The sequence below is a fragment of the Vanellus vanellus genome (assembly GCF_965231255.1).
Source record: "Vanellus vanellus genome assembly, chromosome: 6".
In the NCBI taxonomy this organism is placed as follows: Eukaryota; Metazoa; Chordata; class Aves; order Charadriiformes; family Charadriidae; genus Vanellus; species Vanellus vanellus.
In genome coordinates this window covers 66,048,705-66,170,162 of record NC_138911.1, presented here as the reverse complement: position 1 = coordinate 66,170,162, position 121,458 = coordinate 66,048,705, and the positions used below count along the sequence as shown (strand labels likewise).

Below are 121,458 nucleotides of genomic sequence, written 5' to 3'. Positions count from 1 at the left end.
CAAGTGCTCTGCTTATAGAGGAACCACACTGATGGCAGTGTTGAATATTTTATCACTCTTTTCAACGAACATGAACAATGTGGCAGAGAAAGAAGAGGAAATGGTTGTATGTTGTATCACTTGTGATGATGCACACTAAAAGCCAGAGTATCTGCATATTGAAGAAGAGAATTACATGCAGAAATTCATACTTGAAAAATATGTTTTACCATTAATGAGGAATGCTGTATACATAAGTATAAACTAACATTTGTGGTATATTACACCACAAGAGAAACTCTGCATTGGCCCTGTAAGCCCATTGTGTAAATTCAGATGAAACTAAGCAAATAAATATAACTGGGTGCTCAGTAATTATCAGTTATTGTTATCAGCTGAGAGTAGTGTCTGAACATAGCTCAGACTTTCTGACAACAAAACTCACCCTGATTATGATTTGATTTGGTTGGTGGGGGGAAGAAGCTTATTTTGTCCATCAAGAAGCTGGTATATTCTTCTCTGTTTTTTATTTATTCCCAGAAGCTTAATGAAGATGAGTGTCTGACACTGAGCAGTGCAGATAAGAAACACCTAGACAAAAGCAAGTCTGCCGAGAGAATATTGTCCTTGATTTGATTGCATGCAAGTTTTGAAGTATGATATACTTCTTTTTAACCCCCAGTAGAAGCCAAGTTTTGCTATCCTTTCTACCAGCATAAATTGGGTATAAGGAATTACTCTGGATGTAATTGACAGCAAGATCTGGCCCAGAGTATTAAAAATAATGGGTAACATTCCACATTGTAGCAGTCACATGATTGCAAATCGCTGAGACAGCGTATTTTGAATCGCTACTAAACTTTAAAAATATTTTAAGGCTGTATGTGAATGATCACATAAAGTTTCTAAAGAAGCAGAGTTAACTTTATATATAGATTTTTTTAATTTTTTAATGTTTATAAACCAAAACAAATCTATCAACTAACAGTTGATGCATTTTTAAATATATTACTATTTTGCACTTAAGACTATATATTAAAAAATCCCATTATTGCGTCAATGAGAACATGCTATAAAACCTCAGCAAATAAGCACTAAATCAAAAAGTTCCTTATTTTGACATATATGACAAGTAATTCTCTTTAGCCAGCTCACATGCAGAATACTGTTTACACTAGGCAATGTGTTTACAGTTCGGGCTATTTTAAAAATTATTTTGGTACAAATTAAGGAGTGTGTTCTGCTGTTTAATGTTTTTTAGCAATTGGATGCTTTCAGTGTAACCCTAAGGAGAAAAGAGCAACATCTTTGTTATTTGCTTTACACTTTGTTACACATGTCAGTATTGGTATCCATTTAGGGTTTTTCACTTCAATTAAGTTGTCAGGTAGTTAAACTAGCCAGTCCTAAAGATGGCAGCAAATACGGCATTATTAGAATGCTGTATTGGATAGGCAAGCATGACGGTAAACACATTTGTTCTCAACTATGCCAGTGACCCCATTTCCAGGCATTCAAGACATTTTTGCTGCAGTATAAAGCTGAGGAGATGGAATTCATGTTCATCTTGATGAGTCTTCTGTTGCAGAAAGGCTATGAAGATGCAGCATACTGCTGCGCCACCGTAGGAGCATCCCTCTCTAGTCTTACTCTCTTCCCTGCTGTCTTTCAGGAGGACAGTTTGCTGCTGAAAACTGTGGGATGGCTTAGATAGGAGGCTGAAAGGAGCAAAGAGAGAGGCCAAGTAAATGTTTTTTTTCCTTTGTTCTGCTGTTGGGTGGGCTTGGAGAACTCGCTGTCTCCAAGCAAACATTTGCTCTTCTGTGCACAGTTCAGGCAGCTGAGATGTCTTTGCACTACGGAAGAGTAGTTCCAAAATCTAGTTCGGAATGCCTAGTGATCAGCTGAGTTGACAGTGATGAGGGCATCAACGTTTACAGTGCCAGACCTAGCAAATTGTACTGTACCTTCCTATTTCTGAGCCAGGCAACTTTAGAAGACTAGGGGCACCAATTTGTTCTGAAGCAAATATGTCCAAATATGCATGAAATTGTGTTTGTTGACACCACGAATCCTCCAGGCATCATTTAGAATTATTCTACCTAAGTTGAATATGACCTGCTCCAGAAAACCAGTGTTCTGTTGTAGCAAGAGGCGGTCTCAGAAGGTAATACTGACCTTAAATCACATGGCTGGTCCTGTCATCTATAGCCCTCCCTTAAGTATAGACCCACTTCAAGACAATTTATATTGAATTCTAATGCAACACTTTATGGGGTGATCTCATATGCGTCTTCTGCTATGAGACAGGTATCATGCCATGCTTATCATTATAAATAACATCAGTAGGATTCTGGTCTGACACCACCACATGGCCAGAGATGTATTGTTTGCCAAAGAATTATTAGATGCTGTATCAGGGCTTTGATGACACATGATCATATGAAGTGGTTTAAAGAGTCCCTATGTTGTCGTTATCCATATGCTAAAATAAATAAAGATGGCAGTTATAGACCAAGCCGTGCAGGTAAACTGAATGGCCCGAGAAAGATCTGATTGACAAAATGTTGTGTGTCAGATAAACCCACAACAGAATGTATCAGTAATTCAGGAGGCTATTGCTCAGTAATAGCAGAATAGTGCCTTTCGCGTGTATAAAAAAACCAATAATAATTTGCTCATGTGGTCAGGAGACCACTACAAATTTTGTCATTTTCCAATCAAAAAAAGGAGTGGTTTGTGCTTGGCTCTCTGCAAGTAGCACAGTTCTGTATTGCAGCTGTTCAGATTGTGTCTGTAAAGTGTTGTAGCCATTTTATTGTATTGACCATTGCAAAAGGTAGCTGGCTGAGTTTGGAATGTATGTCACAATGTTGTGTAAATTAATGTGAAAAGAAAGGTGGTGGATGTGAGAGGGAAAACCGTTACTGTGATGTAAAAATTGCCAGCATACTAACGCTGAAAAGTAATACAACTCAGAAGAAGATATCCCATATCCAGCAAAGCTTAACTTCAGTAGGATTGATTCCATGCTTAAAGCTAAGCACATATCCAAGTGCCTTGCTGGATTGTGCCCTAAGATGACAGCGGAGCGTGGTTTCTGGGTTTTCTGTCATATTCAGATTTTTTCCTGTTTTATTGGGTTTGTAGTCTAAAGATTTTATTTCTTTCTCAAATTCAAAGGTTTGGCCAGAATCTGTGGACTTCTGCTCTGCTGATACCACTTTGGACTTGCACTCTTGTAAATAAGAGAACTGGTTCCTTGTCTCAGACTTCAAAACTGTGCATCTGCCCTGGTGTACGAACAGGATCAAACCTGAATTACAGCTGGCCAAGGAGAGCTTTTAGCAGCTTTTTTCCGCTGCACTTCCACTGGAGTAGCACAGTCCCACGTAGACCCACAGGGTACAATCCTGTCTGTAGTGAGCAAGTGGGAGTGTTTCCATTGAATTCAGCAGTGTTTGATTCCATATATTTACCATAGAATTGTACTGCATTATAAAGTATTGCCTGAGTAAAAATTTCAGGCTCAGAATCTGCAGGTCTAAATCTAAAAAGTTACAGTTATGGTTGTCCTAATGACTATTTGATGATCGAAGGGCTGCTCTCTGGGCTGAAGTCTAGCCTGGAAGAACACCTTAAGTCTTCCCAACAGATACAGCGTAGTCAACCATCTTTCTCCTGGCTCAGTCATTGGCGTGCCAATTTTATTTTATTTTTATATGCTTGCCGCAGGTGTAACAAACATAGAATTAGTTTCTGTCAACATGTAAACAAACGGAAAAGGTCTTTACTAGTCTAATACTTAGCAATTATTGAGAAGATTCTATTCCGTCTTCGATTCCCTTTGTGACTGTGCTTTAATTACACACACTTGTTTCTGTTATGTGTTTGGTCTAGTTGCCCAAATCACTCATGAATTTTGTCATCTTCCTTTCTTGGATTTCTTGCAATTGTAATGCCATTTATTTGTGTCCTACAGTTAGATGTTTTTGGTAGAGTGCTTTAAGATGTATAAATACTGCCTGATTATTCATGCCAAGGAAAGATCAGACCTAACGTAATATGAAACAGATACTAAAATAACACTGATAGCCAGGTGAAACCAAAGAATCTTCCTAATTGAAATGCATCGCCTTCGAGCGTAATGTTCTGTCATTGCAAACCTCAGATCTCGCGCTTATTTGTGTTTAAGCACTTGGAAGAAAATCTCTGCAGCTCATGCATTTACTACACAATTTCCTTTCTGTATCTTTGAGTCTGAACTCCAGATTTTTCATTTTGCTGGGTGGTGAGATTTATATGATGGTTACACAGGTAAATGACAGCATTTAGTTCCACCAATTCTGTACCAAACCCTTTATTATTCCCTTGAACTATTTTGAAAACTCTGCAAGTGATCAATGTTCTGCTGAAAAGAAGAATGTCGTTCAACTGACATGTGCGTTCCATTTTCTGACCTACTGTGTACATGTTCAGAACCCTCCTTTTGAATAACTTGAGTGTACACTTTTCTCATATTTCTCCCGTGTGATGTCCTGCTATTTTGTCCCCAGCAAAAGCTGTGAAATCCTAGACATCCCTGTCCTGAAATGTGAGATACGTATCTCCGCAGGCTGGGATGGGTAGTGATTCTGGCAATTTGTACATCACGTTGTTCTGCTTGCTACCATACTTTTGACATACAGTGCACTGTCCCAAAGAAATGTATGATTATGGGAAACTAATGCCATTTGGATATTTTCTTACAAGAATAACCAGTTGTAATTTAACGCCATTTATTTTTCCTTTGTACTTGCACAAAGAATGTAAGCGGTCATTGCCATCTTATCGCTGAGATGATCTTGGTAAACTTGAAAGACAAATGTAAAGGTTGATTTATAGTAATAGGGAATTGTGACAAAATCTAAAGGTATCAGAATATATCAAAACCAGACAGGAGTAATCTCTAGAAAGAATACTGAGATGCTTTCTTTCAGAGGGTTTTTACAGGAAGATTATGGCCTTCAGTCATACACCAGTTGTGTTTTCAAAGAGCACACTTGTCAATCTGCTTCCCCAGCGGCATCTATGTTTTAAACGGCTGAAACTGCAGCAAAGTTGTGACCAAATTCTTGCCTTCGTGTTCTTGGGAGCGGTGCCAGTGCTCATTAATGTCCTGGTAGTTGGCACAAATTTATATCAGTGGATCAGAGTAGAATTTGGTTCCCACTATCTCCTCCGTTGCAAGAAAGTATTTGAAATTGTTTATGATCACTGAAATAACTTCTGAACCTTTTAAAATTCCCTGTGTTTCGTACTTGCAGGCATTTGAAGTGCACCCTTAGGAGGTGCAATACCTCTTTAAATATAATTAAAACTTTCTAGAACTGCTTACTTTGAAAACAGAAAGGGATGGGTTTGTAAACTGTAAATAACAGAAATCTATTTATCTTGTTATTTATTTTTTCAATGACTGTGACCTTATGCACTGTGAATGCTCTGTGATATGGGGTCCTTTGTACAGATAAATATGTCATGAAATCCAAATGGATTTAATGTGATAATTTGTTACAAAATGTTGGCATGATATTTGATTATTTTTGTTGTGAAAATTTTAAAAAATAGTTAATTCAGCATTTATAAAAGATTATAGCAGTCAGTATTGTAATGCACTATATAAAAATATGTACACTATCAATAAATTATATAAACAACTAGAGTGTTTGCTGTTTTTTTTCTCAGATGTTGAGAACATGTGAAACATTCTCATATTTATTGTTGAAAATCTAAAATTCCAGAACTCGGCTAGGATATATGCCTGCACTTTCTTGCTGAAATTTGGACCGTGCTGAGTGACAGAAGGACCACACTTTCATCTCTTCCAGGGAGTATCACCTGGATCAAGCCATTATTTGGGGTGAGTTAAGTGTATCAGTTTGATTCACAGCAATTCTGAAACACGCGGTTTGCTCTTTTGGGACTAGGAATGCGTGGGTTGCTGAGAACACAGTTTGCTGGACTGAGACCCCGATTCAGAAGCAATTATGGCAGTCTCAGAAACACCCTGATCAACAGAACTTTGGCTGCTTCGTCCCATGGTGTAGTGGTATCCAGCGCGTTCACACCGAGTACTGGATGCTGACCAGAGGGCATGGAAGCAAGGTCCAAAAGCCGCACAGAACTATCCTTTCCCAGTTACCTAGGCTCTGGAGATACTGTGGAGAGAAGGAATAATCCCTTTTAATCTTGATTGCCCATTTCCAGCATCCCTGTAGTCCACCTCAGGGTCTACGATGACTTCTGGTATATGTACATAGTCTCTGGTACAGTCTGTTCTGGGCTGATAAAAAGCTTTTAAGTGCAGTTCTTGAAAAAAGAGAAGCTAAGAGTTAACTTCGTCTCTTGTACTGGTGAATTAACAATTTCGTTAGACAAGAGTCTTCTCATGAATACTTCTAGCCAGTTTACTAACAGGAGATGCAAGTGAAAACAAAGCTTGACCTTGTTTTTCTCAACCACAATGCATGTTTTTGGAATCCCTGTTGCTGTATAAACCCGTCATTACCTACTGTGGGTTTTGTGCATCTACAAATGAGTCCTAGTGAAGTGGAGAAAAGGTATATCCTGCATTCTTTGACTTTTGCGTAAGGGTTCATTCAGTGGTGCACGCCAGGCTAACTTCTTCTAAGGTGGGGAAAGGAAAATGTTCCTTCTTGCACGCAGAATTAACTTTTAAAAATCAAAATCTGACTGTGGAAAGTACCTCTTCTTTTAATCCCCCACAGGTTTGACATGATGACCCATCATGATCTCTTATGTAATAGGCTCTATAAAAGGCACATAATCTGTGGATTAGTGACACAATAGGCATGACAATTCCTTATCATATGCCATATTATTGATGCGGCCGTTTCCTACTGTATGGAAAGCAGAACTGTCGTATAATCTGTGCATATGCTGAAAGCACTTTATTATAGCCAAAGTGCTCATTGTACTTAAGGGCTTCCTCCGTAAGCCATTTTTAAACCTTTCCAACTCAGCTGCATAAAAATACAAAAAAGGGCTGCAACGTGGTGTGGCTTAAGATGCAAAGGGTGAATCAGTCCTAGAAAAGACAAGAATTCCCCCATTCGGCTTGGATCTATCACAGAGAAGCAGCATTTTGCAGTAACTGAATATTATTTTGTCATTTAGCTTTTCTATAATTGTTTACTTCCAAATCCTGATAAATAGAGCACAGTGTCACTTTCCAAATCTGTCAAATCTCTGGCTTAAAAAAGCACCCAGTAAAGCTCGGAGAAAATTTCTCATGTTAAAATTTGTCTTCGTTTTCATATTTTAAATATTTTGCAGAAATACTTAACTATGTTGCAGAAATATTTTGCAGAAGAATATGAGTTTTTTCATAAAGTTTGGTCAATACCTTTAACAAAACTAATTTCAAAACTTCAAATTTCTGAAACGCTACATTCTTTAGATTGCAAGTAGTGTGAATGATTTCCCCCCCCCCAAAAAAAAAACAAACAAAAACGAGCTTCTCTCAAATCATGTGAAACTGAAATAGCACTACAATACTGGAGTTTTCTATTCTGTATTTTTACCATTTTTGTCCTGGCTCTTTTTAGTAGTTCTAGTCCTTTTGTTTATTCTTCCCTATCAAATGTCTTTCGAAAAGCCTCACAGTCTCTGAAAACTGATGCTCTGCCTTTGCCAACCCTTAGGTCTTTGCCCAGGATCGGCACATGTTTGTGTGAGCACAGATTTCCCCCATCCGGGCAGGTCCATGCAGAGCAGCACACCTTTATAGTTTTTTCAGTTTCAGCGAACTTATTTTCCAGCACAGCAAAGGGTGGACTCTGAGTGGGCCTGGTCCTCGGTGAACTGCATTGGAGGGAAAGGAAAACCTGAGGTAGAGTTGAATTTGTGTGATACGTCCAGCAGATTGTTCTTACGTCAATGCCCAAGGTGCGTTTTGAAGGTGCCCAGCTGGTGTACAAATCTACAGCGTGTTTTTTTCTTGGACCTCTGTACCTGGAACCAATAGAAGGATTCAGAGCTGAGATCTGACAAGCCTGCAGTGAGGGATGAGTGAATCTCAGGCAATGAGTTGGTCTAAGAGGACCAAATTCTTCATTGAGTGAGTTCACCATTGTCTGAAAAGTACTACATGAGTTGGAGCAAATAGCTCCTTAATTTAGTAGGAATTATGAGATACAGTACCTGAAAAATTAAAACTAGACAAGTTTTTTTGAGAGGCTGAGAGAGTTGGGGCTGTTCAGCCTGGAGAACATAAGGCTCCAGAGAGATCTTATTGCGGCCTTCCAGTACCTAAAGGGGGCCTACAGGAGAGCTGGGGAAGGACTTTTTACTCGGGCATGTAGCGATAGGACGAGGGGGAATGGCTTCAAACTGGAAGAGGGGAGATTTAGATTAGATATTGGGAAGAAATTTTTCACTTTGAGGATGGTGAGGCACTGGCACAGGTTGCCCAGAGAAGTTTTGAAACCTCCATCCCTGGAGGTGTTCAATGCCAGGCTGGATGGGGCTTTGAGCAACCTGGTCTGGTGGGAGGTGTCCCTGCCCATGGCAGGGGGGTTGGAACTACGTGACCTTCAAGGTCCCTTCCAACCTAAACCATTCTATGATTCTATGATTCTAAAACCATTCTATGATTCTAAATCAAAGCAAAAAAATCGGGTGTGAATTTAAATAATATCAACAATTAAGCACCAAGACACCTTACATAGAAGGCTGGTGAATTTTCCATCAAACAGCCTTTTGGTCAGACTTTTTTGACTTTGTAAGAGAAATCCTTCTAAAAGCAAGAAATTAACAGAATTTACAGAATTTACAGGCTTGATAAAAAACAAAACAAAACAAAACAAAACACAACCAAAAAACAAACAGGAAAAGTTTCTCTTGTGTTACACAGAAGGCGTGACTTGACGGTCCTAAAGGTCCCTCTGACGCTCCCTAGCTTAGTGCCAGCAGAATTGGCTCCTACGCTGAGGTCCAGTTTCCCTTGTGCCGATACACTGGCGGCTGCGTGGCGTTTCCATTTCTGCTGTGGGCTGTATGGCACAGTCTACTTACTCTTAGAAAGATGGGAATTTCCTTCTAAAGAGAAAAGGGGCAAAAATTTACCTTTGTCTCCCTCTCCGTTCCATGCAATTGCTTTTCTCTGCCTCTGCTTCGTATTTCTGCCTTACTTTTTCCATTATGCATTCTCTTAACATCAAATATTTCCGGAAGGATAGGGCTGCCAAATAGGGCTGCCACCAGCCCTGTCTGACAGCACATCTGTCAGTCCCCAGCCTCCACAGCTGGGCTGTATTCAGTCGGGTTTCCAGTACGGCAAACGCTACTCGACCACTTAAGTAACTCTAAGTCAAACGTGCTCTGGGACTGACTGGAGCTTCACAGCGCGAATAGCTGTCCCCTTACCAGCAGTCTTACAACCTTATCCTTAGCTTTTGCTTTAACTAGGATTTTTTTTTTTTTTTTGCAAAGCTGTCCTCTGCCAGTGTTAGACATTTCATTTTCGCAGGTCCTGTGTAAATATAAAGGTTTCCAAGCTCCATCTGGTTCCAGTTACTCATGCCATAGAAATACACATGCTTCAGGAATTTGCAGTCGGAGACTTACTGCCTTGCTGCCTTATAAAATCCTTTACAAAGTTCACCGTGCTCTGTTGCCTCCTGATATACCTGTACCCTGTAAACAATTTCCCCCGACACTTACTGAAGTTAGAGAAACAAATAATCTGACAGTCTAAGGCCCTTCTTTCTCAGAAGGTTAACCTGCCTTCGCTACTAAATATGGCTTTATAACACACATACATACGCGCGCGCGCACAACCCCCCCCATCCTTGACCACCAAAGACTGCCTCTTCCTGAAATCCCCCGTTCGTATAAATACAGGAAGTAGAAATAAGAGAGCCTAAATCAGACTTCTTGGTAGTTTGCTTTCATTTCAGTGCTTGTTTAGTCCTCTGCCCTTCGATACTACTGAGCCCAAAGCTGGTTTTAAACATCCTCCCCCTGCCGCCCCTTGAAATACCATCTTTGGTGCAAAACCTCAGGATGTGGAGGTTCTGCTCAGCCATGGAAAGGAATTGCTTTCTTCACCCAGGAACTCTAAAGCCACTGTGAAACAGAAAGTATCCTGAAGTTTGCTGTAATGATGAAAACATCGGCCGGAGACGAGGGAGCCGGGGATGACTCGGGGTAAGTCCTGAATCTTTGGTGACTGCTCATTTTTAATAACTGTCGCTTTCCTTTCCCTACTTAACAAAGAGCTCTCAGCTGCGATTGCGAGCTGGCTGCCGAGTTATCAGCGACACGATCGCAGTGGTGTGGCATGATCGTACCGTAATTTACAGTATTTCCTTGAGCTAACACGTTCCAGCTGAAAACAAACAGCAATACCTTTCTGTAGCACGAATCTTAGCTGTTCAGGGAAGGAGGAGGATGAATTCCAAGCTGCAGTTTAGGGCAAAGGACAGGCTAAGGGAGTTCTGTGTTTTTGGAAACGTGACAAATCTTTCCTGGGAGGCTTGCTTTTGTTTCTTCTGAAATGCTGAGAAGTGGATAAGGGCTCGTCCCTACGAGCTGATGGTCTCTCCAGCTCACTAAGGTGCACACAAACTGGCCACAGACCCCAGGAGACTTCAGCTGTGCTTTCTGCTAGGAGAAGGCTCCAGGCTTCCCTTGCTCCCCACCGACAGACGCGGCACCTTGCAGAATCGAGCTCCAAGAAAACACAGTGGGAGAGAAAATGGGTTTTGATTGGGAGGGCAATCAGCTGCTGTGGGATTCCAGGATTGGGCTGGAATGCGCCCAAGGCTCGGCTGGATCATAAAGCCCATGCTGAAGCGGAGCGTTTCTGCTTCCTGTTGAAAACAATCGGGGGAAAAATGACATAGCTACCGAAACCTTCGGTCACCCCCCTTGGAAAAACATGTAATGCCAGATTATTAAGAGCGTTTCTTATCTGTCAAACGCACTTAGCCGGTTTCCCATGAATAAAAGCTCCCAGAGGTGTCTGTGATGGGTGCAGTAGAAGCAGCTGTATAGGTGGGTAGATGGGGGATATTTGCATTGGTCAGTCACTGAGTGGGCTGTAAGTCAGTCCCCTTTGACTTGGAGCACACTCAGTCAAAAAGGGGGTAAAATTGCTGCTGACAGGTGCGATAGCTGCAGTTTCACCAGAGCACTGTTCCCAAATTCGTGCATGGAGTGCAGGAGGTGGAGGGAGAACCCTGCACTACAGCTGTCACTGCTTTTCCCTTGTTCGGTTGTTTACCTTCAGTGGAAAAATGACACTCCTGTTCCAAGGTACAATTCCTCGGTTCCACTTCATGTTAAGCACTGAGGGACAGAGATCACACAGCCGTAAGGAAAAAAGGAAAGGATCCAATCCCTGTAGAGCAGCAAGAGGAACTTAGTAGATGGTAATCCAAAGAGCTTGCACTTTGCAGATAGTCCCTGCGTTTGGGATAGTTAAGGTGCCAGGTACTGAGAAACTGAAAAATTTGTACTGTTTATCTCTTTCTCAGCTTGTCTGAAAGGAGCCACACGCTTGCAAAGGTTTGCTTTCAGTTTAGAGTTGCGGCAGAAAGTAAACAAGCCATAGACCCTAGATTTGGACTGTATATCAAGTGGTGGCAGGAATATTGAAGCATGAATGGGCATGATATGTGCGTTATTCATAACTTTATAAGCGTCTGAACAATTTAGTAGAATGACCTTTTATTTCATCAACTGATTGTCTTTATTCAATCTCTCACTCATAAAAAAGAACTTGGGTGTTTAAAAAAACCTGCTTTAACTGTCTATGTTTACATGCCACAATATCACTGAAGATCCTCAGAATTACACTTAAGCATGCGTATCTTGTGGGCCCCAACACATTACACAATTAGAAATGTGTCTCGGTGATGTTTAGCTAATTTTCTGTTACGGTCACATTGAATCAGGCGGCAATTTCACAAAGTAGGTCTAGGTGAAATAGGTAGCTTTCGAAAGAGATGGAAACATAAGGCAAAGCTGCCGATGGGGAATTTGGACCTGGCTTTAAAATTCTCTGCACAAAAGATGCATAAGCAGTTGCTGAGATTGTACCCTCATTCACCATAGGTTATTAATTAAATGGGAAAGCTTAATCACATACACAGAAACTCTGACAATGCAAATCGTCGCAGAAGTACCCTAGCAACTTGGAAAGTATCCAGGTGTCCATTCCCCGTACTGACTGAAGGGTCTATTCTGCATGTAGCAAATCAATAAGGAGGTTTTGCTGACTTACACCTCTGAAACGGCAGAAAGACACTGGGGAGAAATCTGCCTCCAGAATTAGAAGCTCCTCAGAGAGGAATGTGGGGAGAAGTGTAGCTAAGGGCTGGATAGAAACCAACCTGATCAAATTCTTCCAAAATGGGTAAGGAGAGAATCAAGGAAATTTAACCAGTAACTCTGACCTAGAGTCAGGCTAACTCCTAGGAACATTAATAAGTGGTGAGATCACAAAACATCTGGAGAAATGTGAGCTGGTTGAGCCTGGTGACCACGGTTTCATGAAAAGGTATATATATGCCTTCATTCCAACATCTGGTAAGTATATGGAGGGGTTGATGAGGACAGCAGACAGGAGCTAAGACAGAGACATAATGTGCAAATATGAAATAGTCCTTTGGGATAATGGCTGGTTCAGGTAGCTGGGATGGGTTACAGTGGTTATCGTTCCTGGGGCACCAGGCTGCCTAACGAAGTAATGATTGTGGGTCTTTTCAGTGACATGGCCTCTTGGCTCAAACGCCACCATCCCAGTTGACAGATTTCATGTGATGAATGTAGATGTAAAGACATCAAGAACTGAAGGAATCTGGAAACTGAATAACTCTCATAGATTCACAGATTTTAGCTTCAAACGGGACTGTTTTGATTGTCTAATCTTATCTCCTGTGTAGAGCAGACCAGAGAACTGCTTTGGTAAGCACCATATCGAACCCATGACTTCTGCTGGAATGGGAGCTTGTAGATGGCTTTTTTTGGCCACAAAAGCTTTCTTATCAAATGACTCCTCTGTCCAGGCTGCGTATCTGTCTCTGCAGCGGGGTAAATAAATTTAATACCAACACTTATAGCTTTGAACTGAGAAAACAATTTTTAAAAACAGCTTTACAAAAAAGGCCTTAATCTAAGCTTATTTGAATCAGCGGAACAAGTCCTGTTGGCCTCAGGAGGTCGTGGACCCAATGCAAAGTACTGCTCAAAAAAAATCTCAACCTAGAACATGTGAGATGTGGTCTTTAAGTGGGGAAGGGACAGTTTAGGCAACTAGAAACAGATCAGTGTTGTCAAATCTCTCTTCTGTCTGTCAAGCTCTGATATGGGGTACACTTTCCAGTCCTGGGGGATGGTGCTTCTCAGGAGGGAAATGTCTGTGCTCAAGATGCATTGCACCAAGATTGGGATATTACCGTAAAGATTCAAAGAAGGAGGTGCTCTCCAAAGATACGTGAATTTGCTTCATCCGGAGAGGAGATACGGAATCTCCTGAAATTCATTAAACAGAAAAGCACGTTTGCAACCACACTGACTTGTCATGCGATCTTCTCAGTGAGTGAGTGCTCGCCAAACTTCGTGGATGCTTTGAGCGCATTGCGCAGCGATACTGGTGGTCGCGCACCAGGCAGCTGTCCCTTTGTTTGCTAGAGGGTAGACCACACTGGGAATATTGCTTTGAGTAGAGAACTCCTCATTGCACACAGTCTCATACCAGCGTTCACAGGAATGGGGCCACGAACGTGAGCAATATTCTGCTCCTCTCCTTTCTACTACAGTTTCAGCTAAATATAGTTTTTCATTTCCTGCCCTAAATGGCTACGTGCTGGTTTGTAGTGTTGGCTTCCCAACCCAGAGGCAGCACAGGCTGAAAAATGTCCACACACGTGTGCATGCATCTCTCTTGCTCTGTGTGTACAGGTATACATGTAAAACACTGTGTCCTGGAGAGGAGCTATGAGGGTTGCTTGGCGCAAATTTGGGCTGGCTCCATCCCTCATCAAACCATGCGTACGTAGTCCAGATATCTCAGAGATTATCTGTCTTATAGCATTTTTCCAAATGATAGTAGGACTGTATTCTAACATCCATCAGTAAATATAGGTGGCTTCTCTGAGATCAGCAATGTAGGCTTGTGAGACTAAGGATCTCTAAAACGACCTGAGAAATAGACAGGTATTTGGCTTTTAGCCAATACCTAAACCCAATCTATTAGAAAAAGAAGCTGCAGCACGATTCACTTCCCAGAGTTTTAAATGCTCGCCTGCTAAAGAGCACAGAAACCATAGTGTCTTAGTGAAATTGGGACAAAATATTGCAGACCATTATAATTTTGGAAGGGAAGAAGGGGTTTGCATTTGGGAATAGAAAGGAATAGTTCTTTGGAAGGATAATGAGAAAGAAAAGGCAGCTGTTTGGAATGACTGACCAAATTCTAGCGCAGATGGCTCTGTGAGTAGAGGGTGGTGCGGTCATCAAAAGCCCTGTGATGTGCTGGAGGACTATCACACTTTCCCAACTGTGTCACAGAGGTATTCCCCCTGTGTAGGGAAGGGTGGGTGTATGTTTGTGATTGTTTATGTTGCCCTTTGTGAGGGATAACAAAAGAATGACAATGAATGTAGATATTTAAGAAGTCATTATGAGATTTAGATTTAGAACCAGGGGAAAGCACGTTTAGCACACGTTCTCTAAAAGACCAAGGAGAGGTTACAATCCCTCTTGCTGTATTATCATCAGTGCAGAGCGGTCCTACAGTCAAAGGAGGTGGGATGTGCTGGGATGGACCTGGTCTTGGCAGCCCTGGTGTTCAGAGCAGCAGCTAGATCGTAGATCACTGTGCTGATCTGGGGCCTTACATGGAAGGGACTTCTGAGAAATTAAAGGAGGAATAGATACAGACCTGAGATGTTTGGTCATTAAAAAACCCCCACAAAACATAATATTCTGTAGGTTTGAAGTATTCGTACTGCCAAAGAAGAGTTCAGATTTATCTTTCTGAATAGCTATGGATTAAAACTGAGAAAACAAGAATGGAAGAAGACTATGTTTCACTGGAGAAGAGTAGCTTTCAGAAGGCCTTCAAGAACCAGTGGAAGCAGTTAAGGCAAGGTCATGCTAAAAAGGCGATTAAGTAGCAATTCTTGAATCTCAGAGAAGGTACTGGTGTAAGCAGTGGTCTGCAACTCAGCCTGTGTCCTAGATTACTTCCTAATCCTAATTTTGAGATTTTTTTCTGTGGTGTTCACCTGTGGTGCAGGTATTTCACCATAGGTAACTAAAGTGGAACCTCCAGAGTAAATCCTCATATAAAGCCCGGTGGGAGCTAGACTAAATCACTCAGTTGTCTTTAATTCAGCTTCTGTCCACACACACGCATGCACCCTCCAAGGAGCTCCTGTGACCTCTCACAGCTGGCTCCGGTCCCTACAGAGTCACTCTTTTGGTAACCAGCTACAAAATCCACCAGTCTCCTCCTCCAATTTCTTCATCCATGGGGTTCTGACTGGCTGGCAGTTCACACCAGAGCTGGCCCCCAAGGCTGTGGGATTGTGGACGAACTTCTCCTCGAGGATGCTGCAGCCACATCCATTTGCCACAGCTGCACACTGGATTGCTGAACCAGTTTGAGGTAATGGCCCCCTCCAGCAATGAACATCCCCTTATCCTTAGGGAGGATTGAGGATGCTCTTGTGATACAGATAAGTAAGCAAGTAGACCCCGAAGTAAATGGTGCTTATTACCCTCCCCATACAGCAGTTGTCACAGATAGGAATAATAACTGAGTAGCAGTACTACCGTCACCAGCGCAACGTAAGAATTGATTAACTAAAATTTGTTAAGAGTTTTTAAGGTGGCAAAGGCACGATCATACTGATGTTTAGAGGAGAAGGGCTTGAAAACCACCGTTCTGTTCAGAGGAGGTCCTTATATCAGTTTCTCAGGGTTGCAAGATCTATAGCAGAAATTCTGCTAGTCAGTTTAAGTACATCTATTTTAAGAGAAATAATTTGTTCCTATGGGAGGTTTAATTTGAGGATGGTGAGATCAAAATTCTGCCAATCTTTTGTATCCCCAGTTACATTTCTGCAAACATTGGGGGGGGGGGGGGGAGGGGTTGCATGTGGACAGGTAAGTGGGTTTTTTGCCACTGTGAATATTTGTTGACCATTATGCCCCAGCTGGAGGGGTCTGGAGTGCTTGTTAGGTATTTTATAATGCTAAAGACCTTCAAACATTAATCTTCAAATACCATTCCAGCCTACCTGCCTGTATGAGAAAACATCTTTCATAGAATTTGGGCACAAGCGGTACATAAGAGATTTAATGAAGGTGCTTTCTTCTCCAGAATTTGCTGAATGAGTTGAGGCAGTGCCCTTACACCCCTGGTGGCCGTGGGGTGGGCTACTATGTTATCAGAGCTGTAGGACTTGTGCAAAACTAGGTCAGCTTACTAGAATTACTAGCTGTGGGCCACAGGGGACGTGGCATGACACTCGTGGGGTGACATCAATAGGGGCTTTTGAAGAGCAAAGTACTTGAGGAGATATATATGACTTAAGTCCTGTCCTGCATGCACACCACTTGAATGAGGGTACGCAGCTCTCCTAGGAGAGCCGGCCAGCAGCGGAGTACTCTGAAATTCATGGTTACAGGGGCAGGACACATCTATACTGCACAGCGGGAGCTGTACGGGTGCTGGGCACCCCCAGGCTCTGGCATTGATCTAGCGGCAGTGAGAAAAAGCAGTGAGAAGACAGGTGAGCAGGCAGGCAGGCATCCATAGGAACTACCCGCCAGAAGGAGGGCACAGCATCTGCAGGGGTTAAAATCTGACTGTCAAACCATTTCCATACCTCCCTGCCAGAGGGGGCTGCCTGCGGTACGCAGGGTAGAGAAGCGTCGTCCCTGTGCGATGGGTGCACCCCGTCTGCTGTGGAGGACCGTGGGGTTGCGCGAGTGCTGTATTTTCTGCAAAGACCCTCCACCCCCCACTCTTCCTTCACCACTGTTCGGCATCCACGATCTGCTCTTACAACATAGGAGCACGTGTGCCAACCCCATCCTCCCCCCTGACAGAGAAAACCCCTAAAACTCAAATATGCACATGGCTGAGTTGGAGCCATGTGTTGGTGTCAGTCCAGAGTAACTCTCCGGAGCTGGAGAAGAGCTGAGCTGAGAATCCATCCCGGCTTGTCAGGCGCTTGCTTCCCGGAGAGGCAAGGTGAGCTTTCAGCTGGTGGTTTTTTTAACTGTGAAGTTTGGGGTGTGTGTACATACGTGAAAGTACATGACAAAACAGCAGCTGTGGTCAAGCAAGCAGCGCTATTTAAGCTGTGCTAAAGCTAGAAGCATCACCCAATATGGTAACTGTTGTAGCCGCAAGCCTTTCCTCTGTCCGTTTGGTACCTCTCTGAGCCATCTAAAGTAATTCTACCCACCTCCAGAAATGAGATCCCTGCGTCAATATGCCCTGCTGCAGTGGGGACATTAAAGCAGTGCTTCCCTCAGGATTTCAGCTGCAAGAGGTTTGGAGCACTTCGCTCCCCTTCGCCTGCACCCAAAATAGTATAAATCTTTTTGCAAGTGAAGATGATTACTTGAGCAGCAAAGGATTAGCAGATGTGAGCATTGCATAGCTGGTTATGCTAGTCATATTTTCCTAAATAGATATTCTATTAGATGCACGCGAGCCAGGGAGCGCTTGGGAATGCAGCTCTTTTCAAATAGATGAATATATACACGCATATCTCTCTGCCTTTCCCAGACTTCCCATCACCTTTCTGCCAAACAGGGGATTGATTTATGTCTGAGTAAAGGATTTTCTGCTTTCTGCATTACTGATAGTTTTAAAAGGGACAAGGTGTTTTCACTAGTTGTAACGACCTTGCGTGATTAATATAAAGCCCTGCTGTGTATGAGAGGACCTCTGGGTGTTTCATGAATATTAAGCCTCCCAATAACCAGCTGAAGGCAGGGATCTACTACTGCCGCTGTAGGAAGGGAAACTGAGGCGCGAGCTTGTGGAGCTGATTTGATTATAGTCACTTACTTTGCAGCCCAGTCCCCTGGATCCCTAAACCCTGGCCTTGCCCCAGGGCATCCTTTACATTTGGGGTGATTCCAGGAACAGAATCCAGTTCTCAGAAAGGCTTTTCCTTTTTGGTGGGTGAGTTCCCTGCTGGATCACGGAGCTGAACCAGCTTCCTCAGTGTTTACACAGCCTCTGCAACCGAAGCGAGAGAAGCAGAAAGTGAAGCGTTGGGATTGTGTGCAGGTGGGGTCAGGGGACGGCCCGTTCAGCAGGATCCTGCCATTGCCCCGGATTAGGAGGAGCACGAAACCACAGCCTGAGAGCTGTTCTCTGAGGCGGGACTGCAATTCTGGCTCAGATCTGGTCCCACAAGAACTGGGGCTGCTGGTATTTGCTCTAGGGGACTAGTTGGGGTCTGTGCATCAAGACTGTTCCTGGTAGGGCTGAAAGACCTGTCTTACTGCTTGAAATTATCATGTTAATTAGTACTTTCTATTTGCTTTTGCAAGGCTAATGGATTGTTGGGGAATTTCAAGTGCTTTGTTGAAACCAACTGAATGTATACAACCTTTTGGATGCTGGGAAAACCTTGCCAAATATAGGGAATCCAGGTAGCTCAGGTACACCCCTCCTGGGGCCCTCTGAAGAAAGCCAGTCTTTGGATGCCTCTGTCTTGTAAAAGCAGCTGTTGGGCAGACCTGGAAGCAGCTGCAGCCGCTTATGAACTGGATTAAATTTTGTGCTGCTTGGGAAAATTCACCGAGGAAACAGACCAAAAAATAGTAGAATCTGGAGACTGACATCTCTGCTGGCTACCTGCAACACTGTTCTGCAAATTGCTAGCAGACTTTTAGGCAAGAGAAGGTTGTCCCACATATTGGCTAAATGACAGCCTGGGACCTGACCCAACCTTTCATCTTGCCTGCCAAGAATTTTTCTCTCTCTTCTCTCTCTTTCCACCCTCCCCCCTCATCTTGAGTTCTCTCCAAGGAATTTGTCACTCCTGATACCCCCCACAAAAACAGAAACCAGGCAAAGCTCAGAGCTTCAGCTCCCGCTGAATCAGCAGACAGGAGAGAGCTTGGCTTTGGACAGCTTTCCTTTCTGTCCACAGGACAAACATGTAACATAGGACTTTTTGGTGTAACTCCGTACTGAACTCCCATTCCAATCCTTTCTAAGGATTAGAAGCTAGTTATAGACCGGATCTCATTGCTAACCTTTCCAGCCCAAAGGGAAAGTGACCGTGTTACCCTGCCAGCAGGGACGGGCCCCCCGGGCTGGGACACCGCGGCAGAGATTGCCTGAGGGGCACTGTGAAGAGCAGCCCATGGTAGGGATGGATGGTAGGAACTAGTCCCTTGGCCTGGTGTTCTGATATCTCCCTTTGCTATTAGACCTAGCTATCTAGGTCTAGCCTGCATTCACCCTGCCTAACTTCAGGGCTTAATTGTTGTGTGCCATTTAGGAACCTGTGCACCCATGAGGATCTCTGGAGAAGAAGCAGTTCCAGGGAGTAATTCAGGGTGACTGGTGCCAGTAGGCTGAATCCGCGTCAAATATTTGTTCATGCCTCACCAAGCTGAGCAGGGAGCCAGGCCAGAGAGCTACGTCCAGCACAAACCTTCTTCCACCCTCCCACCCCCTGAGTCAGATTGCCCCAGGGTCAGACAGGCAACGGCAGCCTGGAGGTAGGGGTGGGTGCAGCGTGATGTTTTGGGGAAGATACGACCAAGGCAGCCGTGTTATGGATTGTCTTAAACTGCTGTGAACCCAAAAACTTTGTCTCATGATTTATTTACATCGCAGTCTTGGTGATCAAGTGACTATAAGCGCTGTTAAATGAACAGGTTTGAGGTCCCAGCAATGGTTTAGCTGGGCCTGCGGGAGCTGACAGACCTGCCTTGCTGCTTGACAGGTTTTGTAGTCACGTGCTGAGCTCCCAGCCACCGCAGGGACATTGCAGCAGTTTCTGACACTGCTCTGCTAAGCAGGGCTTTGGCCCAAGGCTGTCCCACCAGCACAGGATGATGAGGACCACGCACGCCCACAGGGCAGGTCACTTAGCTCAGCCCGGCAAACTAGAACACCTCTCTCATCCCTGTGGTGGGGGACCATTCCCTGTCACCACCTTTTCATATCCCTGAAATACCCCAACAAGCCTTTTCCTTCTTCCTTTCTCTAACCGTGCCTCAGTGTGAACGCGGGCAGGGATCCGGTCAGATCATAAAGTGAGAAATAAACACATTTCTCCAATGCCTGATCAAAACTAAATATAAGGAGTATGAAATTGCGGGAGTAAGAATTAAGGATGACAGACAAAGAGGAGGTTCACAGATTTAGATATCTATTTTTTTCCACTAACAGCACCATGTATTGAAATGCATTCACACTGACACTGGAAGGAAATCTTACCCAAAATGTGAATATTTGTGTGTAGTCTGCAGATCAATGGCTGAATGACTGATTTGAAGACCCTTTGAGTGGTGCCTTAACGAGAGGAGGGACTTCTGCTCCTCGAGATACCACAGGTTATGTCTATGCTTGTATTTCCCTTGGCCAAATGGCCATTTCTAAATCATGACCGAGAAAAGTGTTTGCAGGTATTTCTTAGAAGAGGGGAAGACTGCTCAACTTTATGCAAGTCTGTGCGGTTAGCACCTTGTACCATCTCATGTGTCTCATATGTCTACGCTAAATTCACTCATGGGGTGAGGAAAGCCATTGCTTTTTATGACTGGCCTGATGTTTCTCCTAATATTTTCCCAGGGTTTTAGCTCTGACACGTCATGCAGCTTCAAATAATTTTTAATATATAGAGTTTGAAACAGAATGGCTTTATTTAAGCAAAACTGCAGTATAGTCTCAATGAAGTTTGAATTCGGGGATTTCTCCCTCCCCTTTATTTTCCATTTCCCTTTCCCCTCTTTGTTAAGTGAGTACAATATAGAAGAAAAGCATTCCCCGGGTTTTCATTCCTGTCTTCCTTCCTGGCCGGATGAGCTGGGAAAGGGCAAAACCTCTGTCAATAGCCCCGGCCCTGCCGTCAAAACAGGGGTGCTCTGGGCTTCTGACACCTCAGGTGTTTTTCAGAGGCACAGAACAAACCCAGACACCTTCTGTCCAGCTGGTGGCTCTGCTGGGCCCTTCTAGCACCCTGACACCAGAGGCTGAGGAAGGTCTGTGACTTCCTCACGTCCTTAACAGCTTAGGAAATTGTTTCTCTTCTTCCAAACATTTGCTTCTGGTTCCCGCACCTCGCAAGCCTTTCCAGAGAAGTCTAAGCAGAATCATCCAGCAAAACACTTGCGCAGCTTTTTGTTAAGGAAAATGTGCTTTCTTTGGCTCCTCTGCCCTTGCCAGAAATGGCTCCTGGCTAGGCCTGTCTTCTGGAAGCTCTCTTCTTTGCAGTGACAGGGCCTTGTAGAAGTGTAAATTATCCTTCGTTGCCTGCGCACAAAGAAAAATCTTTAGTTTTGCTGATAGGCTGAAATTCCTGAGGGAATAATTTGGGTTTGAAATAGGCAAGGGACAAATGACCTGAAAAGCTCTGATTATGAATACGGGGGGAAAGGGCTTATCTTTAACACAGCAACTGTCTGGTGTTAGGAAGGGAGTAGGCTAATAAAACTTGCAAAGGGGTTTTGACTTGCAAAAGTGTGTTTTGACTGAGTATAAAGGGAAAGACAGTTGATAAGATATTTTGAGACAAATCGTTGAATGCAAAATATATATGTGCAAGGTTACATAAAGATAGTGGTATAATCTGTGGGGTGAACACCAGCCAAGTCATGTTACACTGATAGGATACAGTACCCCCAGCCCACTGTGGGGCCACGGGCAGCATATACCATCTGCATTAAATTCTGCATTAATGAATGCAGGAAACAGCTAGACTGAAGGAAAAAAAAAAAAAAGGGCTTTGAAAGAAGGCCTCTTCCTTCAGGGAATTGTTGATGTTTGGTTTTTATCTTGTTTCTGCCCGTGACATGGCTGTGAGTGTGAGCAGCCCCGTTTGCTGGTAGAGCCGACCTGGGTACTAACAGTAATGCCAATTAGCTTGTATTTTGTTTGGAGTTTTTATGTGTATGCAATTCTTTGTAAGATATATACCTTTATAATATACATACCTTTGTGTATGTAAATGGAGGGATGGACCTAATGAACCTAGGAAACGCAGTGAAGCTAGGGACTTATAGCAGTCTTTCAGCACCTAAAGGGGCCTACGGGAAAGGTGGAGAGGGGCTCTTTATCAGGGAGTGTAGCGATAGGACAAGGGGAAACGGTTTTAAGCTGAAAGAGGGGAGATTTAGATTAGATATTAGATAGTAAGAAGTTCTTTACTATCAGGGTGGTGAGACACTGGCACAGGTTGCCCAGAGAAGCCGTGGAGGCCCCATCCCTGGAGGTGTCCAAGGCCAGGTTGGATGGGGCTTTGAGCAACCTCGTCTAGAGGATGGCGTCCCTGCCCATGGCAGGGGGCTTGGAAATAGATGATCTTCAAGGTCCCTTCCAACCTAGACCATTCTATGATTCAGTTGCACCTCCCTGCTCCTTGAGAGCACTCTTGCACTGAAAGATTGTTTACAGGGTCAAACAAGAGGCTTTGACAGGGGTATTGCCACTGTTTCACTGTAGGCACTTACAATTAAGTTTGACTGATTTAGGAGGAAGAGCAGCTCTTCTAGTGGAGTTGACCCTAACACCTGAGATGGGCACCCTAGCAACGGGACCTCTCTGAGCGGCTAGAGCAGAAACGCAAGCAGGTAATGCAGCTGCTGCGGTTGGGTGGTTTACGGGAAGCACTGCAACACCCCCTCCTTCTCCACTCCTGAGCGACTTGGCCCTGCTGCTCATGCCATTAGAGAATCATCATTAGTTGTAATCATTGGGTTTGTGCTCTGATGAGTGACCTTCGAACGGGGGCAAGATTCTGCTCAGTTCAAAATCCAGATAGGCTGGGGTCATGTCCTTTGACTGCATCATGGCAGTAATGAGGAAACACACAGTTGTTAGCTTTACACCTGGTGATGGCAGCAGCCAGGGCACCAGAGCTTAACACAAGCTGAGTTATTCTGCCCATGAGCTCCATGGTTTTGCGTAGAGCCTACTGCTGTGGCTCAGCTAACATCCTCAAAGCTAGCTCAGCTATCCTCACTCTGCTCTGCAGGCAGCAGTAGAAGTCCACAGTTACTTTGGTGTGATGCTGGTCTGTCAGACCTTCAAACTGAGCCCTGTACTGTGTAAGACAGCAATCTGGTGTCATATGTGAGCAGAAAACTGTCTGTGGCTGCTTATTACTTAACAGATCGATACATGAATCCATGTTCTTCCACCTGCACAAGTGGCCATTACAGTCTTTCCCCCAAGTATAATAGCACTTGCTTATTTTTATGATTTCCTCTGTTAGTTTCTGTGACCAGGGAGGCGAGGGCTTGGTGAGTTGGTGAGTGATTCAAGGGCAGATGAGCTGCCCCACACCTGATCCCTCTGTGCCCATTAGTGGAGCTCCCAGGCTGGGTGGTGACTTGCTCCACTTGGGCAAACACGTGTGAAGACGTGCAGGCAGGGTCCAGCTGGGGAGAGGTGGGTGCCTGCAATCCATGTGTGCAAATCCCTGGTGGCCGTCACACAGGTGGGCAGTTTGGAAATCCCTGGCAGGGCCAGAAAAGCTCAGGGAAGTGAGCCTTCAGTTGTAGGGTGCAAAACGTCACTGCTGAAACTGAGGGTACCTGTAACAGAAAGTGGAGCAGGAGGGGAACAGAGAGGTTTGCTGAGCTATGAGGTGTCGGGGTATTTAGGACACCCTGAGTTTGCCTTATGTTTTGGCAGCTGGAACAGCTGCTTCCTTGGCTATGGTGATTTCCAGGCTGAGCAGAAAGGTCTGGACATGGAAGAGCACCAACTGTATCAAAGACCAAACAGACGAAGGGTGGACATAAAAGCTAGAGTGGAAACAAGGAGAGCAGTGAGCAAGAGGAAGTGCTCTGCCAACCACAGGTTGTCCGCAGACCACAGTTTGAGAAGCACAACTTCCTGAGCTACGCGTTTGTCACCAAGGTGGACCAGTAACGCACGCGTTCTGCAAGGTAGGAAGGACTACTGAACAGGGAAGCCTGCCTCATGGGATGCACCGAGCCTATCTTGTCACTTCCATTAAACAATTTTTCTGTACATCTGAGAACTTTACAATGCAGGAAGCTCCCATGGCTTGCTTAACGACCTACACCTTTTCCCTTTTTGCATATCAGACAACAAGAAACTTGGGTTTTATTTTTACCTAAAGGATGCCAATCAGCTGGGTGTGATCTCTGAAGACCTCAAGAACTTTCTTCTCTTTCTGCTTTTTGTGGTTTTTTCCTGTTTGTTGGTTTGATTTTTGTCAAATCTCTTGGCTCTATTATAGAAAAGCATTTATTAAAGCCTGAATTTTCTGTGAGGCACTGTTAATGCTTGGTGTACAAAGTTAGCTGTTGAGCTATGGGTTTTTCCATGTGTCACTTTGCTGCCTTTCCATTTTCCTAATACTCTGTTTTATGATTGAAGAAGTTTACAGAGCTCTCCCTGAATCTAGATTGGGTGCAGTGCCTCAGTTCCACCAGCTATTGGAATAAAGAAATGAGAATCCAGCAAGGTGACCCAAGCCAGGTCCAGATAGTAAATGAATCCTTCTCCTCCATTTTGGACTAGTTTGATCTGAACTGGTCAAGTGAGAAAAGATGGGCTGGATTATGAGAATAACGAGAAGGCATTGAGAAGTGACCACATCTCAGATGGAAGCAAAATGAAGCTTGACGTCCTCCAGCTGGGGCACTGCATAACTTCCCTCCCAGTGAACTGAAAATAACAGCATATGAATTTCACACGTGTCTGAACAAAGATTTTTAATTAGTCTACCTAATCATAAGTGGTGTCAAACCAATGCAAGCATAGGTAGCTACGTATATATCAAGAGTCTAACTGATGAAGCCTTGTTGCGCTTGTTTTGCTGCTACTCATGTAGCACTGATTATTCCTTCTCCAGTGTCCTGGGTTCAGAACTTCATGCTCTTTTCAGCGCAAAGGTGGTTGTGAAAAAAAGGGGTACAGAGATCTGCCTCTATCCCCAGTGGCACAGAGCTCTGCAACCACATCCAACTGGGTTGGTTGTGACACGGAATGTAAAACAGGGATGAGAGTTTTCTGTCAGTCTTTTAATGTCAGCATCATCATCTGACTCATCTCCACGAAGCTCCATGCTCCCAACTCTGCCTTTTAACCACAGGAATTACCAGCATTGTCTATCTGCTTCCATTGGCACTGGTGTGTCGGGTTCAGGAGCTTCTATCTTTTCCTCCTGCTTCCTGTGCTCCTTCTAAACTGTTGCTGTGCTTGAAGGGTTTCCACACGTGAGCTTCAGACACAAGCTGGCTTGTTCTGAATGGTATCCCTTCAGGTACAAGGTGCCTTTAGTACAAAAAGTTGCTCTTCACCTGGCGTATGGAGTTTATGGCCACTGGTCCATCTTTCTCCCCCAGTAACAAGCCAGCTGGCACGCGTTACAAGACCTACGGTGCCTGCTCTGCTATAAATACAAATATACCGGAGTATTTCTTTGCTTGAGGACAACGCACCAAACCCTTGCTCTTGCTCTCTTTTGATGTCTTCTAATATTCAAGGGGAGAAATACAAGTAATATAGTGATAAAAGACTAGCTTCTAATTCTTACACCTGGTCTGTTTAAACATTAGGGCCCTCAGTTTTTTACTTATCGCTGTCTGCAGACCATTTGGTTTCTGATTTAAGATTCAGATTTATTAACACCTGATGCATCTTCTCAGACGTGCTCTGGTGAGAGGCAGAAGCTGTAAACGCGTGGGAGTGACGAGGAAGATGGGGCCTGACACGGTTGGAAACCGTCCTAGCTCATCTGACAGTCGCTGCTGTGGCCCACAGCTTCTGTGGCTCAGCTGCCTCGGGGAAGTTGGGAGTGACCGGGGCTACACAACACAGCCAGGAAAGCCCTTAGTGTCACCAGGTTTGTGGCACTATTCCTGAAGTCTCTCGCAAAGGTATGCCCAGGCCTGCACCTGCGTGAAATTCAGTGGATTACATCCCCTTGCAGTTCTGATGATTTCTGGGAATATTCAGCTGGCAAGCATGGCTCTTCGTTTCTAAAGCAATGAGTCGTGGTGGTGTCGTTAATTCAGTGTACAGTCACTGTGCAATAATTCAAATCACCATTGTCATCGTTATTACTTCTGACCGAGCAGCCTGGTATTTTCTGCCAAACTGGGGCAGGTGTGTGAATGTAATCACTGTGCAATTAATTAATCTGTGTTGCCAATCAGTATGCAACACACAGCTCCCCGCATCGCAACTGAGTTCAATTTAGCAGAGCGGCAGCAGGATTTAAAAGTAAGGGCTCAGTAAACAAAAAAAATAAGAGAAACAGGCAGCTTTAGGGCCAGATTTTTGGCTTTGCATCGCACCTAACAAAAAAGAGCACCTGCCTGCATCAGCCAAAGGGTTTTGCAGGACTGTGGGAGAAGGGGGGGAGAGTTAGCCGAACAGCACGTTATTTCTGAAAACTCTTGCTCTTAGAAATCGCCTGATGCATGAGTTCTGAGCGAGGGAAATAACGAAGGCCGGCCGCTCACCATGGCGGCCCCGCAAATCCCTTCAGTTGGCAGCACAGCAGGAACCTGGGAGCTGCCTGGGCTCCCTCCTCTCTCTGCAGCTACAGAGCCACCGCCGAGCCCGATTAAATTGCCGGATTAAGCAGTTCTGCAGCCTGGTGTCTGGATCTTTGTGACAGCTGCGCCCGGGAAAGAAGTCAAACATCAGTGCCGTAACTGCGTCAACTGGTGTGCCGTGGGTCACAGCATTACAGCTGGAAAAGGTCTGTCAGGTCATTCACTCCCATTTCTTAGCCAGCACAGGATTTGACTCAATAAAGTGTTTGCTACTGCTCTAAACATGGTATTTTAAGAGATTTGGGCAATACAATCCTCTTCCCCTTCTCTTGGGAACTTATCCAGCATCTGCTAGAACTCCCTGTCAGGAAGCGTCTAGCTTACCCGTTCCCTTGTTTTAATATGATCCCATTAATGAGACCTTGACTTTCCTTTTTATCAAAGCCTCCGCTTTGGCTGAGGTGTCCTTTCCTCCCTCCCCAGGTAGAAGATCTTCCTTAGTTCCTTCTGGGCTGGGCTGGCTTTTAAAGGGAGGATACCCCACAGCAGAGTTCTCATCCCTGAGGGCCCCAAACTGCTGGGTTCCTGTTCTGCCGAAAAGCCTCATCCGCTGCCCTTTATTATCTGCACTGAAATACCCTCACCAGGTCCACGCTGCTTTGTATTACCTCCTTACCTTTGCTGATATCCCTCATTTCCCTTCAGGCAATGGGATTCTTGAGCATCAATGCTTTGCTGGCCCTTTTCATTTCACCTTACGTAATTAATGGGTAACGAAGTTCAGCATCACTGGGAGCTATCGCAATGCATGTCACCTTCTGGTGCCGCAGCAAGACATTATCAGCGTTGACCTGCATTTGGCCTAGGTTTCACATATCTTTGGCATATCAGATTCATGCTTGTGTGACTAATTTGGGGAGCAGCTTTTGCTAACAGTGGTATGGAATATTTCATTATAAGTCACCGTTTTTTTCCTTCAGCTCATTACTTCTTTCCCATTACCGAGTATGAATGTTGCCATCCAACACACACTTTCCTTTCACACGGTTACTAGGCAGTTCTTCTGGTTTCTACTGTAAAGAAAGAAACCGAGAGATGCATTGGGTTAACTTCCAAAAGCTGTCCTCCGCTGTTTTACTCTATATGTTCAAATGATACTGATTAAAATCACATGCTATTGCATCTGAAAGAAATTTCCTCACCTGTGTGACAAGCTGGGCTTTTATCACAAGTGAAGAAAAATGTGTTTCACTTATTTCTATTTGCTTTTTTAAGCATAGTTCTCATTCTTACTGTCTTGGCTATGATCTTGAAAATGGATTGATTAAAATTAAGATTCTGTGGACTAATATCCTGAATCAGCAACTGGGATTGCAGAGGAACATGCATTTTCTAAGGAAGCTGTCCCTATAGCATTGAAAAAGAAAAAGCTACTAAAAATAAAACCTCACTGTTGGTTTGGGGATTTGAAAGGCTATTTTTTCTAAAACCTAAATTTTGGGATAAGCATGCTGTGTTAGGTTAGGCCTTTGAAGGGAATCTCTTTTAGTAGTTTAAGTCTGACCGTATTTGAAATGTACCACTTTAAGATCTGTATCATTAAAAATAAAAGGAAAAAGACTTGAAATAATGCCAAACCAAAAGTGAGAGTCCTGCTCTTTTCGGCTCTGACATCTAAGCAGCAAAACTGCTACAGAAAAGCACAATATTTTGTGTATGTTCTCCTACATTTCCTTTACTTTTAAAATCAATTGATCAAATGAATGGCAAGCCCCTATCCATGAGTCTGTAGCCTTATCCAGTAGAGCTCTTAAGACCAGACCTTTCAGTACAAATATTTCCACTGACTGCAGTGCTGAGCTTATGTATAAATACTTTGTTGAATCAGCGCCATAGCTAGAAACCAGCATTTAATACCAGTCTGCCATTAGACTGCAGGGACTAAAAATAGAGCTAGTTCTTTGTGTCTCTGATCGGAACAGGAATCTAAAAGAGAACGTGCCCCAGATCTTTAATATTCTCAACAGCATAATTTCAGTATTCTTAAATATTGTACAGCTGAGAATAAGCTCTGAGACATAAGGTGTGACCGTGCATTGCTAACACATGGTGCCACAGGATGGCCCTTCTCTTGTCGCTCAGCATCTCCCATGCATCTTTTTGGAGCTTCTTCAGAACTGGCCAAAATGACAAATGTGGCAGGAAAAAAAGAGGGAAACCAAGTCTGCATTTCATCCCTCCTGAAGGTCCCTCTGGTTTTTCTCCACGTTTCCTGCACTCCCTACCCTTCCCCTCTCTCGGCACAGGGAAAAGGTTCACTCTGTCTGTGTCCTTTGAGGCTCATCCTGCAGGACTTGCTGGGTCGTGCTGAGCATCCTCGGGCTGTTTGCAGGGCCGCACCCTGAATTATTCTGCTGCTGCAGATCAGCCTTTGGCAACCAGCAGAGATACTGCTTCTGTAGTGGATAACTTGCTGCTGAATGCATCCTAATGCATCCTCCTCCTCCTCCTCCTGTACTCTGTGAGTGACAACGGAGGTGGAGGGCTTCCCTCTCCCCATGAGCAGCTGTCGGTGGCTCCCTGGGTGCAGGAGTGGAGGACTGTCCACCTCTGTTACCACCAGCGCCGGTGCAAACTCATCAGTGGAGATGAGGAGCACTCGGTGTTATTTTTTAAAGAGTGAGATGTCTTAGTCTGCCTTTTTGCAAACTACCTAAGCTGGGCACAGAGTGTGCCTGCCAAAATGCGAGAGCAGCTGACGGTGCCTCTGTCCACTGCTGGCAGGCTTCCTCCGAGAGGCTCTGATCGCGGGGCGAGATCACAAAATCACAGAATCACAGAACGGTAGGGGTTGAAAAGGACGTTTGGAGGTCATCTAGTCCAACCCCCCACCCTGCTAAAGCAGCTTCACCCAGAGCACGTTGGACAGGAATGCATCCGGGCGGGTTTTGAGCATCTCCAGAGAAGGAGACTCCACAACCTCTCCGGGCAGTCTGTTCCAGCGCTCTCTCACCCTCAAAGTAAAGATGTCTTTCCTCATGTTCAGACAGAATTTCCTGCGTTCCAGTTTGTGCCCATTGCCCCTTGTCCTGTTGCTGGGCACCACTGAAAAGAGTCTGGCCCCATCCTCTTGACAGCCGCCCTGGAGATATTGATAAGTGTTGACGAGGTCCCCCCTTGGTCTTCTCCAGGCTGAACAGCCCCAGGTCTCTCAGACTTTCCTCATCAGAGAGATGCTCCAGTCCCTTGATCACCTTCGTAGCCCCCGCTGGACTCTCTCCAGTAGTTCCTTGTCTTTCTTGAACTGGGGAGTCCAGAACTGGACACAGTACTGCAGATGTGGCCTCACCAGGGCACAGTAGAGGGGGAGAATGACCTCCCTCGACACCCTGGCCACACTCTTTATAATGCACCCCAGGGAGGCCATTGGCCTTCTTGGCCACAAGGGCACATTGTCAGCTCATGATCAACTTGTCCACCAGAACTCCCAGGTCCCTCTCTGCAGAGCTGCTCTCCAGCAGGTCAGCCCCTAACCTGTACCAATGCATGGGGTTATTCCTCCCGAGGTGCAGGACTCTACGCTTGCCACATCGGTGCCCATCACAGCTCCTGCGCGATCAGAGAAGTGCTGATAGTGGCATGACTACAACAGGGTGAGCTGCTGGAGAGGTCTGGCGCCCCTTTTCTCTGCTGCAATGCTCCCTTTGAAGCCACGAAACATGGCTCTGACCCTTCAGCTGGAGGACAAGGGCCCAGGGGACAGGCATGCTCCACCCCCTGCAGTGTTGGGTGCCTCTGTGCATCCCATGCCTCTGTCCCTGGCTACCTGTGCTTAGGCAATGTAGATAGATGAGCTGAAACCAACAGACCTCTGCACAGAGCACCCTGTGAGCCTGTGGTCTGAAACCCTGGTGTGCATCGTTAGCGTGAGCCCATAGTCCTTAGGACGGGGCATACCTGTCTGTCGAGATCTGTATGCCCAGTTCGCATCTATCACAGCAAGGCGCCCGGTCCACTGCCCCTCAAGGAGCTCTCCTGGTGTATCCATGCCTCTGCGTGTGCTTCTGTGTTTGCATTGACAGTCCTTGCTCCCCCCAAATTTTCCATATGCAGTTCCGCTTACAAGGGGCTCCCTTGCTGTGTTTCAGCCCGATCAGAGACACCGGCGAAGAAGGAAAAGAGACACATCTCTGTCAGGCCACTGCCCTACGAAACTGCCTCCCGCTTCCAGGGATCAGCATCCTTGATAAACTCATCAAGACCTGTCCTGTCTGGCTTCAGCTGAACATGAACAAGGAAAGGGCTGGGGCGATACTTGGAAAAGAAACAGCAGGGGTAAGTCCAAAGCGGTTTCGGTTCAGACAACCACATTTCCTGACCTTGGTGGAGCTGGTAAGGAGAGCAGCGCTGTTTTTCATGTGGAAGGAAAAAATATTTAGCAGACTGTGCTCTGTTTCCATTAGCTTTTGATGCTTTAGACACTCGCAGTGGCACAATATAGATATATTTGCTTTGGGGAAGCAAGAAATTTGTCTCTGGTTTTATTTACTTAGTGTGTAGATTCATGGAGATGCCTTCCCATTCACCACCATACCCACAGGTATGTTGACTATCCTAATTCGGAGCAATAAAAAAAAATCCCTGAAGAAAAGGCCCTTAAATTCTGGGAGCTGCTGTAAGTAGTTTTTTTTATTGCAATAATTGGTATCTGAATATTAGAGAATAGCAGACTCCTGCAAAGCTCGGTGTGTTTAAGGAAAGCAGCTCCGTAGGAAAGGGAGGTGCCCATTCCTGGGTCTCGGAGGTGAGGCACGGCAGGGAGTAGATGTCCTGGCCAGCTCTGGGGAGGGCAGGTGCAAATGATGCCAGAGCACAAGGACAATTCACTCACTCCTGCTCTGTGGAGGTCTGGACCTGTCCCTTGGCCGATTCCGTCTACCCTAAGCTAAAAGCTGGCACAGCCAAGTGACAACCTCCAGTGGGACTCACCTGACCAACCTGGGCTGTGCCTCACCCTGAACCAGACATTGGGCAAATTATTCTCTTTGTTTTTCTGCACTGACTGTAAAGGGAAACCTGAGTGACCATCTCTGATGTAGCCATGTATGGCCCCAAGCCCCCTCGGTCATTTGCCAGTCCCTGCAGGCAGGACCGTTCCCCACCTCCGAGCGGCTTTGGGGGCAAATTGTGCCTCTGTTCCTCCTGCTCACGCTGTCCTCGGGCATGGTCTTCAGCTGCGGCTCAATGCAGGCAGGAGAAGATCTGACACATCAGAGGTGTCCCACAGCAAGGGCAGGCTCTCCTGCCCACTCTGAGCCCACCAGAAGTCGAACCAGCACTGCACCTTTCCCACCACCAGTGAAAATGGAAGAGACTGGTTTGCATACCAGTCCTGACCCAGGCAGTAGGGTTAGGTGTGGCTCAGAAAACCCACCTCACTCTCGTCTGAACAGCTATGGTCCAATTTTAACCTTTGGAGCCATGGCAACCAGTTGTGCAGATCAGGAAAACAGAAGCAATTCCTTTCCAGGTTTCACTTCTCTCATTGCTTAAATTTAATTTCAGATTAAGCACTTGACCAATGCAATGTGAGACAGTGTCGTCTGAGACCCAAGGTCGCAGTAGTCTCTCAAGGTGTGTTAGAGGGACCATGCTGTCACGTGAGTGGTAGGACCTGAGGAAGGGAGAGCCTCTATGGCTTCTCCCTACCTGCAGGCACTTTCTGCATTAGACATAGGCCTGTTTCAGGCATGCACCTGTTTGCCATGCGTTTATTTGGATTTTCTTTGTGCTGCTGGTGGGCCTGAGCCCACGGGGCTCAATTTCTTATGAATGGCAGAGGTCAAGATGATGGCACTGTGTGAGGTTGCAAAGCCACTCCAGAGCTGCGTATTTAGCACTGGTGCTTCAAAGCAATGGGAGATGCCCTTATGGTGGGGACTCATGCAGAGAAAGGTCCTGGCTTCTAGGCAAGCTTTTAATTCTTCTGTCCAAGAAATTAGTGTTTTCTTGATAGATTTCTACTGCATTATAGTTGATTAATAATTTTATCAACGCACACTTCTTCTTTCTAATATTAATATCCAGACTTCAGAATTAGCCCAATTTTTTAATTCAGTTTTTGTAAAAATACCTTGACTTTCTCCTGCCAAAACCTGCTATCAAAGAACAATTAAAGGTGAAGATTACTTTGTCTTTTTAACTGCAGCTTCAAGGTACAAGCTAAAAATATCCTTGACAATGAGCTTTAATTAGAAACACAATTAGGAGGTCATATAATACAAAGAATGAGAGATTGTTATTTTTTCCTTTTTTTATTTTATCTTTTTCTTTTGTATTCTGTCTTGTTTCTTTGTTTCTTTTTTCTTTCTATTTTCTTTTTCCTTTCCTCTTTCTTCTTTTCCCTTTCCTTGTTCTTTTTTTTTTTCCACTGGTCCTATTGTTGGGAACCAATGGCTACCGTGGTTCCACTGGTTCCAGTTAAAGACTCAGGGGCCTCTTATCAGTGTGTATTGATATCTGATGGGAGGGAGTACAGAATCATAGAACCACAGAATCATAAAATCATAGAATTGTCTAGCTTGGCAGGGACCTTTAAGATCATCGAGTCCAACCATCAACCTAACACTGCCAAAAACACCACTAAACCATGCCCCTAAGATCGACCCAGACTATTCTTAGTGATATCCAGTGAAAAGACGAGGTGCAGTGGGCATAAATTGAAACACAGGAAATTCTGTTTAAACATTAAGAAAAGTTTTTTCACTGTCAGGATGATTGAACATTAGAACAAGTTGCCCAAGAGGCTGTAGAGCCTCCATCCTTGGAGGTAATAAAAACTGGACAAGACACAATCCTGAGTGACTTGCTGTAGTCAATCTGTCTTTGAGCATGGGGGTTGGACTAGATGATCTTCAGAGTTCCTTCCAACCACATCTACTCTGTAATTTCAGGACCAGTCAATACACTTGAAGTCAGTGCTGCCATCCAGAGGGATCTTAAACAAGCTGGGAGGACAGAGCTGGCAGGAACCTTCCAAAATTCAACAAGGACAAGTGCAAAGTGCTGCCCCTGGGAAAGCAGAGCCCCCAGCAGGGATCTGGGCTGGCACTGCCTGGCTGGGCAGCTCTGCGGGAAAGGCCCTGCGGGGCTGGTGGGCAGCCAGCTGGGCACAGACCTACTGAGGAGAGGCTGTAGGACCAGGTTTTGTTCAACCGTGAGGAGAGACAACTTTGAGGGGACTGCACAGCAGCCCCCTGGTACCTACAAAGAGGTCATGGAGAAGACAGAGCCGGGCTCTACTCAGCACTGCATGGAGGGAGGACAAGAAGCAACAGGCCTACATCGACACCGGAGGGGTTCAGACTGGGTACAGGGAAACAGTTTCTCCCTGTGAGGACAGTAAGCGGTGGGACAGGTTGCCTGGAGAGGCTGTGCAGCCTCCATCCTTGGAGGTTCTCCAGACCCATCTGGAGAAAACCGTGAGCAACTTGTTCTGGCCTCATGGTTTCATCCAGGGGGTTGGACAAGAGCCCTTCTGGGGTCCCTGCCAGCCTGAATCTTCTTCTGGTCCCATGAAAATACTCTGCCATGAGACACTGTGGCCACCAGAGCCTTTGGCCTTATGTTCCACTCATGGACACTTGAATCCTTTCCCTCTCAATGTACAAATGACTCCCTTGCTTTAGACCTGGACTGGGACATGCTATGGTGAACTGTCTGTAATTTAGGGCACTTATGTGAGGAGCATCACTTTACAAATTGTGAGTGCAGCTTTGTACTCTTCAGTTAGTGAAAAAGTTTGCCTTTTAGGCTTAAGTGGGACATCAGTGATGGATAGAAATTTTGCTGGTTCCTTCACAGGTCTGAATTTCAGCCAGATGAAATGTCCCTTTATTCATTATTTTTGTAGTGTAAAGTTCAACCAAGTGGAACGAAGCTAAAATAAGAACATTTAAAGGTAGATTGTACTGATAAAAAAACTTCATCGCCAATGACCTAAAATAAGATTCAGAAGCTCATATAACATAGCTAAGCTCTTGATTCCTTTTTCAGATATTCTTGGTTAGGAGAGAGGGTAACGTGAACAACATGGTCCTTGCAGTCCGCCTGCCAGTGCAGAATGAGGCTCCCGGTGTGCTGGAGTACAACATTAAAGAAGAAAAATCAAGTAAGTTCTTTACATTTTTTAGCCTTGCTCTGTACTGAATCCTCTTGCGATCACCAGTATTTATGTAATTCACTTGCAATGAGCGTGTTCCTCTTGTGACCGGCAACAGATCTTGTTTTTACGGTGTAGTTCGGTTAATATTTCCTGCAGCTGCTTTACCTCAGCTCCCCTGTGGTACTGCACCTTGTGTTATCATTTACAGACTTGCAACGGGAAAATAAAGCACCTCCAGATGAGCAGGCCACCGCTTAGATCAAACAAGAGGAGCAGCCTTTCACCGGGTGGAAGTTCTGAGCAAAGCCCAAGGCACTGACAGACTAAGCCTTGTTAGCTCACTGATTCCGTCTCTATTTCTGCCACTGAATTTGGGGCCTGCCAGGCATCGGCCATCTGCTACATTCCCTTTTCATGCATCTCATACAGTCATACTGAACAACTGGTTACTCCAAAGCTGACCGTTTTCAGCGCCTCACTGTTTGTGGGACGCAGCTGAGTCGTGGGGCTGGTGGTATCGGTGCTGTGGCTGACGGGACAGCCAGCTCTGCCGTGAGCAAGCGAAAATGAATCCACTTCGCAGTCAGCCACGCCTGATGCAGCCCCTGGTATAAATGGACGTGTAATGCATACGATTTCCACTTTCCAAGAAATGTTTGTAAAATCAGGAATTTTAGGATAGCCACAGAAAGATGCACTTGAAAGAGTTCATCCAAACAACTTCACACTATTTATTTATATGAACACATCCAAATCCTCTGTCCCTGAGCTCTTCCCCAAAGCCAGCTCCCCAGGGTAGATGTTTCACCCTGTGTTAAAACACTTCTGTTTCCGCTGATCGATGTTGTGGCTTTATTTCTTCCCCCTTGACAGTTGCTCAAATGATTTTTTTCCTTCTCATATGTTTCTTTGCGTACCTCTGCATCGTAAACAGACTTCTTAATGTGCTCTAATCTCAAGCACAGCCCCCGGGCTGTCACAGATGCCAGCCTGGTGGCCGCGTTGTCCCCAGGAAAGCTTTCTCTCGCCTGTGTGCACCTCAGAGCACACAATTGCGGAGATGCCGCCCATCTTCAGTGCTTCTGCATGACAGCAGGAATAGCAAACCTTTTGCCACAACTTCAGGTGTCCAGACTAAGAAGACAAGGGCAAGGGTTAGCCGCAGGGTGGGGAAACTTTTTTCTTTATTTAGTTATTTGAAGTTGACCTGGGGCTTAGGTTTTGCTTGGTGGGGAATTGGGTTTTGATGATTCAAGTTTTCCTTTGGTTAAAAGTTAAAAAACGGAATCCTGCCATCCTAAAAATATCATTTATAGAAATGTTACTTCTTCACTTGTGTCCTTTGCCATAAAACCTGATTTCTTTGAGGACAGGCAAAGTAAAATGTAGTACAAAAATTTCAGTGTGAGCTAGCCTAGCTAGAAAGACTTTTGTGCCACGTTTTTCGAACTTACTTCCTTGCTGTGTCTAATTTATCACTAACTTAATGCAAAGGATGTGTTCAGCTTTCTGGTAGGAACAATAATTAAATCAGTTTCCACCACTTTCATACAAGCTGCAAAATAAGTGGAAGATGGTAATTAAAAACTAGCTCTCATTTAAAAAGCAGGAGAACTGCCATCAGATGTGCAGCGACGCCAGCAGCCATGAGGCTGGTGCATTCCTATGGTGGATATTCACGTTATTTTTGCTTGAGTTCTGTCAGTGTTGAGCTGTAGAAAGCCCCTCAGTTCTCCATCCCACCCTGTTTTGACAGGGGCACACTGGGCACGGCAAGAGTCATGCTTTTGCTTCCTTTCTCACTTAGGGTAAGTAGCCAGGCCTTTGAGTTTAGAAGAAATTGAATGAATTCCTGTTAGTAAAGCCGAACGACTGTATCTGGAACAAGGGAAGATGGTAAACCTTCTGTGCCTTGAAGTAACATAATACATTAGCTTTGAGTTATGGTCTCTGCGTTACTCCAACCGCTTTCTAAATGTTTATAGGAAATAAAATTATATGTTGTTCAAATCATTTAAAAGAATTAAAAGTAGAATCTGAGCTTTCTTGCTAAGTACCCTGGTACGTCTGGATTGCCTTAGCTTAATGAGGTGCCCTTCAGTCTTCCCTGGTATTCTGTAAGTGTCAGGGTGGGAGACCTCGAGCGCCCATGGTGAGTAAATGCAGACCAGAGACATTGTCTGCCAAAAGTTCAGTGTTGTACGCCCTGAGAGTGCGTACAGCATGCCAGCGGCATGGCCTGAGGACCACTGTAGACTGGCAGGATTTTTCCAGGCATCTATTCTTTAACTTCAGAAAGCGTCTCTAGTTCTTCTGTGCTTGCTGAAAGGACGTTTCAGCTCCCCACGGAACATCACAAGCAGGGAGGTGAATCCTCCTGACAGCTTCCAGCTCTTTGAGTCTGCACGAAGCAGAGCAGAGCTGGTGCCCTTCCAGTGCCCTTCAAAAGCAGCAGCTGTAATTCCCCTGCCATTCGAGAATCCCCCTTCCCAGCTCTACTGGGGACAAGCAGCTTTGGTTTTGCTGGACTGCTCCTAATATTTCTTTTCTGAGTTGACACGTAAGCAATGATCTGTGTAATCTGCCCCACAGAGAGCTGTTTGTCCCTTTCTGAGAGCTGACTCCTCCTAAAGGGTTTGAAGAAGTGGGAACAAGTTCTTCTCCCTGTTACTTTGGTTCAGCTCGTTAGACTCCACAGTGAGATGTAAACTGAAAGCCGAATTTGCCTTGACGTATATAGTTCAGATTTTACAGGGATCCTACCTTCCAGTTAAAATTCCAGTTGCAACCCATCCCAGCTTACTATTTTGGAGCACCTTGCCAGCTGCTTCTTCTCCTTCTCATGAGGACTCAGTGCAATCTCAGCTCCACAAGTGACACGAAGAAGAATGTGCTGTCCTTAGAGGTGATATGGTGGCTCTGTGCCATCTCAAAAGTGATGTCCATCTTTTTCTTTTACCATATGCATCTTTTAAACAGCAAGTTTTACTGCTCAGCTTTGTAAAAAGCTGTTCTCATCCCGTCCTACTTTTCAGACAGTATCTGAAGAGGTTTTCCCCAGTATTGTAATGATGGTACAGAGGTTGCTGCCCAGCCCCTGAGATCCATATATAGCTGGCCATTCAATGAAGTACAAAAAACTGGAAGCTTCCAGGCATTGCACTGCCCAATAGTGAGGGATCTTCTTTTTTTCTCTTTCTTTTCCCCGTACCAGATCTGCTGTGTTGACGTTTGATGAAATATTTAGGGAAGTGTAGTTTTCTGAGGGGAAGGCCAGATTTAATTGCGATTTCTTTTTAAATGGAAAACCCCAAAGAACCCACTAGGTAAGAGCATCAAGAAATGAAACCTCTTCCCATTTTTTTTGTGGGGAATTTTCACCTGTTCTATGAAGTAGCCCTTAGAATCATAAATCAGGAGAATGAAGAGACTGGATTTAAAAAAAATTCTTCTGGTTCTTCATCTTTGGTTGTAATTCCTCCAGAGACAAGAAGGCTAAAGCCTGGTCGCAGCAGCAGGTATGGTAGAGACCCAACAACAGACACCACATGGTTCATCAGAAAGTTGAGAAAGCCAGCAACTTTCAAAGCCTTGGATCTCTGCGGTGTTGAGAGATACCTCTCAAGCTCTGCTGAAATCTCAACTACTTTGTGTGCTTTCAGTTCTGAGAGTTGTCCCTTACTTGTGCTTCATCCCAAAATGGAGCCCTAGCCTCACATACCTCAAGAACTGAGCAGCATTTCCTCAGCTGACTCCTATCCTTGGCTCTTCTCAGCAAACCGGTTGTAGCCTCAGGTCCCAATTCTCCTTCCCCTTTATGAGTATGCAGTCAGAAACCATTCCACTGACAGCAGTGACGGTGCAGCAGTATTAAAAAGAAAAGAATCAGATGTTTAAAGTAAATGTGCATGTTTTAAGTAACATATACTGAGAGCTTGAAAGAAGCATCTGAGTATGATAGACCATTTGGTGCAGGCACTGACAGTAGCTTTTACTTTCACAAATAGTTATGAAGATATCTGCCACAGGGGTGAAGTCCTTTCATAGAAGAATGCTCTAGCACCATATACTGAGTGTAATGCTTCCATTTTTTCTGGGAAATCTTGTGAATTATAGCTGACAATAATTTGATTGCATGAAACATGAGTTGACCGTATACTTCTCAGCAGTCTTGCACGTATGCTTTGGTGTGCAATGAGTAGTAATTGTTTTCCAAACACTTCTCTACCAAAAAAAGAGGATGTGATTCCTTTCCAAGTATGTAAAATGACGTTAAATAGGAGAAGTACCTGCAATTGCACAGAATAAAGAAGAACATATCATTCATATTGTTAGAAAATTTTATAGAAATAACTATGGGATTGATTTGCCAAGTCAGTACTGAACTCCTCGGGCTCATCTCCTAAGGGGTTTGAGGCTGGCCTGATCCTGCCACGGATGGCTGCTCTTGTAAATCATGCCTCTCCCATCACTGCGACTGGCTTTGCTCACTTGAAAGTTTATTTTCTGAAGTTGGTTCACATGAGCTCACGTTGTAGAGTTGCTGTCCTTGTTCCTTATTTAAACCATGCCCACGTGGGACAATCTGCCACCAGGCGTAGCTAGATGTTCAGAAGCATTTCTTCCAACATGCTGGGCCAAGGCTGAGTTGAGCCCCCAAAATCAATGAGTGCACAGCTGAAGGAGGGGTTTGTAGTGATGCCTTGTCTGTAGTGTGGTTATTTCGTTTATTACAGGAAAATTCTGAAATTTAAACTAAAACTCTGCCTGCTCTGACCCTCCCAGCTTCCCTGGAGACAAACACTGAACAAGCTGGAGCATAACAGAGGTCTTAAAATAACCTTAACACAAGCAAATAGGAAAGACAAACTAAATTATCTCCACGTAATACAATAATGTCCAGATCACGATTAATACCACCTTTGAAAGATGAGACACAGTGCCATCGGACACAGTAGATTATACTCAATTTCTGGTTTATGGGCAGCAGCTGTACTTCAGGTTAACTGGTATGGGCTTGCGGTGAAGACCCACGATATACCTTGAAATAAAAAGATAGAGGCAATTACTGCACTCAAAAACAGTTTAAGAGAAATCACTGAGTGTTGCTGCAAGGTTGCAAGTCTGGTAACAAAAAGGATGTTGATAAAGAAATCCAATGTCCTGCCCTGGTCACCTTATTTGGCCTTTTTTAAAGTTAGACCAAGCTCAGGAATTGTAGGCTGGAGCCTGGTAAGAAATGCTTGAGATGGACAGTAGGGATTTAGAAGACCACAACTCAAGTAAAGCACATGGCAGCGGTTTACCGGCCTGGTTAATTCTCTAACTGCTGTTTGCCATGAAAGTTCATGAGGACCTAACCGTTTTGTACATCCACCGCCCGTTGAGCTCTCTCCATCAGGACAGAAAGAAGAGTTACACCAGGCCTGGAGGCAGCCTTGCTGGGGAGTCAAAACAGTAATTTAGACAAGCAAAGGTGTTCCTTTGCACACTGGACTTTACGAATGGTGAAATCAGCTGTAAAAGGGAAGAGATTATTTAAGGGCTAAGGTGTCACAATCTACTTTCTTGCCTTAATAATCCCAAATAGGTGCAGTCTAATGCTGTGAAAGCAAACTTAACTCTCAAAGCCAACTTTGTCCACCATTACCAAGTTACTTCAGTGACTTCCACGCTTCCATTCCTCCTTCCCCAGCCCATATTGGAGGGGGGGAGTTTTTCATTATAGACTAATGCCATTTACAGAGGATATAAAGGGCATGTGCAGTCACTCTGACTGTCCTGTAGCAGTAACAGATGGTAATAAAACAACAGTAATCAGGCAGCAGCGTGTTTACAGAGGGGCATTAGAGTAACATGGGGATGGACTTTGTTCATCTTCGCAGGTTTATCTCTAAGCAAAGCTGCTGAAAGCCCCGATCTTTACGGCCCAGCCAGCCTGAGGTGAGGGCTGTGAGCACAGCTGGCGCGATGGCTGAGCTCAGGTGCAGGGGACACAAAGCCCTGCCGGTGTCCCTGCGGGGGTCGGCAGGTCCGAGCGCTATGTGAGGGCACTCACTGAGTGAGCATGAGGCAGGGAAAAGGAGGCAGGTTGACTGGGAGCAATTTAGTAGATGCTCTTTGTCGGCTCAAACACCTTCAGATGCTGATAATGGGCTCGTTTATTGGGCTCTGCTGGCCCCCTGGCCACTATGGTCAGATATGGCCCATTATGGCAGATTTCCCTGGTTTGTTTCATTAACATTTCTTCAATACATATTGAGGCTGGATTAACAAATTCAGAGACTGAAGTCCTCGTTGCTCACATGGCACAGCATGGTCAGGTGGTATTTTCCCACATTGAATTACTGTACAAATGAGGTCATGGGAAAAAAATGGGAGGATAGCTCAGTCACTGCAGCCTACTGGGAAATTTAGCTCCTTTAATGAGAGTGGCCCGTTGTGCAGATGATTTTTGTGATATGAATATTTTTGTGGAAGTGTTGGCAGCTCTTGCGATAGCTTCCTCGGTTTTGCAAGTCTTTTTGCTAACACCCTGCCTGCTGGAGTCAGGAAGTAGTAGAGTGAAGATAGACAGAAATTTTTTTTTTTTTTTTCCAGAAAGAGAAATAAGCATCACAATTGCAGAGGAAAACCTAAAGATGTAACCTTAAAATTTCTTAAAGACTCAGAAAACAGGAGATATAGGAAAACAGCCTATAGGAAGACAGTCTCCCATTTTTAAAATTAATTTTAATTGCATTTATTTTCAATCCCTTCTGAACTGGAATGGAGATGGAAAAGGTGGAAATCTGTGATACTGACTGAGGTCAGAAACATGGTATCTTTCACTTTCATAACTGAAATGAATGAACTGGTGTGTGCTGGTATTCGTGACACTGACTTCTAAGATGAAGCCATTTATTTGGGTAGCACTTGCAGATTTTCACAGGAGGTTTTGAAGACAGGGCTGGACGAAGCCTTGAGCAACTTGGTTTGACGTCATGGCTGACCCTGCTTTGAGCAGGGGTTTGGGGTAGAGACCTCCTGGGGTCCTTGCCAGCCTGAGTGATGAGGCAACCAGCTGGTGGAACTGAGTCAGTCTGTGGGCAAGCTCAGGACAGATGGCAGTTCTCAGAAGGGATGTCTCAGCAGCAAAAGCAGTTCCCATTCTTTTAAGACCCAGGTTCTGGGAGAAATATTGCTAAGATTTACAGAGGGATGGTGGTGAAAAAAGATAAAAAAACATAAATATGTCCTAGGTTCGTGTCTCACCTACGATCTCCCTGAAAACTTCCTTTCTTTGGTAGATACCTTGTGGACAGGGGAAAGGAGAGAATGTGCTCAGTCTACTTAGTGCACATTCCCAGTTGAATTAATTCATATGAGGTATCTCAGCATGCTTGAAAAGGCCCAGTAATGCCCTATAGATGCAATTACATGCCCTTTGGCATATTGCAGAGCTAAGCTTGCTGCGAGCTGAGGTAGACTCCAGCATGCGGAGTTAATAGCACTGCAAGGCTCTTGGACTGCTTTCACACATGCGCTAAAGGGACTTTTCAGTTGGAATAGGCCAATCCAAGGAGTAAATGTGCATCCAGTCCTTCCCAAGTCAAACCTCTGGAGACAACCTCCGGTTCATCAAGCAGAAGGGCCCATCAAGAAAGTATGTTCAGTTACTTCTGTTATCACTACAATGGTGCCATCGTTCTTTTTCAAATGGTCACTTTAACTGAAATGGTTGGCCTCCTTGAGTGGAAACCCTGCAGCTTTCAACACCGGAAAGAAGAATTCTTCATATTGTAAACTAAGGCATGAAAAGCAGGGTAGGACTATTTATAGCTCTGATTTCCTCTGAATAGGTGAGAGGCTAAACCTGACATTACAGAGTGAAAAGATCAAGTTATTTATATTTTTTTTGATACCACATGCTGCTATTCAGCAATAAAGCAAAGAGGGGACTGCCATGGCAACAACCTCATGAACCACCCTGGAGACTTGTCTACCAGCCAGAAAGGTCATTAAGCATCTTCAACTTCGGGTTTGCTATAGGATAGGATTTTACTGAATATATATTTAGAAGGCAAAAACATCAGTAGTCCCAGTAGCTAGTAGTTAGGATACAGCAGCCTCATGAGCACAAGTAAAGTAGATGGAAAAGGCAGGAGAGGCAGGAGCCAGGTTTTAGGTGAGTTCAGGCTGTAACTTTGTGCTGAGACTGCTGTCATGATAAGCGCTCTCACCATCCCTCATCTGCCAGCGTGGACATGGGGACGTGAAAGCAGGACGGTGTGGTGGGGCAATGCGTCCTTAGGGGTGCTACCATGTGTTGGGTTATGTGAAATAAAGCCTGGAAAGGAGAAGAAAGTGGTATGGGGGTGGAGGGGTAGCTGGTGACTTTGGGAAGGGTGGTGGCAGACTGAAGACAGAGGTCTGGGAACAGGATGGAGAGGGGCAGTAGGCGGCCAAGGACGGGGTCATGTCCTGTAGCACTGGATGACCGTGTGACCTTCCGAGATGCTCTGAGCAAAGCCGAAAGGAAGGTGCCCGTGGAGGCAGGAACCCAGCAGAGCTGTCCCGTGGTGCAAGGAGAGGAGGCTGCAGGCAGGGGGCAAGCACCATCGGGATGGGTGGGAGGTCAGTGCAAAGCATCAGCCAAATTGCCCCATGGCAGCCAGCCTCCCCGAGGCAGACTGTCACTGGCACCGTGCTGAGGAGCTGCCCCTTTCCCTCCCTGCTGTGCAGGGCTGTGCCACACAACGCAGGGCACAGCAGCTTCATGCGCCTGCAGACGACACAGACAAGGGAATATATGGCTCAGGGAGCTCAACTGAATTTTCCCAAGGAAGTCGGTGTCATTGTGCCCATTTTACAGACTAACAGCTGAGGCACAGGTTGCTGAAGGAGTTTGGGCAGCCGTGCACCACCAGCCCTGAAAAAGCCCAGCTCCTGACGAGCGCTGTATTTACAGGGCTGCAGAGAGGTCCTTTGCCTGCTGACTACTTGACTTTGTTCAGCACTGAGGTACCAACACTACTATTCAGATTTTTTTGGTATGCTTTCTGTAGATGCTGACAGGTGACTTCGCAGCCATACTGTGAGGGAAGCTAATTTTTCCATTTACTTCAGAGGAATGTTTTTCTTTATTGCTGTGTGATGGAGTGTGTGACTGAAGCAAAGTAAGAAACTGTTGTCAGCTCTGGGCCTGGCTAGCCTGAAAAAAAGTGCTGGAAAAAACAACAGAGTCATCAAAGCCCTTGGGAGAAAAGATCCCTCTTCCCTTCTCTTGCCAAAAATGGCTGATTTCCCTAATTCCATCTCAATTAAGCAAATCATACATTTCAGCAGCAGAACTTGTCCAAGACTACTTTTTTCAAGGATTAGCCAGTCGATGAATAAAAGTTTGTGTATTTTTAGCAGGGAAGGCTGGGAAAGCTGAATATGTAGTTAACCTTAAGCTTCAAATTTTAAGCAGTTTAATTGCATGTAAGGATGCCTCTGGGCATACGGGCTAGTATCCTATTTTCCCGTATTAAATGACTCCTGCTCGGTGTGGGAGACACCTTGCCGTTAAGAAGAGTTGACTGACAAATGTTATCTTTTAAAGTGGTTCCTGTTGCTGCCGATGGTGTGTCTGTGCAACAGCTCTGAAGCTGTAGAGCTACCTTAGTTATCTTCAGATTAGCCTCGCTCAGACACAGATAACAATCTGCCTGCCTCACCAAGGGCTCAGCACGGGCTAATTTCCCCTGTTTATGCATGTTTCTCACTAGCAAGAAGTCTACTGTCACCTACGCAGCTTCTCGCTGTGAAAAACCTACCACTGAGCAAGTCTGCCCCATGGCATGAGAGAACCGGGCAGCTCTGCCCCAGCCCTGGGCTCCAGCTCAAGGAGTGCTCTTTGGCTGTTGCTTTCTGCTGGATCTCATCTGCCTCCACAGACAATGCAAGGCCAAAGGCCACCTCTGGGTGGGCTGTTAGAAGGACACAGGAGACATTATCATTGTCTGGTCTACCGTCTGTGGTTTGATTGGCGAGAGAGACTGAATGATTTCTAGTCTCCTAAGGATGTCTAACCTAGACATCTTCCCAACGTTAGTCCGCCTGTCAAAGATGAATTCTCCATTATTCCCATTGTTATTAACACTGAAAATTGAGTTAATGTCAAGGAGTTCCCACTCAGGAGGCTACTCTGAAGTGGGAGCCCAGAGTCTTGGTTTGGCAAGAACAGCAACCGAGGGTTTGGGGGATATTGTAAAACATGGTATGAGGACACACTTTATAACCTGTTGTGCAAGTTCATCATTTCGCTTCTAAATGCAGGCGTGCACAAGGAAAGCAGAAAGTCTCACCAAGTCCCGCTCATTTGAGCTGACCTTCACATCGCTTTGACGCAGTGCTTGTTTTAAAATAGAAAATGTTTTTAAAACATAAAATATTTTTAAAACATAAGGTACTTGTGCAGCTGCTTTTTCAAGATGTAACAGTGCCAGGTTTCTGTGTGGTTTACAAGTTGTTTTGGAAACATTCTGGTCGCTTATAGCGGTTTTTTTTTCTTTTTTTGTTTAAACTCTCATCCTGAAGACTTGCCTCTCCTCTCTCCATGCCAATATTTTCATTTTTACTTTGGGCTTAAACCAACAGGATTGTAGGGAAAGCTGTTGGAAAGAAGCCCTCAGGGTCTTGTTAGCTTTGTTAATCCTCGCTTTGGCTTTTTTTTTGCCTTATTTTTCACTCTCGAGAGGCATAATGCGAAATCTGTGTGTAATCAGTCCTAGAGACTATATGTGCTGTTCTAGGATAATATTGTGTTACCCTACTCTGCTTAGTACCTTGAACATAACCCAGAAAGCTTATGGGTTTTAAAACAGCTACTCTAAATCAGTACCCATAATACTGGTGCCCTTGCCTCAGTGGCTAAACTGGAACAAATTATAATTTTTGGCCTTGGACAGTGTTTGCTATCTGAAGATCTTAAAGAGCTTAATAAACAAGAGTTTCGACTTGTAAATGAGGTAAATAAGATATTGCTTGAAGTAAAACGAGGGCAGTAAGGACCTCATACTTTTACCTTTGAGTAGGACCCCCAAAGTCAGTGAGACTGCAATCAGGACTTCTTCCACCAGGTTGGCTACTAGGTGGGATCACAGCTCTTGGAAGCAGAAATATCATTTTTCCTTTTATTGTCCACCCTATTGACCTCTGCCATTTCAGTGTGGGTTAGTCCCTTTCATCACTCACCTTTGGAAAGTGTGATCTTTCTTCCTGGAAGTCTCTCACGCAGAATGTTTTTCTGGGTACCGGATAGCTTCCCTTAAAAGCTTCCTTTTTCTATATGATTAACCTCAACTCTATGGTATTTCATGATGTATCTCAGTGCCAGAGGAAGAAATTTTTGTCCAAACTTAATGGAAAAAAATGGTTCTTAATAAAATACATCTGTATGTTAACATATATTTTTCACATAATGATTGATTCTCAAGATTATCGGTACGACCTGGAAATTGTTGCTAAGAACTAAACCCCCAGAATTTCAAATCATAGCATCGTTTCCTGTTACATGAGGCACAGGGGAGATCCTTTATAAATCTGAAAGCTTTGTTTACTTCACAAAGCTTTACCAAAGAAATTTGCCTTCTGAGAGCAACTTGCAAGTATCTATAGTCGGTTTGTCTTGTCAGCCATAGCGCTGAGCCCTGACAGTTTGAATCACCGTGCTGGGCAGCGTAAATCTTGTATTGCCATTGCAATGTACGGGTGGATGAAAATGTGACTTCTTCAGCAATGATCCCACAGCGCTCAACTGCTTTCAGCAGAGACCACACCAGTCGAACGCGTCACCCTACTCTCCTTGGTGTTCTTGGGAGCCCTCTCAGTCCCCAACATTTCAGAAAGGCCACGTTTTCCCCCTCACCCCTACGGTGTGAGAGCAAGAAAATAGACCCTGTGTGGCTACATCTAAAACTCCAGCTGAGCCTCACGTTGCCATCTGGTCCTGGGAGGAACTCCTGGATCTCCCCAGCCTCTGGCTGAAGAAACACTGCAAGCCAGGTGTGGAATTTCCACAGACGTTAAGGTGTTTATTCGAGCACTGAAAAGGAGATGCAGGGTGGGGATCTGGCAAGGAAGGCAAGTGCTCTGAAACCGAACAGCCATTCGCCAGGCTGTGCTCTGCTCTTAATCCCTGAAGTGGCTGGCGGTGCCCACGGGCCTGCCGGGACTGTTCACATGGAAACCTGTAAGGAAAGCATTGAGGAGCTGTGACACTTTTCTTTTAGCTGGCTTAGCTGTGCTTGAAGTACCCTTGAGAGCCACCCTCTCAACCCCTGCTGAAACACTAGTTGCAATAAGGAGGAAACAGAGCAGCGAGATGACTGCGGCACGTTTCTGCTCAAGCGTTCCGCAGCAGGGGCGACGAGACCAGGCAGCAGCAGGACTTGATGCTGAACTAAAAAAACCAAGTGGACACCAAGGTGCTGCCCCATCTGCTTGGGTGAATGTGGATGAGCCAAAGCACAGTGGAGCAGCCAAGACCCCTGTGGCTGTTAGATGTGAGGACAGTCCTTCTTCTTAGCACAGGGGTACGGATACGGCGCACAGGGAAATAGTCAACTCTACCGAGTGTCCCCTCTGCTCAACCCCAGCCTGAAAAGAGTGCAAAAGCCTGTGTTTTGCATCTTCTTTAATGGCATTCATTTCGTTCTGCACAATACAATCATATTTTGTGAAAAACATAGTTTAAAAATAGATGTCTCTTACACTCTAGACCCAAGCTCATTAACGCTTTATCACTTTCATAATTCATTAGTTTCTATTTCCCAGGAACTGCCACCAGCAGTGATTTTTTTTCATCATGGCCAGAAAGATTAAACTCTGTAGGAAACCATAAAATTGAAATCCTGTGAGAAAGCATGAGTTGGATGCACAACAGAAGACTCTGGCAGAAGTCCAAACGAGGGAAGTTTCTGCCCTTCCTTGATGAGGGGAAAAATTAGAAACAACGGATAGTTTCATGAAAGAATCACTAGGAAACGCAAGAAAGACAAAACAGACCTGGGTTGCCCAAGACAGTCTGGAACTGTGCAACGAAAAAGGAAGCTTAGACATCAGATGGAAGAAGCAGAGGCAGCAGATTACAGAAGAAATAAAAGGGCCTTGAGAAGAGAAAACAGGTAAACAATGGCAGTGTTTTACAAGAACATAGCACTTGAAGGTCATACAGACAGTCCAGAAAATCATCAAGAAGTAATACAGCAATGTCAGGGACAGATACTAGCAACTTTCAAACAGAGCTGTTGCAGAAAGACACTGTAAACACCCTAAGGACTTCTGCTAAGGTAATCTAAATTTCCCTCTATCCAGCTGAAGCTCTTTCTCTTCATACCACCACCAGCCTACTGCATGAATAAGGGCCAGAAGGAGATTTGTACCTGGTCAGGGAACTGAAGCAATAACCTGAAGCAGTTACACCACTTTCTCACACCTGTCTGTAAAGCACGTCAGGTCCAACAAGCGCATTGTATCATGACAAACACAACAGCCTCAGCACCAGGGTTACGGTACTCACTGCATTCCTCTATCACAGTACCCTGGGCTCATTCCCCAGGGGCAGGAAACCACTAACCCGCCCCATGCACTAGCTAGAAACCTTGGCGTCTGGAAGTAGGGAAGTTGGTAACTGCTGCCTTGGAGTGATCCCATCTTCATAGTGAGTAAAGGGCTGAGGGTCGCAGAACAGCAGCAAAGCTGGCTAGTGCTGCTCACTGCACAGGTCAGCGCAAGCAAGGTCATGGCAACTGTGGTATCAAGACAGAGGCATATAAAAGGAGAGAGGTCTGGTTAGGAGACTGTGGGGTTATAATCTTAAATCTTAAAATAGAAATAGAAAAGTGGAATCACTGCCATGATGACAAATCTCACAGTTTGCCAGAATCTGGAGAGATGAGAGCATCTCAAGCATATCCAAGCGGGACTTCTGAGGATGGTTGTGTTCTTAGTCCTCTGTCAACACAACTGCCACAGAATAAGGGATTCATATCTTTGAATTCAGATGTCTCTGAAGGATTATCCAGATATCAAAAACAGTGAATAGGACTAACAGTGCCATTAGAGAAGAAGAAGCTGAAGTAATTGGGTCCCGTGAGCCTGCGTAAGCAGTAAGAAGATGAAAATTGGGGTGGTTTGTCCACGTGACCAGAACAACAGAACTAGCAAATACAATTCTGCAGGGAAAAATCAAAGAGGAAAGGAAGGCAGAATGCCCAGGGACAGCAAGACTCAAAAACATCAGCATCTGGACAGAGAAATGATGGGGAGATCTGAAGAGTAAAGGAAACATGAAGACAGATTCCAGTCAGTGCCCAAAGATGACACTCTTCAGAGCATGTTGGAGTAGTAAAAGGAAAGATGAGATAATCATAAATATTCATAGCAGTTCATAACCTGGCCATGTCCTGTTCAGTTACTGAGTTGCACAAAAGACACAAAACAGAGTATGGTCAACAGTGAACCACGAATTCGTGTTACTAATGCTTCCATCACCCATAAAAAATTTTTCAATTAATTTTGATATCTTTGTTTCAGGCCGCTCAAAATTGCCCATTAATCTACACGTTTCCCTTTTTATTTCCTGAAGGTGACTTTTTTTCTGTGGGTTTCTAAATATCAGGTAAAACTCAATATGCTGTGGCAATACATTTGGCTCACAGAACCCAGCCTTGCTTTTGCTGTTGCTTTTGATCATATTCTTGACATCCCGCCACTGTTCTGGTGAGACGTAGAGATTTCCTTGCTCTCCAGGTGCCCTGGGTGTAGTTTCATAAGCCCAAAACAGGTGAATTTTGCCTCTGCAGTTTTCAGCAGGATCACAGCAATCTGGCAGAAAAGTGTCTGCTTTTAGCTTTTGCAGAAGTCATGAGTTCCTATAAATGGCAACACCATGATCCCTCCCTGAGCAGCAGTGCTCATGTCAGTGAAATGTCCCTAGCTACCCACAGCACGTCCACAGCCAGAGAAAAGCACCTCTTCCTGACTGTCTTCTCAGAGCAGGGTGCCTTGAAGGCAGTAATGGCACTGGGGGAGAGATACGTTGTCCCCAACAGTCAGCAGAGCCCTTTTAGCTGCACAAACTTGCGATTTTCTGCATCTTTCCAAGAACCAGAAATATGCAACAGGACACAACGGTCTCCACCGGCGAATGACAGCCATTCCCACAAGAGATGTTCCTGTACCATACCCATCCTCTGCCACCCATCTGCCACAGCAAAGCGGTCAGGAAGCACTGCTTACCAGTGATGCCTGCCGGCGGTCAGCAGGTGTCTGGATAAAAACAGGTTAAGGAAAATGTGTTAGGTTCTCTCGAGGAAGACTTTCCCCACAGGTGACTTCAAGGCTTTCCCCATGGGCGCTGTGCTGGGAGTGAGTCCCAGTGGCCACAGTAGCCCTGCACAGGCTGCTCGACACTGTCACGGTTCAGAACAAATTTTGGGCAGAGTATTGGTCCTGCTGGTGCTAATACCTTGAGTACTAAAGCAGTGTTCTAGTCTTATTTGTTTGCAGGCCACCCAAAAACGGCCCAGCAGAGCTGCGAGTCTCGGTATGATGAATTCCAGCCTGCTGACAAATACACTTATACACTTGATTTTGTTACCTTCTGTGACCTTTCAGAGCAGACCAGGGACAGTCCAGTCTCTATATACCACCTGCTGAAAACTCCTGTCCTTAAGCTCCAGCAGCTTTTGTACCTAGACTGCTTTAGCTATATAATTCCTGGTGATTTGCGGTGGTTTATGCTATTTAACTATATATGGGAGCAAGAGTAGCTGTACGGTGACAAGGCACTTCTACGTGGATTCTCCCGACACTGAGGGGCTCGAACTAATATTCTTTTGTCTAAAATTCAAGGTCCCAAATGGCAGCGCTTCCTGGCACAGAAACTATCATCAGTTCCAGTCCAAGTGATCTGCTCACGGCTGTAAACATGTACAGGTGCAGCCTGCTCTCTTACGTACACCTGCAACTCGGGGTGCCAAAGCGAACATGTGGTTCTTAACAGAAAAAAAAAGTCCTTAAAACCATCCTCCGCACAAAGGGCTTTATTTAATTGCTGGAGATTCGAGTGAGTTCAGGCTCTTGGGGTTTTGCTCATTCTCTGGAACAGCACTGGGGTTTGTCTTTATTTTCGTTTCCTGTGTCAGAGCTGCAAAGCAGATGGATTTCAAACTGTAGAAATTGTTTGTGGTAGATGTTTAATGAAAATCCCTGACTGAAACATGATTCTTACTAAAGAAAAAGAAAAAACTTGCCGAACACTTATTTTTCCAGTTGTGGCAGAAAAGCAAGGGAAAGGGATTGTTTTGCTTAAAGTATATTTTGAATTTCGCGATGCAGTCTGGTATCAGTGCACACACTGAGGTTCATCTGTCCATGCTGATCCAACACAAATTGATACTAGGAATGACTTCTGAGAATCTCTTTAAAAAATGCCTGCGTTGGTGTATTCGGCTCAAAATAGCAACCTGCAGGGCCTGAGCTAGGACAAAGGGAGAAGTAGAAGGAGGAAACGCCTTGTTTGGGGAACGAACTGTGACGCTGAACAAGAGACAAGCTTGAGCATTTCCTTCCAGTGGGATTCTCCGCTGGCTGGAGAACAAGAGCCAGAGCACGGAGCCCGGGGAGAGGAGAGCCAGGTGGATGTCTCCCTCCTGCAGGTGCTGGAGGCCCTGCTTTGCAGGGGAGCTAGCAACCAGGCAGGCAGGGCAAGGAGCTGGAGGTGCTCCACAGGGCTGTGAATCATGGCAGACCGGGGCAGCTGAATCACGATAGTTGAGATTCCTGTCCACAGCTGGGACCTGTGCTCCAGAAAACAGAGCAAAGGAAGGCGCAGAGCAGCTGCGGGCACCGCTATGAGGGTTTGAGCTGCTGCTGCTCTCCGAGGATCTCCCGGCGTGCTCCTGTGGCAGGAATGGTGCAGCTCCACTCCAGTTCTCCACCACCAGTAAGCAGGCATTTTTGAGAAACTACTGCAGATTTCCTTTAGTCTGTCAGTCTTTGTGATAGCATGTTGTGTACATACTGGCACAGACAATTTGTGAGACTATAAAGCAGAAGCAAAGATGGACACTTCTCTCCTGCAGATCTATCTCTTTCTCTCTATGTTGGGTTATCGGTCAATGTGAAATTTTCTCCACTGGCTGGTGAATTTTTTCTAGCTTAGCTACCAAAAGCTCTCTAATAACAGGTGAGATTTGGGCTACACAATGCCATAGCGTGCTGCTATAAAGGAGGTCATCGGGAAGAACTCTGCAATTCTGTAGATTGTATTTTCCCACTTAAAGGAAAGTGCTGTCACTGTGTAACACAATGGGAGGGAGAAGACAGGGGAGATACAAATAGGCTGTGCTCACACCGCCTGCATGACCCAGGTCAGAGCCCACACACGTAGTAATGAAATAGTGATTTCTATTTTTTTTTATTTCAAAGTGCTTTGTCCATCCAGACCAAACCAGATTCCAGCACGGAGAGTCTTGAGGTCAGCCCCATGTGTATTGCGGATGTGCACATCCCTAGAGATAGATGTGCTTGTAATGAACCCTTTGGTTGTGACCTGGGTTTTTTTCTTCCCATTGTTTCTATTACTGTCACATACAGTGCAAAGGAAACAGTTGCTGACTCTTTTTTTGTTTGGTTGGTTTTCATCAGTCCTGTACCTGGAAGGATCTGTCCTTGTATTTGAGGATGTCTTCAAACTGGTTGCCTTCTACTGCGTCAGTAGGTGAGTCAGATTCATTGCTGCCATGGAGGGGTCACTTCGCTCTCCCCGTTGGACTGCCTTTCCCCAGTACCCAGTCACAGCATGGCCCCCGCTGTTTCCTCCAGTTTCCTCTAACCTGCCAGACCAGGAGGTATTTCAGATGTTGGTATCTACGATGGGGCCAGACCATAGTAGTAGTCATGAAACAATTTCTGTTCCTTACCCAAAATTTAAAAATAAAATATAGTGATAAAGAACAGACCTTGTTTGTTTGCCCAGCGCAGAAACACCAAACGTAGTGGGCACAGGGATGAGAAAGACCTGTAAGGTCATTTTCATTAGCGCCAGATTTGATCAGCAGCTTACGAGTCCCTCTGTGTAATTAAACCTGTGTGTCTACAGTCTCCTCTAATCCATGTGTTTGTGCCGAGCACACTGCAGCGATGCCTCCACCACCTCCTTACCCCATTCCTGTTGCAGCAGGTCTTGTTTTGAGTTGGATGTAAACTTTTGACCTTCCCTACAGAAACTTAGATCGCTCTTAAAGTAGTTATTCCCATTTAAGAGGGGAAAGGAGATTGAGGATATGTTTACAAGACAGTTGTGCTAGTGACTTGGTTAGGTCATGCAGTAGGAACGGGCTATCTATGGTATGCTACAGTGTGCCGCAGCTTACCCAGCCAGTAATATTCGCACTATTTTGGGGCTGCTTCTGCAGCCAGCTGCGTTCAACGCTGCTGGGCCAGGACTCCTACCTGCATGCAAGGGACCGCGCTCTGTCTCACCCCCATCAATGAAAAGGTATTTAGGCATCTAGATGTGTAGAGACCCTATAGAATGGGCATAAAATAACCCCTGGCCCCATATAAAGATTTCTGTCTTACCACAGGAGCAAAGAAGAGCCCAAATGCAACCAAGAATTGGGCATTTCTAGTCAAACAGCTGGTGGGAGGGAAAACCTGCTCGCTTCTGCTTTCCTGCAGAAAGGATTATGGCTTAAGAAAGAGTCCTAGAAAAAAAGAAAAGCTTTCCTCGGTTCCTGTTATAGATGTTACTTCTGAGTGTCAAATACACATTCAGATGGTTCATGTGATTTCTCAGGTCGCTGCCAAAAGACAAGGTAAACAGGGAATAATTTTCTGAGAGAAGCAGGTACTAAAGAGGCTGCTTAGGCGCTGGCCTACCATTTGCCGGCAGCTTGTCGGAGCTCTCTATGATGGTGAGTGGAGAGGCCGTTTCTCAGGGCTGCAGTAAATAGTCATCTGTAAATAGCTGGAAACAGCTTATCAGGACTGACAGGCTCTGTTCAAAAGAAAGTTTGGCCTGGCTGGATTACCTTAGATCACAAAACCAACACCTGTAGGTAACAGGTGACTTGGTGGCTTGTCTGCAAGCTGCTGCCCCATGAATAAAACCAGATTTTTTTCTATTAGGGTAATATCTTAATGTTTCCTGATTTTTAGATGTATTTTTCTACCAAAGAAAAAAAAAAAAAGAAATAGGAGGGAGCTGCTCATGCATATAATAATAACAAAGAAAGAAAGCAGAAGGTCCATGAACCCTCTTCCTCTTTTAAGCCTGATATCTGCCGTGAAAAAAAAAAAATCTTGGGATCACAGCCATTTATGTCAAACTGTGTGACAACAGAGTACTCAGTGGTGCACAGAGAACCCATGGAGTACACTGTGCATCAGTAAGATACGTATCTGTTCGTAAGGGCAACTTTAACTTTTGTTAAACTTTTTAATGTGTAAAATTACCCTGTGCCATTCCTTGCTACCTTTTAGGGACTATTATTACTGGCTTTTCTAGTCCTTCTGAGAACAGGAATTGAGGTAGGAACAGGTTTAGCAAATTGTTATTGGGCAAGAGACAAACCTGAACAGTTCGCCACCAGCCCGAGAGCTCGGTTAAATGATTTGAGACTTAGGGTGCATTTCAGTGAAACCTAACTTACATCCTCTGAGAAACTGCATCTTTTTTTTTTTCAGTAAAACTACAGCATCTTTCCAGAAACCAAGCAGTGAGAAGTCTGAGAGCAGAGAGTATATGGATATATGTGTTTTCTCAGTGTCATGCAGCACTTCATCGTTGTCTGTCTCTTCACCCAGGGGCTACTGTCTCCTCTAACCCCACTGTGTCTCACGGTGTCCCCGTGCCTTACACTGACACTCATATTTAAAAGAGGAAGCAGCGTGGGGAGAGAGGGGCAAACAGAAAGAAAAAGGACTGCAAATCCCCCCACACCACCAGAAAGAATGGCTTTTTTAATTACAGTAATTACAATTTGCAACACCTCACTTTTCATGGGAAAGTATTTCAACCCTTGTGGCTTCCCCTGAGGTGAGAGGCATCGCCTCTGTTTTTTGGAGGAAGAAGCCAAGGCACAGTGATTAAGCCCGTGGCACGGCATGAAGCGTCACCACAGGAGCTGGTGACCTCTTGTGAAATCAGAGCAACCCAGGCCGGCACAACATCCACAGTGCCTTACTGGCTCTGAGATCTCCCTTTGACAATGTCCAGGACTTTGCAGAACAGGGCTGAAATTGTGAGGCAATTCAGTCACTAAAACCAACAGTAAAACCTGAAGTTCCTAACAATCATGGGGGTTTGTTCTTTTGTTGTTTTTTCACTGTGTTTCTTTTTACAGGGATTTGCTGCCCTTCACCCTGAAGCTGCCACAAGCAATATTAGAAGCCAATAACTTTCAAGACCTTGAAATTATCTCTAGTCTGGGGATAGGTAAGTCCCTCAGAGCAGCCAGAGTTTCACTCGGACTTGTGAGAACTCAGACTTGCCTCGCACAGACATAATGCAACTGGAGGATAGATGAACTATTGTCTTCAGAATAGCTGAGGAGGCCTGAATGCGGGAGAGAAGATGTTTATGATCTTTATGTCTATAGAAACCCACTGAAAAAGGGCCCTTTGGATATAAACCTCCACTTGGACTTCTGTGCAGGGCTTGAGAGCTACGGTGTCACTATATAAGCTGGGGCCTTCAACAACTGAAGCGTGGCACAGCCTCTCAGGATAGCTTACACACATCGGAAGCCGTTGGCATCTGAGGTACATGAAAAGAGGAAAACACCTTTGCAATTTCCCCTTCTGATGTGTGGCGGCAATGCTGATGGAGGTGTGATATTTCTGAATTTTGATATTTCTGCTTCCTCTTGCAGGATTTCTAGTTGGTGGAGGAATGTTCTCTCTCTCCTCGCACTAATCAGATATGAAAAGGAATGTTATTTTTAGTGACAGCACCAAATGAGCAAATTTTAGATCAGATGTATAAAGTTACAGAGTTGGGAAATGCAGTTCTGTTAACTAAAGTATGTCTCCTTCCGATTCCTTCCCATTTAACTCACTCCACTTGAGACTGCTGTTACGGTTGGCCACTCCCATGCTATTTTGCTTTTCAGTTTTCCCTCAGCTGTTGGAAACAGCCAAACAAGGGTGAAAGCTGAAGAGTTAGCTCACTTAGAGATATTCACTAGAGCACCCTGGGGCTTTACAAATCTATTTTTGGATCTTCTGCATTATGCCTCCCAGAAGGTATGGGCAAACCCCACCGGTTTCAGTTCAGGCAGCTTCGTTGAATTTGCCCATCAGAATTGCCTCTAACACTTTCAGCATCCTCTATTTTGAAAATGTTCCAATTTGTCAAAACATCCCTGAGTGTGGGTGTCCAGCCAGCACTGATGGCTTAAGGAAAGGTATTTTGCAACTTGAGATAGTAAGTTGCAAACTTCTTATTATTTTTATTATAACAAGTGTAAAAACTTTGGATTAAAATGTAAGAAGTGCATCATGATTTTCCAACCTGTAGTCTAATTTGAGCCAGCAGAGGAGATCCTGACCCAGGCAACAGTCTCCAGCAACTTCTGAAAGGAAGGATTAGCTAAAGCATAAGCACCAAAGTAACGTTGGTTGTAGTCTTCTTACTTCTCCCCTGTACACTGGTGGTCATAAAAGTGGTAATGCTTGGAGGTTTGCTTGTCACAGTGCATTGCATGCCAGAAAAGTTTCTGAAAACAGAAGAAAACCTGCTGCTGTGTAAAGATGTTGTGTAAAGATGATGGAGTATGGCACTTCTTGGAGTGCCATACTGTCTCACTGAAGACAAACAGGCTGAAGAAATGAGCGATGCTGTTTACTGCTTCCTGGAGCAAAATTTTGAGGGTACAAATGGGTTCACAACCAATAAGTGCTGCCCGAAGTGGCCCTCCCAAAGGAAAGCTGGAGTTGGTTGAAATTCTCGTATGTTGCTTTTTATTTATTTCAAAGTTATATGGTTTTTGAGGGGGTAGAACTAAGATGTCTACCTGCAAGCTGGATTGTTCCACAAAGGATCTGGCTGTTATGTATATTGTCAAAGAGGGTGTACTACAGGCCCTCTAGTCCTGACCTCGCTGGTACAGAAGGCATTTTAGCAGGAGAATTAGCATGATTTCACTTCACAAAGAGCACGTACCATCACAGATGTGCCCAAGTCTCAAAGAACTGCCTAATTATCCCTCCCAGAGTGTAAGCTAAGGGAAGGAGATGGCAACGGGAGACAATCAAACGGCCTTTCGTGCTGTATGAGACAGTGTGGCTGGGCTGGGAAACACCTTCTCTGAAGCAGCTGTGTAACCCCCTTGGTAGGACCACCTCCTCTGGCTTTTCACTGTCTGAGTGGAGCACTGCATTTTCATCAGTGTCTTATCCTGACTACTACTGAGAAAAATAACCAACTTCCCTTTTGTAGATTGCTTTACTCACCATTTTCTCAGCCCATGAGGCTCCACAGCATTATATTCTGACTTAAACAAGCAGCTTCCACTGTCTTGCATTTGCTGATACCCAGTAGAGTTGGAGTGTTTAACGGAAATCATACCCCAGACAGTCTCAGACACGAGGGAGTAGTTAGCTTGATGCTATTATGTGCAGTTGCATCTGCACGTCTGTTCCTGAATTCTGTTGTCAAGAGTGCTGCTGTTCCTGGCAACACTTTTATTTTAAGCTTCTCTCTTTTCCTCCCGCTCACGGCAGGAAATCAGAGAATAAAGCTGTTCTAACCTCAGCCTCCCTGAGCAAGCACGGTGACATGCTTATGAAGTTGAGTTAGCCATGGACACTAGCCTAGGCTGTGAGAGGCTAAATCGGCAATTTTATCCTGAGGGGAATGGGCCGTCTCTTAGTTCGCCTCTGCATGGCTTACTCTGTGGCTGTGTTATAGAACTGCTTGGTTAGAGGGAGCGGAGGGGCAGCGAGGAGTCAGCCTGCCCATCCTGCCCTGCCTGCAGCACTTGCACCCGCTGGAGGGATGGGGACGGTCCCTGTCCTTGGGGCAGCTGGCTGTGGCGCAGAGGACCACATGGCTGGCAGAGGGAGGCAAGGCCAGCAGCGGGCTCAGGGCACGGAGGGAGAAAGGCAGAGCCCTGCAGAGGGCAGGTCATGGCGGCGGCAGAAAGAAAATGGCTTTTCCAGCAACAGCATGGAACTGGCTGCAAGCAGGAAGCCATCAAAAGTCACAGCTGCACTGGGGAGCAAAACGGGAAGAAGTGGCCTGTCTTTGGGGACACAGTGGGCAAAGGAGAGATTTTATCTGAATGTGTTTCACCCCCGAGTTCTGCGTTGGCTTCAGTTGAAGAGTTTCTTTGTTCTGAGTTCCGCCATGACGTTCCCAACTGGAGGTCGCTTTGAGCTTTTCTGGGGTGCTGATTTTTAGGAAGAGGCACAGGCACACCCTGCCCAGGGCTCCGGCCAGCTCAGCCCTGTGCCCCTTTCCCCATGCTGGGCTGGGGGCTACGCTGGTGGAGCTGGCAGAACAGGGCCTTGGCAAGGCACAGCTGAAGGCACTGTCCTGAGAGCTGTACTGTGGGCTCAGCACGGAGGGTCGTCCCACACTTGTGCAGCCCTATCTGTCCCCTCTCGGGCCCGGCACGTGATGCTTTTGCAGTGAGATGCGCTTGACATCAAGCACAGGGAGGGGTGCAGGAGCCATGTGGCAGCCCCATTCGCATGCTCTGTAAGAGTGTGCTGTCGGCGTCAGCTCTGTGTCCAGGCACCAAGCACACCGAAATAGTTATTTATTTATCCGCATCCCTGTGTTTCCAGGATTTCCCATCTACCCTTTGTCCCTAAATCTGTGGGCATCTATGCAGTCCTCACGCAGTGAATACCCTCAGAGGTTTATACCCTTTCCCTTGGTCAGAACACACAGGGTTTGCAAGACCCTCTGTTTCCTGATGCTTCCAGTAGTGGATCCTGGATTAGCACCTGAGTGATTAAAAGCAATCGGACTAGAAAGGCAAGCAGATTTGAGAACTCATCTCTGGGGGAAGGGAAAAAGGTTAAATTTGATACTGAATCTGTTCAAAAGATGTACAACTACTCTGTAGTTGGTTTTTTTTTTAAACAAGTTACTGCAAAATAAATTCCAATAAGAGGTTGGTGACATACAGAAATAACTACTTGCATCTGAAACACCATCTTCCTTTTCTGGTCACAGTTGATGGCACCGAAATACTTAACTATTCTTTAGTCCTGCAGTACACAACCTTCCTGTGTTCGCAGTCTTCTGCACCGTCTTTTCTCTCTTACACCTGCAGGCATGCAGCCTCAAGGCAAGGTGTAAAACAGAGTGGGCACAGCTATGATGTCATCCAGACATATAGACGTTACTGGTAATTTTAATCTGTGGAAGGTATTTCAAATCATATGTTTCCGGACTGGTTGTACTGCAAAGCAGGATCAGACCTCTGTGTAGAACAGACTCTGCCACATCTTCACCTGATGTCTCTTGTGCTCCCGGAGCACGTCGGATCCAGGCTGTACATCTCAGCCCTGCACCTTCCCATGGTCAGCAAGAAGAAGACAGCACTTGCCTGGGGTCTTCACACCCTCAGGTATCCACAGCTATTTGCATTTGGAGGCCAGCAATTACTGAACGAGCCATAGACCTGTTTTCACAATCATTAATATTTGTTACTTGTACCTTCCTGCACACCGCATAGGCTCTATAGCATTAACAGTTTTCACTAGGTGAGTATGCTAAAATTGGCAAGAAAGGGGTTTCTTCTGAGCTTGTCCCCTGGTTTGAAGCATCTCATACACATAAAACAGGCAACCCTTCCTTCACACAGAGGTATGAAAACTTGTGTACCATTTCTTTTAACAAAAAGTAGGACTTCTACGTACCATTAGCAGCTGAAATTCTCTCAGAGCTTTTTTCATTCTTCTTTTTCCTTTTTTTTTTTTTTTTGACAGATTTCTGGGATTCTTCCCTAAACCACAGAAGAAGAGGAGAGGAGTTATCCCACCCTGCAAAAGACCCTGCTTTCAGCACTGCCCAGGCAGACAGTTTAAGATCTATCCAGTGTTTTGCAAGTAACACAAACCACTGCTCATGTGAAATTGAGCTGTCAATAGGAAATGACAGGCTGTGGTTCGTGAATCCTATTTTTATAGAAGAGTGCAGTAATCCTTTTCCTCTAGATGTACCTCCTCCTAAAAGCCATGCTGTGAGCACTGATCTCCCCCCTGCCCCCACACTCGCTGAAAGGAGGTCTCCCCACCGCCCCCCCCCACCTCCACCTTCTCACATTCAGAAACCTTCTCTGAAGCTCCTGCGAGATCCCATGACTGCCTGTGAAGAAAACGAGCTGCTGCTTCAGCCTCTAGGAAAGAGCATCAAGGAAATGAAAATTGAGGGCGGTGACAATAAAGAAGAAGAAGAGAAGAAGCAGAGCTGCTCAGGCAACGAGCCCTCAGCAGTGAGCCCCAAGAAGGGCTCCCAGCCCTCTGTGCCCCCACGGAGGCGGCTGTGTGAGAGGACCTTGAAGGAGAGCTGTGTGGGTAAGCCTGGAAGTTGTGAAACGCTGAAAGGGGAACGGACAGAAGAAAAACAAGAGACAAGTACAGAGAGCGGAGATAAGAGGTCGCTGTGCGAAAAGGCTGTAGAAATGCCTGGGGAGGTTCCTGAAAGGGCTGTATCACAGTTTCAGGAGACAAAGCCCGAACCTGCAGAGAAGAAGAAGGACATGCCTGAGATACAAAGCAATGCCATTGAGAAAGCAAAGTCACCTCCTATCCCACCACCGAGAAGGAAGAGGCTTTCCCAGGTACCAAGGATCCCCAGCTCCTACCAGTCAAAGCAAAGAACAGTGGCAGAGACGGCCATGGCCACGGCACCGGCTTTGTGGAAGAGCAGCTCACCTGCAGTGGCAGGTGGTGCCACTTGCACACACACCAAGACTGAACAAGATCATGTCCACAAATCCGTCGGCTCAGCTGAACTGAAAGGTTCGCGCTCCTCCCTGGAGAGCCCGGGAGGCAGCGCTGTGGCTCAGGCATCAGCGTCCGAGCCAGACTCCTACTCCACCAGTAGCACAGAGGATGACCTGGAGATGCTGAGTAGTTCATCCGGTAAAAAGACACGCTCCATGATCTTGGACAAGGCCAAGAACAGGCTGTCCTTTGTGAGCCTGTCCAATGTCTTCACAGTCTTTTTGTCTAGTGACAGGAAGCTGCAGAAGAAGATAGTGGAGCTGGCACAGGACAAGGATTCGTACTTTGGCAACCTGGTGCAGGACTACAGAGTGTACAGTTTAGAGATGATGGCAAAGCAGAGCTCCAGCACAGAGATGCTACAAGAAATCCGGATGATGATGACGCAGCTGAAGAGTTACTTAGTGCAGAGCACTGAGCTGAAATCTCTGATAGATCCAGCCTCCTACACCGAGGAACAGTTAGGTAGGTGACTGTGCTTTACTCATCCTCGGGCGGGATTTGGGAAGGTGAGGAGGGAGACAGGATTATGCAGACACAGTTTCTGCTTTACAGAATTATAAACCACCTCCTAAAAGCTGAGGGGTGCAAACTGAAGTCTACTCTGTGGTTGCCAGCACATGGAGGAGCAGCTCTGAAAACTGGGAGACCAATGAGGGGGAAAAAACTCATTATGAATGTTTTAAAGGGAAGAGTTTAAGCAGAAGAGGTGTGTGTTTGTGTGTCTGAGAGAGACATATATGTATGTATATATGCATATACACACAAATATGAGAGAGTGTGTGTATATATATGTGTACGCATAGGCACACACACATGGAGCTGTATTCACTGGAAACACAAAAGGCCAACTTCCCTCTCCACAGCTCTGTTCCCCACAGCTTTCCACGTCCACTGCCCCACGCTCTGTGGTGAGGATGGAGAACTCCCGGCATGTGGCAGCCAGATTGGGGGTCAGTCACTGTCTCACAAGGAGGGACAAGACTATGACGATTTCGAGTGGCAGGTTGGAGGAATCACTTGATTCCACTGTGTGCTCCTCAGAGCTCAGAGGCATGGAAGAGCTGCCTGCTGCAAGAGCACCGCTGCCTCCAAAATGCAGCATTCACCTCTCTTTGACATGGACATAGTTTGCCTTTGGGGAGGAAAAATAATATTTTTGTCTGTTTAGGGATGTTTTGTTGCTTCTTATTCAATATTCTGAGAGGGAGTAATGTGCTACTCCCCTCCTTGCTAAGAAATGGACTGGCCTGTTTAATGTCCATTCACAAGGGAATATTCAAAGAGCTGTAGATTTTTTTATCCCAGTCAAAGCCGCACAGCCTGGAAAGGTGTGCATGCAATGCTCTTTGGACTTAAAACTGTTTCCTGAGGACCTGAGAACCAATGCAGGGCTATTTATGAGATTCTCTAAGTTGGCTTAAAGCAAGCTGGGAGCTGGAAGACTCCCGATGCAGAACATGGCCAACCACAGAAGAGACCAGGGATTCCAGGGGATCCTGCAGCTCTGGTATTAGGTGGGGCCCAGCTAAGTGGTGAGCCAGGACCCCGAGACACTCAGCTGTCAGTCTCAGCAGGCCCTGATGACTTCTTTCTCGCCCAGCAAAGGCTTCACATGATGCTGCAGTGTCCCCAGCAGAACAGGCCCGCTGCCAGCCCCTTGCCATAGCCAGGAGAGGGGAGCTACAGTTCCACTTCTCACGCCCCTCACGCAACACCTGCAATTTTTGTCCCCGAGGCAGAGGGGGTGTCAGCACAGAGAAGTCTGTCTTGAATCTTGATTAGGGAAGGTGGAGAGGAGGCAGAAAGAAGAAGCGTCCTTGTTCTGCTTGGCAGAGCTGCGTGCGTGCGAGGATTCCCCCCACCTTCACACGGACACGCCTGGTTAGATCTAGCCCTGTTCACTGCCAGTTCCTGAGCAGGATGATGTGGCCCAGTCAGCCTGGGGAGGACTGTCTTCTCCTGTGGAGGGCAGGGATACCCACGGTGGAAGATTTACCATTTGAATTTGTCCTGCTTCAGGCTGACTGATTCTCTGGATTCTTTAAAATAGTTGGATTTTGTATACATGAATGTTACTGCCCTCTGTTTCCTTCCCCACTGACTGAGCAGATGAACTCTTTTGCTGGTGACCTTTTCGCCTCAGTGCAGGGGTGACAAGAGGATCCCTTGCAGTCCCTCTAACTCTGCCTCTGGCTTCCAGGAGTCAGAGGACAGACTTTCTCACAGTCTTTCATGCTTCCTTTTGTCTCCTGCTAAATGCTCAACCCACACAGACTATTTCCTCATCCACAGGTGTGTAAAATGTGACTTAAGGATCAGTAAATTAGAGTCACTTGAGCAGTGAGGGTGAGAAACTTCTGATCAGATGTAGGTGTCTGCCTCTGAGCTGGTGGCTACAGCCCCTTTTCAAGTCACTGTGGAGAAAGGGGTGCTCTGAGGATGCAATTGATTTCGTCCTGAAGTGAGTATCTCAAACAGGTCAGAGGGAGATATCAGAAGGGACCTGAGATGAATCCCACCTGGGCATTTTTAAGGGCAGGGCTGTGAGTAGAAGCTCGGTTAGGTGAAGTTTCCTCATCTCTTCCCAAAGTTGGCTTTCCTGCTGCCTGACAATGCCATGCTGATCAGCCAGATGTCAGGCAAAGACAGCAGGGACTGCTGGTAGCAGGAGCTCTCCTACGGCTCCAGTGGCAGAGACCGCACATTGACGTTCATCTCAAGCCTATGCAGGACTTCTGGAGGGTGTTGGTAATGAAACATTTACTTTCTGGGATGTAATTTCTGTTGCCTGCTCACAGCTATGCAGTAGTGCATGAATAACCAACCACATGCTTTCTTAGGAGTTTTACTTGCACCTGTACTACTGTGTTGATTATTTATCACAGACTTTTGTGTTCTCCCTTCTCCACGCAGAAGTGATTGCTGAGACAGCTTTGTACAAATGTGTCCTGAAACCTTTAAAAGAAGCCATTGATTCTTACTTGAAAGAAATCCACAACGAAGATGGATCTTTACAGCAGCTAAAAGACAACCAACTTGTGATACAAAACACAACTACCACTGACCTAGGCGTCACAACCAGTGTGCCTGAAACTGTTGTGCTGGAAAAGATCCTTCACAAGTTCACAACCATGCACAAGGCCTACTCCCCAGAAAAGAAGATTGCCATCTTGCTGAAGTCCTGCAAACTCATCTATGACTCCATGGCTCAGGGAAACCCAGGTACAGCACTCCCGCTGAAATGGTATCCCTCACTGGTCCTTCTCTGTGTATCAAAGGACTAGGGTTTATGATACTGGTGATGTGGTAATATTCAGATGGGAGGTAACAGTGATGGTCAGTGTGTTTGGTATCAGCTGTCCACAGGTTGTGTTCAGAATGGACTGGTTAGTGACTGCAACGTTCTCTGCGCTAATAACAGATATAAGTTACCTGGCTAACTTTAGGCTCCATAACTCCAAAAACCATATGTCTGTGAGTGTTTTATGGGTAATGTCCTTTTTGCACAGCTCTCCATAAATCCTCAGAGCTCTATCCCAGCTTGTAGCAGCTTAGTGGTAAATTCTAGGAATGGGTCTTTGGGAAAAGTGTCTTGATTTAACCTTTACAAAGTTTTGCTTAAATTGAGGTGGAGATGCAGAATGCTAGTACTGTTTGTTACTGATTCCTGATGATCCACTACATTCCAAAAGCCACTACTATACTTCAGTGCGAGGAAGCATGTTCTCTGAGTATAAATATAACTCGGGCCTCAGGCCAACCACTAAATGCACATGTTGAGCCCTTGGCCTGCAGACAGGATGCATTTTTGCAGATAGACCAGGAACCCCCTTGCTCCAGGAGTCTGCCTTCCCACTTTAAGAGCTTTCTTTGTATACTGGTGAGCTGATAACCAGTCATGCATAAATTTGGAGAGAAGCCAGATATTAATTTGCAACAACCTGCAAGAACTCATGATCTCTAAAGGTGCTTTTAGCTGTTCTGCTTTATCTTGTACTGGTAACAGCCCTGGAGCGCTTGTACAGGAATTGTTGTGGCCCTTCTGAGCCTCACCTTGGGGTCATCCCTTGGACAGTATGCAGCAAGGTTCATGGACCAATCTAGACACATTAACAGCAGTAGCAAAAAGCCACCCCAGGGCTGAGCCTAAGCTGCAGGGTGGATAGGACCTCTGATCGTCTTTAAGTATTATGAGAAGATTTGGAGACACGTAGGGGAATTTGCTGTAACTTTGTTGAAACAGTTGTGTTAAGTTTGAGAGTAAGTTTGGTATAGATCAAAGACTCGCATGCCTCATTAAAACCCACACAGGAGACACGGTCCCCTTCCTTTGCTGGTGGTACATTATGTGTCTGTCACACCTCAGTTTGCTCAGGGCTGGAATTTCTCTGTTGCAGGAAATGCCGTTGTGGCATTTTATGTAACAGAAATTAGCGGCCAGGGAAATAATTCAAAAAACCCTACATGTTTTAAAAGGTTGCCATTTGTGAAATCGGAGAATTTCATTGTGGTTTGCTTTGCTGACCAAAGCGCTTCGTTTCGACCAGCTCAGCTGTTTTCTCCTGTAGCACACTGCTTCAAGCGGGGTGTAGGTTGGAAGCTGACTTCACCCCCGCGTGTCCAGTTCCCTCTCCAGTGTATATGATCAGTGATGCATACCAGGGCCTGGACAGAAGGAAACCAGCCTGGCATTAAGGGAATGTATCCCAATGAATTCAGACCAGAAAAAGAGGTTAAGGGGAGGAGAAAGCTATAGTCTAACTCCCAGAAGACAGTGGACTCAGAGAGAAATTGAGTGAAGCATCCTGTAGGCCCACTTAGAAGTGAAATGTGTGGAACATCTTCAGCGGCATGAACTGACCCCAGATCACATTGATTCTTCCACCTGGCAAAGACAAATGTTTAGCAAACTGAACTGTTTTTCTGACAGGGAATTCCCAGTTGGTGGAGTGCAGAAGAGCGGGCTGCGGGCCGCTCAGACCAGATTTCGGCAGGTAGGAATTCTCCTGCTGCTCTCTGCCTGTCCGGAGAGCAGCAGCCCCGGGGCCCCTTTTGCTTTTAACCAGCCCTGAGGCAGCACAGTGCTCTTCACACAGGAAGAGCAGAGGCCGTGCTCAGCTTCCTGTGCAGTAGTCTGTTTCTGTTTTAGCTCCTTTTACTCGCTGCTGAATTAGAGTTCCCTCCTCTTCCAAGATCACAGCAGGTGGAACACAAAACTAGTCGTTCCCTCTGCCCCAGAACCAAAATCAGTCTACCTCTGGCAGAAAAATTATCTGTTCAGTAACTTGAAAACTACTTACGTTGCCTGGTTTAATTTGCAAGTTGGCAGCTCAAGCCAGGTCTTTGCTCACTTTAGGCTGACCATAGGATGAGCTGACCTGAGAATATGGTTTCATATCTCAAAGTGCAAATACCACCCAATCAAGCACAGTGGTTTTTTTTTTAGACCCGTATGAAAACACAAGTTTTTTAACATTTTAAGGCCCTCGTACAGTAGTCCAGGCTTGGTCAGGGTGTCCCAACAGCTAACAAGTTTTCTTTAAAACTAGGGATAGGCTTACTCAGGAACATCTGTGCCTGTGGTAGTGCCCATCTTTGCACTGCCGAAAGAGTCATGAAACTTCGAAGTCGTCCTTGACTGACTCCACATATATCAGGCCATTTTAAGAAATTGGTTTAATTGCAATTCATACTACATGAAAAAATCTGCCTGAAAAATTGGCTGCGGTTGAACCCCCTGATACTTAGACTATGAACTGAATGGGTCAGATCCTCAGACGGTTTGAACTAACATTTCTCCCTCCAGTTGAAGGCAATCCCAACTTGTGGATCTGATTCATCATAAGGAATCAGGAAGGCAAGTTCACAGTCTTTGTCAATACACCTTTCTCCCAACAGACCTCTGAGTTCAACTACCAGATATATATCTATGTTGAAGTAGGACTCATCTACAGCTACATCTAGCTGTAGGTAGCCACAGATGGGTAACATGTCAAGCTTGTCATTATAGACAACAGGGACTTAGTTGATGGACTTCAGTTGATTCATCTGGCTCAATGTAGGTGTCTGCTTTAGGGTGAGATGACTCATGACAAACTCCACTTATGACATTGATTAGTTCATCACTGGCTATAAAAGGAGTTTAGGGGTGCTGGTTCAAATGTTCACATGTACAGCGTAGGCAGTGGTATTAGTAAGTGAATCTTCCCCAAATGGACAATTAGGATAGCATTGCGGTGTCTCACTGAGGTTTTCCAAGTTCTGTGCAAACTTAAATCACAGCAACATATGCCTCCAAGAATGTAACCTACAATCTAAAAAGATGTAACCTGCCTGCTGAAAATGCTAGTAGTAGTTAGTAAGAATAATATGCATTAAAAGAATAGAAAAAGAAGAGTTTGGAAACCCACCCCGCCCCTCCCAAACCAGCTGGAATTTTTTCCTCTGTGCACTAGAAAAAGTAAGAGGCAGGACTCACAGGGAGCTGTAAGCTCCCAACTCTCTGTCTGCTTCTACATTTGGAAGGCATGCCACAATACTCACAGGGAGAGTTGGGCACATAGCTGATTTATATAGAAGCACCGTAATCTTATGTAGAAAAAAATGCCTATTATTTATCTTTCAGAAATACCTTTACTCAGACAAAATGTCAAAGGCATATTGCGTGATAGGAGTAGAATGAGAATCTCTGCTTTTCACTCTGTCAAAAACACAAGTGACACTTGTGGAGTGATAAATGAGATGCCAATCTGCAATATGTGTGGTGTGTGCTGGCAATGGTGAGCCTTGAGCTCCCAGCCTTGTGCTACCTGGGAGCTACCACTCTGTGGAAGAGAACTGATGGAAAAGCAAAAATAGAGGAGAAATAGGCATTGGTGTATGAAGAAATACTGTGTGAGACAAACAGGCCAAGCTTGGTCAGTCCATGAGCAGGGAAGATCAGGCACGGAAAGGCTCTAAGGTTAAACTGAAAGTTTGAAAGATGGGGAGACTGCTTTCTAAGGAGAGTCAAGAAGAATGAACAGAGGAACGATTTTCTTACTGCAGCATTTTTGCCTTGTGGACTACCTAAGGTTATGAAGCTTCATTTTTGGAGTATCTTTGAATTGCACGGGGAGCGGGACTATATAGTTCAAAACCAGTTCTGTACTACCGATGGAGTTGGCTAGGTGACTGGCCCTAAACATCTGATTTAATAATTTCTATTGCATAGTTTTGCACAGCTAATCACATTCTGCTTTAGGAAAAAGAGGATAGATAGGACATATAGGCCATTGGAATCTTTATCTTCCCTAGCTTTTAGGATGAAGTTTGTCATCCCCTGTAGAACTGAGCAGCTGGATATTAGTTGCCCTGATGCACTCCAATATGGCTGTGCAGTTGAAAAAGGCGTGGGCAGGAAGCAGTGTGCCTTCAGTGGGATGGCTGAGCTCGTGAACAGGAACACAGTCTCAAATACCTCAGGAGCCAGTACACAACTGATGCTAGAAGCTCCTAAAACTAAGTTGAAGAAATCCCACCACGCTCTTCATTATCACATCTCACTTCTGAGAAGGAAAATAAATCTATACATAACAGTTTTGCTTTGTTATCTTTAGGAAGAGGATATTTGTATTTAAGTTACTATTAATGAAGGGTGATGGACTAGAGATTATATCTTTTCTCTGGCTAGTACAATTTCTATATTTGAATTAAAGAGCCAGTTCAGATTTTTCAAGGGGAGCGAATTCCTCTGATCTGTAAAACATGTTTTTGAAATGGATTCACGCTGCCTGCATGTATTAACTCTCTTAATTCAACTACGCCATAAATCAAACCTTGCCGAAGTAGCATGAGATAGACAAGACACAGCAAAATGCTAGTGAGTGGAAGGATGGTCATATTTTTTTTCTTGAAAAAATCTCAGTTAACCTTTCTGTACCTCAGGTTTCCCAGCTATAAACTGAGGCTGAAATTCATATTTCCTGGAGAGCTGCTGCTAGACATCATGCCAGTGTTTATAAAATATTAGAGCGAGGTGCAGAGCATCATCGCTGTTTGCTGGTTGTCAGAATATACATGGAGGGAAAAGAAATGCATAAATGTGTTAAAATAGGCTGTAATTTCTTTATGGAGGCTTGGGCAGAATTCCAGTTGCTTTAAATCATGTATTTAATTAATGCCCGTTCTACTCCAGCGCTGCATGCCAGCCAGGAGCTGACGTAGTATTTGCTTTGCTATAAACATAATAGGATGAGTTTGTGGCAGAAGAGAAAGCTTATTTTAAGCTTCTTATAGATATTTATGAAATAAATGTTTCCTGATCCTGCAGGCAAGAGGAGGAAATAAAACAAGCAAGTCATATCTGGAGTAGGGCACCACCACCTTGAACAAGCAAGCTCAGTCCCAGTGTCACTGAGACCACTGGCAGGGTCAGAGCTAGATTTAACTGTCAGCTGCAAACATACCCCTCTGTGAGAGACCACAGATGGAGTTAGACATGCAGGTCTGGGAGCTTGGCTCTGGCCCAGACTGAGAGTGGAGCTGAGGCGGCAGCAGCCTAGGGAGAACGTCCCTGCTGCAGGCCCTGGATGGATGCTGGTTAGTGCGCTGGTGCCTTTCATGGTGCAGGGAGCATGTGGGTTGCAGGATGCTCAGCAGCACCGACCTCTTGGATGTCTTGGTTCACAGGCATTGTTTCATATATCTTTGTGCCTCCTGCTTCTGGCCATATTTGAGTTGCTGACACCACCTATTATCCCCATGGATGAACTGAGACACAGGGCATCTCAGGGCCATGCTTGGTCTGCCAGCTGTACGTGTCTAAGACAGTCCCTGTGTGGGACTAAGCTAGTCTGCTGTGAAGGCCAGGAGAACACGGGGAGGTTCAGAGTCCTGCCCTCTCAGGCACCTATCCTTGGCTCCATGTGCAGTCAGTGGAGAGAAGGTGTTGCGATGCCTACGAGGAGTAGGCACAATATACCATGCCTGAACTACCTTAGGCAACACTGGAAGTTTGTGGCAACACATGGAGTCAGAGCTAGATCCTTGATAATTAGCTTTGCTTTTCTCTTGTTGACACCTACAGCTCCTGCTGACTTCAACTTTAGGTAGAGACGTGGGTATTTCAGAATGAGGCTTCATATTCCCACAAGCGGATTAAAATGATGTCTAGTAATTTATGCAGGTTACGAGCATACAGCATATAGAGAATAACAATTCTTTGCATTATTGCAGTCAGACATCCCTATTCTGAGTTTATTAATCAAAAAGAAACCACATATCAGATTTTCATATTTAAGCCATATAAACAGCTGGGAGTCCAATAATATTTCTATGAAATCTTAAAGTTGAGAAAGGTTTATAACAAGGACTGGTAGACAGAGCAGCTAAATCAGCTCACAGAAATTATATAGACAGCAATGAATAACAATTGACTTGGTGCCTGCTTCTCAGCCAATAAAAAAGAAATAGGTTCTGGAGGAGTTCTTGAAAAGTGTCCTCTAACTTTCATTTCATTTGATGCTAGAAATTGATGGCTGGGGACATGGAAATAGTTCCAAGTTGCTGTTTCCAGTCTACATTGGTTGTTAGTCTGTTGGCTGGCTGGTGATCTCCTTCAGTGACATTTTATATATATAAAAAACCCCAGCATTGTTTTTCCAGTGGGTAGTAATTCATGTTGTGAAGTAGCAACTTTCTTGGACAGACACAACATGGAATAGTCATGATAAAGAAGAGGCAGGGAAGAGAAAATTCTGCTATTGGCATTGCACTGAAAATCCCTTGGCGTTTAGGAAATGAAGCACCCAATTCACGCCACTGGTCAGTAACTACTACATCATAAAGAAAAAGTTTTTAAAAAAGGGGAAAAAATGAGCCTAGTAAACTCTCTGGTACTTCATCTTCCTTTACACTAGTTTTATACAGAACTAACTGTTGGCATCTGATTTACTCAGGTCAAAAGGAGAACAGGGCTTTTTTCTGTGCAGTTTTTCTAGTAAACTTTCATGTTTCAGTTGTGTCATCTTTTTTTGCTAGACAATATTAAATAGCTGTAATACTGAGCTGCTTGTATTAAGGTAATATATATGACAGTAAAGAACTGGACAATTCACAGAGCTGAAGCTTTCAAGGGACATAAGGCAAGGCAACAACAGACAAACAAAATGTCCATCCAGATGTTAATGAAACAGCACAGTCCTTTTATAGTTTGGTTGAAGACTTAAGGCTGTGTCATTTAACTAAAGGCAGCCATAACAAAGCAAACAGAATTGAAAGCGTTAATCCAGCTTTCATTAAATAAATTGTCTATGTTGTGGCTGTGTGGACTCTGTTAGAAACAGACTGAATTACAGCCCTGACAATCTCTCACACTCCAACACTTTGTTTTAACTGGATCAACTCTCTGTTTACTAGATATATTACTGGGTTTATTTTAAAGCCACATTTTTTTTTTTTTTAATCAGCAGCTAATCTCATGTTTATTTGAGGCTGCAGAAGAATATCTTTCTTTTCCAGTGGAGAATCTGCATCAGCTATGAATGACAAAAAAGGAAAGCTGACTCATGGCAAAGATTTGAAATAAGTCAGTGGGAACATTTGACAAATAGGAATTTATGCCCTACCATGGAAGGGCATGTGGACTACGGGCCAAAAATGGCTAGGGTATAATTTCACTGAAGCTACATCAAGGGTAGCTTTGATTATTTGAGGTGAGGCAAACTGTTCTTGAGACACACATGGCCTATGAAACCAACTCATCCAAGTGCTCAGGTGAAGAAAATGGTCCAAGGGAGGACATTCAGCCCTAAGCAATCTGGGCTTAGGTTAAGAGTAATGGTCAATGTTGGGAAGATAGGCCAGTTAAGCAACTTGTCATTATGGGTTGTCCATGATGAATTTATGACATGTTGGTGGAAAGTGAGAGCATCTTTCTAATAAGAAAAGCTATCCTTGTGTTTTTCATGGTTTATGCAGCAAAGCTTCAGTTTGGATTCTATTTTAAGTAGTAATTATTTATAACGATGACTGTTAATGTGTATGCTTTTTTGTCCTCAGAGATCCCAAAGAGCTCTTACAGCTTACATATAAGATCACTTTGTTGACTTTGTTGATATGAACGTTTTAAGCACAGGAAGTCTTGAGCCCATGAGGATCTGCTCCTGTAGCACCTGCTGCACACCAAGTCCAAAAACTAGTCTAAGTCCAATGTGAAAGGCTTTTTGTTTTCTTAGCTAGACACCATGGCTGGAAAAATGCTTCCTCTTAGATCTTAGCTCTTGGGAGGCTGTTTTAATTAGGAACATGTAGTGTGACGTTTTGCCTTCTGAACGAACATAAACACGGAAGTCCTCAGTCCTAAAAACCACTGTCTCAAATTCCGTTTTCTGCTCTTTGGTCCCACACGTAGAGCGAACCTAAGAGAATAAATACCCCTAAGGCATGTAGACAACTTTATAATTGCTGCTAATATTGCAAACCTGAATTGCAGTCTTGATGGCAGTGTTAATCAGAGGGCTGAGCTGGCAGCCTTCAAGGATGGTCACTGGTTTGTGATCCATGAAGTTTAAGTTTCTCTTTCTCCAGTTAATAAATAATGGCAGAAATGGTGGTCACTAAAAATCTTCATACTCATATTTTGGGCTTGAAGCAAGTTTACTTATGTTTTAAGAGAACTAACTTTCCCTTTTTCAGCATTTTTTTCTTTGCTGGTGCTTTCAAGCTTTAAGTCTTCAGATAATGTAAGCCAAAGTCTGCGAAGGACATGCTGGGTGAGAAGCTGTCACTGTTGTGTGGGAACGTGTCTTTGTGGCGAGTTCATTGGGACCACTATGTGTTTCTCTTTGCTCAGGGAAGCCGTACGGTGCAGATGACTTCCTTCCCGTGCTTATGTACGTATTGGCCCGCAGCAACTTGACTGAAGTCCTTCTGAATGTGGAGTATATGATGGAGCTCATGGACCCTGCTCTGCAGCTAGGGGAAGGTAGAGTACAGTGTTTGCTCCTGGGATATTCCCTTTGGAAATCATTATTTACCTGGCTTCAGCGTTTGTGAAAGTGGGGCACAAGGGTCTGGCTAGGATTTGTGGATAAGCTTTGGCCAAGCTTTTCACATCTGAGGCTCTAACATTATTGTCAAACACTTCAACTGTTTTTAACAGTACAGTGTCCTTAGACACCAGCTGGAAAGACAAGGGCCCAGTATAAATGAAAACTGAGTTGCTGGATTAGTAACCTAAACAGAGACATCTAGTGCTGCTTGGCCTAAACGCTGAAAAGTTAAAAGGTCTTTGCCTAAAATTAAACTGCTGCTGCAATCCATTGTGCGGACACTTCTATTTATTCCATTGAGAAAAGAGCACATTTTTTAAACCACATTGTATGCCTGGGGCCATACATCATCCTTATGGTCACTCTGCTCTTAAATTTGAGTGACCCCTTTGACAATGTTCTCTGGCTGAGTATCATAGCGAGGCAGAGAAAGTTGGCTTAGAGAGGAACATTGTGTTTGGACGCGAATAAAGATTTCTGCTATTAGAGGGATAAATACCCCAGGGAACTGTGGGCCTTTAGTTTCTTAAATATAGCTTGGGAAGCAAATGCTACTAACAGTGACAGGGTTACACACTCCGAATTAGGAACACAGGTAATTTTTCACTGAGTAGTCACTAAACCAATAAAATAGGGTTTATTTTAGACTTTGTTTTGGTAAGTACTGAGGTTCTAGAAAGGAGGCCTGGATGAACAACAGCAGACTAATTTTATTTATATTAAATGGACGTATAAGTCTGTAAGTAAGAGCTTGTCATCCCAGCACAGTGCAGAGGTGGGCAAAATTAAGTATTAACAGAATGAGCAGTAGCAACAGAATCGTATTAGTGAGAGGTTTCTGCACAGGCTAATTTTCCTTCTGAAAAGAACTGTTAGCAGAAAAAAATGTTACCCTAAGCACAGCATTTTGCTGACATAACTAAGCTGGGTTTGGTGACTACACTGCCCACGGGTTCTTCATTTCAAAAGGGCATACTACCAGGCTGGTTACTGAAGTCACTTGGGCTGGGGAGCTCAGGCTATCGAAGACAAAGCTGGCTGGAAGTTCTCTTAAGTCAAAGATGCCAAGACTCTGTGAAGTGTGTACTCCAGTCAAACTTTTGTGAAGGAGTTCCAGATCAAACTGGCTAAATAACCACTTCAGAAAGGAGACTGAGAGTAACTGCAGATACAGGGAATTAATAAAAAAAGAATGTCTCAGTGAACATAGCTCTGAGATTGCAAAGCGCGGGGCTAAAATGGGAACTGGCAGAAGTCAACTTGAGTTAGGTCTTTCAAAGTTAAATGACAAAAGGTGATTCAAGCACAGAAATAAAAGGGGGAAAAGGAAAGCAGAAGTGAGAAAACTGTGAAATTACATCAGATCACCATACAAAATCATTTAAATCTGGCCTCCAAATTAAAAATTTACTTTGAACGAATTTTATAACAACAGTTATGTTGATTACTGGGGCAAAGGCAAGGACAGATGATGGGGAATGACTGTGTAGATGATGAGGAATGACTGTGTGGAAATGAAGATACTGGAAAGTGGAAAAAAAAAAGAATTCTTAAAGGAGATGTAATGAATTCCTGTCATGGGGGACTGGGAGTTCTTCCTCCCTGGATTTTGAGGGAAGGGATACACCAGGTCGCAGATCCCATCACGGGCACCCTTGACTCTGCCAGGGCAGGAGAAATACTGAATGACAGACGAGGGAGGGTGGTAACTATATCTAAGAGGAGAAAGTGGCACTTACAGGCTTGTTAGCCTGTTCTTAACAGCACTTTGTGAGAGACAGTAAAGAAAAAGAGAGTGTTCTCGGTGTATGCAGACCTGCATAGTTATGGGACATTCCTTATCGGATCCACCAGAGAACAGTGTCAAATAGCAATGTCTTGGTCCCTCCTCTGCTACACCAAGCTTTAATGGTGCTCTAAAAATTCTGCTCTTAAATAAAATGCTGTCTTAGCCACCACTTACACAACCAGCCACAATGACTGTGGAGCTCATCAGAGCCTGAGGAAGGGCCACGGGCTGGTGCGAGGTTTGGGTGATGTGGAAGTGCCATCTAGAGGCAACTGCCGTTATTAGAAAACTTATTAAAAACATGGAGTTCCACCCAGCTGACGGGCAATTTTTATTTCTCCCTATCTTCCCGGCACCCCGGCTGAGAGGATCACGCAGAGGCCGGGGAGGTGGGGCCCATGGCATCTTGCAGATGATGTGGGCACAGTTGGCCTGGCCAAGGACTTGAACCCTCGCCCCACCTCAGGCCTGGAGGAGCAGCTTTGTGGGCTGACTCCTTCCCTCTCTTCAGAGGAAACCCTCTTGTCAGCAGAGCTGAGCCCGGGAGGCTCAACGAGGGAAAATGAGCACTTTTAATTAATCCGGTGCTGGGGCCGTGCCCTGACACTGGGCTGCCCCACAACCAAAGCAGCAGCTTCCTCATGTTCCACTCTGTGCTCTTATCGGGGCTTATCTTCATCTCTGTTGATGAAGCCTCTTCTTATGGACCAGCTGCTTCCCTGGCTGCTGCAGCTGGTTATTTATTACCTGCCACAGCCACCACAGCAGCCAGGGAGTTTCTGAGGTAAAAGGACTGGCTGTGGGCTTTTACTGCATTATCCCCTGTTTCTCTGCTTTACCAAGATTTATCCCACAGTTCTGAACAGTCCGGGAATTCCTCTCAGCCAAACATCTGGGCTCTCTGTCTAGTCAATCAAGATGGAGGGAGTGGAGGGTGACTTGTCCTTGCAGGTCTGAGGAAGACAGTGCTGAGCCCACAGGGGACCGGGGCTCTAAATGTTTCAGCAATGTAGCTAGAGCCCCACGACAAGGGGCTGAAGCCAAGCCTAGTACTTTTCCTACAGAGTACACTGTGATTGTTACTATTTCCTTGCATTATGGAGAATGCTCAGGAGCCCAAATTACAGACCAGTTGCAGTGGCCCTGTTAAACACAATGAAAAGGTGGCCATACCCCAAAGAATAAACTGTGTGTGCACAGAGGCATTGGTTTGGGTTTGTTTGTGAAAGCAGCTTTTATAGTAGTTTACTTTCAGTCTGTGTTTCCTCTCAGGGCATCTACAGCCTCAGCAGTCTGGGCAGCGACACCATGGTGAAGCAGAAGGAGGTGGAGGACACTGTGGTCATTAGGTCTCATTTCTCTCAGGTTCGCATCAGCAGTGAGGCACAGTGCAAGAGTTAGACAGCTGCCCCTGCACAGGCACAAGCAGGCGGGATGGCCGTGGAAATGAATGGCCCAGGCTGGCGTGATGTTCATACAAGACCTTCTCCTTTTGCAGGCTCTTATTATTTAACTACCACCTATGGAGCCCTGGAGCATATCAAGAACTATGATAAAATCACCGTCACGCGGCAGCTGAGCATGGAGGTGCAGGACTCCATTCACCGCTGGGAGCGACGGAGGACGCTGAACAAGGCCCGGGCTTCCCGCTCGTCAGTGCAGGTAGCTGGCATTAATTTCTAGGGAAAAAGTCTGGAAGATGAGCATGCTCTCTCCATACTTATGAATTTTTAATACGATAATTGTTTTAAAACAAAATTAACCCAAATCACCGTTAAAAAACAAGAACACGCACAGTGCAAGATTTCCAAATCTTAAAAACACACACCTCGTTTGAAGTGTTACAAAATGCATTTTGAAGTCTTGAAGTCCCCTCATAATGACATAATTTTAAATATGACAGCAGAGTGATTTTGTTGTTCATTCTCGAAGGAGGTATGCTAGGAATCTTTGCATGTGGAGAGCTGCAGCTTGGAGGCAAGGAGGCAAGGAGCCCCTCTTCTCCATGTCCTTAGGGCCTGGGGAAGTCCTGGGCTAAGCTGAGGAGATGTGAGCAGGCGATGCAAGGGTGGTTCCTAGGTGCATAAAGCTGCAGGAAAACCTGAGACATTCCAAGGGCCAGTCAGACAAGCATCTTCCAGGGCCTGGCTTCTCCTGTCTGGCAGCAGGGAAGACCCAGCAACATCTGTTTAGCTTTGAAGCCCATGGTGTGTATGGCCCAGGGAAGAACTCCCCATGCACCAGTAGCAGAGGGTCCCAGGAGGGATGGGTGCTCTGGGCCTCCAGCCGTGGTGAGGTTGGATGCAGGACCAGGCAGTCGGGATGCCCTGCCAGCCCCATGTCCTGTAATCAAATTGTCGCCCACAGGGAGGCAGCAAAGGCCACGTCTCAGGTTCCGTAAAGCCTTCACATTGCAAAACTGAAAATTGTGAATGCCGAGAGGAAAGCCTGGGGAAAGTCTCCTGAGGGGGCGACACAGTCCATATGGCCCTGTGAAAGCATGGCGTTGAATATGTTTCCCATATTGCAGTGAAAACGGTGCCTGATGATCTCAGAACTTGCAAATGGTGGATGGCATACATCAAATAGCCATCCAGGCCCGAGTGCTGCTCTGGCAGTAGCTCATAGCAAGTACCTACCATGAAGTGTAATAGCTGAGGAACAAATGCTACGTTTCTCCAAAAGATTCCCACCTTCTCCAGCAGCGGAAGGGCTGCTATCTGCTTTCCGTTCCTTTGAATGAGGGGTAATATCAGAGACACACGAGCCCATCCTGGCAGAGGTAAACAGCTTGCTGACGTGTTCGGCATGCCTCTGCACATCCCTCTGGCTGCCTTAGTTGTCTGCAGGGATACTCTGTAAATGCGGTTTGGAAACCCATAGTCTACACATTCGGCAAACCTCACTTCTGCTGGAGGGAAGCTGAGTATTTTCTGACCAAAATGGCAATGACCAAAATGGAATTTTTTGAACTTCACTGATAAAAATTATACACACATGTTCCACTGTGGCCAAAAGCTCTCTAGATTCCTTTCCTCATGAGTTTGGCAAGAGGAAAGTCATCCCAACAGCCATCACTGCCTGAAACAGGATACAAGTAAATCAGCCTCCTCAGCATCACTTCTTCTATTTCCTTACTGATGGGAAGAAGTTTGTAGGACACGCTCTCAAGGTGCTGTTTGGGTGACGGTGGAGTTACAACGGTCACCATACTGCCAGGCCTTTCCTGTTTCTGTGAGACAGGGGGGCTTCAGGCAAGATCTCTGAGGTTTTTGGCTTGTTATTCTGGTCTATTTCTTCTTTGCTTCCTAGTTCTTCAGGAGCTGTGGAAGGGTGGGAGAAGAAACTGTTGCAGACTGCTCACTAAGGATATTCACCAAGTCAGAAAAAAGCTTTCACTTAGGTGTCTTTACAGGGCTAATTATTTTAAGTGTTTGTTAGTTTAAGTATTTGCTGATTCAGAGCTTGTTCATCAGAGGGGAGAAAGGAGAGAAAAATTAGGGCATTGGAGAATGATGGAGGACATTTGGGAGCATTTAGGAGTTCTAGGCAGCTAGAGCTTTGGGGCTGAATTCTACCTCCTTTGATCCTAAGTCACTGCGTTAACTGCAAGATCTATCCTCATGTTTCTCTTCAGGATTTCATCTCTATCTCATTTCTGGAAATCGGTGCTCAGTCAAGGACACTTGCTTCCCGGAACGACACCACAGCTGAGCAGCTGAGTCAGCAGTGTGCCGAAAAGTTTGAAGTCTCTCATCCCAAGGACTATGGACTCTTTGTTTATGTTGATGACCAGTGGCTGCAGCTGGACAAAAATGCCCTTCCTCACCACATCAAAGCCTCCCTGCTGAAGAGTGAAACCAAGAAAGATTTCCATTTTATTTATAAACCAATAGACCATAAAACCCCACCGGTTCCAATTGTCAAAGAGTCAGACTTTCCCAAAGGGCCCTGATGCTCTTTTGTTGTGTTTGCTGTCATCCTGGAAGGGCTGGATAGTTTATCTCATGAGATAGTCTGGTATCTGCAGACCTCAGAAGGTCTCCGGAGCATGGCCTTTGACATAAGGCAGGTGTGCTAATTGTAGATGCTGTCTGAACTCAGGGCATTTCTCAGCAGAGTTCATTTGCAGAAATAAAAGGAACATTCAGGAGAACATTCAACCTCTGGAAAACTTGAAGTATCAAATGTCAGAACCTCCCGCTGGCAACCAGCCGACGTTGCAGAATGTAAAGGGACAGTGGAGAAAATCCAGAGATCTTGCAGAAAAGTGGACATTTACTCCATAATAAATTATGGCAGGTGTGAATCACCTCTGTGCACAAGGCCTGTGAAAGGTCTGCACACACCTCAATCTGTTTGAAGGTAAGACAGCGTTTACGCCTTACAGTATCTGTTCACCCAGTTTGAATAAACTGAGTCTTGTCTGATGTACTCAGTGGCATAGAGCTGCCACCTGTAGGAGAACTCCACCTCTGTCTTGCTGTCTACAACACGTCATTGCCTTTGAAATCCACGTAATTACAGACCATGCAAGATGATCCTGCACATTCACTAAGAATACGTTTTTTGTCACTGAAATCAGGTAGCAGAGGCATTTTCATCAATGTATTTCTTTAGAGATTGAAAGTCTTCACCATCAGTTTTACATGTACAGCAGTTTTAATCACATTGGTTGTATGATAGTGTCTGGTTAATTGTATATTTATTTCCATGTGTGATATGGTGCAATTATTTTAAAATAAGCGTTTGTAAAGAATTTAATAATTTGCCCAGTTTAGCAAACCAGATTAAAATTTGAAAGTCAAAAAGAGCTAGAATTAAATACTTGTCCCTTTTTACCTAGATGTCATTTTCTCTAGTGTTTTCATATCTACAAGTCCCACCAGGTTATTACTTTAATAAATTCAGGCTGTTGCAGACAGAACTTGCTAATTTTCCTCTCTACCTGTGCTTTCAGTCATTCAGTCATTGCAGACTTAAATTTCCCTGCAAACCTAAATTCCCACAGGACGGATTGAACCACCACAAAAACGCATTTCATGAAACTTGAAAACAATTTTTCAGGACTGGATAATGGAAGCGTGAGCCTTAATTGCAAGACAGATCCATGTCTTCCAGGTGCCGTCATACAGGCAAGATTCCCAGTACAAACACAAGAGACTGGGTTGTCTTCATTCAGGAGGCAAGCAACCTCCACTGCAGCGACACAAACTTGGGATCAGGCCTAGCAAAACTCTGATTAGAAAGAAAGGGTGTTTTACGGTGGGTTTTGCTCAAAGCCGCTGTTGTTTCCTCCTATTAACATTAAAAAAAGAACTGGGCCACGTTGTGCAAGGTCCCTGCCCTACTCCTCAGCCTCCAAAGGCAAAATGGTGTTGTGTGTAGCTGATCACTCTCTCAGTCTCTGGGGCTTGAAGTGTCCGTGTCTACATGCCCCAGCTGTAGCGTGCACTGGCCAAATCTGCATACAGATAGCCAACCAGTGCCGTGCCTCTGCCAGCCTGGGCTGCATGCAGGCCTTGTCAGGAAGGCACACCAACCGGGAATGAGGAACAGTGAATAACAGCAATCTTGGTTTCGAGGACATCATGTGCAGACCTTGCAGTGTGTGACACCAGCACTGAGCTGAGTCCAAATTTGTGATTATTTCTGCTCATGTGCAGCTGTTGGCACCTCCGCCTTGCCTCTGGGCAGCACGCCCGCAGGATGCCAGATTGGAACCCCTCCCTCGCAGTGCCACAAGCCTCTCGAGGAGCAGTGTGTTCCTGCCGGGAGCCCGAGCTGCTCTCAGGCTGGCGCTCGGGATGCCATGACCAAACCTGAGATACAAGTTTCCAGTACCTATCTGCCTGTCTCCACTCCCAGGGAGGTGCCTGATGGCCAGGGACTGGGGCTGCCCCTGGTGGTCCCTGCTATCCCACTCCTGGCTGTAGCAGTGGGATGGGTCCCCAGGGAGCCCCTATGGCCCCGGGAGCTGCTGGCCTCTCTGCCCCAACAGCAGCTTCCCCACATCCATCCTGCAGGCTGCGGCAAGGGCGTCAGCTCTCGCCCTTCTGCCGCCCTGCCCTGGGTGTCGTGTGCCGATGGCTTGGTGCAGACCCTCACCAGGGGACTGGGTACAGGGTCCCCTGGGCACTCCAGCTGTGAGGCAGCATGTCCTCAGCCTGCCCGGCTCCTCAGCCCACCACCATCCCCCTCTGGTGGAAGCACTGCCAGCAAATCCCTGACACGCAGCACAGAGGTTGGTCGTCCTGTTTCCACCGTAGCTCTCATCACTGATGTCCATATGGCCTGAGGGCTGATCTGCTCCATGTTGGCCATACCGAGAACAATCTCGGCTGCCACCCCTGGGGCTGTGACAGCAGGAGGGTCCCACCTCTGGGCAGCATCAATTACGAACCTTCCTTTTTCCTCAGACCTACCCCCCCCACACAGTCTCCAAATCCTCCATTTTGTACCCACTCTCCCAAAGGAGACACCCGCCACCTATCTCTCACCTCCGTTCCCCACCCAAACCAGGGCCCAGGCTAGCTTGCTGGCCCACCTCCCGCTGGCCTCCTCACCCCCCCTTGGTAGGACTCCAAGCTGTGTACCCACCTTGCCTCCCACCACCTGTGCACAGGTACCACTTTGCGTGGGGTCCACGTACAGCAGGATTGTGGGTCCCCAGGGTCAGACCCAGAGCTTAGTTCTGCCATGGCTGCTGCAAGTTATTTTAAGCCTCAGGAGCAAAGATGTATATGTCTGCCAAAGTCCTTGGCCTGATCAGGTTATCTTTATACTGTAACATTCACAGTTAATGAGCCTAAAGTAATCTGATGAGGATAAGGCTAAAGTGGAAACATGAAAGGAAGGAAGCTAGGACTGATCTGCTGGGTATTTCCGGAGAGCAACCGGACTTTGCACTGGCCAGGGACAAGCAACACATTGATGAAGTGCTCCGGCACCTCGCAGCGTCCGGGGACATCTGAGTCAGCAGCTGGACGTTGGGGCAAGGAGAATCACGGGCTGTATGGGCTGGTCAGTGGAGCACATGGAAACGGTGACAGTGCTAAATCACTGCAATCCACATGGGCTCAGACTAAAGTTTACCAAAGTCCCAAAATCAGACCTGCAGGTCCCAGTTTTCAAAATGCCTGGGGTGCCAGCTGAACTTCTGTGGCCTTTTACAAAGGCTCTCAAATTGCACGTGCAACATTTTCCTCTGGCATAACAACTGCAAAGCTCCGATTTGATTTGCAAAGGTTGCCATGGCTCTCCCGAACTCAGAGAGATTATTGACAGTAATGCGAGTTCCCGTGCCTGGTGGCGAGCTGCCTGGAAGGAAATCCCTCTGCTGGGGCTCGGTGCAGAGCGGGGCTTGCTCAGAGGCCCTGGGGGCACCTGACTTCTTTGGTAATGTTGCTCAACATACACCTCTGCGGCACAGGGCCTGACCACAGCTGTCCCTTTTCAGGGAACATGAGCTGGGAGATGACCCAGGAGGACCCAGGAGAGAGATGGCTGCTGCCTCTCCGGGCTCACAGCTCTGTGGTGGGACTCGGGCTCCTCCTGTGCTGGGATCATGCAGAAATGGCCTGTCGGGAGCAAACATGCTGTTGTTTTGGGGTGACCCTGGCAAAGCTCAGAGTCCCTAGTGTGGAAACTGCTGGAAAGGTTCATCATGCCCGCCCCCCCCTCTCCCCCCCCCCCCCCCCCCCCATCTGGAGCCTGTTGGCCAGGGTCCCATGCTGCTTTGGGCTCGTATCTGACATTTCAGGTGATGAGAAAAAACACATCAAATGTGGGAATGAAATGGGCGTATTTAAAGGTTCCGTGGGATTTTATTCATTTTTCCATGGTGTTTCCTCATGCTGCAGCCCAGGCAGGGAAGAAGCAGTCCAGTCTGGTGATCTGTGGCCTCCCCTGGTTAGTCAAGATGGTCACGCCGTGACTCATGCTCTGCGTCTCACATGACCCATCACCAGACAAGAGTGTTTCAGGAGACTTTGACCAAGTAGGGTTGTGCAATCCAACCAAGGCCTCCTCAAACACTTGTTTGCAGAGAAAGGTTGTGCAACAATCACTCATTTACTCACAAGGAAAGGCTCCTAGCGTGAGAGTGAGAGTGAGAGGAAGAGGGAGACCTGCTGAACTTGGCAACTTCTGCAAAGTAAAAACAAAAAGCCCGAGCAGCTGCTTCATGCACAGAGCTGGTTTAACGCCATTTTGCACCCAGTGACAGAATTGGTCAATAATTCACTGCAATAATTCCACCAGCAGGTCTCGTATAACCTAAAATAAAGCCATTGAAATCAAAGGCAGTTTTCCTGCTGAATTCAAGAGCTTTTGGGCATCATCATGTCTCAATCACCAACTGTACTTTGAAACCCATCACAAGACTGGCTCTTTTCAATAGGCTTGTGGAGTGACTCAGGCTGGCAGGGAGCCCTGGAGGTCGCCAGTCCAAGCCCCGCTGGAAGCACAGCTGCCTCCCGAGGTTGCTCAGAGCCTTGTCCTTTCAGTGCTGCAGGTCTCCGGAGCTGGAGCCCCATTCCAGCATTTCAACCCATTGCACTGTTAAAAATGTTTTCCTCCTGCCCAACCGGTGTGAAGGCCCTGCCTGTCCCACCAGAGTGCCTCTTTGGATGGGTGCTGCTACTACGGGACACCGGCCAGCTCTGCCCGTGGTGCATGGAATTACAGAGTTGCAATATTTCTGTTGTCTCCCATCTCTTTTGGGGTATCGTGTCCCTAGGAAGGAAGCAGCCTCTCGTTCAGAACTGCCCGAGCTCTCGGCATGAAATGCTGCTTAGTTAGGACTTTGGCTTACGGTTCCTTTCCCTCTGCTGCTCCTCCATCCCTGCTCTCCCAGGGCAGAGGCTGAGCACAGGAACGCGAGGCCTCCAGCCTCCTGCCTCGAGTCGGGCACGGCCGCTCAGCACTGACCTTGAGCCGTCCTGGTGAGCGAAGAAGAGGCAGCTTGGTTTAGACAGAGCTAGAATACTACTACTTACTGAAATCTCTAAAAAAGTGCATCACCTCCAACTCTAGGTGAACTGCCTTCTGCTTTATTGCTAGTAGAGATGGGAGGGTGGCTACGTGCGCTCTGAACCAAACTGTGTCCGTATAAATTTGCATGAGGAATAATAGTCAGCATAAAGTGTATACCAAGGAGGCTGATCGTGCCTTCTGCCCTCTGGATCCTCTCAAAGGAAAGGCGGTGAACTGCTGTGCGCAGCAGGATGTCAGGTGGAAACACACGGCATATTTGGCAGAGAACAGCTGGGACAAGGGCCTCGAACTCTGATCCTGGCAATAAGGAGGAGGTGGACAGGAAGACCTGGCTGGTGCGGGTGACATGCTTCCCAGGGGTTACAGATATACACAACTATTCTGCTCAGGGATGGTTTTTGTAAATAACACAGCCTCAACTTTGCTCTGCTCTGCCTCATGATGACAATTTGCCGGGAACCTGACAGTTTTCTATTTTGGGGAAGATATTCCTGCACACCAGCATTCTAGGAAGGGCAGCCTGAGCAGCTCCATGCCTGCAGGAAGAGTGAAGGTATCTGCACTTGCCCAACACACCCGCAAGATACTCTGGCGTAAGACTGACCTTGCACAATCCGAAAATAATTCTGTTACCATCCCAAAATAACCAGCCTGCCATGCAGGCACTGTGCCTGTGTGGTGCTATTTGGAGGCTTTAAAACAAATGCATTGATCAGTGCAGGTGAAGGTTGTTTTTCTCCTTCTGAGGGGCTGTTCCCTGAGTGACTGCAAAGGAAATGGGTCTCTGGATACAAACTGGGGATTCAATAACACATTAGCGCTTTTTGCGGGGCATGGGTAAGAACCTGCCGCGTCTCAGATGGGACTGCGAGTGCAGCGACATCTTCAGCAGATTGCCTCTCTCTTTCGTTTTGGCACATTCCTGAGGGAAGGGGTAACGCGGCCACAGGTAGCATTTAGGATGGTGAAGCTCTGGAAATCACTCTCGCAGGAGGAAACCGGACAGAACGAAATCCCACTCTCCCATTTCAGCTTTTGCATCCTCAGAGTCTGCAGGAGGGCCAGGGCAGGCGACGTTAGTGAGGTACAAGTGCCTCCCAGGTGTCAGTAATGTGGAATATAAAAACATGTGCTAACAGCTCATTTTTCATCTGGTAATTACTTTTTGAGGCCTACTTAGTATGGCTGGAGACTCTTGGCTGTAAAGTGATGCTATCTGTGAAGAACCTGGAGGGCATTTTTTCCCCTCTGCGTTCTAGATATGAAAATCCAAAAGACCAACAGCCTCTTCTGAACACTTCAGAAGAAAATGGGTATTTCTAAGGCTGTTAACACTATGAACTGATGATGCCAAGTGCCTGAGAAGCAGGCTGGATTTCTAGGGCAGAGAACAATTTTCTTAAAGCAGAGGTGTGTAAAACTTGGCAGATTTAATGTATATATTCAAACAGGGCTCCGAAAGAGTCATTTTCCTTGTTCTTGCAAAGTGATTGGGGGCTCTTGGTTTCGTGATAGCAGCAGCCAGGCTGCCTGAAAGCTGTCCTGTGTGGCTCCTCCCATGGGGGGAACACCTGCAACACACTTGGGCACACAAGAATTTCATACTCTCTTATTTTTAGATTTCTGCTAAAAAAACCCACCCAGCTTTACAGCTGAAAAGAAACAAGAAGCAACTGAAAAGCATCAAATATCTGAACTTTCAACAACTCCCAAGGCGACAACTTTCATTTCTTAATTCAGTAAAGCCAAGTTCCACATAGTTTTTACCTTATCCCATCCATCTTGACCCTGGATGTTCCCTGGGGATTTCTCTCATTCACTCACCCAGCACACAGCTGAAAGTGCTAATGCTCCTGGCCTTATCTGGCTCTTCCTTATATTAATGTAATTTCAGTTATTTGCCCGATAACCCCTCTCCTCTGAGTGGAGCTACCCGCAACTCTCTCCATCCTGCAGTTACTGGCTTAGTTTTCTCCAGAGTTTTTTCTTTTCCCATGGAGATGACATAAACTTGCCTATTCTAACTTATTCTGGAAAGAACCCTGAAGTAATTCTGACCCTGTCTCTACATGTAAAAAGGTATGAGCAACCTGAAGCTATTTTGAATCACCTCATAACCTCTAATTTGTTCCCCTGCTTGTTGCCTGCTGAGTCACCTCTAAGGAGTGGTGCCTTTGAATGTGATTTTGGGCTTTTGATATTTTTTGTTGTTGATGTTTTTTGGGGGTTTTTTTTGTTTGTTTGTTTCGTTTTGGGGTTTTTTTTTTGAGATGACCTGTTTTATAAAAGGCTTACAGGGAGAGATAACCTTTTAATGCAATGTCATAAAATTAATTAGCTCTCATTCATTTTCAAGACACAAGATGTGTAACATTGTATTGCCCTGTGGGTTGATGAAACCGTCAACTTTATTTTTATTCACAGGCAGTTCCTGTACTCTATGACTTCCCACAGGTTTGTGTGTATATACATTTAATTATAGCATACTAGTGCTAAATTTACAGTATTAGATATTTGTGTTTTTCTTTGGGAAACAGTGCTTTCTACCCACAAAGACTTTTACTGTTCACAGTTTTACTGTGGTGTTCACATCTGATAGTTCTTGAGTGCAACTCATTTCTTTAAACTGTTAAGGAGTTAAGCCTTAAAGAACAAGCTTTGGTTTCTTCACTCTTCAACCAATCTGCAAATTAGTCACTGTAATGGAATTAATTAACTTTTTTAAAAAAGCTAATAGTTAGCAGTAGTATAATTTTTTTTCCAGAATTAATGACTTAATGTTTAAATTTAGCATAGATTTAGCGATCACTGATAGGTATAGGTGGCTTGTGGTGTTCATCCAGATTCTTAAAAGCATTGTGCTCTGAAACAAATCATTGATCTTGAAAGCTCCAGGTGGTCTGCCAAAATGCCTCTACCAAACCAGCAGGCTGTCAGCAGGTGGGGACGCAGGGAGAGAGTACTGACGAGGGCTGCAATGCTCATGGTCAGGAGCCTCAGCTCCCAGCACAGTTCCAGTACAGTGGTTGACTCTCTTCACGTTGGCATGCATGTAAAGTCTGGATTATTATAGTTATGAAAAGTTATCACTTGTAGTAAGGGTTATATTAAGGACGGTTGTTTCCATCAATACCCAAGGCACACTTGATCCATGGCCAGGCGTATTCTGCAACAGAGAACAATAATGATGAGCAACTCCTCAGGTGCTCTGCTCTCAAACTATTTCCCAAACTGACTGCAGCGGGATGCCACCAGGAGTGGGGGCAGCAGTTCTTCACCTTCTGGGTTGCGCGTGCACGCTGCCCAAACTACCAGTCCACCCTCCCATTCCCTACCCCTCTGCCTTCCTCTCTCCCTTTTCTTCTTCTCACATGACTCACATGCTAGGATCCCATCCTCCACCACAGACTCCCAAGACAGAATTTAAACATCATGCTTCCCTTGCCCCTGCTGCACCACCATAAGCGTCAGCCTCGACCATTATTTCCCTGCTTTCCTACCACACGCTCGCAGATGAAGGCCCTAGCACCATATTCCCTTTCTGTGCCAGAACACAGCAGTGCTGTGGTGTTCTGAGCCAGCAGCTCAGGGGCAGAGGAGCAGTTCCCAAACTGGCTTCAGTGTAAGATCATACAGGAATTACAGGGCAACACCCTTGTCCTGTAAAACATACCAGTCATGCTATTTTATGTTATGCGGTGCAGTGGGATCCAACGACTGGCTATAATTTTCCCTGAGGGTCTTCAACAAAGAAATTAAAGGGTTACTGGGGAACTGGATCATTATGAGTGGGAGGGAACTAATAATGATGTGTTTTCTAAAATTAGCATTCATAACTTTAGAGCCATAACTTTACTGACAAAATAGTCAACAGAGCAGAACAAGGGAGAAGCTTTGTCGTGTTAGGCTTCATCTGCCTATTCGCTTCTGCTTTTCTAGCCACAGTGTATCCGGGGAGTCATTACCTGTCTATGGGGTATCCTCCTTCACAAACGTTGACCAGGGCATACAGCTGTCTCAGTGCATACTCATACTGAAATAAACAAACATTGTTAATAATTTCAGTGATGATGAGCAGGTATTGTTTACCCAAACTAAATTATGGAAGTAATTTAGAGAGGTGTTTATTTGCTGGTCTTGACAATCTAGTACTAGGTTAAATGGATCTTCTGTATACTTTGCTCTTTGAACTTCATTAGGTAATAAATTCATATGTTGCAGCACAATGCTCCCTGAGGCAAGGCTCACCTATCTAACCAATTTCATTCAAAAACACCCACAAAAACAAATAAAAAAAGAGGAACTAAAAGTTTAACAGAGCAATGTGGCCTCCTTATAGTCTGGTTGATTAGAAGCTCCAACAGAAGGAGCGCATCTGCTTTTCATTTGTATACAGTACTTAAATCTTGACTAACCCATTGCTTTCTGCTAAAATAAATTAATACGCTGTTGACTCATCCTACCACACACCACTGCCTGCTTAGGTTATCTTGCCTGACACCAGGACTGGGTTTTCTGGAACAGGAACTGACCTCTCTTATTCTTGTCTAAACAGTGCTTAGCAAAGCTGGATTTGGTCCTCAAGTGGGATCCCAGGAAGACAAGACAGTAAAAAAAACCCTACACTAAAAAGTGGCTCTGAGGAACTCAACAAGACCATAGAAGTAGCAGCTAGGCTACTGCGAGGAACTATGCAACGATCATAATGTAGAAATCTGAATGTATTAGGATTATGAATTCACAGTGGTGGTGCTGTTTCTCTGTTTTGCTAGTAGAGAGGCTTCAAGCAGAAATACAGCATGACTTATTTAATACAGGCATTTCTGGGGAGCGAACTGACGAAGGGACAGCACTAACTAGTAAAAGGTAAGGATTATTTATGGCTTTGTTTTTAGTAATCTTCTTGCTTATCTACAGGTATAGTGGAAGTGGTTTCCTGCTTCCAAAAACATTACTCGCACTCTCCAAAACTAAGCTGTAAAACTGCCCCCAAACTAGCTTTTTAATAAAAGCCAATTTTGCAGACCTGTTTATTGTTATTGTGCTTGTTCTACTGGTACGTGTGTCAGGTTATATCTAATGCTTGACTTACCAAGGGTAAGTGCCAGTTGAAGCAATGAGCTTTGAAGTGGTTCACCGCTGACTGGTAGCAGTCATAATTGCTGATGGTCAATCTGTCTGACAGAATTTGGTTGGTCTGTTCTTTTGATCCTGTTACTAATGTGATGATCTTTCGCATCGATTCTTGGACAAATTCTTTCACCTGCACATAAAACAACAAGAACTTAAAACATGCTTTTTCTAAACCTAATTTGAAGACTTTGAATTAAATTTTTCTTTCTTTAAACCTCCCTCAACTCTTGGGCTCTTTAAGCAACCCAGTTTTGTCATTTAGCACAGTCTTTCAGACCTGTCTCAACACACAAATGAAAACTAGGGAGACAGAAAGTCAAGACTCCTGGCACCCAAAATCACTCGCTGTCCTTCTAGTGTTCTGCCAGAAGGAAGACAACACCAATACTGGCTACCATTCTGCAGGAACTATTTGATTTGGGAGACTTCAGTTCTACTGAGACAAGAGTAACTCCTCCCACCAGTAATCCCTACGGATGCAGATAAGGAACTTCCTGACAATAAAAGCCGCAAGAGTGACTTTTGCATTTGCTTACATTTACCTAGATAATCACTACTGAATGTGCCTTGTGGAACAGATGGCTAAATTTTAAAGGAAGAGTAAACCATCAGCTAGAGGTTACTAGTCTGAAGAGTAATTTTATTGCAATTTTCAAAAACCAGAAGCAATCTCTCAATATATGTGACCTGACCTGTAGTCTTTTTTGCTTACCTCCAGGTGCGTTTTCATCTCTGCAGCAATCTTCCTAGCCTCATGAACATCATTGGTAGCCATCAGCTTTCGTTTCATGATTGCAAGAGGCACATCAGGACTAGGAGTCAGGTCATAGTGTTCTACAGGTGGCAGAGAAATGGGGATAGCTTTCTTCCCCATGCCCTGAAACTGCATCACTTTCATGGAGGAGATGCTCTGAAGGTTAGAAAGTAAATAAATGGAAACTCTCAATCATTCCAGTAAGTAGTCTGTCTTTGCTTCACCTTGCAAACTTGCCTCATTACAGAAAATAAAGGAGATCATAGGGTTGTAAGCATGTGTGCACAGGCATGTTGGGTTTTTTAATACAAGGTCAAGCCTGCCAAAAATCAGGGAACTTTTATTTGCAAAACTCACTGCAGGGGTTAAAAGACCATCAGGTTAAGTAACCTGACTTATTTTTTTAAACAAATATTTAATTTGTGCTTCTGTTAACACATTGAATAATGGGACTATTATAAATGATATATCACATCTCAGCTCTTCCCATTCAAGGAATCAATGTACTTAATTCATTAATATTCATAATATGCCTGGAAGTGGTAAATACCTGTCTTATACTTGATTGAAGTGTTAAATCACTGGCAGAGCTTGGAGAACAACTCACATTCTGACACCTTTTATTAAAGCATAACATAAGGCTGCATTTCCTTTAGCATCAGGACCATCATCTCTTAAATGCTAAGTGGTCATTTCCTAAATCAACCTTGCCAGTTTACAGTGGTGTTGGGGGGTTTTGTTTTGTTTTGTTTTGAAGGGAAGAAAGTATAGGGCACAAAAGGTTTTAAAGTATACCTGACCAGGAAGCCCACTCAAATACATACTCTGTTTCCATACTGCATCACATGGCTGGTGTTGGTGCGTTTCTTCACAAGCTGAAACTGTTTGTGGAGTGTTTCTTTTCTTAGATCCTCCTGCAAGAAGAAACTTCCATGTGGTCACAGATACTTAAATTCAGCTATTCTAAAAACGCAAGGAAACCTGGAAAAGGTCTTAGCTGCCAGTATGTAGAAGGAAGTATAGGGCAAAAGCTATACACACTTTAAAAGAGATAAAGTAAAAACTGAAATGAAGATTTGACAGCCTGTTCTAAATTGCTTTCAGTGATCTCCTAATGTCCCAGCAAATGGGCAAGAAGGGACTGGGCTAGCATACAAATCCCAGATTTGTTTCATTAATACTGTTTTCCATTATGCTAACAAATGGGTTAGCCACAGTTCAGTATTTAAGGATCCCTGAAGCAGAGGTGCAATTTACTGAACCGCCCAATTTGTTTAACAAATTTAGAGATGTGGTCTCAGATTAGCAAATCAAGATGATGTGAATTTGAAACCAGAAGCTAGACAGTTTCTAATCTTATAAATAGCAAAAGAAGAGTATGATTCTGAAATTACTTTCACAAATAAATTTAGTTGGCCAAACAAATAAAGATTATATATGGTTCTGAATAGTAGATAAATGCTTCTACCATCTCAATTTGTTGATTTCAGTGTCATAAAAACAAAGATTTTCATAAATCCTGTAAAAGAGCTATTTTTAAAACGCCTAGAGAGATTTTTCATGCTGAAACCTCAACTAAGTAACTTACCATATCTGAATCTTCCATCCAATTCACACTGTACCAGTCCCCAAGATAAGTCTGCCTTTCATCATCGTAGTAACATGCATAAGATGACTCTCTGGGATTGGCAGCTGTTGTTGCATAAACTGTCGAAAAATGGAAAGTAATTTTTGTTTTCTTTTTTTCAACCCCTCACATGATTTAGTACTTCACTGCACATGATATATTTTCCCAAATATTTTGGCTTTCAATCATTTACTTCTAAATAGCAGGAAGGAAAGAAGCCTGTTAATCACCGTTCAGTCAGCCTCAGTGCTGTTACAAGACCTCCTTCCTTGCTGCCAAATGTGTGGTCTGGGGTGTTTAAAGAATATACACTTCTGGGGGAAAATCCACTATTCGAAGAACTGCCTGACAGCACTGTGCACTAACAACCATCTATATGTTCATTTTCTTTATTACAATGAGGACTTTTTTCCAAACTTGGAGTAAATCCCATAAATCATCTTTTCTTCCAGAAAATGCCACCTTCTAAGTAATATCCTTTCTTGCATGACAGGCTACACTGACAGCAAAGCAAAACAAACCTCTACAACATCTGCTCCAAGTGCAATGTTCCCAGTAAGTCATCTCTAACACAGCAGAAATACTGTAAACACGTCTTTACAGGGATTATCAAGGCAAAAGCTATTTTGACTTTTTGCCAAAGTCAACTCATAGCATACTTGTGTAATTAAAGGAAAGTTCAGGTTTCAAAATGAAAAAGTGTTAGGCATGCTTTTATCTAGCTGTAGTGTTGTTTCTACTCAGAATGTACCTCAAGTTCAAAGGCCCCCAAAAAAGTCTTAAATTTTATCTGTGTAGTAAAGTGCTGCTCTTAGCACCCTTTAAAATGTTTACTAAGTAACCAGTTAAGCTTTGTAGTTCACCATTGAAGGCTGCCAAAGACAGCTTTGTAGTGTAATACATAAATTGTCAATTTTCCGCCTTTTTGAGTCTGCGGCAGAGCTGGTGGTAAAACCAGAGAGTCCCCGGACTGGAAATTCCTAATACAACAAACTTTGAAAAATGCCGATTCGCTAAGCACTTATTTTGAACAATCTTCAATACGAAACATTCCGTGTGAACTCTGTGTAAATCCTTGATAGGGCTGTGAGAAGTCAAGGTGGGTGCTCCGCAGCGTCCTCCAGGGCCAAAGACCCAGGAAGCCACGGATAGGCACGTGGTTGGTCTTCCCTGGAATCCCAGCTTCCAAACTACGAGAAAGCCAGAGCACTCGGTCTCCCTGCCACAGAACGGGAGTTTGAAAAGATTTTGATTCCTCATCCTAATCAAGGCTGAGCTCACAGCTCTGCAGCAGAGAGCTTAGAAACCCCGAAAAAATCTGAGTTCCGCTTCCTGGCTTACTGTGCAAGTGAGTGCAGCAAAACCGCCTGGCAATGATGTCTGGCAATGATGTCCCCCAAGTGCCTTTGCCACTCAATGAAACTGAGGGCAGGAACTTCACACCTGCTCTTAGCAGTGCTCAGGCTAAGAAACGTCAGTATAACTTAACTGCTACCAGTTAAGGGCAACCGCACAGTTCCTGAAAAGAAATACGTTTTCAACTTCTTATTTGCAAGAAACTGAAAGCCTTGTTAGTCTTTTAAAGACTCCATTGAATTCTTTAAAAGGAACTTCCCATAAATGGAAAATATTACTTTTTCTAATTCTTTTGCTTCCCTCCTAAAACTGTGCATAAATGTGCCTCGAACCTATTCTTGACAGGTATCTGTTTAGGTCCTGCCTGTGACAAGCTGTGACATTTAAGTCCAGTAAGTTAACCGATTACTCACCATTGATATTATCAGCCAAATGATTCATCATAGATCCAGACTCGCACGCTTCAATGTAAAACACCATCTATAAAATAAACCAGAGACCTTAAGAAATTCCATGAGGAAATGAAAAAAAAAGTCCTTCAGCACTTCTCAGCTGTAGCTAGCTGGCCTGTACTGCCATCCCTGAAACAAACGCTATCTATCCATAATGCTACAAAATAAAGCACAAAAGCAAATAAATCAATTTTAATTTTGGGGAACTAAACTATGTGGAAAGGAAAAACAAAATGTTGTGGCCTGGATGCGATTACCCTCTATAGAATCCACAGGGATCTACTGACTAAGGTACAAAGCACATATCAAACACACAATCAGTCTTCAGGCACAGCAATGTGTCACTATTGAATGTAGCGTTTCTGGAACTAACAGCCACATAAATGTTCCTAAATACAGCCAGCCATAGTAGACAGACTACCACAGAAAGCTGCTTTAAAGAGGCAAGCTACTACAATGTTCTGAATATTAATTTTTCTGCTTAAAACTACTTGTGATGAAATAAATACACAGAATTTTCTGACAAGAGGTACAGTCTCTTAAACTATATTACTAACCATAAGAGAGACATGAGGTCTATACAAACTTCCTGTACTAACAGTTCAGTCTGAAGTGAACAAAGCACAGGAAGAGCAAGTCAGGTACATATTATGAGGGTGCGGTAGTTACAGATGTTGTTCACCCATGGTTGGTCAGAATATATACCGTTATCAAAAGGCAGTACACTACATCTCAACACTGACTGCAAATAGACAGTAAACTAAAAATGGAAAGAGAAAATTTGGAGAGGATCAATCCTTGTAAGTGCAAAATCCTTATACAAATTTCATTGCATGGCAACTGCTTCCTCCTGCTTTAAACAGCTCTCAAGATGAAGACAAATCCCTCTCCCCCATGGCAGCTGCTCTTTCAATCTCAAAACTTCCGATATGCTTGTTTACCTGCCGGTATTTTTTGTGACGATACATGTACCAAATAGTCTTATTCAAGTCCTTCACGTGAAGCTGTAAAATAAGGCGGCTTGTATTAAACCCACTTATGTTCAATAGACATACAATTCACTTAATAGCAACAAATACTAACTGCTGTGAATATGTTTACTGTTTCCCATTAAATTTATCCAGTGCTTTGCCCTTACACAATGTTCTAGTATTTACCACTCTGGAAAAGATCAGTAATGGTCCCTGATGATATATTTTGTACACCAGAAAGCCAAGTCATACCTGTGTGAAAGTCTGGACCACCAAAGTCCAATGAAATACTAAATGACAAAACTTAATTTCAACTTGAGTGCTTCAGATTCAAACTGGAAAAAATGCAAACTGGGGTGATGAGGAGAATGTTGCTCCTTTTCTGCCTCCCCCATCAATAAGGCAGCGCATCAAATATTTTCGTGTTTTACAATTATTAGTTATTATTTTAGTATGTCACTACAAGGATGTTTTTTATGACAAAGTAATCCCCCAAAACGCTTACATCGTCATCAGGAAAAGCCAGAAGTCCTGGAGCTCCATGGTCAGTGAAATAAACAAATACATGATCCTTGGGACCACTGTAATGAAAAAATTGCAAACAAAATCTTTCTAACCACTCCAATCTAATCTTCACTACAACAACAATCATCTGCTTCTCAATGCCAAGACATGTCAATATTTGAAAATAATACAGCTGAAGCACCTCGTCCTCTCGGTCAGATTTTTTTCCTCCCAAAGCATACTACTTTGGGTGCTTATGAGAGGAGATGAGTGTCTGCAAAAGGAATGAAAACAGGGACATAGGCTAGTCCCTCAAGCATGGGGAATACAGCAATTACACTTCATGTTTCAAACTGTAAACTGATTGCTGGTTAGGCGGGGGTGGGTACATCGAGTATGGTGGGAGCACAAGTGGTTTTTAATGCCTATCTGAAGAACCTGTTATCCTGCGGGCATTCGTAGCAGTCTGGTAAAAAAGGAACGGCTTTAAAATTAAGTTATACCAAGGCACCAGTAACACAGGGATAAACTATAAAAACTTCTTTGATAACATCCTCAGGTAGGTTTATGAGCTACCTTGTTGTGATCTGTATGGCCATACTTAGTCAAATCAGTGCCAGCCTACATCTCCATGAAGAACTGATATGCATACAAGCTCACCCGTTAGGCTAGACTGGTTGAGCACTGCACGCTCACAGGCTTTGACTCCCTACATCTGTGCAGTACACTGTTTGCTGTGGATTTTCATTGCACTCTAAACCAAACAGATCAGGTTTGGGTGATACTTGCCCTAACAGCCAGATCTGCAAAGGGATTTTGCTTTTACACTGTATTCAGGGAGAATCAAATATAAAATAATGTGAACAGATTGGAAGGAGACCCCAGACTCCCCTCTCTTTCTCTGTATTAGTGGTCCAGAAATCAGTATTTGCTCTTGCTCTTTCCTGACTGCAAAGAGGTATGACTGGAGCAGCTTAAGGGGACATTGTCCAGCCTTCTGCCTGGTCGACAACCTGCTGGTTAGGGTACAACGTGGAAGACAATCTGGAAGCCTTTTGGGCAGAGGATAACCGAGTTCTTGTCCCACCCAACAGCAGAAGTCAGGCCACTTGGAAATTCACACAACAGGGCCTAATAAAGAAGGGTTGGGTCTTACTTTCCTGGCTCCCACTCTTGAGCCTAAGTGCAAAAAATTCAACCAAGGTGAAATGTAAACAAGACTTTTGTATGTGGTTTCAAATTGTCTTCCTGAATAGCTAAGAGTCTTTGGCCCTCTGCATGGCCACTCCCTTATTTGACTTGTAACATCAAGCTTTCACAGGTGAGGTGTGCTCTGAAGTACTTTTTTTTTTTTTAAAAACGAAAAATGCTTTATAGTCACCTCTTGACTCATTCCAGCTACTAGAAGAGAACAATCTAGTAACTGTGCAGCAATTTATTAACTTTTTGCCTATATGGCTTGCATATATCATTTTCTATCTCAGCTTTTCAGGATGAAGTTTAAACAATTGAGAGCAATAGTTTATTTGACTACTGTCCTGCTCCTTCACTTTTTAAATTCTCCCCAATGCCAGGGCAGGATTCTTCTCTTCTGTTTCATTGCTTTGTCTCTAAAATTAAACTGTTATATGAAGATAGGTACTTACACAATTTTTCTTTAACTAGGTTAGTTCTTCCAAATGGTCAAATTTAAATTCTTAAAGGTTTTATAGGAAATACTGTACATCAAAAATATAACATAACTTTTTACCAGCAGTACTGAGTCAGAAATATAACACACCTTAGTAAACAGGCATCACAATTGCATATCTCAAACTCTGCGGAAGCAAGACGAATAACTGACAGCAGGTATGCTTCCAAGAGGTCTTCTAATCAGGCCCTCAAGTATATTGCTTTTATTCACTAAATTATATAAGCCTTTATAAACTACACCCATTAATTACAGATCTTACATTCTACTTACCCAATCTACAATTTATTATTGTTCATATATTAGAATTCAGCCAAACTTACAATCATTTGTGTAACTTAGTTTACAAATACCTTAAGCATAATACATCAATTACAAAGTTAATTGCTTATACTACTTTTTTAATCGCAAAGATTTTTTCGCATTAAACTGTATTTCCATTTCATCACGTTCAAAGCCTCAATAACCTTACATCTGCCACAAAGACCATGGCTGGGGTTAGACATGCAATTCTTTCAGCTGGTGAGCTGTTTAAGCTATCTCTGTCCCTCTGCCACTGACTGCTACGTCTCACCACTTCAGGTGACTAATACAGCTGTGCACGTACATTAAGCCAAGCCTTAGCAAACCCTTTCCAGAGGTCTCCAAACCTTAATAAAACTCTCTTTGAATAGCCACTCTTGCAAAAGACAATAGCCTAAATAACAAATACCTTAACAGAGTTGGTACTATCCTCTAGACTTTTTGATACCTTAATCAATACTGGACTCCATACCAGCCAAACATCAGCAGTTGCTCCTTGGTGCTGGATAGTTTAAGAAACCAGAACCATTGTATTTGTAATATGAATGACCTGAAATTGCCATCAATAGTCTTGTTGTCTATCGATGACAACGCCTTTTGTTGGATTTCTGATTTGCTGGATTCTCAAGTTGCTCTAATTTACCGTCATTTGTTGAAATCAGTGCCAATGTGCAACTACACATGCAATCATTTTCTAAATTAAACTTCTCTTACCTTTTCAATACTTTTCCTGATCCCACCCCTTTCATTGCTTCCGCATCGCCTCTGAGAACAGCAAGGAAATTCTTTGGAGTAACATCCTGAGGATTTAAAAGGATTAAAGTTAAATCTGATCATAAAAACAACAACAAAACCTTAATTTAGAAAGATGGCTTCTGAAAGGCAGAATGCATGCATGGATGGCGAGTTTAGGTGGCCGTCCTTTTCAATCCATCATTATATAATGTATTAGCCACTGATGACTCAGATACTGAATCCTGAAATCACCAGGTGATTGGATTGCTGTTCTGATTTAATGAAACAATTAGTCTTACACAGCTGTTCTCCAGATTGAGTTACAACATTTATGAGTGCAAGACTTTTATCGCATTCAGAGCATCTGTTGTTTATATTCATCTTACGAACATCAAACTTCATGCCAAACCATGCAGGTGAATAAGCTGGAGGCTCTATACTATATGCATTTTGGAGTGTAAGCTACAGGCTGAAAGGATTTATTCAGACCATTGGCTAATGCTACACCCTCTCTGGGGAACGGTGTTTCATTCCTACCTCCTTTGTATAGTCCTTGGGCACTCCAGCGTACACATCTGTGCCATTAGGTCTATTGATGACGACGCCTTTTGTTGGATTTCTGAAAGTGAAACAGAACATAAATATGAATAATTAGCCACATAGCACACAATGACCACAGAACAACTAGGAAACCACTTAAACTGTCCTGACTGACCAGCTTGCCAGAGAGAGAGTACGGGTACTTGCACCATGTGTTGTTAAGCGATCTCAGAATAAAAAGGCCTTTTCACTTCAGTCAGTTACACACGTTTGCTTCAGGTGTCCTTATCCTCAGGGTACCTTCAAAATCCCGCCTCAGATCACGTCAATTAATCTGAAGATGTAGGTGGGTGGTCTCTTACACTACCATCTCTCTACTTTTAGTCTTGCCTTTAGTCGCTTTTCCTCTTTGCTCCCAGTGCTGCTGTGCATGTGAAGTCCACTGATTTTTGCTGAAGTTGTCTCAGAATTAGAGGCTGTATAACTAAACTGTTTCATATAGAAAACAATGACACGCTCCAGACAGTCACCAAGAAAGGGATATGTACACTTCTTAGTTGAATGTACATTCTCCGATGACATCCTTTCAAAAAAGCCCTGCAAGTCATACACAAAGTTTCCCTATGTTTGTCGTTTTGGGCTATTTATCTGCTGCAAACTGTTACGCCCAGGAGTTAAGATCACTTACTCTCATAACAACGAAGCTCCACAGTCCTCAGTCCCACAACGGGTGCCACGTTGTGCAGTAAGGCTTACAAAGCTCATGAGAACTTTTCAAAGGAGAATTATTGTGCTGATGGATAAAACATCTCTGTGCATAGCACAGGTGGTTTTCAAGTCTTTTCTTACAAAACTGCTACAAACTCAAAACACATTGGTGACTATGGCATGTTTGTAGCAACCATATAGTTTGTGACTATATGTGCGCATTCATCACTTACTCTTCATTATCAGCAATGTCGTCATACATCATGACAATGATCTGTTCATCTGGAATTCCGTTTCGGTGTACAATCTGGTATGCATGGCACACGTCTGCCTGAAATTAAGCAGATTTTCATTACTAGTTTTAACAGGGATTTTACCTTTGAGACCAGAAGAAAAATAGCTTTGCAGGCCTAAGAGCAGGCAATTATCCAAAAGAAACTGCATTCAAATATAAGAGATTGAGGGTTGCTAGAGGGCAGAAATACACAGGTTAAACCAAAACTCAATGTCTGTCTCTAACTAGGAGTAGTTGCATTAATTATACAGACTATGGTTAAAATCTCTCTCTCATTTACCTATTCTGATTTCTTATTTAAACACAAACTAGAAGTTACTTCAGACTTGGTACAGATAACAAAATTTAACAAAGGGTTCTCAGCAATGTTCTGTGAGAAAATCTAAATGAAAACCTTGTGCATTGACAGACAAATCCAAAGTGTGCCAAGTAGAAGAGAAAAGTTGGACTTCCACCAATTTCAATTAGCTCTGTACCAAGCCTGCATGACTAAGCATCAGACTGCCCTTGGCTTAAGCAAGTGTGGTTTACCAATCTCACCTCTGCAAAGATTTTTTTAAATTTTGGTTTACTAGATGAAAATTTTGGTTACGGATAATTTCCTTTTTAATTATGTATTTCTTGTAGAGTAACACTGAAGCTACTTCAGGGCAAGAAAACAGATTTCAGTGGAAAACAGAATTGCAGAATTTCTATTCGGGCTCTTTCCCTGACTTGTACAGGATATGAATAAGCAGAATTTCTTTAGAGAACCATCTTCGCATGATGCAGAAATAGCAATACTCATCAAAGTGATATTACAGTTAACGCAAACCTCTATCAGAATGCTAAATTCTTAATAACCCCAGCCTAAATAATCCTCTTCTTTTAGACCTGCAGCCTGTGAACAACCTAATGGGATACCGACAATCATTCCTAAACTCTAGAACTACAACCTCCCACGTGCTAGAAAAGCTGTGCAGATTTAATAGAAGAAATCTTGCTTAACAAATGCACACTCCAAACGCAGGCAAAAAGCAAGCTTTACACCTTACTTCTGTAGAACTAATCTAAGTTTTTGGTTTGTAAACCAAACCGAATTGGTTTAAGTGGACCTACGTAAGTTCCGATGACTTAGGAGTATTAGTGATTTTTACTAGTTTAACTGAAAGGACACCGTAAAATCCTGTCACTTTACAATCCTTGGTCGTCTAAGTGTGCCTGAAGCTGAAAAGGGCGGGTAGTGGTGCGTGATTCTGGGAAGGGTGAGGCACATTCAATGCTAATGAACTCTTCCACAGCAAAATCTCTTCCTGTGACTAACCCTGAAAGTTAAATTGTCTTTACTAACTAAAGCAGTTCCATTTCCTACTACACAGGTGAGCCTACGTTCTCTTCCACCTATCCCAGACAATCTTCACTGTTTACAGTTCTCTCTTTCCTTGTATGTCACCATACCAGCCGCTGCCTCAACAAGCCAAAAGGCAGAGGTTAAACAGTTATAAAGGCATTGCATATGATCTGAAATAGCAGAGTGCAGGTTTGACTAAACACATATTCGATTTGCAGAAGCAACCCAAGCAAAAGCAGAAGGAAACAGTAATGAGGGCACCTCTACACTGACTGAAGAGTAGACCACAGATCCCCTCTCACTCTCCAGACATAATGCACTTCTGTTACGCTGACAGAAACAGTTATAGGCTGGCGACACAGGGAAATGCTTGGGCATACCATAGTGATATAATATCAACATATTCAACCAGCAAGTGTATGTGCTCCCGCAGCCATGTGACTGGCCAGTAGGGACTTCAGGGGTGTCTTTAGTTAATACAATACCAAAGTACCCAAAATTAGTTAAGCTTCGCAAATGCATATTATCAGTTTTTTTCGTCTGTTCTCTCCTTCCTTTTGATTAATCGACTGTTTGCTCACTATGTCCTGTCTTACTTAGTAAAGTAGACATTGGTGGTAAATTTAAACGGGTTAAACTCCCTACTGTGGAGGGAAACAGATCAATGCGATCAATTCCCTTTAACCGTAACTGTTTGGGGATTGTCCCAGCCTTTTAAGGCTTTTGCTAAGGGAACTGTACCTGCTGGTAGCATAATGGTATCACCAACAAAAGCTAGAGCAGCAAAAACATGTTTTGCTGCTACAACTCCATTGACTACAGCAGGACAATTCTGAGTAAACAGTCGGGGCTTTTTTTACATAGAATTAGCTGACCTGACCAGCCACCTTTGATGCTGGTCACATCTTCCTCCTGTTGCCTCCCGTACGCATAAAAAAAAAATAAATCTCTATAAAACCAGAACAGAAACAGTCTGCTGCTAGAGTAGGGAGGCATATGCAAACCTAGAGTATTTCCTGTTGATGCACAACTGCCTCTCAAATACTGCTATTTGAGCCTTATTTCTTCCAGAAATACTTCTGGTATAGCTGTACCTGTAAACTACCCTAAAAGAGACAGCTAATACTGTTCCAGATCTCTTCTTGGTATTATTCTTGTTGGTTTAGTATGTGAAACAAATGCTCTAAATGTTTACTGGATAAACTGTCACTAAATGCAAATCATGCTTTTGTGGCCATGATTTGGGGTGGGTAGCAGCTGCCCTGCACAGAAGAGGAGAAGGTATAGCTGTACAGTTGCTACTGCCCAAAGGACTTCACATGCCAGCTCCAAAATGGACAGTTAATGGCATGGTTCAGCCCTTTCATTCCCAGGTTAGTCTAACCCTGTTGCTACAGCAGCAAATTTCCATGGAATAGCTATACTTAAATCTGCTTAAGTAACTCCTAGATTTTGAAAGCATGGGGATCAGAGGTGGAATTCCCCTATTTTCCTGGGATGGGCATTCTTCCCAAAATGTACATTTGGGGGAAATTCTAAAAGGAAAAAAAAACAACCAAAACAAAACACTCCAACTTTCCTCTGCCATACAGCTGTTTAAGCATTTGAGTGACACAGTTTTCAAGCAGACTGTGTTTGGGGGCGGGGGGGAGGTGTTTGGAAAAATCAAGTTATTTTATGACACATGCACGCATAAATAGTGCCTAAAGGGAAAAGCCTGGACTTTCGTGAATTTGGTTACTTCTGGTCTTATGACTGCTAGGTTCGTGGCTAAGAAGCATGTGTAATGAACTGTCAGCTTCATTGCAAAGTGCACTGCTCCCTTTACAGGTTCACGCCACAGCCTAAAAAAGAATGAACTCTAATATATAAGGGCGGTAGAAGAATACACCTGAAATACCAGCCACGTGTCATTCCCCTGCTTAAACATACATCAGTGAATCAGCCAAAATCTCTAACTGTATTTAAGAACTTAGGAAAGGTTTTCCCACAGCTTCAGTTACAATTTTGTGAGCACAGTGAGGAAATGTTAATTGAAGCCAAGTAGCCAAAGCATCCTTAATGCCTGTTACCTGCAAGACTGGAGAATTTAGGACTGTCCTGGAATAAGATACTGCTTTGGCTGGTTGCATCCAAAACCCTGAATAAATACACTCCCTGGCCCATAAAGCTCAGTAAGTATAAGACTAAAAACAATAACTGAGAACAGACTCATGTATGCAAACTCAACTGTTTTTAATTTTCAGCATTTTAATTTTACCAGACTTTTTCAGCTATTTTTCTCCTCAAGTATGTACTCCACCTTTAGTAAGACTGTTTCACACCAGGCTTTTCCATTGACTATGTCCTTTGGAGTGTCCACAAAGTATTGGTTTGTCTCTTTCTGATCCGTTTGTGAAGCCAGCTTTAGTTTTGAGTTAGCTGGTACAATCACCTCCCAGGAGTGGTAGAAGTATATGCAAAATTCTATTTCTTTTAAGAACAACTAGTTTGTTGGCTCATTCTCTAAATCTACCAGTAGCATTTAGTGCTGTATTTGCACACGTATGTCACTAAGGGTTCCATAGAATCACAGAATTGCTGAGGTTGGAAGGGACCTTTAAGATCATCAAGTCCAACCCTGACAAAAACCACTTCTAAACCATATCCCTAAGTACCAGATCTACCCTTTTTTTAAACACCTCCAGGGATGGAGAATCCACCACCTCCCTGGGCAGCCTATTCCGATGTTTAATTACACTTTCGGTGAAAAAGTGTTTCCTGATATACAATTGAAACCTCCCTTGACATAATTTGAAAAGTGATAGGACGAGAAGAAATGGGTTCACCAGGGAGAAGAGGTCAGCCCCCACCTCTCTACAACCTCCTTTCAGGTACTTGTAGAGGGTGACAAGGTCTCCCCTCAGCCTCCTCTTCTCCAGGCTAACCAACCCCAGTTCCCTCAGTCGTTCCTCATAAGATTTGTCCTCCAGACCCCTCACCAGCTTTGTAGCCCTTCTCTGGACACGCTCCAACACCTCTATGTCCTTCTTGTAGTGAGTGGCCCAACACTGAACGCAGTATTCGAGGTGGGACCTCACCAGTGCCGAGTACAGGGGGATGATCACTTCCCTAGCCCTGCTCACCACACTATGCCTGATACAGGCCAGGATGCTGTTGGCCTTCTTGGCCACCTGGGCACACTGCCGGCTCATATTCAGCCACTGTCCACCAACACCCCCAGGTCCTTTTCTGCCTGGCAGCTTTCAAGCCACTCCGCCCCCAGTCCTGTAGCGCTGCATGGGGTTGGTGTGACCCAATCTTCCAGAGAGATATCATCTAGCTCTGCATAGTAGAGAGCCAGGGAACCGGGCAGTACTCTTTCTGGTCTATATTATGAGTGCTTGCTTGCATTTAGGGAATAGCAGGCAGTCTGGTAATAAGCAAGCTGCTACAGAGAAGTCAGAATAACTGCTGGGGAGCAGAGAGGGGCACGTCTATAGTCCTTCCACAGCCCAAGCAACTCTAAACAAAAACACTGAGGTATGCCTAAACCCACCAAAGAACTGAGAAGCCACAAGCATAAGGCAATATAAAAGTAAGACTATCACGCTGGGCTGTATACTATTCAAAACACTTCAAATTTACTTTAGAAACTTGAGAAGATGTGTAAGACAAGTTTAGATCATCCTGATTAGGAAACAGTCCCAGTTCAGCTACCACAGAGGCAACAAGCTCCCGCAAGGTGTGAATCTCGCTCACAGATAAGTGCAAACAGTGGGTTTTCCTTATCTTGTCCGCACTTGAGGTTTATGCCACTGATAGTGGATCCTGACCACTGACAGCTGCGTTACAAGTCTTAGCAGGAGTTTCAGATTCCTTGAGGTTACAGGTGCAAACTCAGCATTTACAAGGTCTGCGCAGTCTTTACAAACTTACTGTTCCTGAGGTCTGTACAGCATGCAATGACGGGCTATTTTCCCCATATATTTTCACGTATGGATTAGAGACATTTTGGAAGGTATAATAATCTTCCCCTCCTTTTATGGTTGTTCAGTTAGATGAACCCATCCTGCTATCAGGTAAGAATTGCAGAAGGCAACAGAATAAGTTTTGACTGTGTTGTGCGCAGACAGCACGCAAAACAACTGGAGCTCATAAAATACAAATGTAATACAAACACACAACATCATGTATTAACTGTACCCTGCATAGCTGAAATGAGCCATTGAAACTCAAGAGATGTGTCAGCTGAGGTCTCACATTACAAAGGGATATTATGAGTGTTTAGTTGCACGAAGGGAGTAGCAACCAGTCCGGTAATAAAAAAAGCATCACATTGAGTAACTACTTACAGGAAAATTCGCATCTACAAATTTACTCGTACACAGGCTAGAACAGAGAAGTTCTGAGGAAGAAAGGTGATGGCAGGAGGAAAGCAAATTAGAGTACAACATATTTTCTCCTGCAGTTTCTCCCTTGGAAAGCAAAAAATTAAACAAGCCCAAAATCCTGGAGCGCTGCTTCACTTTCTGACAGTACAGGTATTATACTACTGAAAAATAATATGCATTTCCGCATGTGTTCGCTATGGAATGACTTTCATGCTGGATGAAGCACAGAACTGGAAGTCCAAGTCCTATTCCTGGTTCCACTGTAAGTGACTTGAGCAAACAATCTGAGTATTTAACAGCGCTTTTGCTTCCAGCACTGGAAGGTATGGAATACTAACACATACACAAAGACATGGTGATGAGACTGCATAATGTTTCCAAAAATCTGTTGCAACTCCCGAGATTTCTGTAGTAACTTTCTTCCTCTGTATAACTCTCCTAAAAGTCTATGGTTCAGTTGTTTTTGCTGGGAACAAGTTTCCTCAATTTTTTGATACCCAAGGCATCCTTCTCTGGATTACACTTCATGGCACACACAGAGTGGATTTTCCAGGACCACCTGCTGGGTCTGTCCCACAGGATGCCGTCCCACCACAGGTGCTCGCTCCTGCCAGGCCCTTGCTAGCCAAGATAGCACAGGATGCTGATGCTCTGCATCTTGTGGAAACTGATTCTTTTCGTAACAAGTTAGGGGCGCATTATCTTGCCCAGGACAGGTAAGTAGGAGCTCAGCCCCATTCTGAAGGATCCTTCACACAGACTCTCTTATTTTATGATGCTAATTTCATAACTTTGATAGAATTATTAGTGGTGTTCTTATTTTCTTTTTTTTTTTCCAAATGTTAATGCTGTACCTGAAGCAAGCAGCAGATGTTGGAAATTTCTAGGACTGAGATTCAGAACAATTTGACATTGCAGACATTTTGCATTGTTAGTTGACATTATCTTCAAAAACACTGTGCTTAAAGAAATCCCATTCTCAGTTTTCTCACCTTGAAAAGCAATTACTTACTGTCTCCAAAGCATGACCACACTCAAAAATTAATTTGCTTCTGTGAAACTGGCATGTTCAAAAGACTTACTGTTCGACAAATACGTAAGTGTGTTTTTCTTGTGTTCATAACTCCAATACACTTGGCAGATATACTTGCCATTGAAGGCTCACTGACAGAAAAGTTAAAAACCTCTATGCTTGGGCAACTGTAGAAAAGGAATTCTCACGAGCCACAGCTTCAAAAAATAGTTTTATTTAGACAATGAATGTTGTGGTATTAACTCCTCCTAGAGTGGAAGGGAGCCAGCGAGACTGGTTATACAGCAATAGCAATAACCATAGCACAACTCAGTAATTATATTTAGGCACCCCAGGGCGGGTAGTGATCAAGTACAACGCTAGCATTTTATAATTGTTTTCCAATTTCAACTTTAAAAATACCTTTTTTTTAAGGTTTAATTTTAAATAGAAATAGTTTATACTAAGACCGTAATATTCCAACTGTGGTTATTAGGCGATAGCTACAAGTGCAAGGAGCTGGCAAAATCCCTAAAACCAGTCTGTCAAAGTGTTGAGCTAGCACTTGCCAGCAACAGGTTCTTCTTCAGATGCAACCAACTCGTCAGTCTGGTTCATTCAGTTTTAAGCTCACCCTTGTGCTGAATGTTACAAACTGATTGTGAGCTGAGGGGGAGGAGAAACATACACATAAAACCCAGCATGCCCAACACACAGCAGGCTTGCTTCTTCCTCAATTAAGAGAAATAGAGAGGATTAAGCTTCTCTAGATTTTACAGGCAGTTACAGTAAAAATAATAAACACTTTAAAAGTGTCAGTGTTCAGCAAATCAGCTTGGTATATATACACAGTACATTTAATACAGTTTAACTTTTAAAATGCTGGTTTTGTACACTAGTGTTTCAATCTCTGTTCGAGTTCACCTTAACCAACAACAGTCTAGTAAACTATTTTTCTGACATTTTGAAATATATAGATATATACATAAATCAGAACTAAATGGACTGTGTTCTGCAGGAAAGCAAGACGTACTTCCAAGTTTAGAGCAAAGACTGCATTTAAGTGTAGATTAAGCTGTTTAAGGGATTGCCCAAGAATTCCCCAAAGGGAAAAACTGCTATAGTCTCCTGACTGCTGATTGTAAGTCTTGAACTTAATCAGAGTTAAGTCACTTGGATTTAATCCTGTCCATCCCGACACTCACACTCAGACCACAATTCCACAACACGCTGGCTTTGACAAGTGTCAAACTCAGGAGTTCCTGTTCCCTTTTCTCCTATTTCTGCCCTTCACCCTGATCCCTGCATGCCGGTGCACTGTACCCTTGGTGTGACAACACAACTCTGAGGCCATGCTGTCCAACACAGTGAGCAAACTGATCCAGGTTAAAAAAAAAAAACCCTTCTGCATGTCCTCCACCCCAAAAAAACATACTGTGCATTTGTAGCCTTTGCAGATTTTTTTAACTGGAAAGAAGGGAGTCTTTTCATAACATAAGGAAAAGAGGAAAACAAATGGAAAGAAACATGCATGTGTCTCAAAATGAGGTTTAATTCAAGACATAATTTGTTTACCTGCAAGTTGGGGTTAGATCCTCTAGCCTAGTAATAGAATATTTAGCCTAAATCATACACGTCCCCCAGGATGCAGAAGGGTGATTAGAGGAAGAATACTCTCCTCCTGCTAATGACAGCTTTTCAAAAGATGAATGGCTGGACAAAGTTGTAAGCAAAAAAAAAAATAAAATAATTCAAATAATAAAAAGAGCAGTGGAGGGGAATTCTAGGGGTGAGAATGACGAGAATTAAGACCAGGTTGTGAGTGAATCTTGTTGCTGTTTGTTTTGAAAACTTCACACGCTCCTGGAGGTCTAGAAGTGGAAGCACTTGCCCAAATGACTAGTCTAGGCAGCTATCATCTCCCCACGATTCTCAGAGCAGACATTTTCTGGAGTGTGGCCAGCATCAGCATGTGGAACCAGTGGTCCTTACCTGGTGTCGATAGTTGTACCAGCCATTTGAACCTGCAACGATCACCACCCAGTGCTTGCCTCCATCTTCAGGTTCTTCCATGGGGAAAGTGCTGATGCCCAGAGCACAGCCCAGCAGCACAACTGCTTTCCATATCATCTCTCTTCTTTATTTACTCCACAAATGGAAGAAAAAAAAAAAAATCCCTAATGAAGAAGTTTGAGAGAAGTAGATTAGAGGACATCAGTCAAAAATAAAACCAACACAAAACAAACATCAGTAGTATCACAACTAGAAGCTTTTCTTGCTTGTGGGGATTTTTTGTGTTTTACAGACCATTCAACCCACAGTACAGTTTCTGGTCATATCTTCCTTTAGCACCAAGCTGCTTCTAGTTACAAGAGTTTTCTGTCAGCTTTCAAATCTGACTGAAAGCAATTCTAAATAGGACAACCAAGTCTTTCAGCTCCCTCTGGTTGTTTTGTTCTATAATAGCTGGTAATTAATAAGCCTTAAATACAGGGCAAACCTCGCTATCATTTCACAGATAAAAAAAAAGCTCGGATTAATACTGTTCTCTTGGTCTCTGCTTATGTAGTTCACTGGTTTCCACTCACTGGCAATTAGCCCCTTATTATTGAGTCAAATCCCAGCTGATGTAGGCACAAGGATGCATAGACATGGAGACTTGCTTGGGAGTTGGAAGGTCAGAGCGTCACAAAAACTCTCTGTGCCTGCAAAAGCAGAGAGGGTGAAGAGAGCTGCTCCTGCCGCTGTTCTGCACGAGGTACAGCCCTAACTGCTGGGGCTGGGGGAACGTGCAGACTGCCAGAGCCTCACGCTATTTGTGCAACCTGTTACGCTAGTAGAGAGCAAGTGTGAACCAGTACCACATGAAAGAGCAGCATTTTCATCTCTTTTGCACAATGGTTAAGTGTTTGCCCAAAGCGCACAGCGAGAGAATCAGCTCTGAGTCTGTGGACATCAAATTCAGAAAAGCAGAGCCAGAGAGGCGGTTTGAGCCCATGCAGAAATGGCTCTTTCTGCTTTCTTGAGAGGACTAGAAGCAGTGTCCACACTAATGAACTTCCTGAGTACCTTGATTGTCTGATAAAGTGTTTACTAGAAAAGCAAACAATCTGGCCATATCTAATCAAAGGCTTGCTTTTGGTTTTCAGGTGTTTGGTTTGTTTTGTTTTTTTTTTGTTTTTTTTTTGTTTTGTTTTTTTTTTTTTTGGGGGGGGGGGGGGGTATACTGGTCAGTCCAATGTGTCCTTGTAAAGCAAACCCCCTTGAAGAACTGCATGCTTTTGTCACATGCACAAAGCACTGAGAGATGGGATTTTATACTGTTCTACCTACAAAAAAAAAACAAACGATTTTTGAGGTTGATCATTGCTGCTATGGAGGCAAGGGGTGTTGTAGTAAGAGACAGTCTAACATGGTTTTCTCTGGAATAAAAGCTGGGAACTCCCAAGCAATAGGACATGGTCACAAAGCACAACGTCAAAGCTACCATTAAACCAAATAACTAAACAGTATCTAAGTCAATCTCAGTTCCCCACAGCCAAAACCTCTGTTTCAGCCTCATTTGAGTGGCTGCAGAAGGATGAAGTAGCCAGCTCACCTCCAGAGCAGCTGCGCACAGTTAAGACTGCTAACAACACGTAGTATGGGTCTTTCCAACACTGGATCTGCTGGTGACTAGGATTAAGTCTTGTAGGCAGCAGTGTGAAAAAAAAAAAATATATATTTTTGGAAGGTTTGTTGTTTGGTTTGGTTCTTTTTTTTCCTTTCTAATGGAGGTAGCACAAAGTAAAGGAAGTAATGTTAGCACATCAGCTCCTATAGGAAGAGCTGTTACCACACAGAAAAACTCCAGAACAGAAAGGAAAAGACAGAACCAAAAGTTAAGTGCTATGACACAGCTTCTTCCAAAAACTTGTTTGAATCTAGGAAACTTATCTTGCAGGAATAAGCCACTCCTGTAACTGTCTGCAGGCGTGAGATTTGGGAGTGAGAATAATACATGATAATTTAACAGTTTAGGGTTTGTTGTATTATTAGCTACTTCAGCAGTTAAGCGGATATGAAGGAATAAGCAGATTTTTTCTGCAGTTTGATAGACAGTTATAATGTCTTCTGTTGAGTTGGAATTGTAAATTCTTGTCATTGTTGTTGCCAAACAGTGACAGGTGGCTTTGTATAGCAACTATGCCTTCACTATCTTGTCAATTCTTCAGATGATTAAAACAAACAAAACACTAACAATGGCCTTGAAGATACACTGTTTATAACATCCACAAAAACTGCCTACTCCTTTGCCTACAGCAGTGCTAATATTCAGACCAAGTTGTTTAAAACTTCTGTCAAGTGCCACAGGACACAATGGGCCAACAAGCCTATTCATTCCTAATATTCAGCTTCAGGTATATCTAACTCCTAAAATATTAAACAAGAACAGAAAATCAATATATTTTAGACCATATGGAGACAAATTTCGTGCAAACAGATCCCCCGAGCTCAGTATCTGTTTCATGAGGAGAAACTTTTTTCCATGTTCATTAAAGCATAACTTTTCATTTCTCCAACAAAAAACATTACTTACAGTTACATGAGAAATACAAAGGGAAAATTAATGGTTCAAATGATTGCTGAAGGGCTGGAGATCCTTCCACCTACCTCTTTGAGATCACAGAATCACAGAATTATCAGAGTTGGAAGGGACCTCTAGAGATCATCTAGTCCAACTCCCCTGCTAAAGCAGGATTGCCCAGAGCACATCACTCAGGACTGCATCCAGGCGGGTCTTGAAAATCTCCAGAGAAGGGGACTCCACCCCCTCCCTGGGCAGCCTGTGCCAGTGCTCTGTCACCCTCACCGTAAAGAAGTGTTTCCGTGAATTTGAATGGAACTTCCTGTGTTCTAACTTGTGCCCATTGCCCCTCGTCCTGTTACTGGGAACCATTGAAAAGAGCCTGGCTCCATCCTCCTTCAACCCACCCTTTAGATACTTGTACGCCATAATAAGGTCTCCCCTCAGCCTTCTCTTCTCCAGGCTAAAGAGTCCCAGCTCTCTCAGCCTTTCCTCATAACGGAGATGCTCCAAGCCCTTAATCATCTTAGTTGCCCTTCGCTGGACTCGCTCCAGCAGTTCCCTGTCCCTCTTGAACTGGGGAGCCCAAAATTGGACACAGTATTCCAGTTGTGGCCTCACCAGTGCAGAGTAGAGGGGGAGAATGACCTCCCTCGACCTACTGGCCACCCTCGTCCCTATGCAGCCCAGGATTCCATTGGCCTTTTTGGCGACAAGGGCACATTGCTGGGCCATGGATAATTTACTGTAAATGTAAATAATTAATTCAAATCCAGGACATATCAATAGAAGCCGTGTTGCTGCCAGCTGCTCACTGGGTCATACAACATGATGGCTAATTTCAAGGCGGATGCCCGTCCACGAGGATCTATCACACGGAAACAGTCACTGCCACCCACTGCCAGTTACTGATATACCATGGAACAGAGACTAAAGTAGCTTCAGAAAAAATACACTATAGAGTGCTAAGTCCTGAATCGGAAACAGTTTGATGGGACTGCCTTTCCTGACAATTTCACACACCGGACTATAGGAACACAGATCTGTAGCTCTGGGGACCCCAGCCAGCACCTCTGCAGCGGGCTGTGCTGTGCGGGACGCAGGGGTACCAGATACCAGCCCTGCATTCTGCCTGCAAACAGGCCCACAACAGCAAAGCCCAGGGCCACATCAGGAACAAAGACTTAAGTTATCAAGTCCCTCAGGCAGTCCCTCCCTGAGGAATTAAACAATCTCCCAAGTGGTACGCGGATATCCAGATCATCAGATTTCCCACCTCTGCTGAGACAAAGTTGTGAATGATGCAGAAGGCCCAGGGGAAAAACACACACACACATACACGCTAAGAAATATTTGCACTGTATCAGGAACACACATATGTTTTATCGTGAGTCATCTAGAACAGAAAAAAGACTCACCTTTTATACTAATTAATGACATATAATCCCACTTATCTGCCTTTTCCTATTCCTATAATTAAATCAAATTAACACTAGAAAGGAGGGGAAAAAAAACTAGACATACCACAATGCACTAATAAGCCACGATTAATAAGTGCTGAGCTCCCCAAGGTTCTCTGAGCAGCATTTAAAATAGGTTTAACCATTAAACACACGTGCAGTGAGAATACGTCTTTCATTGCTTGTTTCCAACTACTTAAAAACAAAACAAAACAAAAAAAAAAAAACAACAAACCCACACCACTATACTTCTGCTTGTTCTACAGAAAGCCTTTCAGTGCTTAGGCAGGCAATTTAAAAGACTGTGTTCTGGGTTGTGTTGAACCAGTTCTTGACCTACAGTTGAGAAGCGAAAGTTCTTGTCACATGCTGTGTCTTCAGGTCATATTAGAAGAGAAACCAGCTCAGCTGACAACCTGAGGTACAGCAAAAGCTGTTTTCTGAAAGCAAGGAAAGATCTGTTACATGCAATCCTAAATGCATGCAGAGTGAGACTACATGGAAAAACTGAAAATTCACTACAAGAACATTTTAGATCTTTGGCAAACCACAAAAAATGAGGTTATTTGATCAGGTCTACCTAGTCTTGCTGGTAGAAGAGTTAGTTAACTTTTCTTTAGAGACCACGTAAGGAAAAAGGCACATTTCACAGACATAGTGGGTTCGGCATCAGATCTACACACGCAGAAACACAGCGTGTACACACACAGGTAGGCTGCTGCACACATGCAAAAGAAGCATGGCCAGAACTGGCTGGCCGTTGCCAGAACAATTCACTCAGCTCCGTTTTTACTGACAAAGGTACCTTGACCACTTCCCATTACATGGCTAGCACACCCATCTGACTTGATAAGAGAGGGATGCTTAAGAAAGACCACCTCTGGCAGCAGCCAGCTGCTGCTAGGACAATTCTTCTGGTCAACAGCCTGTTCCCTGAGTTCCCAACTTCTCTTTGGGAAAACAGTCCACTAAGACCAACAATCTTAGAACAGCGGGATACCACCCTAAAGAGACAGGGTTGCATGGATCAAAGTATTTTCCACTAGTGTTTAGCGTGATGTTGACACTTTGGTAGCTTAAACTCCAAATATACCTCAAGCATAGCCTCTCAGAGCTATATAAACAGAAACCATATATCTATTTTCCCTTCTTGTGAAATAAGCAAGTTAACAGTAATCTGGGGGAAAAATAACAGCCTTAAGATAATCAGCTGATCACTCCATTTTTTTTTCTGGGAAATCTCTTACTTCTTTTCAGCTGCCCTTCTCATGACCACCAGGCTTTCAGATTTCAGAATCAAGCACAATTCTTTTTCCCACAGAGTGCTTGCGTATTGCCCGTCACTGTAATATTCAGATACCAATTTCCACAAAATATGTGACTCACGATAGCCATCCTCTCAGGAAACTAACGTCTACAGTCTTCTGTCAGCAATGTGCTGCCTACATGTTGTGCCGGCCGCCACACAAACTGAAGCACCTAAACCCGTGATTAAGCCCCTGCGCAATTAGCCTGATTTTCTTTATGCACTTGTATGGTAGAGAGAAAAAGACTTTATCACTGTAAACTCTGATAAGGTACATTTTGAAGGAGATTATGGTCTCTGTTGCAAAACAATTCTTTACAAAATCTACTAGTAACCATCTTACGAATCAGTTTAATTTGACTAGGACTTGTAGTAAAATAGTTAAGTATAGCTACTGAAGAAGTATAAGTCACTTTCACTGTAAAAACCAAAAAATTGTAATTATGTTAAATCAGAATGGTTTAAAACCTTTTTAAATGTTAAATAAAGGTATTTAAAATTAATTTTAAATAAAGTTCATTCTATTGTTTGCAGATTCCTCTTTCTCAGCAGCAGAAAGATGGCACTATTTACCACAGAAAAAATAATTAAAAATAAAAAAATTACTCCTTTTTCTTCCTAGGATGGCGACAATCTAATAGACCTGGTTTAGGGGATTTTATTTTTTTTTAAATGCACCTCAAAAAGCACAGATGCAAATTTGGCAAATCCTAAGGCTTCAGTAAAACTGCTTCTGCTACTTACTTTTTTATCTGTCTACAAATACATAAAGTCTCCGCAATCACATTCTAATGGCAGAAAAAAACACTATTGCAACACTGCACGAATAACTTTAATTTATTACATTGCATGATTCTGCATGATTCGGAGGGCACAGGGTAGAGGATTAAGCCAGATACAGGTGAGCACTTCTGCTCAAGAAACATGGAAACGCTTAGAGCATGGACAGAACGAAATTCTGAAGTGCTTACGCAGAAAAGTCTGAGATTCCTGCACTCCGCGTGTCTTTTACTTTGGTTTATCTCAGCATTTCAGATCTTCACGGCAATCTTTGTTTTAACCCCCAAATACAGACACCCAACAAAGCGTTGTCCCATCCTAAATAGGAGCTGCCAGCAGTTCGTGCCACTAACTCCGGGCGGACCTTCCCCGTACGGCAAGGCTGCCCACCAGCTGTAAATAACCAGCCACAGCGCAGCACCCTTCAGGCATCATCAGCTCTTTGCAGAAAACCCGTAAATTCTCACTCCATCCTTTTCCCCCCGTTAATAACGTATTACCGGGGACTAAACCTGTGCTGCCGCTACTGCCTCCCCCCGGCTCTCCCCCCCTCTCCTGTACCAGCCCTGAGCAAAGCCCCCCCTTCACGAGCCGCTCGGGCTCCTCTCCCCGGAGAAGCCCGTCCAGACGGGCTCCCGAGCCAGAAGGGCCCCGTGACGGGGCGGGGGGGGGACACAATGGTGCCCAAATCCCTTTTATGAAGGGCAGCCCCCACGATGGAGCTGGGCGCTCAGCGGCGGCGACAGCGCACAGGCGGAGCGGCGGCGGGCCGACCCCTCTCCCGGCGGCGCAAGGCGAAGGGGGGGAGGGGGCTCTGCAAACCGACCCAACCGTCGCCCCGTGCCAGCCCCGGCGCTGACAAACGGTCGGACCCTGAAGAGCCCCCGTCAGCCGGGGGAGGCGGCAGCGCCCGGTGAGAGAAACCGGCGCCCCTCGGCCTCTCCTCTGGAACCGGTGGAGCTTCTCGCCCCCGCTGCCGGGGAGCGTGGCGGGGCGGGCCGGCACCCCCTCACGGCACCCCCCATCACCGCACCCCCCTCACCGAGGTGCACCCCCGCCGCCGGCTCTGACAGAGCCCTCCCTGCACAACGCCGTCCCCGCGGCTCGCCCGGCGCGGCCCCAGCCGGCCCTTACCACGCCGCCAGCCGAGGTGTCGCCGCTGTGATTGCGGCAGGCGCCGTGCGGAGCCAGGCGACCGCGGGCCGCGGCGGGCGGAGACCGGTCCCGACCAATGGCGGCCGAGCGGAGGCGAGGCCGGACACGCGCCCGGCCGCACTACCCGTCCCGGCAAGCTCGGCGCTCCTCCGCGCTCAAAGGGCGGCGGGGCCTGGCGCGCAAAGCACGCTGGGGGTTGTAGTCCCCCGGCTGCGCGGCGGGCGGCGCGGGCCCGGCAGCAGCCATGGGCGGGTGTCTCGCGCGGGCCGGGGAGCCCGGCGGGGAAAAACACCTGAGAAACGCTGCGGTGAAGTCTTCTCCGTTTTTAATGAGAGAACGAAAAGCAAAGATCCCTTTTGAACAGGAGAGGCACATGCTCTTTGCCTGAGCCAACCCGACAGAAAGGAGCGCACCGGCTTCCCCCCGTGTGCTGGCCGGCAGTTAAGGAAAACAAACAACTTTGCATTTTGCTACCCACCAACCATGGTTTTGAACGTATGCAGAAAGCCACAGTGTTGCTCTGAGTCTGCCATTTGTGTTATTTGCACCCTCGCAGCTTTGCTTATGATCAGAGATGTAAAAATCAGTACGGGGTTCGTCATCAGTACCTCTCCAGAAGCCGGCGCCCCCAGTAACCCGGCCTGTCTGCCAACACAGCCAAAGCGGTTAAAATTGGGGCTGGTTCAGGGCTGACCTTTTTGAACTGACAAAGACCGTCATGTTGATTATCCAACAGGAAAAAAACAAGCCCTAAAACATCCTTTCCCCTCAATTCAATTTGAGCTTAGTAACCACATGGGTCATGCTTATGTTTTGACTATTATCTTCCTGCCCTAAAAGTTATCTAGTGTCAGTTAAGGGTATCGCTGACCTGTTGTCCAAGTCCAAAGGTGTTTTTCCTATTGTTTGTCATAGCTGGGCTACATGAGGTAAGTACGCCTCGTGTCAGCTGTCACTTCCAAAAAGCCCAACGATACCATTTCCAAGTCACTTGACAAGAAATTTTACATTCATTAAACATCAGCAGGTTGTTCCCCACTGTGAAAAATAATAGATGGGAAGACCCCTACAGGAATGCTGCACCTCAGTTAAATGGATCAGTCAGGTGCTGAAGGCACTCGAGGAATATTCAGGCTTTTACTACGGAATGCGATTACTTTGTTAACGGTGTTAGAAAATTAGCAAGCCTTCCTGAACCGGGCGGGAAGTTTGTGTAAAGGAAAGATCCGAATGGTGTTGCAGGGTAGGGGGGCTGAAGTAAGCAGGGAGATTGCTAAGACACAGAGGTGAGGAGTGGCTGCAGCAGGAATCCAGCATGATCCTTGCGGCCACTGCTACCATGGAAGAGAAGAAATGAAAGAAATAACGCTGTATCAATCACACAAACACACGTTTTATGGCTATGTAAACAAACACGCACACAATCTTTTTAAAAAGAGAAAAGCACATAAGTAGGTAAAAACATGATGCATTTATGAAATGTTTTGCTACTTGCTCTGACAGTGGTGAAAAGCAAAAGTAGCCATCACCACACGTCTCATAACAAAACATCGACGCTCCTGAATGCAAGTTTCACCAACCCGCCAAAGCCACACGCTACAAATGAGGACGAAGACGCTAGCAAACTCCGCAAGTCTTGACCAAATGAGAACAAAAAAAAACCCCAATGTGAAACTTGAAAACTGCAGATAAGGTGGGTTCTTTCTTAACAGTCAGATTTTACCAACCAAGGATGGGAAGTCCTGCAGACCGCACGGCTGCCGTACGGTAAGCGTGGGGAGTTCAGCTCTGATTCTGTTTTGCTAAGAGTGCTCTGAGAGGATCCTCACTCCTACCTCCAACATTGCTGCTGCCGCCAGGCTGGCTTAAAGTGTTGGCATGGTAGGAGTAGTTCTGGTAAAGCACAGGTTTCCCCAAAAGAGGTTTTCCACATTTCTGGCAGAACTCTGGAGATGTTTGAACGCAGGTATTTACAGTACCATGCCACTAACCTCACAGCTGATGAAATTTGGACTGAAAAGTCATCGGTTTTGCTTTTAATCTGCCAGGAAACATTTATAAAAATGTACATGAAGCCATTGTACTGGCATGTACATTTCTCCTTCAACAGCATCTGAATAGATCAAGACTCAAGACTTTTTTTTAATGAGTCCAGGACTTCTGGAGCTGGGAAAAAACGGACTGGAATCGTGAATCGAGCTCACTGAGGGCATGTACGAGGGAGCAAGATGCAGACATTATACACTGCTATAGTAAGTGAATGTGGATCAGGTGACTATTAGACCCACATAATGAACCACAACACTCCTGTAAGACTTTATAAATTCTGTAGGGAATTTTTTTAAAGAATGTTTTCTACTTCTTGGAAAAATTGTGACCAAAAGTTACTGAATATTTTCAAAGGGAAAGACAGAATGAATCCATAAATGTTCCATGTGGATGAATCTGGAAAAGTGAGAAAATCATTTTACTCATTAAAAGAGGATTTTAAAATTATTTGATTCAGTAACAATGTTTAAGAATGCAGGGGGCCAAGACCACACCAGTTGTGTTGGATCCACAGCTGATTAATATACTGTTACTGTGACACCCAGATGCTTATTCAGCTGCGCAACTACAGGTTTGCTCACACAGTCACTTGTTTCAGGATATTTTAGGCTTTTAAGTGCTTTGCCATATAAATCCCATATTATGTTTGCATAATAATTACCAATACAAGGCCAGGCTGGATGTGGACTTGGGCAACCTGGTCTACTGAGAGGTGTCCCTGCCTATGGCAGCAGGGTTGGAACTCGATGATCTTCAAGGTCCTTTCCAACCCTAAACCATTCTATGATTCTACGAATGTTTGAGTAGGTGAGATAAAAGGCAATTTCTTCCCTTCCATCTCCTTTTTAGGGCTTAAAAGGATTTTCCTGAGCCACTCTGTACCCAGGCGGCATGGCCAGCTGCCCCCAGCCCCGATGAACTGCTTCTACAATATCAACAAGTACAACTAAATGCTGGATTCTTAAGCCAAATTTAAATGATCGCTTAACATTAGCCCTAGATTGCACATATTCATGTAATTTTAAGCTTCCTTGACCTATTTCAAACATTTTAATGAATGCTAATTCTTTGTAGTTGCACCAACTTGAGAACTATTAGCAAAACAGAACAAGAAATTCTGAAAAGAAAAAAAAAAAGCAAGTATGTAAGGTAAAGAGTGGGAGAGATTTATGGTAAATGAAACAATGTGCTGAGCCTGGTCTTTCAACATCCTCACCAGCAACGAGATTAGATTTGTCAGACTAGTAATGATACATGACTACCTGCCTCGTAAAGGCAAACATCAGACTTGGTTATCCCTTATGTTGAAAAGAGAGAAGATTTAGTTCTCATTTTAGTAAAACTAATAGATTAACAAGGGGGTGATCTTAGCTGTCAAATGATTAAAGGAAAAAAACAATGCTCATCTTTATTTTGGGAGGAAAAACAGAAGAAATTTACATGAAGTGACCTTAATTCTGTAAGAGAGTTAATGGCAGGCATATCATCATGAGCATAAACAGATTAAGCGAGTCTGGGAGCCAGAGGGATTCAGAGGTTTGCTTCACTTACATCACTAGGGGAATATATACACATACATTTTGAGAAGGAGTGAGGGAAAACATTCCTACAGCTTCGTACATGCTTTCTTCAACTGTTCTGACAGATTTAACTACATTTAGCACTGTTCAAGCTAGTGAGTTCCTCTATTTTTCTTGGAAATAGGCAGGCAAGTAGAGAGGAAAGGCTTGAGACAGCATCTGAGAAAAACAGTGAACACGATGACCCTTTTTAGAGGAAGGGAGAGAAAGGTGAGAAGAGTGAGAGCAAATGATCAATTTGTTCCTTTTATATATATATTTTAGAGATAAAAGTCTACATGTATGTATCTTGGTATAGAACAGCTATATATATATTTGTATATACATTCATTTTATTCATTAGCATAAACGCTCCAATTTGGGGGAAAGATTTGCAGGTCAGAGCCTCAGTACCTGTGGAGCTCCTCAGCACTTCGTGGTTCCTAGTTAAGTTTTGTCTATATCGTGCCAATAAATAACTGGATGAGCTGTAATGTAGAAAAGAACAATTAGAGGTTGCAGAAAGATCACTTATGAGAAAAGATTGGAAGACCTGGGGCAATTTAATATAGACAAGCAAAGATCCAGGAGAGACACTCTAACATGACACATAACAGATTGCTGCAAGAGGTAAAAGTATTTTCGTGTCTCCAGACAACAGAATAAGAAATAACAGTCTTAAAATACAACACATACCGGTAGATTAGAGAGCAGGAAACATTTTTTAATGATAAGGTAGTAAAGTACTGGCCAAACAAGCAGTTTCTTCCAAGACTAAAAGAATTTAGATAGTTTTTGTTATTCCTTTCTCCTGTGGGCTTTTTGGGGAAAGACAATGATCTCCCAGGAAATGTAATATTTCTATCATGTTGATTCTCCAGGCAGAGCTCTGCTGGGGAAGGAGGAGATGAGGTTTAGTTTATGAGACTTTGTGTCCATTTCTGTTCCAAAAAAATAAATAAATAAGCAAGAGTATGAAAGCATGCCAGGAGAAGTCAGTCACTGATTTCTGCATAATTGCAAAAGGAGCATGCGCAGCACTGACACTTAACAGATGAGTAAAGATATGACTGAAATGCACCTGGTAATTTGCTTTATGGTGGAAGTATAATTTTGATGCAAAGAATTTGGGGCATATACTTCTTCCCTGATCTGTGTGAAAAGCAGGGAGATAGGAACACGTATGGACACATATGTTGAAGACGACAGAGCTTAGATACTTCCTGATCTAGGATCTGTCTGCACATAACAGTTTTATATTTGTATCTGGCTAAGTCCAAATAAGTCTGCCAGAAAGTTTAAGTGCAAGACACTTTGGTCACTACATACGTATACAGAACAGCATCAGCTTCAAACCAAGAAATGCTTCCTTAGCTGAGAAAAGGCTCATCAGAAAAACTAAATGCACTCAGATCAAGGCTCGATTTTTATCCTATAGAAAACATGAAAATGACTCATATCCCCTTGTGCATCTTTTCTGCAGATGATACTTTTCTATCTTTGTAGCCAAGTGTTAACTGAGTTGTATGGAAAAAACAAGGGTTTGGAGTAGAATAAAGTAGGTGTGAGGTGATAGGAACTGTATGATCAGGAAATTCAAGGGAAGGACAACGTGTACCAGAGAAAACAAGCAGGGAGGAGGGAAAGGGGGAAGAAGTCTAAAGGTTAAAAGACTACAAACACATCCTTGCAGACAGTGGCTTCCAAATAACCTGTGCGACTACACAATGAGGACTGTATTTAAACAATCGTGGAATAAGGTAATAGCCAGCTGTAGGCTTAATGTAATTTATTGCAAATGTAGTTCATCGACATTTTCATACCTATAAAATACCCACTGAAAACTGTGAAAACAGATGCCAATTATGAAGTGTATACATCCAGAATAGGATTCTCTGAACTTGATTTAGAACACAGGAAGTTCTGTTCAAATACACGGAAACACTCCCTTACGGTGAGGGTGACAGAGCACTGGCACAGGCTGCCCAGGGAGGTTGTGGAGTCCCCTTCCCTGGAGATTTTCAAGATCCGCCTGGATGCAGTCCTGAGTAATGTGCTCTGGGCAATCCTGCTTTAGCAGGGGAGTTGGACTAGATGATCTCTTGAGGTCCCTTCCAACTCTGATAATTCTGTGATTCTGTGATTTCTGTTGTCTTTTTTCTTCATCTCAGGCAATCGTGGGATCCTCATATCTGACTGATTTACTTCCTAAACCTCACTGTATGCATCCCCTTGATAATGATTTTTTTTCCTGCACACAATTAATGTCTAAATATGTGGTATGTTTGCAGTATCATTGTGGATATCTGCACTCGGATTCCAAACAGTCAAATTACCCATTGCCACCGTCAGGAAGAATGCTCTTTTCTCTCTCTGTTGGTTAAAATACACTTCCCTCCATACTAGATTCAGCCTTGCCTAGTCATTTTACATATTTACAGCTCCAGGATTAATACATGTAATTCACAGTTAAGTCAGGAAGTTGCCAAACTGGCCCAGGGAAGACCTTCCACCCAGCACTCACATCACCAGCAGCACTTCTGTGCTGGCAGCCTATTGAATTTTATGTCAGGCTCATATCTGTTACCCTCCTTTTCAAAACTCCTCATAGCCTATATGGGCCATTTCAGCTGAGAGGGGTTAGGAAGATCTCGGGCAGTTACATGGCACTGGAGCTGCTACATTTTCACCTGCAGGAGTGAGAGCGTGTATGGAGAAGGTAACAGTTGCTTAGTAAAACCTCCTCCTAGAGACATGCTGCATGCAAACTTAGGTGCCTTCAGGATAGATAAGACCTTTTAAACTTGTCTTCCACAGTTCTACTGCCAAAAAGGGAAAACATACATATTTACTGAGAGAAAGAAAAAGGAGAAACATCTTCAATATCAAATTAGTAATTGCAAGAGGAGCCTGATACAACAGAGGTGAACAGCAAGAGTGTTCAATCAATTTAAATCTTTTTATTGAAAAATGCCTGTTTGCAAACATTTTCCTGCAAATGTATTGCCTTATCAAGATCCAATAAGTAGCAAAAGAGAGAGAAGAGAAATGCCATTGGTCTTTCATTCTTTACATCA

The 121,458-nt window shown here is 44.4% G+C and overlaps 2 protein-coding genes and 1 long non-coding RNA gene across 5 annotated transcripts; 1 reads left to right on the top strand and 2 right to left on the bottom strand.

Annotated features, from left to right (window-relative positions):
* Positions 1–10,141: 10,141 nt before the first annotated feature.
* RIN3 (Ras and Rab interactor 3) lies at positions 10,142–79,631 on the top strand (the record flags this gene model as incomplete). The annotated part of the gene is made up of 10 exons (XM_082485721.1): positions 10,142–10,188; positions 30,885–31,071; positions 34,792–34,906; positions 52,580–52,652; positions 55,282–55,373; positions 59,882–61,366; positions 63,818–64,126; positions 72,738–72,869; positions 76,224–76,387; positions 78,363–79,631. 10 exons carry the CDS (start codon positions 10,142–10,144, stop codon positions 78,678–78,680), a joined length of 2,922 nt encoding a protein of 973 aa, XP_082341847.1. The 3' UTR covers positions 78,681–79,631.
* On the bottom strand, positions 50,102–60,282 carry LOC309673840. Of its 2 annotated transcripts, none has more exons than XR_014269348.1 (3): positions 60,217–60,282; positions 59,813–59,898; positions 50,102–50,197 (listed from the first exon to the last, which is right to left on the bottom strand). It is a non-coding gene; the product is annotated as an uncharacterized lncRNA (long non-coding RNA). The 2 variants fall into 2 exon arrangements; XR_014269349.1 differs by lacking the exon at positions 50,102–50,197 and adding an exon at positions 59,461–59,574.
* A 6,477-nt stretch (positions 79,632–86,108) lies between the features above and the next one.
* LGMN (legumain) lies at positions 86,109–114,820 on the bottom strand. 2 transcript variants are annotated; one of them, XM_082485150.1, is made up of 14 exons: positions 114,753–114,820; positions 107,498–107,682; positions 98,729–98,826; positions 97,785–97,866; positions 97,227–97,312; positions 94,521–94,596; positions 93,986–94,048; positions 93,006–93,072; positions 91,198–91,316; positions 90,434–90,523; positions 89,568–89,765; positions 88,815–88,985; positions 87,688–87,755; positions 86,109–86,888 (listed from the first exon to the last, which is right to left on the bottom strand). In XM_082485150.1, exons 2-14 carry the CDS (start codon positions 107,633–107,635, stop codon positions 86,849–86,851), a joined length of 1,296 nt encoding a protein of 431 aa, XP_082341276.1. In that variant the 5' UTR covers positions 107,636–107,682; positions 114,753–114,820; the 3' UTR covers positions 86,109–86,848. The 2 variants fall into 2 exon arrangements, with proteins under 2 accessions (XP_082341276.1, XP_082341275.1); XM_082485149.1 differs by lacking the exon at positions 114,753–114,820 and adding an exon at positions 113,810–113,937.
* Positions 114,821–121,458: the final 6,638 nt, after the last annotated feature.

Coding starts and splice junctions, on each gene's coding strand:
- LGMN (XM_082485150.1), bottom strand. CDS start 107,635: ATGATATGGAAAGCAGTTGTGCTGCTGGGCTGTGCTCTGGGCATCAGC. Junction 98,827..107,497: donor GGTACAACTATCGACACCAG/GTAAGGACCACT, acceptor GCTTAATTTCAG/GCAGACGTGTGCCATGCATA. Junction 93,073..93,985: donor GTCACAAAAAATACCGGCAG/GTAAACAAGCAT, acceptor TTTATTTTATAG/ATGGTGTTTTACATTGAAGC.